This window comes from Thamnophis elegans, chromosome Z, assembly GCF_009769535.1.
Source record: "Thamnophis elegans isolate rThaEle1 chromosome Z, rThaEle1.pri, whole genome shotgun sequence".
Classification (NCBI taxonomy): Eukaryota; Metazoa; Chordata; class Lepidosauria; order Squamata; family Colubridae; genus Thamnophis; species Thamnophis elegans.
The window spans coordinates 82,981,765-83,125,943 of record NC_045558.1 but is presented as its reverse complement, the minus strand read 5'-3'; the positions used below and the strand labels follow the sequence as shown (position 1 = coordinate 83,125,943).

The following is a 144,179-nucleotide window of genomic DNA, read 5'->3' as shown; positions in this document are numbered from 1 at the left end:
ATGCAGTCAGGTTAGTGCAAATGAGTAGGCACAATTGGATGAGCACAGCTGATTTGGCATGGAACAGTCATCCCAATCAACCGGATGTGGGGACAACTTGGTGCCTCACCAGAAGAAATATCAGGCTCTAATGTGCCAGCTGATGGGATGCAGGGGATAACATGGTGAGGGGATTCACTATTAGACTATTTGGATCAAGCTGGGACAAAAGAATCACTTCCCCCCCAACCCAGAAGAACCATTGTCCCATTCTGCGCTCAAGGCACAGTGGAGTAGCAGAGCTCATAATTAGGATTGGCTTGCACCAGCAGGTGCCTTCCTGCCTCCCAACCTGGCAAGCACCCAAACTGCAAGCCATCCACCCTGCTGCTGCCATTCTAGAGATGACTGGGATGTCAGCCAGAGAGCTCCATGAAATAGCTGGTCCTTTGTCTGCAGCTTCTCTTACAAAGAAGGGAGAGAGGGAGCCTTGATGGGTGAGAGAAAAGCATCAGGAGTCTGAGAGAGGCTGGTTGACAGGATTCTAAGAAAAAAAAAAAACCACTGGCCTTCCTTCTGTTGGGCTTAAAGATTTATCATACCTAGTAGGCAACAGCAGTGAAGATGGTCTCACCCCCAAAGGAAAAGTTGGTGGACCTGCGCCTACCTTAAAACACAGTGTAGAACAATGACTGTGAGCAGAAGTCCAAAGCAGGTAGATTCCTCAAAGAACATGTTTATTGGATAAATCATATTGACACAGCTAATGAAAACCAACTCTAAAAGTTCCTGCAGTTTCCCCCCTAATTAAAAGAGCAAATCTTTCTCTCCCCAAATGTCACTGGCCACATTGTCCAATGAAAGAAGCTGGGAGGCTGTTTGTCACTCCTCTGTCATTTGCCACCTGTTGTGATGATCTTGGTTCCCACAAGAAACTTTGTTTTGACTGGCAGCTGGTCTACCTACGTCCCCCTCCCTCCTTTCAACGTTCGTGGCAACTATGAGGCAGGAAAAGATAGCTCCAGTGAGGTTCACTTCAGAGTTGACAGTCTATAGATATTCTCAGACATCCAGGTCATGGTTGTCCAAAGATGATTTTACAAGAGGCAACAGAACTTTCTGCTTTTTCTTTGAAGATATTTCACTTCTCATCCATGAAGCTTCTTCAGCTCTGAAGTTTGCAGAAAGCAGTTTCCTCCAAGTCCAACTTCTGCCTTGACAGATCTCTGGAGAGGAGGAAGGAGTGACGGGGGAGTTGTGTGAGGAAAGACTGTCCCAATAAGCCAGCATCCTTACCATGCACAATTGGAAACAGGGATTCCCTTTTGAGAAGGGCCAGTCTCCCTTATGCAGGACCTGGGAGCACTGCTCCCCTGTCTCCTCTTGTGCTCCAGAGATCTGTCAAGGCTGAAGTTAGGCTCAGAGCAAACTGCTTCCTGCAAACTTTCTCCTCTGCACTTCCACACAGAGCAGCATCGTCCTCCTGCTTTGCTGGGAGAGGGCACTGGACAGGGAAATGCCAATGACATCTGCAATTGGGAGAAGAACATCTCCTTCAGGAGGTTTCAGGAGGCTTCCCTGAAGCCTCTAGAGCGTGAAAAACAACCCAAGGTGCAAACCAGAAGTCCGTTCCCGAACTTCCAGTTTGCACAATGGGCGGTTTTTCGCCCTCCGGGAGCTTCAGAAGGCTTCCCTGAAGCCTCCGGAGTGTGAAAAACAGCCAAAAATCATGGCTGAAATCTACTGGCCAGCGTGCACATGCACGATGGAGCTGACAGGGCAATGCCTCGTGTGCCCTCAGGAATGGCTCCGTGTGCCACCTGTGGCACGCATGCCATAAGTACGCCATCACGGTGGTAGAGGGTACTGAAGCTGCAGGAACTTTAGGGGAGAGTGAAATGCCATATTACAATTCTATATAAAACAAGCAACAGAACATAACCAAACCAATGTTTTAGACTTTAAAAGAGCTAATTTTAACAAACTCATAGAGCTTGGGAAAGATCCCATGGATGAAAATATTAAAGGGCAAATTAACTCACAAAGCATGAGAAACTCTGAAAAATATTATTCTAAAAACACCACAGAAAAATAAAACTAAGAAAATCAAGAATAAAGCAGCATGGTTGCACAAAGTGCTCTCAAACCAACTGAGAGGAAAAAAATAACAAGTACAAAAAATGGGAAAAGAGACATATAACTAAGGCAGAATACCAACAAATCACTCAAACTTGCAAAGATGAAGTTTTGGCTTTGAATGAAGTAATACTTGTAACAAATGTTAAAAACAAGAAAAATGTTTCTTTCAATACATAAAAACAAGAAAAAAAAATCAAAGAAACTATTGGTCCACTAATGGGAGAAGATGGCAAAGAAGTAACAGGAAGTTGAGAGAAAGCAGAACTGCTTAATTCATACTTCACATCTGTCTTCATGCAAAGAAGAAAACACTACTCAATTTACCAAAAACAGAATTATAAATGACAGGTTAAGAATGCAAATTAAAACATGTAAAAATAAAGTAAGAGAATACTTGTCAACTCTAGATGGGTCCAAATCACTGAGTTCTGAAGGAACTGATTTCAGAACAATTGAAACATATTATCTAAAATTATTGGATCACCAGGGAATTGCCTAAGGGCTTGAAAAGAGCTAATATGGTCCCCATTTTCAAAAAAGGAAATAAAAAACATATCCAGGAAATTACAAACCAATCAGCCTGACATTGATACCTGGGAAATCTTGGAAAATAAAACACTATGTAACACAAATGTTGTTCCTAAGTGTTCTTTCTAGTGTTATATTCTTCTAAGTGTTATATTTCAACTGCTTATGTGTAAAGTCTGTATAAAAACGGGTAAATTCATCACAAACTGATTTTGTGAAAATAACCTACAACCAGGAGTAGGATTCAGGTTTGCGCAGGTTTGGGTGAACCAGTTGTTACTATTCTGCACAGTTTGGAGAACTGGCAAATTGCACCACCAGATGCCCCCCCCCCCCCAGCCCAACTCTGCCCCGCCCAGTCATTCTTCATCTCACCAGCTCACCCGCCATTGCTAACCTGCTTTCGCCCACCATTGCTGCCTGTCTACCTTCTTCCAACATTGCTGTCTGCTTTCTGCCACAGCCCTGATCTCCTTAGGTGAATGACAGCCTGCAGGCTCCGGTCGAGTTGACTCCTGGGCCGGCCTGGGGCCACAAGCCCCAATTGAGTCAACTCCAGGGCTGGCTTACCCAGCCTACCTGCCACCACCATGGAAAGCCTGGCCTAGCTAGCTAGGTGACCCCCCTCTCCTGAGTCGACTCCCAGGCAGGCCAGACTACCTGCCACCACCACGGAAAGCCCCAGTTGAAAGACTCCCGGACCAACCGGCCTACATGCAGCCGCCTCTTTTTTTCAGTGCCATTGCTGCCGGCTCAGTTCTGGCTGGGAAAGAGCCGCTGTCACTGGCAAAGAGGAGGCAGCTTCAGCCGATTTCTGATGTTTTCTGGGCTCAAAAACATCCCCAAAATGGCTGAAAACGGCCTGAAAAATGGCAGATGGAAATGGCCTGTTTTCTGCCTCCATTCAGCTGTCTGCGCTACGCTGGATCACAATGATGTGGGGGGGAGGAATAAAGCCCGAGTCGTATCATACATACTCACCAACATGACAAAGAACCTCTCTTGCAACTCAATGGTTCGGGCATTGAGAGCTTGAGGACTGGATTGAATGCCTGGACTTGCTGTTGCATTGCTCCAAGCCTGGGTCTGGCTGCAATGTCTAATTTCTTCCACATTCGTGGAAGATTCTCTGATTCCCTCAGCACCCCACGAGCGTGGGTTAAAATTTTCTGCAGGGAGGAAAGGCACAAGTATGAACGATATGGACTGAGGGGCCAATTGACCAATTTTAAAAGTTTCAGCCACTACAGTACCCCCACAGTGACCTGAATGTAATTCATGTGCTTAGCAACCAGTACATGACAGACGGGGTGGGTTTCAAATTTTTTTACTACAGGTTCAGTGAGCATGGCTAGATGGGGACATGTGACTGAGTGGGCATGGCCAACTTGACATCACTCATGCACACTCAGTCACATGACCCCCTCACCAAGCCATGCCCACCAAAACAGTGGCGAAAAGTTTTGATGGGGGAGGCGCTAGGCGGGGGATCTTTGCTATCCTGCTCAGGAGACGGAGCCCAGGGAAGAAGGAAATGGCAGTCCGACTGCGGTGCGAGGGAGGCCCAGACCGAGCAGGGAAGTGTCTGCCAGCTGCGTTGTTTGTCCAGGAGTTTAGGAGTAAAAAAAAAACCCAACGAAGGAGCCTTGCCAGAGCTAAGGGAGTACCTGCAAGTTACCCAGTAAGAAAAAAACTTTTTATCCTCCTCAGCTCCCCAGAGGAATACTTTGCAGGCTTCAGCAGGGCTGAAGGAAGGCAAAAACATTTTTCATTTTTGTGAAAAATGGGTGGATAACGGGCTGTTTTTTTCCAAAACAGGGGCATTTTTGCCTTCCCCCAGCCCTGCTGAAGCCTGCAAAGTGCTTCTGGGGGCTGGGGAAAGGCAAAAATGCCTTCGTTTTTGAGAAAAATGGCCCATCTCTGGGACCTCTCTGGGACTTTTTCCGACGGCATTCCAGAGAACAGGGGTGGAAAAGAAGCCTCCGATTCTCTGGCAGCTGAGAAGCTTCTTTGCAAGCCAGCCACTGCCCAGTTCCGGTTAGCTTGCCATCTGACAGATGCGAGCAGCGACCAGGGGACTGGTTCAAGGACATGGCCAGCCTACCAGTACTACTGGTTTTGAGAGCCTGCCCTGATTTTTACTACTGGTTCTACCAAACTGGTCCAAGCTGGTAGGAACCCACCTCTGATGTCAGAGGAATCAGAGAGGGTGCATAATCTTACTTTCATCTCCTAGTCACAGAGAGAAAATTATGCCTTCCTTCCTCTGTCTATCCCTCTTGGATTTTTAGCATAGAATTTCTACAAAAAGACAAAGGCTAGTGATCATCTTTGTTACAATATGATTTTAAAATTAATTGGCAGGGTCTAGTTTCCTTTGCTGTGATAGAAGGGGATAAAAATGTCCTGGCTCCAATCAGTTGGAAAACTTGCAGAGTTGTTTATATGATTGAATAGGAAAATAGGAACCCACTAATTCTAATTCATCCTAGAGGCATGAAATTCATTTTGGGATTTTTCCAGGTTTTATTTGTGAAAGGAAATCTTTGACCTCAGAAACTGGAAAGAACATTTTGACAGTAACTCAGGGAGGAATTGTTTAACTTTTCAATTGCGAAAACATCCTGTAGGAATCTATCATCCCTGAAAGATGACCAACCAATCTTCGTTTAAATTCTGTTCCTGTATAGAAAAGTCTACCACTTTCAGAGGCACCTCGGCATCACTGAACAATTCTTAAACTTATGTGGATATTTTGGAACAGTGTGAACAGTTAGACAGAATACAATCTGTCAATGTATTTCCTAAAACATAATTTCCATAACTAAATGCAATATTTTAGGTGCAATCTAACAATGAAGAATTGAGAGGAACAGTGAGTTCACTTGATAGTCTGTTGTTTTAACCAAATAATGCATTTTCCTTTTTAGAGTCGTATCTACTCTTGGGTCTTGTTTAGTCTGCAATTCTAATGTGTTATATGTCATATTTGTTTTGGAAGTTGAACACTAAGCCTCTGTTCCCTAACATAAAATACAGTCTGTCTGCCAAGGCATTCAGTGAAACTAATCTCTGGCACTGCTAACTTAGCTGATAAGAGAGCCTAGAGCATTGATACCCAAGATCATCAAATGAAACATTAACTCTTCCAACTCCAAATATCCTTCTTGAAGAAGGATATTCTTGGTAAAAAATTCTTTTAAACAGTTGCCAAGAAATGAGTAAGTAATTATTTTTAATTGCTTTCTCAGCTCTGCTAAACTCTAATGCTGTTCAGCTCTGTCAAAATTCAGAAGTAAATCAGGTCTAGCATTCAATACAAATTTCAGTGCTTCTGAATAATAGGCTATACAACATCATATACGGTAAATGATTAAGCACTCTCAGGCTTGGGAAAATTGCTGAAACAAATTTTATCCTTCAAGGTCTCATGACTTGTCCAACTCCTCTCAATGCCTCTTGGGAGGCACTGCCTCAAATCTTCTGACTCAAAAATTGTATATTTGAGGTCATCCTGATTCTGAGTGAATCTCTCTCTGTGCTCTGTACTTGGTTGTAAAAGTCTATAAACTACAATTATGTCAATTGCATCCCATAGTCACAGGTCAGTCTCAACATTATTTATTTAATTTTTATCTCCTGCTTTTATTACTTTATAAGTAATTCATTGCAGCAAATATACATAATACTTCTTAATTCTCTTCTTTATTCACCACAACAATAACTCTGTGATATGGTTTGGACTGGCAATTATCACCACACAAACCACACAAAATTAGCTGGACTCTTACCATTCAATTTCTCCTACAGAAGGCTATTGCTGTTAATTGCCTTGTGGGAGGGAGCCTAAAAGCTTTCCTTAAAATGTTGTATTTTTATTTACAGAATACTGTACAGAATACAAAGTTCAAAGTGAGGGCTTGGGAGTCTGCTAGTCCAACCCTCAGTGTGTCCGAATGTGTCACACACAGCCTACCCCAGCTCAACAAAGGGGGAAAATGTCATGATATGTCACATGATGGAAACATGACATCGTGAGTTTGACACCTGTGCCTTAGGCCATTCTGGATAAATGGCTATCCAATCTCCTTAAAAACCTCCAGTGATGGAACACCCATAACTTCTGGAGGTAAGTTGTTCCACTGATTAATTTTTCTCACCATCAGTACATTTCTACTTAATTCTAGGTTTGATCTCTCTTTGATACTAAGCTTCTATCGGTTACTTCTTGACTTGGCCTCAGGTGCTTTGGAATTGACCCCCTCTTCTCTTTGATAGCAAAACTACTATTATGTCATTCCTAGTCCTTCTCCTTTTTAGAGTAGACATATCCAATTCCTGCTACTGTTCATCTTATGCTTTAGTCTCCATGTCTCTAATCATTTGTGTTGCTCTTCTCTGCACTCTTTTCTAGAGTCTCAACATCTTTTTTGTATCATAGTGACCAAAACTGGATGCAATTTTCCAAGTGTGGTCTTACCAATGCAGTATAAAACATTACTAACACTTCATGTGATCTTGGAACTACCCAACGTTGATGCAGCCTAGAACTGCATTGGTTTTTTCCACCAGCAGCAGCACACTACTGGCTCATATTTAACTGTTGCCCACTAGGACACCTAGATCCCTCTCTTGGTTGGGCCAGAAGAGACCTATTCTATATTTGCACATTCTTTTTTGTTTAAAAGCCTCTTTTCAAGAAGTCAAGTTACATCTACTCTAGTACAGAGTTGTATGTTGAGAGTTTTAATATTGTAAAGCAGGAGTATCCAATCCCTGAGATGGAGCCCACTAGTGGTCCATAGATCATTCGGAACCGGGCTGCGCAAGCAGAGGATGAGTGTGTGTCTGTATGTGCAGTTCCTCTTGTGTGAATGATGGTCACTTGTGCTCACATGCAAAGCTCCATTTGTGTGAGTGGCAGACTAACATATAAACCTAAAACATATAACAAGATAACAAGAACGGTGTTATCACTCACACAAAACCATCCCCTTTCTTCCCCCTTAGACTGCTATAAAGCAAAAACTTTCAAGGGTACCGCTATAGAAAGTACCTCTAGCAAAAAAATATCTGCTCCTCATAAAGACTGAAAAGAATGTGCTTGGAAAATAACTGGCTCAGCTCATCTGAAGGGTTTTAAAATTGGAGGGGTAAGGAGATCAACGTATAGGACTAAACCTAAAGCATATTGTAATGGCAAAAACAGGGTCTGCCTTTCTACTTACGTAAAAGTATGAGACGATACCCTTGTTCTCCAGAAACAGAAAGGTGTTTTATTATTTATTATTTATTATTGAATGCATTCAAGAGACCAGTAGATTTGCACCTAAACTGATCTAATTTAGGTACATTTTGACAGAGGTTTTATACCTTTGAAATGGTTATTACAAATCATATAAACGTCATATAGGCGTGCACTAATACAGGTCATAACTTCTCACCTCAGCACAAAGTTATTTCGGGTAAAATTACAAATATTTAAGGAAAATTACAATACATGATTTCCAAACCACAATAGGGAAGTAAAGTAAAGCTAAAAGAGAAGTGAATCTTGGTTACTCATGCAGAAAAAGGAAAATGTCAGAATGCCACCCAGATATATTGCTAAAAATATGGTTAACCTATAGCTTGTTTACAAGATGAACTTTGCCTTGGCATGAGCTGTGCCTATGACTAAGATATTGTGGTTAAGTCTTCTCCTACTTGCGAAAAGCACGCTTCCTGCGTTTCAAGCAAAATAATATGTTCCTTGTTCTTGTTCGTTAGGTGAAAGTGCATAAGCAGAGTTTTTGATTTTTAGGTTTTAGAATTAGACAAAGACAAGTAGCCTGATTAAGTATTTAGGGGTTCAATGATGGACCCCATGCTGTTTCATTCCCCCCTGTTGAAACTTCACCCAATCCTAAGATTATTGTGGAGTTTCATAAGTATCAGGCTCCCTATTGCTTATAAGCCCCACATATTCATGTTCCTCTCCTGTGTGTCCCATCAGCGTTAGGACCTTGGCAGTAGCCCGTTTTTCCACCATGAGAGATAAAGTACTGCTGATAGCACGAACAAAAAGGGGCATAATGCAGGGGATGATTATGCATCCGGCTGCAATCAGGCCAATAAAAGTAATGATAGCTTGCCATCCGGGCAATTTTGACAACCAAGAACTAAAATATGAGGCGAGATTCAATCCTTTCCATTCTTGCCCTGGGAAATGAGTGAGCTGTCTCATTTCCGTAGTCAGCTGTTTAATAACACTCCCAGTTTCATCAATTTGAAGACAACAATTTGATAAGTTGAACTTCCCACATACTCCCCCTTCTCTTGCGAGGAGGTAATCGAGAGCCAATCGATTTTGGTATACTGCAGTACGAAGTTTGTCCGTGGCAGTGGAGAGAATATTCAAGGATTTGTCAATTCTCTCCCCAGCCAGGTCCAACACTGCCTGTAACCTCATGATCCTGTTTATCATGTAAATCGGGGTGCGTATCCCCAAGACCCATCTTCAGCCCATGTGGCTCTTCCATATGTGCATACAATTCTCTCTGAACTCCATGTATCTGATTTCTCATATTCAGTAAGTTCCTTGCAAGGAAAGTTAGAGAAAGCTGTGTTTACCTCTCTTTTCTGACGAATGGGATCAATTGAGTCATATACCGGAATTCCTAACACTTGTCGTGATTGGATAGGTAATAAAAAGAAAGAAGGTTTTATCCATCCAAGAACACAGGATCCCACCCAGTCTGCAGGAAGAATTTCATAGGCAAGTGTGCCACAAATCCAATACATGTTCTCAGGGGCTTCCCATGGGCCATATGAATACTGTGGCTCCTTTAGGTATGGTAAGAGTGAGAGATCAAATTTTGTGGGTTGAGAGAGATTTGATGGTGATGACCACTTGGTATAAGTATCATCCCATTCCCCTAAACAAATTAGATGACCCACAGGATATGATCCATTTCGAGAGAAACAGCTGTGGCCCACCAAATTTGTAGTTAGGGTCCAAACAATACCCGTATGCTGTGTTCGTTGAGCGAGGTTGCCTTTTTGGGTCATATTGTTATATACCTCTGGGGTTGCTTTGAGAGCTTCCCATGGCCACTTTTCTCCCATGTTTGTTCCTCCACAAACAAAGCAATTTTTAACAGTTAAAGCTTTTGCTACTTCTTCAGCCATTTCTACAAACAAATTCACAGCCTTAGGGCTAAGAGGAAGAGGTTCCTCTAATTTCCTAAGGTTATCATATACAGACCATCCTAATGACTTTACCTCCCCTTCCTTCAAAGTTTCCACCCTTATTGTAATGTATGCCAGTGGGTCAGCCCCATCCCCATCAATTCCTATCCCATAACTTTCTTCCTCTGGGTGATCACGGGACACTTCAAAAGCGACTGAGTTTGAATTGTGGAGACTGCGAAAATTGGAAATATATGGACATCCCAGATGAGGAGAAGTAGGATAACCTCCTCCAGTATGTTGACAAACACAATCCCATCCTCTGCACGGGTTTCTTTCATCCATGCGATCTGCACAAGGAAGATACAAATCCCGACTTGGATTCTTACATCCTTGGCAGTAGACATGGGATCGGGGACAGAGATACTTATGATTGTGGTAATAAGTTTGTCTCCATCCCTGACTTCCACAGCTTCTGTAAGCCACCCTATCCATTGCAGCACATACACCAAATGATACGGTGATGGGCTTTTGTCCTTGTTTTAAAGCAGTAACTGTGGTGAGGTGGTAAAGCCGGGATTCCTTGGGGTTGTCAAGTAGGGCCAAGCCGGCCCATACACTGACTTTGATGCGAACTGGAGTGGTTGGCTGATAACAAACAAGCTGGTTCTTCTGAATGCAATAGTTATACATGGTACCGTTAGATACACATGTCTTTTTCTGAGGGGTGCAGTCCACTGGGGCCTGAGTGTGGTAGATCATTGTAACAATGGTACGAGGTCCCACCTTAGCTTTTGTAAGACATGGGCCACACTCATCCAGCCCTGGTGTTGCAGGTAGATAACATACCACCCCTTCAGATCCCTCACATTGACTATAAAGACGGGGTTGCTTCCTTCCAAAAGTGCAATTGGGAAGATTGAAGTTCTGACAGGATTTAGGTTTTCCCATTTTGAACTTTAAAGTATTTCCTCTTGTTCCTACTAGGCATGCAGTGCATTCCAATGGGGCAGGGGTTACAGGTCCCTTCCCATCTAATCCATCCTTCCCACCTTCTGGAAGAACAGGTGTAGGATGGAGGTTCCTACCTGGTTGCAAGAGTGGCTCCAGAACCACCATCCCTTTTCCTTCTGCAGTCAATGAGACTCTTGCCGTTCTGCTTATAATCTCACCAATTGTTACAGCTCGGCACTGGTATGATTCTGAGTAATTAGAATGAGTAATCCAGACCTTCAAGTAACTAGATTTCTCATCATAGTTACGTATTACGCCCATGTGCCGAGTCTTGCTCAGTACCTGAGGTTCCATACTTGACAAATTCTCTTCACCTGACCACCATTGCAACAACCACACATGTCTCACATTCCCTATGATTTTACAATATATCCTCACCATGATCGGAAGCTGATCATTCGTTATGTCATATTTCATGTCCAAACCAAAATCAAGGGATGTCCGCTTACCCCGAGTCCTTGTCCTTTCTGGATAGGGCTCTGGGCCTCAAATTATGGCACATTATGGTTGAATTATAGTATTCACTTGGTGCCCAAGTAACATTAGGATCCAACCTACATTGCCAATAGTTCCCGGATCCCTCGGAACAGGGGGATAACCCTTCCTCTGGATAACAATCCACTATCCAGTGTTTTACATAGGCAAAACCCAGTCCCTGTGTACTCGGGACTTTATAGAAACAATGCTTACAAGGAGGAAAAGGTCCTGGTCCCATTTTCTCTAGCAGTGGTTCAGAAGTTACCTTTACAGGGGAGTCATTTTTCACCGTGAGGGCCCTGACACCTGGTGTTTGTTGGGTGCTCTCCTCCCTCACATATGGTGGCTGCGAGGTACTCCCACTAATCTCATTCCCCCCTGTAGGAAATGGGTCTACATAATCAGGGGAAACCTCCCATATCTGCACTGGTGGAGCCCCTGGAGCAATCTTATTTTTCATGGCAGCATTTTTCATGGCAGCATAGAAATAGAGAAAGTTAAGAAGAACAGAAATAGCTAAGAGAAAAATCACGACTAGGATCGCTGGGATCAGACCATTCCTAATGCATGCAGTCTGGCGTAGACGGCGGTTGGTTTCCATGGTTGGTTCTCCTTGTTGGACGGGGACGAAGGTTCCACGGGAGACGCGATGCGTTGCCTGTGCGATGGGTGTCGGCGGCACCTGGAGCGACACCTGCAGAGGGGTCTTCACCACCTGGCCGTAGAGCGATTGCTTCCTGTGAATCAGCAGGCGAGGTGGCGTCCTCCTTTCTTCTTCTCCTTTTGGCAGGGTGTAGAGGCTGGACAGAGTCCTCGGAAACAGTCTCACACGAGGATGCAGCCAATTTCAGGCGTGTCCAATGGATCCAAGGCTTAATTTCAGCTACCTTAACAGCAAGGGGAGAACAAATAACAACAGTATATGGTCCACACCATCTGGGTTCCAAAGGCACCTTTTTCCAGTCCTTTACCCAGACCTCCTGTCCTGGGCGGAAATTATGTACTGGAGTTACAATCACATGAGGACGACATGACAGCACATATTTTTGTAATTGATGGACAACAGTATTCAAAGCTTGCAACTGTCTGATTTTCACTGTGTCTGCCACTTGAGTAGTAGGCAATACCTGTGGACTAACCAAATTAGGAACCCTTCCATACATTAACTCATATGGTGAGACACCCAACTCCCCTGTGGGTGCGCACCTCACGGCTAGCAATGCCATGCTGAGGGCATCTGGCCATTTGAGATGAGTTTCTTGACAAATTTTAGCCAATTTATTCTTTATAGTTCTATTGGCCCTTTCAACGACGCCCGCCGATTGGGCGTGGAAAGAACAGTGTAACTTCCAGGTAATCCCTAATACCTGGGCAACCTTCTGAGTGGCTGCATGAATGAACTCAGGCCCATTATCTGAAGAGATACGTGAGGGCAACCCATATCGTGGAATAACTACATTTAATAGAGTTCGGGTTACCTCCAAAGCTTTTTTCGTTCTAGTGGGAACACATTCAGGCCACCCCGTGTATGTACAAACAACAACTAACATAGCCGTATACGATCCCACTTTCGGCATGTCTGTAAAGTCAATCATTAAATAATCAAAAGGATAAGCCCCCCTAGGTTGGTGCCCAGGGGGAAGACTCGGGCCCTGACGTGGGTTATTAGCAGCACACACCTGACATCGAGAACAAACAGCAGCTGCTAGACTAGACAAATTGTTAATATAGACTTCCCTTGTCAAAGCCTTTCTCAAAACTGTCTTCCCTAGATGTAAATGCCTATGCAAGGAAGAAACAACCTCCCATGCTAACTGCTGAGGTACAAACACCCTGTTGTCCGGCAGAGTCCACCACCCATTCACTAGTTTTGCCCCTATAGCTTCAGCTTGCTGGACTTCTGAGTGGCTATATGAGGGGGGTTCATCTTTCTGGTTCGGGATCCACAAAGTAAGACAGTTAGCTTGCAGGGAGAATGGATCCAAAGCTGCTGCTCTTGCCACCTGGTCAGCCTTGTGGTTTCCTCTTTCAGCTGTTGAAATCCCCTTCTGATGACCTCGTACATGCATAATGGCAACTTGTTTGGGGAACCACACACTGTCCAATAGACGCAAAATTTGGGGTCCATATTTAATGTCTTTTCCTCCTGCTGTGATAAGACCTCTTTCTTTGTACAAAGCTCCATGCACTTGAACTGTAAGAAAGGCATACTTTGAATCTGTGTAAATGTTGACACGTAGGCCTTTTGCTAATTCCAATGCCCTAGTGAGTGCATGCAATTCTGCCAACTGAGCACTAGTTCCTGCAGGTAAGGGCTTAGCTTCCCATACATCCTCAAGAGTAACTATTGCATAAGCTGCTTTTCTTACACCTTCATGGATAAAACTGGTTCCATCAGTAAAAAGAGTTGCATCTGGGTCGGAAAAGGGTTCATCCTTCAAATCTGGACGACTTGCATAGGTTTCCTCAATAGTTTGCAGACAATCATGAGAGATCTCAGAGTCTGGTTCAGGTAATAGAGTGGCAGGATTCAAAGCATATGACTGAACAAGTTTTATGAGGGGGTTATGGGTAATAAGCCCCTGATACTTCAACATACGTGGATTGGTAAGCCATAAATGGCCTTTCTGATCCAGAACAGCCCGAAGAGCATGGGGGGTGTAGATATTCAATTGCTGTCCAAAAGTAAGTTTATTTGCTTCCTGAGTAAGTAAAGCTGTGCCTGCTACAGCCTTAAGACAAGAGGGCCACCCTTTTGCTACCTGATCCAATTGTTTTGACAAATATGCAACTGGTCGATACCACGTTCCCATCTTCTGAGTTAACACCCCCACAGCCATATTCTGTTTAGTGTCCACAAATAAATGAAAAGGTTTATCTAAATTAGGCAGTCCCAGACTCGGGGCTTGAGTCAAAGCATGTTTCAAGTTTAAAAAACTTTTCTGTTCCTCTTTTTCCCATCGCAAAGGTTCCTTTTCATTTCCTTTTGTAGCTTCATAAAGTGGCTTTGCTAACAAGGCGAAGTTAGGAATCCAAATGCGGCAAAATCCCGCTGCCCCTAAAAAGCCTCTTAATTCCTTCCTATTTCTTGGGGCTGGTAATTGACAAATGGCCTCCTTTCTTTCATGTCCCAAAGTTCTTTGCCCTTGCTGGATATCATATCCCAAATACCTAACATTCAACTGGACCAATTGTGCTTTGGCCCTAGAAGCTTTATAGCCTTTTTCTTGTAACAGAAGTAGAAGGGATGCAGTATTGGCATGACAAACCTCTTCTGTTTGTCCTGTCACCAAAAGATCATCCACATATTGTAGCACAACATCAGGAGCGGGCAAATCTAGAATTTCCAAGTCCGTCGCTAACGCCGCGCTGAAGTGCGTTGGCGAATTTTTATACCCCTGTGGGAGGCGTGTCCAAGTATATTGTTGTTTCCTTCCTGTTGTCGGATTTTCCCATTCAAAGGCAAACAAGTGCTGACTCTTTTTATGAATGGGTATAGAAAAGAAAGCATCTTTTAAATCAATAACTGAAAACCATTTAGCTTCTGGTGGAATCAGTCCAAGTAACACATAAGGATTTGGCAACGTAGGATAAATTGTGACTGTTGAACTATTAACCCTACGAAGATCCTGAGCCATTCTATATTTTCCTCCCCCTTTTGGTATAGGTAGAATCGGGGAATTCCATGGTGAGTCAGTGGGCACCAGAATCTTATAAGTCAGATACAGTTGTATGACTTCCTGAATAGCCTGCACAATTTCTCTTGGGTACCCCCTCTGGCGGATGCATACAGGACGACTCATTGGTAGTTCCTCAACAATGACAGGGGTGTGGTGAGCAGCAAAACCAGGGGGGTTATCTTCCGCCCACAGCTCAGGAACCCGGAACTCCCTCCATTTGTCTCCTGAGACTTCCTGCACCACCATGATTCTCCAAGCCTCTTCCCGAGGAATTTCTAAATTCACATTTCCATATCTTACTCCTACGGATCCCTTTTCATCAAAAAAATATCTGTGCTCGAAGTTTGCAAAGCAAATCTCTACCCATGAGTGGAAGCGGGCAGCTGGGCAAATATACGAACTGGTGAGTCAACATTTTTCCTCCCGCCGTGCATAATAGAGGCTCTAAAAGTGGCTGGGTTTGTGGTTTTCCTGTTGCCCCTTGAATGTTGATAGATTGAGAAGAAATATGTCCCAAAGGTTGAGTTAATACTGAACGGGTTGCTCCTGTATCTACAAGGAAAGAAACTTCTTTGCCCCCCACATTCAGACAGACCATAGGTTCGGGGAGGCTAATTGAACCTACACTGCCCCGTCAATCCCACTCCTCAGCTTCTGCCAATCCAATCAAAGGAGTGTAATGCATTGAAAAGTGTTGCCATAAGTTGTTGTAAATCTAGCCAAGTTGGATGATGAGTATCCACAATAGTTTTTACCAATTCTGCCACTTCATTTGGTTTAGCACTATAAGGCCCATAGTGCATTTTCCAATTAAGCAAATCAGAGGTGGTAAAAGGAACATGCTGAAACAACGACCCTGTTGAAACTTGGGAGGGGTCATCTGGGTTTACTAAGAATTGGTCAACTCGTCTGAGAGGTGCTGTAAAAACAGTCTCTGTCTTTGCTCTGGTTCTGGCTGACACTGGTTCCACTTCTCCACCCACAGCTCCCAACAATTGGTCCATCTCTTCCTCCTTCTTTTCCCAAAACTCTGGTCCCATGGTGTCGGGGGAACTTATAGGAGCTTTTTCTTCTTTCTCTCCTTTATATCTTATCTGTTCCATGCTAGTAAGTACAGCATCTAATCCCTGCTCAATTCCTTCAATAGGTAACTGGCTTGTGGACCCCCCCGTGCTGGGTGTAGTTCTTCTGGTATAAGTCAGGGACAAGGATTGCGGTGTGACTGGCAAACCGACCCCTCTAGGTGCAACATATGGAGGGGGTTGTGGCAATTCTTCTGGTGCACTAGCCAAGACTGGTGGTCTCTGCTTAGGACTTTTGGGGTCTGTAACTCTGACAGCCATAAGAATACATTGTTGTTTACATTTCTTTAACCAAGCTGGGGGTTGATTAACTAATTTCTTCCAAACATCTATATATGGAGCCTGAGCTAAGCTCCCTATCTTAGGATCAAACACCAACCTATGGACTTTTAAAACTAAGTGAGGATCAAAGGTACCTATTTCAGGCCACCCAATGTCATATCTGGGCCATTCTAATTCACAAAACCTCCTAAGCTCATGTTTACTCCACACAATTCCATAATCCTGACTCATAAATCCTTCTTTAAAATGCTTTAACATAGAATCCAGAGGAGTCTGACTACTACTTCCTCCACCCATAATTTTCCAAATACTGAATAACACAATTCTTAACACTTTATCCTTTTAAACACATACATATATTCTGGACAGTCCAATTCCCAAAACCTTTATACCTAGCAAGGTGGATCAGACCTCACTCTCCGGTTTAAAAAGAAAAACCGGGTCTTAAATAGAAAGCCCACAATTACTTGCCTGTTTTCTGTGGCTTTCCTCCTCCGGTGCTGGCCAGACTTTGTTCTCCTTTCTCCTCTGGTTTTCCAAGGCTCTTGAGACCGCTAACCGCCGAGGCTGAGCTCTCCTCGCTGCCGGGAAATTCCCTCGGAACAAAAGGTCCGTTTGGCGCCAGAGAGGTTCCTGACCCGATGAGCCCCCAGCCCCCCCGGTTAGGGGTCCCAGAGGGTCCCCAAAGACCCTATCGTCTCCTGGCTGGCTCGCCAAGAAATGTAATGGCAAAAACAGGGTCTGCCTTTCTACTTACGTAAAAGTATGAGACGATACCCTTGTTCTCCAGAAACAGAAAGGTGTTTTATTATTTATTATTTATTATTGAATGCATTCAAGAGACCAGTAGATTTGCACCTAAACTGATCTAATTTAGGTACATTTTGACAGAGGTTTTATACCTTTGAAATGGTTATTACAAATCATATAAACGTCATATAGGCGTGCACTAATACAGGTCATAACTTCTCACCTCAGCACAAAGTTATTTCGGGTAAAATTACAAATATTTAAGGAAAATTACAATACATGATTTCCAAACCACAATAGGGAAGTAAAGTAAAGCTAAAAGAGAAGTGAATCTTGGTTACTCATGCAGAAAAAGGAAAATGTCAGAATGCCACCCAGATATATTGCTAAAAATATGGTTAACCTATAGCTTGTTTACAAGATGAACTTTGCCTTGGCATGAGCTGTGCCTATGACTAAGATATTGTGGTTAAGTCTTCTCCTACTTGCGAAAAGCACGCTTCCTGCGTTTCAAGCAAAATAATATGTTCCTTGTTCTTGTTCGTTAGGTGAAAGTGCATAAGCAGAGTTTTTGATTTTTAGGTTTTAGAATTAGACAAAGACAAGTAGCCTGATTAAGTATTTAGGGGTTCAATGATGGACCCCATGCTGTTTCAATATAACAAGATAAGAAGAAAGGGAGTGGTAAACAAGGGGCACATAAGTACATATCTGCGAGACCGCCTACTGCCATACACCTCCCAACGGCCGATAAGATCCCACAGGGTGGGCCTCCTTCGGATACTGTCAGCCGGACAGTGTCGGCTGGCGGGCCCCCGGAGGAGAGCCTTCTCTGTGGCTGCTCTGACCCTGTGGAATCAGCTACCCCCAGAGGTCCAGACCTTACCCACTCTCATGGCCTTCAGGAAAGCCGTTAAAACCTGGCTGTTCCAGCAGGCCTGGGGCTGTTGACCTTAGTGTTAAGGTCCAGCCCTGATTAGAACGTATGTATGTTGTGAATTTTAAACTATTTTTTACTTATTTTGCTTTTCTTTTTTCTTCTTTCATTGTAAGCTGCCCGGAGTCCATCGGGATTGGGCGGCCTATAAATTTAATAAATGAAATGAAATTTAATAAATGACATATCGGGAGTTACAGATGAAAACTAGGATCAGCCGTAAAGGGCTCAAATGACAATAGTATGAGGAATAAACAGGGAGGGCTTGAAATCCTAGTATATGACAGCAACTAGGCTATTGTAGTTATTACTGAAACTTGCTAGGATGGAATGAAATAAATTGTTCCAAAGAAACAGACCTTTTATGTAAAAGGTGAAAAATAGCCTGATCCATCCAAAGCAGCACAAGCAGACATGGATTGCTGAGGGTATGGCCCAGTACGGCTTTACCGGTAGTGATCGGGAGCAGCTGAAAGTGTACCAGTACAGTAACTCGTTTGGCCCACCCGCCCGCCCTCTATAGTTGTTTTTATGGCAAATGGCAAAGTGCACACGCGTGCACAGTGTGCGGTGCCTGCGAGACCCAAACATATAGCTGGTTGTCACAGGGGCAGTGGATTGTGCATATGTCCGATGCGTGCAAAAAAAGACCGCGATCAGCTTACTGGTAGCAACAGTAAGAGCAAACCCACTACTGAGTACAAGGGAGATAGAACAGGAATACAAGTCATAATGGGCAAGGAATTAGTAATGGAATACATAGCCACCCTGGATGAGTACATATCCCCTGGACCAAATAGTTTACAACCAGTGTTCAGAAGAAACTGGCAGATGTAATCTTGGAGTCACTGAATCTTTCAATGCTCCTGTAGCACAAGAGAAGAGAGCTAATATGCTTCCAATCAACAAAAAGGAAGGAAAAATGGACCCAGGAAATTATAGGCCAATAAGTTTGACATCAATACCTGGGAGAGTCCTGGAAAACATAATCAAGCAGATGATTTGTGAGCACCTAGAAATAAACAAGGTGATTTCTAAAAGCCAGCATGGGTTTGTTAAAAAAAGACCATGCCAGGCAAACTGCATATCTTTCTTTGATAAAGTGATTAAATTAATAGACCAGTTAAATGCAGTGGGCATAGTACAGTATATCAGTATTGGATATCAGTAAGGCATGTAAAAAGTACGCCACAGTTTATTTCTTGGTAAGGTAGAATAATGCGGGATAGACAATTCCACCACCAGATGTATTTGACCAACTGCACTCAGTATGAAGCCCTCAATGGAACTAGATATACATGGAGGAACCTTATGCTTTTTCCTTGAGCTCAGTATTCTTCAACATCTTTATAAATGATCTTGACAAAGGAATATAAAGGTATATCATCTGATTTCCAGATGACATCAAGCTGGGGAGAATTTCTAACACTTTGGAAGATAGACTGAAGATTCAGAAGGATCTTGACAGACTTGAGCAGCCAACACGATGCAGTTTAATGTGAGAAAAATAAGGTTTTGCATTTGCACCGCAAAACCCGAATGTGAAAGTAACAAATGGGTGACATCTGTCTCAACAACAGTAACTGTTAGAGAGATCTAGGGTCTTAGTGGACCACCACTTAAGTATGAGCTAGTAATGAGCTGTACAGGTGAAACTCAAAAAATTAGAATATCATGCAAAAGTTCATTTATTTCAGTAATGCAACTTAAAAGGTGAAACTAATATATGAGATAGACTCATTACATGCAAAGCAAGATAGTTCAAGCCGTGATTTGTCATAATTGTGATGATTATGGCTTACAGCTCATGAAAACCCCAAATCCACAATCTCAGAAAAAAAATTTTTTTGAGTTGTTTGTTTAATTAATTAATTGGAATTATATCCTTCACAATCAAGTAGACTCTCGGCAGCTTATGAAAGCCATCAATACAACACCATGAAATGTCCACGGTAAAAACCAAAATAAGGTAAAATAAAAAACAGATCTATAGAACTGCACACAACTACATGCAAACATTCAGTTTCTACACAAAATGCAGTGTTATTTCCTGTCTTCAGAGAATAAAAGGGTGCAGTCTAAGAAAGTGTGACTTTTTCTGAATTAGCTTTTATGTATGGCCATCAAGTAATTCCACTAAATAAGAACAGCTCTTTGTGGAGCACAGTTTTAACTAAATATTCTACAAGCAAAGAAATCTTTTGAAGTCGAATATTTGTAAATCTTTCTTCAGCTCCGTTAATCAACCCCAACACTCATTTTGTGGCCGTCATTTATTCTCATACTTCAGGAAGATTGTGGGGTCACCTAACTATGTTATTGTAAAATTTACATTCTGTTTTATTCCAGAGGCTCTAGATGTTGCATAAGGTATTAAGATGTTACTAGCAATAGCAATAGCACTTAGACTTATATAATGCTCTATAGTCCACAATCTCAGAAAATTAGAATATTGTGAAAAGGTGCAATATTCTGGGCCCAAAGTGTCCCACTCTAAGCAGCTAATTAAGCCATAACACCTGCAAAGGATTCCTGAGCTTTTAAATGGTCTCTCAGTCTGGTTCAGTAGGAATCACAGTCATGGGAAAGACTGCTGGCCTGACAGTTGTGCAGACAATCATTATTGGCACCCTCCATAAGGAGGGAAAGCCTCAAAAGGTAATTGCAAAAGAAGTTGGATGCTCCCAAAGTGCTGTATCAAAGCACATTAATAGAAAGTTATTTGGAAAGTGTGGAAGAAAAAGGTGCACAAGCAGCAGGGATGACCACAGCTTGGAGAGGATTGTCAGGAAAAGGCCATTCAAAAGTGTTAGGGACTTTCACAAGGAGTGGACTGAGGCTGGAGTCAGTGCATCAAGAGCCATCACACAAAGACGGATCCTGGAAAGGGCTTCAAATGTCATATTCCTCTTGTCAAGCCGCTCATGAACAACAAACAACGTCAGAAGCGTCTTACCTGGGCTAAAGAAAAACAGATCTGGTCTGTTGCTCACTGGTCCAAAGTCCTCTTTTCTGATGAAAGCATCTTTTGCATCTCATTTGGAAACCAAGGACCCATAGTATGGAGGAAGAATGGAGAGGCACACACTGCAATATGCTTGAAGTCCAGTGTGAGGTTTCCACAGTCTGTGTTGATTTGGAGAGCCATGTTATCTGCTGGTGTTGGTCCACTGTGCTTCATTAAGTCCAGGGTCAACACAGCCGTCTACCAGGAGGTTTTGGAGCACTTCATGCTTCCTTCCGCAGATGAGCTTTATAGGGATGCTGACTTCATTTTCCAGCAGGACATGGCACCTGCCAACACTGTCAAAAGCACCAAAACCTGGTTCAATGACCGTGGGATTACTGTGCTTGATTGGCTAGCAAACTCGCCTGACCTGAACCCCATAGAGAATCTATGGGGCATTGCCAAGAGAAAGATGAGAGACATGAGACCGAACAATGCAGAAGAGCTGAAGGCCGCTATTGAAGCATCCTGGTCTTCCATAACACCTCAGCAGTGCCACAGGCTGATAGTTTCCATGCCACGCCGCAGTGAGGCAGTAATTGCTGCAAAAGGGGCCCAAACCAAGTACTGTGTACATATGCATACTTATACTTTTCAGAGGTCTGACATTGTTTTATGTACAAATCTTGTTTTATTGATTGCATGTAAAATTCTAATTTTCTGAGATTGTGGATTTGGGGTTTTCTTGCTTTGCATGTAATGAGTCTTATTTCATATATTAGTTTCACTTTTTAAGTTGCATTACTGAAATAAATGAACTTTTGCACGATATTCTAATTTTTCAAATTTAACCTGTATAAAAGCCAATGCAATCTAGGCTACATCAACAGAGGGATAATTTCAAGACAGTGATAGTACTACTTTATATTACACTGGTGAGACCACATTTTGAATAGTACATCCAGGTCACCATGATACAAGAAAGATTTTGAGACCCTAGAAAGAGTGAAGAGAAGAGCAACAAAGATGATAAGGTGTCTGGAGGTTAAACTGTATAATAAATGATCAAGAGAACTAAGAACGTCCAGTCTAACAAAAACAATGACTAGGGATGATAGGAGTCTTACTATTAGAAGGAAGAGAAAATCGATTTTCTTCTAAAGTCTCTCTTTGAATCCTGACAGATGCAAGAAAGATGAGAAAGAAATGCAGCTCATCTTACAAAGGAATTGTAATTGGAAATAGAGTGAAGGATCCTTGTTTGTAATAAATATGGGCGTGCAGACAATTGAAAAATGGAAGTGTGAAATTGGAAGCAGGCTTCAGATTAGTCAAATTCAAGGAACAAAGTAAAGGCTGAAGATGAATCTTTATCAATTGTCCCACTCAGTCATCTAGCAAAGAAGGACTCCTCGCCATTTGTTTTGCCAAGAATATACTTTTGTTGTTGTTGTTGTTAGTTGCAAATTCATGTCTGACCCATTGTGACCCCATGGACAATGCTCCCCCAAGCCTTCCTCTCCTCTACCATCCTATGGAATTCATTTAAGCTCATACCTACTGCTTCAGTGACTCCATCCAGCCACCTCATTCTCTGTCATCCCCTTCTTCTTTTCCCCTAAATCTTTCCAAGCATTAGGCTCTTCTCCAGTGAGTCCTTCCTTTTCATTAGATGGCCAAAGTATTTGAGTTTCATCTTCAGGATCTGGCCTTCTAAAGAGTAGCCAGGGTTGATCTCCTCTAGGACTGACCGGTTTGATCACCTTTACTGAAGCTTAAATGGTTACAGAAGCAGTGTAAACTGAATCTGAGATTTTCCTGTGCAAACAACACAAAGAAAAGTTCCTCCTCCCTTGAGCACTCCTGGTTATCTGCAAATGTCCAATCAGGTGCTTATATATTCTTCAGGAAACAGGTGTTCAGTTGCATATTGTTAATTACTTTGGCTGGCTGGAGCTTCTCATGCAGCTCGGCTGGCCTTCCATCCCCCTTTTTCTTCACATTCTAATCTTTCCCTCTGCCCCCCCCTTCCCCATGGTAATGTCCGGTGCCAGATCATGAAACTTGGATAGATGAGATGCAACCATGACAATCTGTTCCAAGTAAATAGGAGATCTTTCTACATCCTTTAGTTTTAAATCAATTGACTAAATTCCTATAGCTTCCATAGGCTGCTAGGAGTTTCATTTCCAAGATGTAAAGCTACTCACCTTGGCAACTGTTACTTCCTTTGTAGCTAAATAGTTTTTTTCCTTAGGTCATTCCTTTTATGGCTCCTGTAATGCCATGTTGTGTTCTTGTTAAACAAACACATTCTTGTACTAATGCCTTCTGATTGAGATTTCCATGTTACTGGTTCCTAATTCTCATATCTAAGGTTCGGACAGAGAATGAAACGAGAAAGAACACAGTTCTCCTAAACTGAGGGATGAAACAGGTGAAGAAGTTAAAATAAGAAATCTATGAGATTGGACCACATGTCTACTGTACCTCATATTTTTGTAATAGTACTGGAAGAGTTTAAATGCCTTTGCCTTTAACAAAATGCAAGCATGCCCAGTCTGTTAGCTCTATATTAGTGAAACATGGAGAAACCATTTGGGACATGAAATCCACAACTAAAACATCCCATGCCACATAGAGTTGCAGCAACTGCAACTGCATTCAGAAATCACAAGTATAGGGGCTTGTAACATGGCATCATCCCCTGCCAATCCCCATGATGCTACTGCCTGCATTACTCTTACAACGCTCATCATCTCTGACCCTGACCCCCAAGTCAGAAAAAAAAGGAAAAATAGTCTCTCAAAACCGTTCAATCTGCAGAAAGCCTCCTCTGTCTCCCACTTGGGAAGGGGCAAACACAACTAGATAACTAATCTCTCAAAACATCCTTCCCAAAAAAATCCATATCAAAAATACAGTACCAAACCATCCAGTTCCAGATTCTTCTCATGTCTTCAGAAACAAGAAGGATATAATATCAGGATATAATGTAATAATATATATCATTATAATATAATAATGTTACCACAAATTACAAGCATATTAACCACAGTCAGTTCTGATGTGATGGATTCGTAACTGGCTGACCAACCGCACTTAACGAGTAATCCTCAATGGAACTGCATCTTCATGGAGGGAAATATGCAGTGGAGTACCCCAAGGCTCTGTTTTAGGCCTAGTACTCTTCAGCATCTTCATAAATGATTTGGATGAGGGAATAAATGGGGAACTCATCAAATGTGCAGATAACACCAAGCTGGCAGGAATAGCCAATACTCCAGAAGATAGGCTCAAGATACAGAAGGATCTTGACAAACTTGAACATTGGGCACTATCTAATAAAATGAAATCCAATGGTGAAAAGAGTAAGGTTCTACATTTAGGCAAGAAAAACAAAATGCACAAGTGCAGTATAGGTGGCACCTTGCTCAATAGTGGTAACTGTGGGAGGGATCTTGGAGTCCTAGTGGACAATCATTTAAATATGAGCCAGCAGTGTGCAGCAGCTGCTAAAAAAGCCAACACAGTTCTAGGCTACATAAACAGGTAGAATCAAGATCATGTGAAGTGTTAATACCACGTTATAATGCCTTGGTAAGGCCACACTTGGAATACTGCATTCAGTTTTGGTCGCCACGATGTAGAAAAGATGTGGAGACTCTAGAAAGAGGGCAGAGAAGAGCAACAAAGATGATTAGGGGACTGGAGACTAAAACATATGAAGAACTGTTGCAGGAACTGGGTATGTCTAGTTTAATGAAAAGAAGGACTAGGGGAGACATGATGGCAGTGTTCCAATATCTCAGAGGTTGCCACAAGGAAGAGGGAGTCAAACTATTCTCCAAAGCACCTGAGGGCAGAACAAGAAGCAATGAGTGGAAACTAATCAAGAAGAGAAGCAACTTAGAACTGAGGAGAAATTTCTTGGCAGTTAGACCAATTTATCAGTGGAACAGCTTGCCTCCAGAAGTTGTGAATGCCCCAACACTGGAAGTCTTTAAGAAGATGTTGGATAGCCATTTGTCTGGAATGGTATAGGGTTTCCTGCCTAGGCAGGGGGTTGGACTATAAGACCTCCAAGGTCCCTTCCAACTCTGCTATTGTATTGTGTAATAACCACACATTTCTAGTGAAGAAAGATAAGATAAAAGCTTAAAAGGTTGTTATCCTATGTGATCAATCATATCACATATTGTGCAGCTTTTCTAACAGTACCAGTGACCTGCTTTTATTTCCACTGCCAGGAAAAGACAGTTCTGGGCAGACTTAGGTGCTTGAAGATCTTCACCATTTCACAAGAGAGCATATGACTGCCATTTAAACTTACTGAATATGGGGCTATAAAAGTAGATATCTTGAGCTGGTGTTCCAGCTAATGTGGGTGCCCCCACTAGCCCCATATCCATAGAGTTCCAATCTGTGTGCTGTTTCTCACACTACACAGTGGGGGACGGGACTTGAAAAAACATGGGATTCTCACAGGGACCAGTTCTTGTTTACTACCCTCTTCAATTCATTTCTACATTCTAAACCTCCAATATCTGGTGCTGCAGCACAAATTCTTGACCTTGCTGAAATATTGAAAAAAAAAGTAGATATCTCTTCAGATATCTAAAGTTTTGATATACAAAGGAGAGAATAGATTTGTACTTGTTACTCTGCAATAAAGAATGAAAGCTAATAGGTTGAAATGACAGAGAAGTATATTCAGGTTACTGGCTTAGGACAATTTCCACCACCAAGTTGCTTCTGCCAACTCATGGCCCACAAGTTATCGCAGGACACCTGAACATGGACTATTTTCTATGGGAACAACTCTCCGCAAGCAGCCAGAGGGAGAGTCGGGCAGGCAGATGGGTGAGGGAACGGGTAGGCAGACCACAAAATGCCCGTGTTGTCTGGGAGCTTCCCACTGGAAGGAAAACTGGGTAGGTGGATAAGTGAACAGAGGGCAGAGTGACGGTGTGGTTGCTAGGAACTTCCCATTCTAATTTTCCCTTCACCGTGTCATCATGCTGAGCTCCAGAATGTTCAAAGATCAATCTGTTATGGCTATTCGCCAGCAGTGACAGTGTTCGAACTATTTGGGAGTGGTGACAGTGAATGAGGTGGGGGAGGGCAGCCAGCAGCAGCCAGATGCATTCCATTTTTCACACCAGCCTGCCACTGTGCCACCCACTAGTCCCACCCCAAATAGCCCAAACATCACTGCCACCAAATAGGTCAAACTATGAACATCCCAAAGCTTGGCATAGCAGCAGTGGCGGTGGTGGCACAGGGTGTGAAGATGGGAATCCCCGGGCACTGCTTCTGCTATTCTGCACCCTGCTTACCCACCAGGCTTTTTCTCCGGTAGGAAGTCCCTGGCTGCTGCCGCTCTGTGCTTTTCACAGCCACTCACTTGCCCACCTACCCAGCTATCCCACCAGCAGCCCAGGATGAGTTATCCCCCTAGTGAATTGGCTGTGTTGAATTGCTCTTGTGATGACTTAGTGGTAATGAGTTGGCAAAGGCAATTGTGGTTGTAAGTCAAGGACTTCCTGTACTTTAGCCAGTTCCCTACCCATAGGAGGCTGGAATAGATAACCACTAAGGCAGTGTTTCTCAACCTTGGCGACTTTAAGTCCTGGGGACTTCAACTCCCAGAATTCCCCAGCCAGCTGTGGATATCAAGGGGATATTTATAATCAATGGTACTCTTATAGTTGAAAATAACCAACTATATTGAAAAGATGGCACACAGAAAAAACTAGGATTCATTGTCTATCATTTTAAAGAGCAGGACATAAAAGGATGGATTTAAATAATAGTAAGACAGATTCTGACTGGATGTTGAGACAAATTTTCTAGCAATTTTGAGAGTTAGGTGCCTTGTGTCTTTCAATTAGGATTCCCGTATAAAGGAGAATGTTGCTTGGTGTCCTGAATGCTGTGATTCCTTTATGCTGTGATTCTTTTCTTCTCCACAGGAAGCATTTCTTTCCTAAATTTAATTCTTCTATTGCATCTTATATTTGAATTCTGTTTCCTTTTTAGATCATCATATACGTCATAGTATCTCATTGAATACCAATGATCAATTAGAATTATTTTACTTTTTCTCTAAATGTTTCTTTGGGCTTTTATGTAAAATGTTATCAGTGGAAACTGATACCTATATTCTGTCATTTCCCAAATCCTCATCTGAGTTTGTACGTAACACTCCACTAGCTTTTGTTTTATAATATGTTGTAAAGACATAATATCTAGTTTGATATGTAAAGCTAGTAGTGACTAATCTTGAGATGACAAATAAATCCAGCCTTGATCTCAAAATATGGCTAGTTTTTCTTCTCTCATGATTTGGACATTGTTTTAATTATAAAATATCAGAGCTTGTTAATCAGAGAGACTTTTTTCATTCATATTACTTTGCTGATCTTTGTAAATAATATTCTGTAAATAACCTTCAAAAATTAATATGAGATTTTTTTCATACATGTCTGTTAACCATTAAAAAAAAAATCTTGTTAGGGCACCTAAATCAAAAGTTATTAATTAATGGTAGACTTATGTAATTTACGGTACCTAGAACATAGTGGAAGCAACTACAAGTCATTGAGACCATGTAACAATGAAATATGATAAAGAGTAACTAATACCAGCACATTATCTTGTCTGTGCCTCCTACTTAATGCTGCTTATGCCAAACACACACTGAAATGCCGTCTCCATGCCCTCTTTCAAACTATGCGTACTTTACAAAGGACGGTCTAGAAGAAGATACAGCTCAGCAGTAAAAGGGCTAAAGGAGTCTCCACATCCTGCTTCGGCAGCAAGACAAAAACCCTCATTATGCAGGTTGTGTTGCAAACAGAATTTCTACAAAGGGATAACAATGAAATAATTGAAAGGCGCTGGTTGATATTTTTGTTTGTTTGTTTATATTGTGCTTTCATTTTTGGAAATTCGGTTCTAAGGCAATAGCTTCCCGTTCTCCCCTTCTCAAATTCCACGAACTCAGCGATACTCTCTGTTCTGTCCGTAAAGACTGCAATCAGATATATCTAATTTGCTGATCTGGCGAGAAAAAGCAGATTATGCAAGGAGTGAATTGCTGCTACCTCTGTGGGAGATTATCAGTGGGAGGAGCCCGGACTCCCGCCTCTCCTGTAAGTTGATCTTTAATTGAGTTGCTTTCTGTCGTAAACAGTTAATGCTCGTCTCTTGTTTCGGGAAAGGTGTTTAACTGCAATGGCTGAGGATCCGTGGGAAAAACTTTTGTCTTTCCAATCTTTCCAAAGCAAGCTCCCTTCGGGTGCTGCTTATGGTTACGGTGGACAGGATCTGCAAAGATTGCGGCAGAGGGAGTTCCCCAGACTAGGAGGTAATCTGACATGTGGTGGAGCTGGCAGCAGGACGGTTGGTGGGAAGGGGAAAAAAATGGGAAAGGGAAGAGGAAACAGAGTCTGCGATTGTTCCTGTGGGAGCAGTTACCCTGCTAAGTACGTATGGCTACATAAGTTCTGAAGAAGGAAATATAGTTCCACATTTATTTTAAAGGGAAAAAAAGTGAATGAGAAAAGGTGATCAAACAGTAAATTTCAATCTGCCCTTCTTACACTTGAGTCTGAAAAGAAAGGGACTGTTCAGTCAAAATAATGTTCACCTTTTGAGTTTTGTTAGTCTGGGATAGTAAGGTTAGCAGTTGATTTGCCTCCTATTTCTTGCTCATTTTCATGAATAGTAAGACTAAGAGGAAATGAATTGAAAGAATACATTTACATCACTGGGTCTAAGGCAGTGTTTCTCAACCTTGGGCACTTCAACTTCAAGCATTCGCTGGCTGGGGAATTCTGGGACTTGAAGTCCAGACATCTTCAAGTGCCCAAGGTTGAGAAACACTGGTCTAAGGTCTACCAGGATAATCTAAATGGATGCATCCTTGACAAATGGCTGGTTGGGTGGCCTGTAGTATAGACCTATGGCAATGTCGTCCTCCCTCCACAACCTTTAATATTGACCCAAATGCATTTAAGATAGTTCTCATCATTGCTGTGCTCTATTTCTGTAGAGATGTAGTTATTTCTTATATACAGTGCAACTCCACCTCTTCTTTTATTTATTTATCCTTTTAAAAGGATCTGTCAGACCTCTTGACCAATGGGATTCAACCTCTGTTCCTGCTGGAACAGAGGATCTTGGTGGAAACCTCTGTCAGTCTGTCAGCGGGGGGGGGGGATATCTAACACATTTGTGTCCATTTTGATTGACACTGTGTTTACTGTCTACATAACCTGTGTTATGCCTGACTGCCCCTATTTTCTTGCCACTTGTATGATTCATGCACATGGTATGGCACTCACTATTAAATGCTTGGTTTTGCTTGACAGCAGGAGTGATAATCTTACCCGCACAAACATCTATGTTACATGCACTGATAAACCTATGAATTTTAAATTGCTGGAGACAGAAATGTTCTGTTTCAATTAATTCTCTGTCCCCACTGTTCAGTTTAAATGTTTATCCAGAAAATCTGTGAATTTAATGCCAAGTAACTCAGTCCCTTTCTTGGATGGGTGCAAACCATCTCTTTTGTACAGTTTTTCATTGGACCAGCTGCAGGGCATCATGACTAATAAAACCAAAGCCTTCCCTTTGACACCACTCCTTTAGCCACACATTAAACTCTGCTACACACTGTCCCTTCCCTTTTTGTTCCTTATATACTGGTAAAACCTCTGAAAAGATAAGCCGACAACCTACACTACTAAGTTCATACCCCAAGCTCTGGAAATCATTCTTCACAGAACTAACATCTTTTTGGGACAAATCATTTGTGCCAAGATGTATAATAGCATCAACGTCACTGTCCTTACTTGCATTCTTGACTATCTTAAGAATACGTCTCTTGTCTCTGCTGGCAGTAGCACCTGGCCGATACCTGACCTCTTTTAAAACCTCCATATCCTTTCCTAAATTTACATCCCTTACGATTGAATCAACAACCAGAAGGTGACTTCTCTTTTTCCATACCTTGATCTTGTGTGACTGATGTGCGACACCTGGATCCCCATTTAGCCTTTCCAAAGAAAGTTCTTCATTTTGGACCATGATCCCCTGCTTATTTGAGTCATCATTATCACAACTACCTTGACCCATCTCTTTAGTGTTCCCATTAAGGTCAGCAAGGACTCTATATCTGTTATGCTGGGTCACAGCAAAAGCTTTGTGTTTATGGTTCACACCTCTCACCTTGTAAGATCCCATGGTTGTCCAGACTGCTCTTCTCCTGCAGGATCTTTGCAGTAGAGGGGGCTGATTTCTGCTTGGAGAGCACAGATTAGAGATTCTAGATAGGTAATCTGTCTATGTAGACTAATAATTTGTTTACAAAGGGGACAGTATCCAAATTTGAAAAAAGTACTGTGAAAGACGGGTGTAAAACAGCTATTACATTGAACTAAGCTGGTCATTTTGAAATAAAATAAAATCACAATCTCAAGCGCATTAATCCAGAATGTATTATTGCTATTTTGGTTTATAGATATCTGATTCGCGCTCCGTTAGGCACAATGGCTTCTACCTACCATGTTTTCCTGAAAATACAACCTATCCCAAAACTAACACCTTGCCACATTTTTGTGTGGGCAAAAATATAAGCCCACCCCCAAAAATAAACCCCCTGGACACCCCCCCTCCGGCCAGGTAGAGCACCGCTCACCGACCTAGCAGTATCCCGAAGGTGCCGAGCCGTGAGAGCCGGGAGGGGGAAAAGGCCCTCACGTTGCTTGCCACCTTCAGGATACCCTAGGTTGGGGAGTGGCGTTCTACCTGGCTAGAGGGGAGAGTTGCCGGGCGGTTGCTCCCTTGTGAGCGGGCTTCCGAAGAGCTGAATGCAGCCTCAGGGGCAAAGCAGCCCTGAGGTGATCACACTCATGAGCAGCACCCTCCCCAGCTGGGCAGAATGCCATTCACTGACCAAGCGGGTATCACTAAGGCACCAAGTCACATGACACTCTGCCTACCCCTCCAGCTCCCACGGCTTGGCATATTCGGGTTTACCCCCTAGGTCAGTGCATGGAGCTCTGCCTGGCTGGAGAGGGGGGTTGCGCAAGCGCCTGTTCCGCCTCCAGCCAGCATGCCTCCCAGCCTCACCAAGCCCTTGTGCAGCTCTCCCAGGGCACCACGTCACTGCCTGCCGCCACCACGCTCCAAGCATAACTTCCAAACTCCAAAACTCAGCTGCTGAGTCTTCCAGCATCGGTTGCTTTAGGAGTGCTCTCTATGGTGGGCCGGCTGCTGGAAGGCTCTCTGTCCAGAAGACTCTCTGTCTGGCAGCCGGCCCACCATAGAGAGCACTCCTAGAGCGGCCGATGTTGGAAGACTCGGCAGCCGAGTTTTGGAGTTTGGAAGTTATGCTCGGAGCGTGGCTTGGCACCTTAGTGATAACCCCTAGGTCAGTGAATGGCATTCTACCCACCTGGAGAGGGGATTTGCTGGGCGGCTGCTCGTGAGTGTGGTCACCTCATGGCTGCTTCGCCCCTGAGGCTGTGCCCAGCTCTTTGGGAGTCTGCTCGCAAGGGAGCAGCTGTCCAGCAACCCCAAAACAATAAGCCCTCCCTGATAATAAGCCCAAGGCCATATTTCATGGGGCAAAAGAAAATAAGACCCTGTCGTATTTTCAGGGAAACACGGTAGCCCACTTTGTCTCTCTGACTCCCCCCTTGTAGCCAGCAGCTCCAATCACCAGCCTCAGGAAACTTTGGGCAAGTATATTTGCAGGCAAGGGGAATTCCTCTGTTCCTTTTCCAGCATATATTGCAGTATCTGAGTAAAGAGGTTACTATTTACAGATTATACTCACAATAAAACTGTTCTCCCTCATTCATTAGTTGTATATGGTGGTACCTAGAAGTAACTTTCCAAAATGTTATCAACAGTTATCTCCTATCCTTTTGCTGTAGCACAAAACTATTAAGTAGAGGAAAATGTTGCAATACAACATTTTGTAGATCTGATTAGGAAACTGAAGCACAGTAGGAGGTTCCCAAGAGAAACTTCGTGATTTGTTAGAAATGCCCCTCCTTTTTCTATCATGTTACATTACATGCTTTTCTGATTGCTAATTATTTGCATTCTGCAAGACATGTTGCCTTTTTACATATATTTTGCTGTTTCTTTATGCTGCCCAAACCAAGTTCAGTTTTAAATTTCCTGGAGAAGCTCATCTATCATGCACAAATACTACAAGTTACTTAAACTGTGTATAATGACATATATTTCTTTTTTCTTTCTTTCTTTCTTTCTCCATATATATGTTGTTTTGATATTAGAGAAAACAGCAGAGGTACTTAACGTGGTCTGAGGTTTGAGGAAGAATCTGAAGTTGGTAGGGCATACATTTTTAAGAGCCAGCAATCATGCTAATATTTTAGAAAAATGCATCCGACTAGTAAGCTGAGAGATATTTACAATCCAACTTTGTACCTTATTTTATGGGAAAGAAGATGAGCTGTAACAGGGTACAATATTATAGATAATATTTGTTAATTGTTAAGAATAAATAATGGGATTATTCTGTGTTAGAGTCAGCATAACCTTAACTATCACTTAAATTGTATTTTTTGATTCTTTATGAATGTATTTTATTCTCTTTATGTGTACTGAGAACATATGCGTTAGCAAGTGTTAGCTTTTTTGGCAGGTGCAGCACATTGCTAGATCATACTTGTTAGGATACCTAGATCCTTCTCACAGTTATTACTGTTGAGCCAGGTACCATCTATTCTGTGGATTTGGTTTTTCTTGCTTATGTATATGATCTTAATTTTTCTCACCATTTAATTGCATTTTGTTGCATCTTGTGTGTTAACTATTCCCTGTAGCTTGCTGCCATCTGCAACTTTGATGAGTTACCCTTCTATCCCCTTATCTATTTATGGCCATTAATATGTCTAATAATTAGTCTAAATGATTTAGCTTAGTTGGATATTGAAACCTATGATTGTACTGAGGCAGGACATAAAATGAATCAGGATATAAAAGTGAGACATGACAGAAAGAAGGAATGAAAACTTGCTTTTGAGACGTGTACAAGAACAGGAAATGTCAAAAAGCTAAATCGCAAGTTCAATTAAAGTTCACACATATGAGTCAAGAATACAGCTAGCCACAAAAAGTTTCTGGAAAATTTAGGCAAGATATTTGGTAACAGGAGCTATGAATCCATCAATGCTAACATGTTACATTCCCATGTTCTGCTGCTTTTGAAAGATATATAAGAACACTCTTTTCTACAAGTTGGTGTTCAGATGTTTAAGATGTCTACTTTGGCTATCTTGCTCTGAACCTTTGCGCAAATAAAAACTACTTCTTTTGATTCCGAAGTCTGAGTCTCTTAATTTTCTGCAACAGTACTCCTTGCAGAAGTTCATATATCAATGTACAAGAAAGTCACCATTGCTCTATGTTTCTCAGATTATGACAGTCAATTTAGATTTTTAGAGTCTTTAAAGTTATCTTTTTAGAAAGGATAATAAATTGAATATTTTCACTACAATACGGATAATAAATTGCATATTTTCACTATGATTCTAAAATTCGTTTGATTTGATTTTATTGCAATTGTGTTATTTTCTATTGAATAATAAAATATGTTCAAAAGTATATATTTTAAATCCTATTTATTTCCTGTAAAGCAATTTGGGAAAAATTACTTAGATTGAAATTAATTGAAGGGAATAATTGGTAGCTATAATATATTTTCATCTTTTCTGTTGTAGAAATTACTTATCTTGACCATGCAGGTGCCACTCTCTATCCAGAAAGCTTGCTAAAGGCCTTCACTGATGATCTCAAAAGAAATGTCTATGGTAATGTGAAATTAAACAATATACCGTATTTTTCAGACTATAAGACACTCCGGACTATAAGACACGCCTAGCTTTTGGGGTGGAAATCTGCCTCTGCCTCCCAGCAATTTGCCTCTTTGCAGGAAACAGCGAACAGTCTGATCAGCTTCAGCACAGCCTCATTTAGCATGAGCAGCTGATTGGCTTGGCCTCCTGGAATACTATCTATCAGCTGTTCCAGACTCTGGGGATTGTCGTCTCCACGCACCCCATTTTTTGGCCTCCACATGTCTTGTTTTCAGCTTCCGTGTGCCCCATTTTTGGCCTCTGCACATCCCGTTTTCGGCCCATTTCAGGCAGTAGGGATTGCTGCTGCCTCTGTCTATTCTCGTTGCCTGGAACAGGGCAAAAATTGGGTGGGCAGAGGCGAAAATGGGATGTGTGGAGGCTGAAAATGGGACAGGCTGAGGCGATGATAGGCAACAGCAGCAATGGGCAGCGGCAATCCCTTCAGCCTGGAACGGTTGATAGGTGGGATTCTGGGAGGCAGATCCAACCACCAATCAGCTGCTCGTGCTAAATCAGGCTGTGCTGGAGTTGACCAGGCTGTTTGCTGCAAGGAGGCAAATTGTTGGGAGACAGAGGCTGAAGGGAGGGAACTGGCAGATGGGATGGGCTTTGACAACATTCACTCTATAAGATGCACAGACATTTCCACCCACTTTGGGAGGGAGGGGGGTAGAAGTGCATCTTATATGCCAACAAATATGGTAATTTTTATCCTTCCTTACAATGAAAAAAAAATCCGAGGCATTTCAAGGTTTTAGTCTAAATTAGGATTTGTTTGTTTATTTATAAATAAAATAAATAAGTCTTAACAGATCTGTGCTGCTATCTAATGGTTTTCCAGATTGTTTTTTAAAAGATGCTTATTTATTTAATTAAACAAAATAGAAAGATAAAATGGAAAGAAAAAAGAAAAACCACAAAATCAGATGTTAAGTTGCTCTTTGTTCCTACATTTCTCTCTCCCTCCTCCTCTCCCTCCTTCCCTCTCTCCCCACTCTCCTCTCTCCCTCTCTCTGTCTCCCCTCTCCCTCTCTCTCTGTCTCTATCTCCCTCCCCACCTCTCTTTTTCTCTCCCCATCTCTCTCCCCAATATGTTTGTATGTGTGCATGCATTACAGTAGTAATTTATATGAATAGTGTCTGTAGTAAGATCTGCAGTTGTGGAGAGGAAATGGGAAAACAAAAAGTTCAACAGCTATACTCTGGGCCATAATAATTTGTTAAAGAACAGGTGAAATAATGGTGTTCTGGCATAGTACTCTTGCGGAATTTCATATCATTAGGAGTTTCTGATTTTGAAAAGCACTACAATCATATTTCACATTGGAAGGAAAGGGACAGCTTCTGCTTTAACCTTAAAGTATTTTCTAATATTTGGAAAGAGTTAGAATTCAGTATTTTAGAAGGTCATACTAATATTGATATAATGAAAGAAATTAACAGTTTCAATTGGATAATATAATTTATTGTCTCAAGATTTTATTATATTTTAATATGAAAAAGAATCAGGTTCCAGTCTACCCTCAGCAGTCTCTGGCTTTGGGCTGGACAAGCACATCATATAGGTTTGTTCTGAGGAAGAACCAGAGGAGGGAGAAGGTAGCAGGAGAAATATAAAAATTAATTAAGTGTAAAAATACAGGAATTAAAATTTAGACTGTAATTTCACAAAGAATGAAATGTGTTTCATGAATCATTGTTTTTTTTAATCTAGGAAATCCTCATAGCCAGAATATTAGCAGCAAACTCACATATGACACTATTGAACATGTTAGATTCAGGTAATGTAATTCTTATTTTATATGCTAGATGTTTTGTTTCACATTTGCTTTTGGGTCCTTTTTGTACCTATATTTCTTATATGCTAGAAACAGGAACCAAAATATTATTATGTGGAAGTGAGGGTAAACATTATGTATTAGTGATGTTTTCTTTACTCCCCCTGATCTGTTATTGACTAAATAACATTTTAATGGTAGGAAAGCTATCCTAATTAAGTTTTGTCTCCAGAAGACAAGGGCAGAGGTGAAAATAAAGCTTTCAACCTGTAGTTATTGCTCAAAAGCCTCTGCTTGCCTGGTGCCGCCCTGCGATCGCTTCTATACACTACCAGCACTGATGCCAGTTGTGGTGCCCCCTCAACCCATGATTGCTTCTGCACACCACTGCTGTCAGTTGCCTGGTGCATCCCTGGTGCACCCCTGGCAATGGCATGCTGCCTCCCTATCTGCTACCAATTGCTCGCTGCTGCCTGCTCCCATTGGCTGGTAGTTTCTTGTCCCGTATAGCCAAAAGCTTGGGTCAAATGGTGTCCAAGTGAATGGGCAGGGATGAAGGCCGAAGGACCAGGGGATGATTGGCCATTGAGAATCGCTGGGAGAGGAGCAGCAGAGGAGGAAAGTTAGCTGTGAATCACCTGAGGCAGGTGGCTAGGAGCGAAAGAGGCGTGGCCAATGGTGAGTGCCTAAATGTCCTGAGCCCTCTCCAGCAGGTTGCTCTCCACAGGGCAGGCTCAGAGTTGTTGGGAGTTGGGGAGTATATGCTTGTTGACTTACAACCACAATTGACCTTTGGCTGTAGATGTTAAGATGCCCTTGTGGCTGTCTGCCATCTCTGATGTCTCCATTGTGATCGATAAGCAAACAAAACAAAATAGCTGGTAGAGAACGGTATATAGAAGAGCTGGCCTGGAGAAAAGAAGTGTAGATCTTTATGGTACACTTTTTTTAAATCTCCAGCCCAGTGCAGGAGTTCTTCCTCTCTTTTGTGCTCTGCACAGCAGACTCCAGCACTCGACTGAAGAAACTCAACTTATTTCCAAATATCATCACCACTCATGCCAGTACCATTGTGAAAAACCTAGTTGCCACTAACCATTGCTGCTTTGCAGTTTTACAAGCTGTCTGTGTTGGGTGCCTGGTATAGGGCTTGAGGCAGCATTTCTACCATCTCAAGTGCTGAAGAAAATAATATGGCAGTGAGGAAGAGCTCTAGACCTTCAGTATTACTTTCATCAAGTCAGGGAAATTTATGATCTCAAAAAACACAAATTGATAATTTCCTGGAAAAGCACATTTGATCTACTTTGTCTCCCAAATTAAGGTAATTGTCTCCCATTATTTTTACTTTTGGCCTATCAATAACTGAACAAAACAGAGCATATTCTTACATTGCAGTAATTAACAATTTTTGTAGCTATATATCTTGCCCAATTTGATTTGATTTTAGATGCCTATATAAGTTAAATAGGAGTAGTCAGGAAAATATTTTAATAGAATGATATGTTGGAAACACAAGTATTCAATATGTCTGTGGTCCTGTGTTTATTTTACAGGATACTACAGCACTTTAATACAACTATAGAAGACTATACTGTCATTTTTACTTCAGGAAGCACTGCTTCATTCAAACTCATTGCAGAAGCTTTTCCTTGGATGCCTGAAAACGTGGGGGAATCTGGCAGCCGATTTTGCTACCTTACTGATAACCATACATCTGTGGTGGGCATGAGAGTGATCACTACTGCAAAAAATGTTCCATTTGTTCCAGTAAAACCAAAGGATATGTTATCAGAAGAAAATATTATAGAAAGGAAAGACAATAATTGCAGTACACCACATCTCTTCTGTTATCCTGCTCAGAGTAATTTTTCAGGAGTCAAATACCCGCTTGCATGGATAGAAGAGATACAGTGTGGAAAACTTAGTCCCATTCAGATCAAAGGGAAGTGGTTTGTGCTTTTGGATGCAGCATCTTATGCCAGCACTTCTCCCTTAGATTTAAGCATTCATCAAGCAGACTTTATTCCTATATCATTCTATAAGATATTTGGATTCCCCACTGGTATTGGTGCATTGCTAGTAAAAAATGAAATTGCTTCTTGCTTGAGGAAAACTTTTTTTGGAGGAGGAACTGCTGCTGCCTATTTGGCAGAAGAGGATTTTTATTCACCAAGACAATCAGTGGCTGAAAGGTAATGTTATAAAATAAAGGTAGTCCTTGACTTACAACAATTCATTTAGTACAGGGGTGGGCTTCAAAAATTGCAGCAACGGGTTCACTGCCCCCTTGCTGGGTGAATGTGGCCATGGTAGGTGGCCTAGTCAGCCTCCTGCATGTTTTTTGCCTTCCCCAGGCTTTCCTTGAGCCTCTGGGAGGGCGAAAACTGCTTCCCTGGGCTCTGGAGGCCCCTCGGAGGCGGGAAACAGGTCCATTTCTGGACTTCTGGAACCTCCAGTAGGCTCGGTTTCCCCCCTCCCTGAGCCTCTACACGGGTCCTGCACTTACTTGGCATGATGAACATGCTGTATGGAGACTCCTGAGACGGGAGGGGTGGGTGTGGCCGTGGCCAGCCAGGGGTGGAACTTGAGGGTTCACTGAACTGAGCTGTGTGAACCCCCAGTAGCCCACCTCTGATTTAGTACCCATATGAAGTTTAAAAGTAAGTTATGACCATTTTTCACACAACCATTGTAGCATCCCCATGGTCACATGATCAAAATTCAGATGTTTGGCAACGGACTCATATTTATGACAATTGCAGTGTTCCGAGGTCATGTTCGACTTTTTGACAAGCAGGGGAAACTAGGTTCATTTAACAGCTGTGTTACTAACTTAACAGTGATTCATTTAACAACTGTGGCAAGAAAGGTCATTAAATGAGGCAAAATTTACTTAACCTCTCTTTTAGCAACATAACTTTTGGGCTGAATTGTGGCACAAGGACTACCTTGTATAAATCTTTAAATGTTTTTATGTTAATTAGGTTTCTAGTGACTGGCTCAATTTAGATACCAAATCTGATCCAAGTCATAATCAAAAGAACAAAGAAGACACCTGTCTATTTATTAAATATTAGAATTATAGAATGCACAGTTGGAAATGATCTTAATGATAATCTGTTTGGCAAGTCTTGCAGAGATTATATGAACTCCATTTTTAACAAAATGAATTGGTAAATCATATATATATATATGTTTATATGTGTAATAATGCTTCAATGTGTTTTTCATTAATTCTTTTTTATGAATTTGACAAATTAGCTTATTTTTCAATGAATAAGGTTGTCTGATTTAAAACAACTCTGGGCTGCTTACAATAACTTGAAAACCAGATAAAACATGAAATAATTCATGTTTTAATTAGCAGCTAGGACAATTACTCTATTTCTTAAAAACATCTCAGAATTGGACTCCTTCAGATAATTGGCCAAACATCTACCAGGGCTTCATTATTTTTGAAATGATAGCAGAATCAGAGCTATCTGGTTTTTGGGATTTAAGCTACTCCACAGGTTAGGGTTGATAGAGAAGGCAACTTTTTGAATCCCATCAGACCACATTGTTTAATTTTTTTAAAAAGAATCACAGCATGCATAAAGCCTCTCTGAGATCTAGTGAGATGGACAGAATTAATAGACAGTTTCATTTAATATTTATCTATTTTTAGATTATATTTCTTAATAAATACAAGAGATGGAAACAAATTGAGTGTAGTTTAATATTTTGCTTGTTTGTACTTTATGCAGGTTTGAGGATGGGACAATTTCATTTCTTGATATTATTGCAGTGAAGCACGGATTTGATGTTTTGGAAAAAATAACAGGTAGGATTGTGCTTCTCAGTAGAAATGTACTCTACAGCATGCAGACTAATTGCTGGCCAATCAATGCCTTCTCATAGCCAACACTAATTTAAGATCTGGTAATGAAATTCTTGAACACACCAGTTTTTAGATCACTTACTAATGAGATACTTTACTACCATTGGGAGAAATGAACATGCCTTTAATTGCCAAAGGTTTAACACCTCTGTTCCTTTCTGCTTCTATTGATACCTCTGATTATAGTTTTCAACTAGCTCAAATAATGTGATTTGGAAAAAAAGTATTAATGAAATTTGATAGACTTCTCACAAAAAAAGTTGAAGCTATGTCTTTGACTTTTTTAAAATCTTTGTTAAGGTAAATATCCCTAGTTGGTTTAGGCTTCTTCCTAGAATGTAACACCTCTTATCTTGGTTGCTCTCCTCTGCACTTTTTCTAGGTCCTCAACATCTTTTTTGGATTGTAGTGACCAGAATTGGATGCAGTGTTGCAAATGTGGCCTTACCAGTTCAATATAAAGCGATACTATTACTTCCCTTGATCTTGACATTTTCCCTCTGGTTTTTTTTTAATATTTATTTTTATTTTTCAAAACAAACACAACATCCTTCTTTACATGCTGTAGAAAGTGTATCAGTTGGTTACAAAAAGACTTTTGTACATCTCTTCCACAGTCAACAAACATAATTCATATTAACTCAAGTATTTTAATTCAAATATTTATACATGTTACCATCATCATATCTCCATTTTCATTTGACTATAATTGTTTAAACATCTTTCACCATAAAATATATAAAGATTTAATACATAATTACATACTGGCCTTTCATTTACTATTTCTAAAATCCTCCATTAACACTGAATCCTTATGTCCTATTCTAGCTAAACATCCATAATATTTAATAATAAAAGATTCTAATACGCCTTTCCTAATCACTGTTTAGAATTTACATCCAGTTTCCTTATGTTATACCCATATCTATATATATGTTGTTATCCTTATCCCTTTATTTAATTATATCCTGTATCATAACATTTTCCCCCTAATAATCAAAACTTTAAACTGTATCTAACTTAGTTCTTTATTTATTAACCTTTATATATAATCCAAAGGGATTTCTAATCTTCCTTTCATGGATACAATTCAATATTCATATCCAATTATACTCATCATAACATTACACATCATATACATTAGTAACTATATCTATTGTCAATAAATTTCACTAAGTTTAACCAGTTTTAAATTATACTCTTCCATCTATCAACCTGTATCTTTCCAATGGCAAAACAGTCTCATATCTTCTGTCATTTGTAGTGTCAGTCCTCTAATCATCTCCTTGATCAACTTTGTATGAACTCCTCTTAGCAACTCCTTGCTTATAAGATCTCTCATGTAATCTTTATGCCCTTCTTCTGTTTCCTTAGTCAGCTTATCTTTGATTACCGGTAGTATTATCGATGATATTGCTAATAAATTTTCTCTCTCTAAATCATAAATTCTTTTGTTTTTTCTTCTTCTGTATCTTGCCATCTGGGATAAATTTCCCCTCATTTAATTCCTCTTTCAGGATTCCACTCTTTCCATTTTCAGAGACAAACCAATCACCATAAATATCAGCAAATTTAATTTCTTTAATTTCTTTATATTCATTTTCCACTTTGATTTTTTGGGTTTTAACCACCACATTTTCCATTTGATAAACATCCTCAACTTCTTCATCATGTTTTGCTGTTAGATGCTCTAAGTCTTCTTCTCTATCCTCTCATATGTATTTGATAATTTCTGTATTTCTGAGAATATCTTTTGCAAGCTTAAGGTTTCTTTCTGCTGTTGAAATTGTGCCATTGTCTCCATGTAACAAACACAGCTGCTCTAGCTTGGAAGGTTAATAAGATTAAACATAGATTCACAATAACGTTTTGTTTTCACTTTTATCTGGTTAAAGATATACTTCAAAGGGACATCTGTATGCTTTCCTTCTTATCACTCTCTATAACCAAAATAATCAATGAGAAAAATAAGTGTTTCGTTTCCAATACACAAACCTTCTAGCTTCCGAGTAGCAGTGTTATTGTTGCAAATTTCCTTGTTTCTTTTTGTATCTTTTTGGTATTTCAAGTTTTAAAAAAAGTCCAATTTTTGAATGAGTTAGGAGAACACCCACAGTAATGAAAGAGGAAAATTTTAGTCCATAGGTTACAGAAAATAATAAAAGAAAAAAAAGTAGAGGAAAACTTAATCCATTCATTTTAAAAGACTTGCATAACTTCCATCCATAAAGATAGCATTTAAAAAGTAAAATAACCCACTGTCCAAAACCATTCCAAATTTAATTCTGCCGCTTATTTCTTCTTTTCTCCAATTTAAATTAATTTTAAGTTTTTTATAGACAGTCTCTTTTTAAAATGGTAAAAATTCCTCTCCAGCTGGAAACACATTCTCTTTCTGTATCCTTCCATTTTAGAGCTGCCCCGACTTCGTCAGCCTTGGCTGGATTTTTTGTCACCAGCTTGAAGAACTTCTCTTGCATCGATCAGAGACTTTGCAATGTCCCTGAGGTCAGCAAGACGTATTCTTTCTGTTCACTGTCTCTGCGGGACGGTTTAGGTCGGTTTGGACCACCCAGCAGCAAAAGTATCAATGGTGATCTCAGAGCATTGGGATCGCACATTGTCTGGTCGCAACATTGGCTCCTCCTCCAAAAAAGAGGCTGAAAATCTGGGTGTGACATTTTTCCTCTGTTGATGCAGCCTAAGACTGTGTTGGCTTTTTGGTAGCCTAGCGTACTTCTGAGTCATACTTAAGTGGGGGTTCACCAGGATGGAAACTTCAACTAGTACAGAAAGCAGGGCTATAGGCAGTTATGTATGCTCTGAGAACCTTTTGCTCCAAAGTTGCATTGGTTGACAGTTTTTTCTGGGTCTAATTCAAGGTGTGTTTTTAACTTTTAAAGCCTTTCATGGCGTTGACCTATGCTTCGGAGAATCAACCTTTCCCCACTTATATCAGCCTGCCCCATGAAATCTTTAGAGATTGAATCAGACTTTTTCCAGCTGAATATAAAGAATTATCAAATCTAGAGGCATCTTCTTCTTGAGAATTCATCATCAGCACTAATTTTTTTCTTTTCTTTTTTGTTTATTTAATTTGTATTCTCATCACAATGTGACTCTGGGAAACTTCTATTCTTTCTCTTTCTTTTTTGAATTCAATTTTTATTGGGAAACTTAAAAACAATTTGGAAAATTTAAAAACAAACAAACAAAACATTTAAAAAGTACATTAAAAAGAAAAAACCTTAATATCTATGCATTGTCTCCCCTATTTGAATATTGATTAATACATTACTACAAAATTAATTTTCATTCCTTGCAAAACAGGTCCAAAATATTTTAAACGATCAGATCTATTTGCAGATTACTAACTTGTCATCTATATACTTGTCTGGTCTGTCCCAGATCAGATACTTAGAAAAGAAATACCCTTGACTATATTTGGTTGAAGTGAAAGGTTTTTTTAAAATTAAGGTTAAGTGGTTGCAGAAAAAAAGGCTAGATCTGCATATTCCTGCGCAAAGGTTCTGCTTTTCTCCTTTCCCTGACTCTCCCCACTTGACCAGTTCATCAGTGTCCAACTACAGTGACTTCTGGTTTGCTCATAAGGTCCTTTTTCGTCCTCTGGAGCGTTCAGGGAAGCCTCTGGAAGGTCCCTGAAGGCTCTAGAGGACTAAAACCGGCCCTATGAGCAAACCGGAAGTCTGTTCCCAAACTTCCGGTTTTCCTGCCCATAGGACTGGGTTTCCCTGATGCCTTCCGGGGGGGGGAGGCTGATTTTGCCCTCCCCAGGCTCCTCTAAAGCCTCTGGAGCCTGGGGAGGGCAAAAAAAGCATGCAAAAAAAAAGCATGTCATGCGTGCATGCACACTGGGGGTCGTGCATTGCATTATGGGTGTGGCGTGCCCATGCACGACCCCCCTGCACCACCACCCCCGCTTTTGGCACATGAGCCAAAAAAGGTTCAGCATCACTGCCATAGACAATGTTCCTCCAGGCCTTCCTGTCCTCTACCCATCCTTTGGAGTCCATTTAAGCTCATGCCTACTGCTTTGGTGACTCATCCAGCCACCTCATTCTCTGTCATCCCCTTATTTTACCCTCAATCATTCTCAGCATTAGGCTCTTCTCCAGTGAATCCTTCCTTCTCATTAGATAGCCCCTTTGTGGCTTGTCATGGTGAAGGGGCTTATGTAGCTCTATGAAGCTATGAGCTATGCCGTGCAGGGTCACCCAAGACGGATAGGTCATAGCAGAGAGCTCTGACAAAATGTAATCCATTGGAAAAGGAAATGGCAACCCACTCCAGTATCTTTGCTATGAAAACCCCATGGACAGTACTAAAAGGCTCTATTTATATTCCATGTTAAACATTTGAAAAATAATAATAATAATAATCAGTGAAAATTTTATAAAAATTAATACCTATAAGCCCCTAATTCAATCTAATTCGTATTTTACGTATTGAAATTTTTGTGTAGTCTCTTCTGACACTTTCATTTGAACCTCCCCCAATTTCTATTTAATTTTTTTATAGAAATCCCCTCATCTTTTCGACAGAATTCAATCAAAACAATTGCTGTTTAAAAGCAAAATTCACATGTTAAAATAAATACAGTTTTCTTGATAAGGTTTTCCAGAAATTGTTTACTTTCCTAATGGCCTCTTTCCTAAGGCTGAAAGACAATGACTGACTTGAGGTCACTCTGCTGACTTTGCACCTTATGCTAAGACAAAAATTCAAGGTCTTCCAGTTTCTAGGCTGATGCCTTAACCATTATACTGAACTGACTCTTTCCATTATATTATTATAATCCCAAAAATGAAAGTACCACAAACAAGGCAGGAGAAAAGGCAAGCTTCCACCACACAAACACCTTCCTCCCCTATTTTGTCTTTCACTTCGTTTAATTCTTTCATTTCAAGTGGCACTCAATAATCACAGTCAGCATCTCCATTGTTGCCATCAGTATAACAATCTGACTCATCTTACTGTTATCATTCATGTTGTAAAAACCACCAATTGTCTGCACTCTTTAATAGTACAGGAAAAAAAACCAGGAACGTGTGGTTCATTTGTCTGTTTCAATTCCAATTGATGCAAAAGCACTTTCACAAAAATTCCACTCTGAAATTAATCTTATTGCTTAAATGTTTATAAATGTTTAAAATCTTTTTTTATTTGGTAATCCAGAACATTGACTCATAAAGTGATTCTCCCCCACCACCATCACCTTGTTGCTCAGAAAAAAATATATGTTTAGCTGTAAATCAGTTACACCCAAAAATGTAACTGCTCATGTGATACTTATGGACATATAGGTTGTGTAATGGCTGTGAAACCCCTCAATTCACAAAAATGTCAATTTCGGTAACCTGCTTAACAAAGCATAGAGTGCAAGGAGTGATGTTATAATCTCTCTATTTTCTGGAGCCTGCATAAACAAGAATTCACTTTGTGGCTGCTGATCTCCACTGCACTAGATTTGCTTTGCCATGAATCTTCACTGGAATCTATGAATCATCACAGGAAGCTCTATTTCTCCATACCCAAATGAAAGGGGTACTTATAGAAAAGATTCTGTCTTTTAGCTAATGCATATATAAATTCTACATTTGATAAACATTTCCTCCCTTTGCTAATTTTGGAAATATCCAAAATTCTGTTTTTATTTTTTGCACCCAAAGCCTCCCCATTTTTCTATTATTTTCCCTAGTTCAACACTGTATACAAAGTGAATCATTTTATTAAATTTCTCCAATTCCCCTGCCATTATTTGAATTTACATCATTATTATCCTTTTGAATTCAGTATATTATTTTCCACGCTCCATGTCTTTCTCCTCCTGAACTTAAATATATTACTTTCTCAATCTTCTGCTTTTCTTTAATTTAAAGACAGAGGCTACTCTCTGAACTCCTTGTCCTTATGTCATTCAACAGTATGCTAAGTTCTCTTATATTATTACTGTTCTAATTCAGTTGCTTTGTATATTAATTTAAATGTTTTGTGATGTGTTCCCCCACCAATGAATTAATTACTTCTTATATAATTACCTTTATACCATTAATTTTAAAATAGTTAATACACTGCTTTCTAATTATAGATTCATTTTTAATTTCTGGAACACATAAATCTGGTTATACAATTACAGTGTTTTCAGATCATGTGAACCCCTTTTGTATCATTCTGGCAAGCAAAGTCAATGGGAAAGCCAGATTCACTTACCGTATTTTTCAGAGTATAAGACGCACCAGGATTTTGAAGAGGCAAATTTTAAAAAAAAGTTTTTGCACTCTGCAGGCCTCCGACAAACAGCCTGTTTTTTATGAAAATGGGCCTGTTTTTTGTCCAAAAAAAGGGGGGGGGTATTCATAGCCTTTAGGAGATTTATAGAGTGCTCCTGGGGGCTGGGCGGGGCAAAATTGAGCAAAAAATGCCCCATTTTTTGGCTATGGACCGCCATTTTGGTGAGGGGGTGGGTTTCGGGGGGGGGGGAAATTCTGTATTCAGTGTATAAGACGCACCCAGATTTTCGGCCTCTTTTTTGAGGGAAATAGGTGTGTCTTATACTATGAAAAATACAGTAACAACCGCATTATTAACTTAACAACTGCAATGGTTCACTTAACTGTGGCAAGAAAAGTTATAAAATGGAACAAGACTCATTTAACAAATATCTCATTTAGCAACATAAACTTTGGACTCAATTATGATTGTAAGTCGAAAGCTTCCTCTACTTATATGAGTCTAAGCAGCTTAATGTTATTAAATCATTGTTTTCTTTTATAGAAAAACTCTAATTTTAGTTCTGAAAGATCTTTGTTGTAATTTAACTGTAATAATTAAACAATTCATTCTGGAATCTATATATTAGCTGATTACTGAATGGAATTGTTATTGAGATTATACAAGACATTCCAATGGTTTTGTGTTGGGCGTGGAATCTATGGAGAGCCTCACATATTCTGGAGTTTTGGGCCAGGTAATATATTGTTACTTTTTTTTTCTGAAAAATGATCCTTTTGTTATATTTATTACTTCATTTGCTTTATAAAAATATATAAAATTAGAGTTATATGTAGTGAAACTTATTTATAACCAAATCAGTTGACCATTGTTGGTAATTGTTTGTCTTTGTCTTTCTTAGGTGGAATGGAAAACATAAAACAGCATACATTTGCTTTGGCTCACCATACCTATTCAGTTCTTTCTACCTTAAAATATGCTAATGGTGCACCTCTTGTACGCATTTATACTGATACTGACTTCAGCAATTCAGATATCCAAGGTCCCATAATTAATTTTAATGTGTTGGATGAAAATGGAGATATAATTGGGTATTCACAGGTACATTTCATTTATTTTTTGTTGTCTCCAAGTATCTTTACTGTTATGCATCTTTCTGATTGTTTGATCTTCTTTCTGTACAATTTCAGAAATCACCTTCTTGCCATCTTCTCTCATTAGTGACCTATCTGTTTCCATGACTTTCTTCTTGTTCCTTACATGTTTAAAGAAGGCAGGGAGGTGTTTCTTAGGTTTGGCATTTGTTGCAAGTTTTAATTCATTCTGAGCCTTAGCCTTCTTGAGTCAATCCATGCATATTTAGGCTATTCATTGCGTCTAATTTTTATAATTATCTATTTTGTTCCTCAGTGTGTCAGAGAGCTCTTTATATAACCTTGCTGATTCATCTGGAGGTTGTTCTTTTTTTTCTGTAATATAGTTATAGCTTTATTTTGGTTTTATATTATTACATGTTTCAATGCAATTTTGGAAATAAATAATAAGATCTTAACATATTTCATGAATATTCTAATGGTAGAAAAAGAAATCTTTATTTGGAGGGAGACAACTTAGAACTGAGGAGAAATTTCTTGACAGAACAATTAATCAGTGGAACAGCTTGCCTCCAGAAGTTGTAAATGCCCCAACACTGGAAGTTTTTAAGAAGATGTTGGATAACCATTTGTCTGACATGGTATAGCGTTTCCTCCCTAGGCAGGGGGTTGGACTAGAAGACCTCCAAGGTCCCTTCCAACTCTGTTATTCTATTCATAAATGATTTGTTACTATGTTAAGAATCTTTTTTTTCTGGGGTCGAATGGAATCTCTTGAAACAAGGTGGACAAACTGGCTGGGCTCTACAATATTCATATGCGCACAGGCTGTTTCTGTAATACTGGAGCTTGTCAGCAGCACTTGGGGATAAACCATGATGACATCAAAAAGAACCTACAGGTCTGTATATGTATATGGTCAATGTAGCAGTTCTAGCAGCTAAAATAAATAGAATCATGTTACATCTGTTCCATTAATTTTCCCACTGCTTCTAAGCAAGTATTCCAAACAATGTCCCATAATATAAAAACTTCATTTACAGAAAAGGAAATATCATTTACTAGTTTATGAGCAATGCAAAATTCTTTATGCAAAGTCATTCTATTTAATGTAATAGACTATAATTATGTTTAAATTAACTATGACAAAACCTCTTAAATTTACTTTCTCATTTGCACAACTAAATTTGTATTGTAAACAATATATATATTATATATTATATAATACATTATATATATATATGTATATGTATGTATGTATGTATGTATGTATGTGTGTGTGTGTGTGTGTATATATATATATATATATATATATATATATATATATATATACACACACACACATACATACATACATACATACATACATACATATACACACACTTCTGAACCAGATTAATCTTAAACTTCATGTGTTTAATTGAAACTTTTGAGAACCAGATCATTTTCCTCTGATGTAACTTTTTGAGATGTCAAAAAAATCATATAAAAATAAATCAATTCAAAATTATTTCCATTTTAATGTATTATATATGATGTGCAATTCAATTAAAAATTGAAATCTTTTATAGGAAAACAAAATCCCCTAAAAGATTTCATTGTTTTTCGATTGAATTGTACAGATTAAACATTAAAGGTGGAAAGAATTCTGAAATGATTTATCTTGGTCTGATTTTTTTTTACATCTCAAAAATATAACAAAAATCCATAGAAGTGTAAGTAGAAGAAGAAGTATAAGAGAACATCTAGGCTAGCCTTCAAATCAGGTCAGGAAACCAAAAGCACCCTAGCTGTTTAGTTGGAATTTTATCCAAGGTTAAGGAACCATAATGTCTCTAGCAAATTGGTTTCTCTTTCAAATGGCTTATAGTTATAATGATTTTTAAAGTGGCCAGCTATGCTATAGCCTATACTTCTGTGTTTAAGTTTTGCTTCTCAAATTATTTTAATTCGTTTCTTTTTAAGATATCAAGCTTGTGTAATGTTACTTTTTCTACATTATTAACTATTCCACTTAATATTTGTATCATCTACAATCTCATTTAAATGATTAATAAAAATATTGAGAAATATAGGTACCAAGACTGATTTTGATGTTAAGCAAGGTTTATGATAAAACATTTTGCTTCAGTTAAAGTAAAACCATCAGTGTATACTGGCTGGAATTATTGTTGACCCAGTATGTTTCTCATTAATTTGTCCTGACATGGAATTGTAAACCTATTCTATATTATCACTGATATATGTTATCACTACATAAATCTATTTTGTCATTGTTCTGAGATTATTAAAATTTCCTTTTCTGAAATCTTACATATGCATTTTTCTAGATTCAGCTTCAATTCTCCTTAAGATTAAGAACACCAGTATTTAATAGTCAATTAATTCCAAAGTTCCTGCTACTTCCAGAAATGAGTTTTCCATATTGATCTGTACAGTTAAAGATAGCTGATCCTCTTCTGTCTTTTTCTATCATTAAGAACATATATCCACAACTGTCCAAACTTCTATAATTTCCTGACTCTGTTTTGAGTTTGAGTTTTATTATTATTTATAGGCCGCCCTTTTCCCTGAGGGGACTCAGGGCGGCTTACAAAATATAGGGGAGGGGATACAAAACAGTAAACATGAAACAATACATGAGTAAAAATAATACACAACATTCATTCATCATTCGGGTGGGGACAGATTACGATCTTTATCCCCAGGCCTGACGGGATAGCCAGGACTTGAGGGCTGTGCGGAAGGTCTGGACGGTGGTGAGGGTACGAATCTCCACGGGGAGGTCGTTCCAAAGGGTCGGAGCTACTACTGAAAAGGCTCTCCTCCGTGTGGTTGCCAGACGACACTGACTGGCAGATGGAACTCGGAGGAGGCCTAATCTATGCGATCTAATAGGTCGCAGGGAGGTAATTGGCAGTAGGCGGTCTCTCAAGTACGCAGATCCACTACCATGAAGGGCTTTATGGGTGGTAACTAGTACCTTGAAGCGCACCCGGAGATCAACAGGTAGCCAGCGAAGCTTGCAGAGGATAGGTGTTATGTGGGCGAACCGAGGTGCACCCACAATCACTCGCGCGGCCGCATTCTGGACTAGCTGAAGTCGCCGGATGCTCTTCAATGGCAGCCCCATGTAGAGCACATTGCAGTATTCCAGCCTAGAGGTCACAAGGGCCCGAGTGACTGTTGTGAGGGCCTCCCGGTTCAGGTAGGGTCGCAACTGGCGCACCAGGCGAACCTGGGCAAATGCCCCCCTGGTCACAGCCGTCAGATGATGGTCGAAGGTCAGCTGTGGGTCCAGGAGGACTCCCAAGTTGCAAACCCTGTCTGAGGGGTGTAGAATTTGACCCCCCAGCCTGAGTGTTGGAATACTAGCCGAATTATTGGGAGGGAAACACAACAGCCACTCGGTCTTCTCCGGGTTGAGTACAAGCTTGTTAGCCCTCATCCAGTCCCTAACGGCTTTAAGACCCCGGTTCATCACGTCCACCGCTTCATTGAGTTGGCACGGGGCGGACAGATACAGCTGGGTATCCTCCGCATATTGATGGTATCTTATCCCGTGCCTCTGAATGATCTCGCCCAGCGGTTTCATGTAGATGTTAAATAGTAGGGGGGATAAGACCGAACCCTGTGGCACCCCGTATGTTAGGGGCCTAGGGGTCGATCTCTGCCCCCCAACTAACACCGACTGCGACCTGTCCGAGAGGTAGGAGGAGAACCACTGCAAAACAGTGCCTCCCACCCCCACCTCCCGCAGTCGTCGCAGAAGGATACCATGGTCGATGGTATCGAAAGCCACCGAGAAGTCAAGGAGAACCAGGATGGAGGCATGGCCTCCATCCCTGGCTCTCCAGAGATCATCGGTCAATGTGACCAAAGCGGTTTCTGTGCTGTAACCAGGTCTGAAGCCCGACTGGAAGGGGTCAAGGTAACCTGCTTCCTCCAAGGACCGCTGAAGCTGGAAGGCCACCACCTTCTCAACAACCTTCCCTACAAAGGGGAGGTTGGAGTCTGGACGGTAATTGTTAAGAACAGTTGGATCCAAAGATGGCTTCTTCAGGAGGGGTCTCACCACCGCCGCTTTAAGTGCGGCGGGGAAGTGCCCCTCCCGAAGAGAGGCGGTGACAACCGCCTGGATCCAGCCTCGTGTCACCTCACTGCTGTTGACAACCAGCCAGGAGGGACACGGGTCCAGTACACAGGTGGAGGCACTCACAGCTCTCATGGCCTTGTCCACATCCCCAGGGGCAACATCCTGAAACTCAACCCAGGGATGGTCAACCAATTCATCCTCTTGTGCCTCGGCTGGATCTGCAGAGGTGGAGTCCAAGTCCGACCGAAACCGAGCAACTTTGTCCGCTAAGAATTGGACATAATCCTCAGCCCTACCCTGCAAGGGTTCCCCCGTATCCCTCCTATTTAGGAGGGAGCGGGTTATCCTAAACAGGGCGGCTGGGCGGGACTCAGCGGACGCAACCAAGGTGGCAATATAAGATCTTTTTGCTGCCCTAAGTGCCCTGATGTAATCCTTGGTGCAAGTTGTTAAAAGTGCTCGGTTCGACTCAGACTTATCGGACCTCCACAGGTGCTCTAGGCGTCTCCTCCAGCGCTTCCTCTCCCGGAGCTCCTCGGTGAACCAAGGAGGCCTCCGGGATCGGCCGCCTCGGAGGGGCCGTAGTGGCGCAATCCGGTCAAGGGTCTCCGATGCTGCCGAGTGCCAGGCAGCAACCAGAGTCTCCACCGGACTGTGGGCAAGAGTATCAGGAATAACCCCAAGCTCCGGAAGCTCAGGGGGTCCATAAGTCGCCTGGGGCGGAACCACTTGGTCGGTTCCTCCTCCCTACAGTGGGGGTTTGGCCTCCAAAAGTCAAGCCTCAGTAGGCAGTGGTCTGACCATGACAGGGGTATGATCTCATTACCCCTCAGACCAAGATCATAACTCCACTGCTCCGAGAGGAATACGAGGTCGAGCGTGTGACCCGCTGAGTGAGTTGGGCCCCGGATTACCTGGGTCAAGCCCATGGCTGTCATGGAAGCCATGAACTCCTGCGCTCCATCAGAGTGTTCACCGAGCGAAGGCAAATTGAAATCCCCCAGAACCATAAGCCTGGGGAACTCAATCACCAGCTCGGCTACCGACTCGAGGAGCGAGGGGAGGGCTGCTGCAACGCTGTTGGGAGGCAGGTACATTAACAGCAAACCCACTTGACCCTTGAGGTCCAACTTCACCAGCAGGGACTCACACCCGACAAGCTCCGGAGCAGGGATCCTACGAGGTACTAGAGACTCTCGGATAACAATAGCCACACCCCCACCCCTTCCCTGGGCTCTCGGCTGATGAAGCACCTGAAATCCTTCTGGGCACATCTCTACGAGGGGGACTCCTCCCTCCGGGCCCAGCCAGGTTTCAGTAATACATGCCAGGTCTGCCCTCTCGTCTATAATTAAGTCCCGGACGAGGGGAGCCTTGTGAACTACAGACCTGGCATTTAGCGACAACAGCCTGAGACCAGGGTCCTGATCACTCGCGCCATCTGGCCTCGGAGTGGAACTCCTAGGGCCGGAAGGAGGGATCTCTGTGATGTAGCGAGCCCTCCTTCCCCGGTAATGGCCTGCCCTAAAGTCCCCGCCATATCTGCCCCTCCCTGTTACGACCGTAATGCTCCGGCCCTCTCCCGTTATGAAGGTTATGTCACAGATAATGAATAATCAGAAATGCAATTCCATAGAAAATTAGGTAAAGAAAGATGATTTTTATTCTGGAAGAGAGATCACAAAATCAGCTATGCCATTAAAGCATTTTGACTATATTTATAGAGAATCTTTCTGCTGTAACTTTAGTAAAATATATCATATTTTAATAAAATTAACAAAATATTTTTTATTTTATTTCTAAATAGGCTGGTCATGTCTGTGGAGATGACATAGATGTAATTGATGGACATCCCACTGGGTCTGTGAGAATTTCATTTGGCTATATGTCTACATTTGAAGATGTCCAAGCCTTTCTGAAATTCATTATAAGTATTAGATTATCTACTTTCAATTTAGTAAAGTGTCCACTCCAGACAGAGATTGTTCCAAAGATTACATCATTTCCCAGATGGAATAGCAACAGTCATGATGAGAAGAATGCAACCGAAGAGCATTTGGAAAGGATAATCAAGAATTTACAGCTAAGTCACCACTATGCATCAGTGATACCAGAAGGAAATGTGCATTTGACTAAAAGTTGGGCAGAAATCAACATACCTAAAGTTTTTACTAATTCAGTAGAAGTGCCAAATGGTAAAAAGACGATTACAATCACCAATATTTACCTCTACCCAATCAAATCATGTGCTGCATTTGAGGTAAATGATTTCGGTAACATTTTATGGTCATGTGCAATATGAAAACCAGAGAGATTTTTTAGAGATGCTATAACAAATTACAAAAATAAGTAAATACATAAAAAGCTGCTTGATACTCTTAAAAATCAAGAGGTATGGATCCTCTGAAAGTAAATTTGAAAGTAAGAATTAAATTATAATTTGAATAGAAGAAAGGGGTAATTAATGAAATATATGGAAAATAATTTATTTTATGTTATGTTTATTTTTACCTCCACCTCCTTTTTCCATATACAATACTTCAGTAAAGGCTAAGTGTGGCTCTTAGCCCTGAAATATGTTATTTTGAGAAATCTGTTGATGTTCTGTATATTTTATTTTTTCTTATTTCTCGTCAATTTTGGAAAAAGTGATTTATACCCTTATCCTCAAAGTTATGACTCTCACATTATCTGATGGTCACATGATCACAATTCAGCTGCTTGGCAACTGGTTCACATTTACAACCAAGTTGTAGTGTCATGTGGTCATGATTTGTGACCTTTCCAGCCAGTTTCTGATAAGCAATTTCAATTGAGGTAGCCAGATTCCCATATCAACAACATGATTTGTGTAGTGAAAATTTGTCATAAAAATGGATCTAATCTTTTTATGTATTGCTTTATGATGCATGACTTAGTGACCAAAATTCTGGTCCCAATTATGTTCATAAGTCAAGGACTACTTGTAAAACTAAACAAGTATTCCATATATCTATTTATTCTGGTTTAAGTCATGACCTAATGCTAAACTTTTCTCAGTACCTTAGGCAAACAATTCCAATTCCAAGGAGATGTTGTAAAAATCCAGACTTTTTACACTTTAGAAGATATATTTATATCAACCTGATGCTTAAAGGCATCTGTAATTTAAAAGTTAATAAAAATAAAACAACGATTCACCTTCATTTAAAGTATTTTCCTATACAATTTTTTTTAGTAATTCAGAGACATAAAAATTGAAAAAGAAGATTCAAATGGCTAATGATGTAACCAATTCAATGCTATACAAGTTTTTAGAGATTGCCCAATTAAATAAAAATATTTACACTCAGATATTTATTGGATTAGAATCTTTAATAAATAATAAGTAACAAAGATTAAATTAAGATTTAATTTATGAAATTAAGTTTTATACTGCTGATTAAAAATATTCAGTATAGAAATTGTTTATTTTTGCCTTCTTGGCAATAATAATTTTTCCAGAATAGTTTTTTTTAACTATGTATAGATTCCAAAGTATAGTCTTGGAGTGGTTACATAAAAATGTGATGTAATAGATAGCAAAATACATAAGCTTTTGTTTAAAATGTAATTTCTGCAATTTATTTAAATTAGGCCAAGAGAAATTAGTTCAAGAGAAAGTTTATTTCAAAATTATGTTAATGTATACATTGAAATAAATAACTCAAATATAATTAAAATTATACTAAGACATTCATTGTTACAAAGAAAAAAAATACCCCTTTGTGTTTATCGCATTGGAGCCTTACCCATGCCTCACTGTTGAAACTCTAGTTATAGTATTAGAAAACTTGCTTTTTTTTCTCCCTGGAATGTATGAATTGCCTATGACTTCTTTATTCAACCTTTTAAAAAGATGAAACCATTAGGAATGCATTACAGTAAGCAGAGGCTCAACAGTAAAAAATGGGACGAATAGTTTAGGAACTCTTGCAAATAGGAATTCTGTTTTGTTTTTTACATATTCCAATAAGGGATAGCTGCTTTAAAATTAAACCAGAACTTGTTTTAGATTGCTAAAGCACTAGAATGCAGTTTTTTTATTGGCCATCAAATCAAGCTTAATAGTATCTTCCAAGAACTTTAAACTTGAATTGACATGATGAGATTATAGCATTAATATAAAGACTAGTTTTTGGAATAGAAATGCTTTTTTAAAAAAAAAACTTTTAAAAGATTAAATAATTTAGCGAATCTTTTAAATTTGCTATATAGTTTTGTTTCTAATCTCTAAATGGCAGAAAGTTGAAATTTGACTAAGCACTCAGAAAGAAGCCTGTAACTGCAGAAAGAAGTTAAATTGCCTTAAAGTGTACCATGTATATAAGACAATATACATCTCTTACTGTTGTAATGAGCTGAAAACAAATACACACATATGCCAGTTTTTAAATAGCAATAGCAATAGCAGTTAGACTTATATACTGCTTCATAGGGCTTTCAGCCCTCTCTAAGCAGTTTACAGAGTCAGCATATTGCCCCCAACAACAATCCGGGTCCTCATTTTACCCACCTCGGAAGGATGGAAGGCTGAGTCAACCTTGAGCCGGTGAGATTTGAACAGCCGAACTGCAGATAGCAGTCAGCTGAAGTGGCCTGCAGTACTGCACTCTAACCACTGCGCCACCTCGGCTCTAAATGTTAATTAAAATTAAAAAATGTTATTAAATGTCCGTTGAGTAAATAACAGTTCTATTTTCCTTTACCTTCTTCAGGCTATGCAGTGGCCTATTGGAAACCAAGGCTTGCTGTATGATCGTAACTGGATGGTTACAAATCAGAATGGAGTTTGTATTACTCAGAAGCAGGAGCCACGACTGTGTCTTATACAACCTTTAATTGACCTGGAGCAAAATGTGATGATCATCAAGGCAGAAGGTTGGTATACACAGATTATTATTTCTTCTACTACTGTGAGAGGGTTATCAAAATATTCATCCATAAGATTATCATTTTATAAATCAGGAGATAGTGGTTCTATATTTGTGTTTAGACTTCTTGAAAAAAATATTGAGGCATAGCAAATTAAAATCATTACTCTCCGTTCAAGATATTCTTGAGAAATATTAAATTTGTTAAACTAACACTTTGAATTGGATACAGAAACTGACTGGCACACAATGCAGATGACAAAGTACCAGCATAATATATTGGTATATTGGTCAGTTCCAGTGAGTAATCTAGCTGCCTCTGTTTTGAATTAACTGAAGTTTCCAGACCATTTTCAAAGGTTGCTCCACATAAAGCATATTGCAATAAATTGACCAGAAAATTATTGGAGCATGAATAAACTGTTGCAAGGTTGTCTCTGTCCAAGTGTAGAGAATAAAGAAGATGACCTTGATGGAGAGAGGGAAGATCTGTTATTAGGCAATAGGCAGATAAACATTGCAAAAACCCAGATAGATTATGGATCTGAAAACATTCAAACAGACATTAAATATGAAGAAAAAGAGAAAAACTGGCATCTGCTTCTTGGTCTACCTTGTAATGTCTGATCACAATTATTGAAAGGCACCTTGTGACTTAGGTTTATAGTGACAAGAATGGATTAGGAGCATTCCCAAACTGTAGATCTTCTCCTTTATGTTGAGTGCAGACCTCTCTGGAACAGGCAGGGCACCACTCAGTTATATACATACCAGGGGTGGGTTTCAACCGGTTCGCGGCGGTCCCCGTGAACCGGTTGGTCGGCGAACCCGGAAGTAAGTAACTTCCGGGATCGGCGAAGGGCCCACCCGCCCGCCCGTGCTCCTTACCCGGTTTTGATGAGTTCTGCGCTTCCAGGCATGCGCAGGACGTGTACAGCGCCTGCACGATCCTCCAGGAGCACGAGGACGCCGCCGGCCCCGTTCCAACCAAACCGGTTGGAACGGGGCGAGAAACCCACTGCTGATACATACTTACCAACAAACAATATTTATCTTGTTTTGTCTGTATTGAGTTTTAGTCTAATCCATTACCCTGTCCAAGCTTAGTTCAGAACACCAACTGTTTCACCCATATTAAATGAAAAGGAGAGGAGTAGGAGTTGAGCAAGTAGAGCCTGAGGCAGGAGTCAAGTGTGTCGAGTCCCTTTGCACACACAAGAGATTGAAGTCCAGCCCACCTCGAATTCCATTGACTCTTAACTATCACCAATTTGCTTTGACCATTAGAAATTCAGATTTTTGAAAGCAATAGCATGCAATAAACCTATATTCATTTGAACTGATTTCCTGCACTTGTTGGTAGCGCTGGACACTATCTGCATATTGCTGGCTCACATACCTGGATGACTTCTCCCAATTATTTAAGCTAAAGGTAAAAAGGCATATATGATAAAATGGAGCCCATAAACCTAATGTATCCTATCCAAATAGGAGTGGGAGGAGCATAGTATAGTGCTTTCTCATATTAACAACCTGTTTAGGAGAATATTTTCGTTGATGGTACTGAAAGCTGCTGGAGAGGTCCAGAAGGATCAACAGGGTTGCTCTTCCCTGTTTTCTTGGCAGACTGTATTCTGTAAGATAGCCAAAATACTATTCCATACTGAGGTCTGAAATCAGACTGAAATAAATCTAGAAAATTAATTTCATCTAAGAAAATCTAGAGTAAATAAGATGCTAGGAAGGGAATATTGGCCACTGGTCTGGATCCAGATTTAATTTTAGATCATTGTGCCTTTAAAAAGCTGCAATTGCCCTCCCTCCCTCCCTCTCTCTCTTATGTCATGCTGGACCCAACCTGAAACCCTTTCCTACTAGATTTTATAAGCCAAGAGAAAATTATAATAAAGCACACAGATGGTAGACAAAATATATCCAAGTACCTCGTCCACCTCCTCAGTCCTTAAAAACAGAAACTCATCCAGTAAGACTGTAGTGCCACTTCTATAAATGCATTACCTGCAGACAGTTATTCAAATGCAAGCAACCTTATCACAGATTTCTCAAAAACATACTATCAATGCTGTACAACTATAGCTTTATTTAGACCAAATTACAACAGGCCCCTTACCACTTGGAAAAGCTCTGTTGGGCAAGGAGTGGTCATGGGCTCCAAGTTTTATTTGATCATATTCAGCACCAGTTTTTCTTCACTTGCATTCTAACTTTTCCCAAATTGATGCTCCTCAGTTCAGAGTGTTGTTGTTACATGTTGTTAACTATAGGTGGCAACCAGAATTGTTCTGGAACACTGTTTTTATGGTTGTCTCTTAAGAGATACTCCCTGGGAATCAAGTTTCACAAAATCAGACTTCAGGAAGATTGTTCTATAACATGGAAGAAAGGAATTTTTATCTTAAAGTTTGTTGCTGTCTGCATTTTATATTTTTTTTAAAGGGTATTAAACTTTTCAAAAAATGTACATAGGTAATTATAACAAGTGAGTGATTGAGGCATTGAAATAGGAGTGGGCAGATACGACTTCTAGTCTTGCCTCAAGCATAAGAAACCAGATGGGTAACTTTGGGCCAGTATCAGCTCTAGAAAAAGTCAGTGGCAAACTATTTCAACAAATGGTGCCTAAAACACTATGTAAACTTGTCCATATAGTTGCCAGGAGTCAAGGAAATATAAATTAAGGGATTATAGTTCCACCTCATATCTAAGCATTCATTTAAAAATTTGTCCTTATTGAGGGAATTAATTGTTCTGTATATTAAACACTAAGAAGGCTTCCTCGGTGGAGGACATTCATTCTAGAGGCCCAGATTGCCTCTGGTTTGCAAGAACCAAACCTAGACTCCTTTGAAATTTCTGGTTTCACCTGAAAGAAAATCCAGAGATATCTCAGAACAATTATATGAGTGCCAGCCCTTCAAAGCTGTCCAGACTGGGAAACAAACTCCACAAAAATATTTTTAATATCTGCTAAATTAAGAAAATCTTGCCAGTCTGATTGTATTTTCCTCACCTCCCTTTTAAACCTCACTGAGTCAGGGAAGAGCCAGCCTAAGTTTCTTCTTAACTACCTCCTTTCCCAGTCAGGGAATGTTTCTACCCTTTTTATTTTTGAAACATTATCTTATTTATTTTTATTTATTAAATTTCTTTGTTGCCCATCTTGCTGCGGAGTGACTCAAGCCATAATAAGTAACTTTGATATTTGTGCATAGGTAGTCTTAATACAACACAACTGAGACTGGAATTTCAATTATAAATCATTGCAGTGGTTAAGTGAGATTGGGATTGCATCATTCAACAAATGCAACGAGTTATTTAAGCAGAGTGAGGTGAGGGATGTCCTGGAAAGCCCAGCACAGGTCATGCATGAGCTGTTAGATTGTTGGAGTATAATGCAAAGCTACAGTCGCCACAACCTAGTACTGCTGCAATGCATCACTCATCGGAAGAAGCACCGGGCCTAGCCAGCTGAAAGCCTCAGGTCTTGATTTCACCCCTAGCCCTGCCGATGTAACTAAAGAATGTTGCCTGACTCCCCAAGCCTTCCTATTTTTTTTTCTTTTTCTTTTTTGTTCCATTTTTATTTTATTCAAAGAAAGCTAAAATACAGAACTACAAAAAATAAAATAAACAAAACAAATTACATTAAGAACACTAACATATATACACATATTACTCATTTAGCTGAATACTAATTAATACATTAGTACACTATTAGTTTCTCACCCCTTGCAAAACAGGCCCAAAAATGTTTGAATTATTAAATATATTCACAAATTATTAACCTGTCATCCATATGTTATATTAATGACAGCATAGTTAACAAGAACAATCATAATAAAAAGGTGAGAGTCAAGTTTCAAAACTCTGTTAACAAATTGTTGTAATCAACTCACAGAAATTTAGCATAGCATCTTATCTATCCCAAGTCATTCCAAGACTTAAAAGTAATTCGTCCTGGATCAAATATTCAGATTTGTTTCTTAGTACAGTATCTGATCAATTGCTGTTTAGTTAAATATAATTTAAAAATATCCAAAGTTGGCCTATCTTCTGACCCAAAAAATCCAGATGAAATTATTTGCCAGTTAAATGTGGTAAGTCTTTCAGTCCTAGGGAAAACCAGTTTATCACTTCTCCATTCATTTAGGTTGCTGCTGTTGTAAAAAAAGTGCAGGCTTGAATTTCAGAAATCAACTGTGTTTGTTCTAAGTCTAAGTTTGTTCTACATATTTCTTTCCAAGGGATCTTCTCTTTCAAATCACATTTCTTTTGTGAACCTAATATATCCAGAGCTAAATGCATCTGAATATTTCCACAGCCATTATAATTTCATCAAACTTTTTAAAAAAGCTTTCAACTAAGAATTGCATGTTACCAAATGGTCTTTTTTCATATATCAGCCATATTTGCTTGACTGTAATCTGATACATTATTGCTCTGTGTAACTTGGCAACAATAAATAAGAGAACACAAAGAATAAACAACACAGAAGCAAAGCAAAGAAATAGATAAAAGGGAAGATATTTTTTGAATATTTCTATTCAAAGTTAAGAGGAAAATTAAAAAAAACAAGCTCCAAATATTTTGAAAATTAATAAAATGCAAAAACTCTTGGCTGAGAGATTTAACATAGAAATAAATGTAATAAAATAACATGCCTTCTTTCCTTACAGAAAAATAAAACTTATTCAAAACAACAACATAAAGGGAGAAAGATAAAGTCCAGCAGGGGGATAAATAAAACAGCATTCAGCCAGCCAGTGAACTTTTAAAAATAAAAAGCAAAGTGAAACAAAAAATTCAAAAATTGAAGTTAAAATTCAGGCATGCTTAAGATAACAAACTGCTAAGGCGGAAGATGGATGACCAGTGACTTTCTGATTACTCCTGGGAATCTTCAAGATTGGCCTTTCCAGGTGGGTCCACAACCATCCAAAAGCCATCTTGGGTCATTCCTAAGTGCTCCCATTCAAATCCAAGAAGCAGCACTGCCAGAGGAACCAGCTTTGGCAGCAAAATCAGCAAATTGTCAGCAGGAAAAAGAATTTTTTCTACTATTCAGTAGCCATCTTGAGGAGAAGTCTCCTGCCTATCTTTTTTCCAAGGCCATCCTACACAGTGGCTTTGGCTGCAGTGCCAAGACTGAGCTTCAACTTGAATGTCAGCCAACTGTTACATCTCCAATCAGCAGCCTAGTGTTGCTGCTGCCATGCAGAAATGCTTCCTTGCACCATTCTTCAAGGCATGTGAGCCATGGGGAACAGCCTAATTGATCCATCATCCAGCACTCTTGAGGATCTGATACATGCAGCTTATCTTTAGACATTTTTCTCCTGCTGTTAGGAGGGCTGTACCTATCCAATATAGCTTCTAGTTTTACTTTCTGGAAGCTGCGTCATATCCAGTTCTAATACAGCTTTGGAAACCTTCTAAAGCATTGAATAGGTCATGTGGGGCTCTCAATATAAATTAGGGGCTTGTGTTGCACCATTCTTCAAGGAGCAATTGTCCCCATTCCCCAGCAATTCCAATGGTCTGCTGCATGCTGCTTACCTTCAGGCATTTTTCTCATGCTGTTGAGAAGCTGGCATCTATTCAAGCCAGATCCTAATTATACAGGGCCCGAGCAGTAGTAAAAATATATAAAAGGAGACATAATACTAGTCAATTTTGTAAGGCATGAGGAATTCAATAAGCTATGTATAAATTATAGTTTACATTTTGAAATATGTTGCTTCCTAAAAGGGAATTACTTTTTTTATCTATTAATATTTATGCCATTTATCCAATTAAATGCTGTATTTGTTAGTTGGAAGAAAAATTATGGTTTTCCTTCTGTCTAAGCTCTCAAATGGCAGCTAGTCAATATATGTTTACAGGAACACCACAGTCACATTTAAGTGGGCTCTCTAGCCCACTTAAACAGAGAATCTCAACAAATGCCATGTGAGGTATGAATCCTATTCAGAGTTTTCAAGCACTGGTGGATAGGATTGAAAGCTGCTAATTTTTGTGTTGGGTCAGATTTTTTTTCTGGACATTCAATAATCCAGTTTACTTTTCAGTCGGTGTGGTCTTGATACATTTATTGTTGTTGTTGTTGTTATTATTATTATTATTATTATTATTATTGTACAATTGTATCACAGCGGCCAGTTGTTTCGCCGGATTTGGCATTGGTTACTAGTCGGGCCCCACCCAGGGGCCTAGGACATCGTAACATATTTTCGTAATATGCGTGCAGATCCAAGCAGTGCGGCTTTTTGCATTTGACTGATGGTGATTTTGTCAATTTTTAACTGTTTTAAATGTAATTCCAGTGCTTTTGGAATAGCACCCAGTGTGCCAATTACCACTGGAATTATCACTGCTGGTTTGTGCCATAGTCGTTGAATTTCGATTTTTAAGTCCTGGTATCTTGTGATTTTTTCATGTTCCTTCTCGGCGACCCTGCTATCACCTGGTATTGCGATGTCTATGATTGTGACCTTATTTTTCTCAACCAGTGTGATGTCTGGTGTATTATGCGCCAGTATTTTGTCGGTTTGTATACGGAAATCCCACAAGATCTTGACCATCTGATTTTCTGTGACTTTTTCAGGCTGATGTTCCCACCAGTTTGTTGCTGTTTTAATATTATAATTTTTGCACAAATTCCAATGGATCATTTGTGCTACTGAATTGTGCCGCAATTTATAATCAGTCTGTGCAATTTTTTTACAGCAGCTGAGAATGTGATCAACAGTTTCGTCAGCTTCTTTGCAAAGTCTGCATTTGGCATCATCAGAGGATTTTTCGATTTTGGCCTTAATGGCATTTGTGCGGATAGCTTGTTCTTGCGCAGCCAGGATTAGTGACTCTGTTTCTTTCTTTAATGTACCTGTTTTTAACCATAACCAAGTTTGTTCCCTGTCCACTTTATCTTTTATTTTTTCCAGAAATTGGCCATGCAGTGCTTTGTTCTGCCAACTCTCCATTCTTGATTTTATCACATCTTTTCTGTATTCTTGTTTTGTCTGTTGGGCCTTCAGTAGATTTTTGTTCTTTACTTCGATTAATAGATGTTCTTGACTTTCTTTTAAATAATCAGCCAGTGCATGTTTTTCTTCTTCAACTGTTTGCTTCACTTGTAATAATCCTCTGCCACCTGATTTTCGGGGCAGATATAGTCTATCAGTATCACCACGCGGATGTAAACTGTAGTGCATTGCCATTAGTTTCCTGGTTTTTTTTTTTTATTATTATTATTATTATTATTATACAATTGTATCACAGCGGCCAGTTGTTTCGCCGGATTATTATTATACAATTGTATCACAGCGGCCAGTTGTTTCTCCGGATTTGGCATTGGTTACTAGTCGGGCCCCACCCAGGGGCCTAGGACGTCGTAACGTATTTTCGTAATATGCGTGCAGATCCAAGCAGTGCGGCTTTTTGCATTTGACTGATGGTGATTTTGTCAATTTTTAACTGTTTTAAATGTAATTCCAGTGCTTTTGGAATAGCACCCAGTGTGCCAATTACCACTGGAATTACCACTGCTGGTTTGTGCCATAGTCGTTGAATTTCAATTTTTAAGTCCTGGTATTTTGCAATTTTTTCATGTTCCTTCTCAGCTACCCTGCTATCACCTGGTATTGCAATGTCTATGATTGTGACCTTATTTTTCTCAACCAGTGTGATGTCTGGTGTATTATGCGCCAGTATTTTGTCTGTTTGTATGCGAAAATCCCACAAGATCTTGACCATCTGATTTTCGGTGACTTTTTCAGGCTGATGTTCCCACCAGTTTGTTGCTGTTTTAATATTATAATTTTTGCACAAATTCCAATGGATCATTTGTGCTACTGAATTGTGCCGCAATTTATAATCAGTCTGCGTGATTTTTTTACAGCAGCTGAGTATGTGATCAACAGTTCATCAGCTTCTTTGCAAAGTCTGCATTTGGCATCATCAGAGGATTTTTCAATTTTGGCCTTAATGGCATTTGTGTGGATAGCTTGTTCTTGCGCAGCCAGGATTAGTGACTCTGTTTCTTTCTTTAATGTACCTGTTGTTAACCATAACCAAGTTTGTTCACTGTCCACTTTATCTTTTATTTTTTCCAGAAATTGGCCATGCAGTGCTTTGTTCTGCCAACTCTCCATTCTTGATTTTATCACATCTTTTCTATATTCTTGTTTCGTCTGTTGGACCTTCAGTAGTTTTTTCTTCTTTACTTCAATTAATAGATGTTCTTGACTTTCTTTTAAATAATCAGCCAGTGCATGTTTTTCTTCTTCAACTGTTTGCTTCACTTGTAATAATCCTCTGCCACCTGATTTTCGGGGCAGATATAGTCTATCAGTATCACCACGTGGATGTAAACTGTAGTGCATTGTCATTAGTTTCCTGGTTTTTCGGTCCAAAAGGTCCAAATCAGCTTGTGTCCAGTTAACTATACCAGCTGTGTATCTTATAACTGGTATTGCCCAGGTATTTATGGCCTTGATTGTATTTCCACCATTCAATTTAGATTTCAAAATTTTCTTAACTCTGTTGGTGTACTCTTGCCTGACAATAGTTTTTACTTCTCCATGCTTGATATTATCCAACTGCAGAATGCCTAAGTATTTGTAGGCTTCATTTTCGTTGCATTTAATTAGTTGGCCATTGGGCATTTCAATTCCCTCACATGCAGTGATTTTGCCTCTTTTTATGGATACAGTGGCACATTTTTCCATGCCAAACTGCATTGAAATATCGGTGCTGAATACTCGGACTGTATTTGTCAATGATTGGATTTCTATTTCTGACTTTCCGTAGAGTTTCAAATCATCCATATATAGTAAATGTGAAATTTTTTCAGCTTCTTTGGCTGTTTGGTAGCCTAATTTCATTTTTTTTAAGATTACTGATAGTGGGATCATTGCGATGATGAAGAGAAGAGGTGAAAGTGAATCACCCTGGAAAATTCCTCGCTTGATATTAATCATTCCGTAGATCTCATTCCCTATTGCCAACTCGGTTCTCCATTGTTTCATCGCCTTTTCAGTAAAGGATGTAATATTTTTGCTAATGCCAGTTGTTTCTAAGCATTTTATGATCCAACTATGTGGCAGTGAGTCAAATGCCTTTTTGTAATCAATCCAGACCATATTCAAGTTCGTTTTTCTGTTCTTACAATTTTCTAATATCATTTTATCAATTAGAAGCTGATATTTTGTGCCCTGCTTCTTCTTTTGTTGCCTTTTTGCTCTATTGGCAAGATGTTGTTTGTTTCCAAATAATCCATCATGTTATCTGCAATAATGCCTGTGAGTAATTTGAAGGTTGTTGGCAAGCATGTTATTGGTCTGTAGTTTTCAGGTGTTGTTCCTTTAGTTGCATCTTTCTGAATCAAGTATGTTTTTCCAGTTGTCAACCATTCATCAATTTGGCCCTTTTGTAAAATTTCATTCAGTTTCCTGGCCAATATTGCATGTAAACTGGTCAGATATTTGAGCCAGAAACCATGTAATTGGTCCTTTACGGGTGATGTCCAATTCTTTACCCTTTTAACTCAATTTTTGACCATCTCAGTTGTTATTTCTAATACTTGCATTTGTTTGTTGCCAATGCTTTTCTCAAAGTCATGTATCCACTTTGCTTCCTTGTTGTAGTCCTTTGCATTTTCCCACATTTTTTTCCAGAATTCAACTATGGCCTGTTTTTCTGGTTTTTCACTTTTGGTGTCACCATTCACATTAAGACTTTGATAAAAACGCCGTTGGTCTGATCGAAATTGCTGATTTTGTTTATATTGGATGATTCGTGCCTCATATCTTTCAATTTTTCTAGCTGTTGCTGTTATCTGCTGTTTTACAATCTCTACAGCTTCATTGATGTTTCTTGTATCCAATCTATATCTTCTGATTAGCCGATGTATGATTTTTTTGTTTTTGAGCCGTTGCTCATGCATGTTACTAGCATCTAGTTGTTGTTGTTGTTGTTGTTGTTGTTATTATTATTATTATACAATTGTATCACAGCGGCCAGTTGTTTCGCCGGATTTGGCATTGGTGACTAGTCGGGCCCCACCCAGGGGCCTAGGACGTCGTAATGTATTTTCGTAATATGCGTGCAGATCCAAGCAGTGCGGCTTTTTGCATTTGACTGATGGTGATTTTGTCAATTTTTAACTGTTTTAAATGTAATTCCAGTGCTTTTGGAATAGCACCCAGTGTGCCAATTACCACTGGAATTATCACTGCTGGTTTGTGCCATAGTCGTTGAATTTCGATTTTTAAGTCCTGGTATCTTGTGATTTTTTCATGTTCCTTCTCGGCGACCCTGCTATCACCTGGTATTGCGATGTCTATGATTGTGACCTTATTTTTCTCAACCAGTGTGATGTCTGGTGTATTATGCGCCAGTATTTTGTCGGTTTGTATACGGAAATCCCACAAGATCTTGACCATCTGATTTTCGGTGACTTTTTCAGGCTGATGTTCCCACCAGTTTGTTGCTGTTTTAATATTATAATTTTTGCACAAATTCCAATGGATCATTTGTGCTACTGAATTGTGCCGCAATTTATAATCAGTCTGCGTGATTTTTTACAGCAGCTGAGTATGTGATCAACAGTTTCATCAGCTTCTTTGCAAAGTCTGCATTTATTATCATCATCATCATAATCATCATCATCATCATCATCATCATCATGTGGTTAATCTTTGGTGAGATTCACAGCCTTTGGGGCTGCTTGGTAACTCAACAGCTCGAGTCCTAACCAAGGACCTAGGAGCTGTTAAGGTAAAGTCAGAGGATATATGTTGTTCCAAGTAGGGTGTTATTTTTTGTAGAATCAGAATGTTGAAGTCAGGTAAATTTAGAATTTTCAAATAGCGAAGTAGCCCTTTAGGTATTGCTCTAAGGGCTCCAATTACAATTGGGACAACACACGATTTCTTTTTCTACAGTCGCTCAACTTCAATTTGCAATTCCCGGTACTTTGTGATTTTTTCTTGCTGTTTATCTTCAATTTGTGCATCACCTTGCTATGTCAATGAACCATAGTTTTTTCTTTTCAACTATTGTTATGTCAGGTGTGTTGTAGCCCAAGTGTCAGTCCGAATTCTGAAATCCCACAAGATCTTGACTTTTTAATTCTCCAGAACCTTCCCAACCTGATGTTCCCAGTGGTTTTTGCTGTACTCAAATCCAAACTTCTAGCACAATTTCCAGTGAATGATCTTAGCAACTTTGTCATGGCGTTGTGGGTAGTCAGTTTGTGAAATTTTTCTGCTCCCACTGATCAAATGGTAGACTGTCTCATCTTTCTCATTACAGAGGCGACATTTGCTATTGGTGGTAACATGTTGAATTTTTGCCTTCATGCAGTTTGTGTCTAAGGCTTGTTCTTGAGCTGCCAAAATAAAGCCTTCTGTTTCTTTTTTCAGTACTCCTGATCTTAACCAGTTCCAAGTTAGTTTTTGGTCAGCTTTGCCTTCAATACTTTTCAAGTATTGGCCATGCATAACTTTGCTTTTCCAATTTTCAGCTTGCTTCTCAATTACTTCTTTCTTATATTCAGCTTTTGACTTAGTTGTCTTCAAAAGGAAGGCCTCCTTTATTTACTTCCTTAATCATTGGTTCTTCACTTTTCTGGATGTAATCATTCAAGCTGTGTCTTTCCACAGTTTACTTTACTTGTAGGAGTCCTCGACCACCTCTGCTCTTGGTAGATATAATAGGACAACATCACTTTTAGGGTGCAAAGCATGATTCATTGTCATAAGCTTCTTTGTTTTTCTGGCCAAATTGTCCACTCCATCTGGGTCCAGTCAATTATTCCTGCAAAGTATTGGATCACAGGTATAGCCCAGGTATTTATTGCTTTTATGATGTTTCCTCCACTCAATTTGGACTTTAATATTTTGCAAATTCGTTGAATGTACTTGGCTGAAGTTGATTCCTTGCCTTTATTATGGATTAAGTCAGAGACCGCTAAAATACCCAAGTACTTGTAATCTTCTTTTGGTTTTACTGCCTTTATCATTGCTTCATTCTCAAGTTCTATTCCATCAACTTCTATGACCTTGCCTGCTTTGATTGCCATTATTGCACATTTGTCAATTCCAAACTATTATGTCAATATTGGTATTGCAATGTCAATGAACCAAGCTTTTTTCTTTTCAAGTATTGTTGTTGTTGTTCTTGTTGTTGTTCACATTGTATCATATACTCTGGCTTCCAGTTTATTTATATGGCAGCTGTTCATCCAGATAGACTCAGTATCCAGCTGTTTAATATACCAATCCCAATGCTGATGTTCTGAGCATAGAAGCAGAGGTTGCCTGAAATATGCTATTTCTAGTATTAATTTTTGCTGTAGTATTTCTTGTAAATGAAAGTTCGGTCCAGCATTACACCAAGGAATTTTCAAAAGGGATGGTAAGGCAGCAGGCTACTATTGAAGTATATCATCGGGACTTTTTTTGCTTGTTAAGGTAGTAACATTTTCTAATTTTCTGTGAGGGAATTGTCATATCCTCCATATGTTTCTTTTGGGCTGGTCATCTGCGTAAGCAAATTTCCATCCTTTGCTATCTAGCATCCTAGATATACATAAGTTGAACAATGTGGGAGCCATCACAGAGCCCATGGTAGGCTATTATTTAATCTTCTCACTCCCCCCCCCATTATTATTTGAAAAGTCCTGTTGCTCAGCATATTACTGACAAGATGGATAGTCTTTTAACATAGATGATGATCAGTTTTAATTTGTATAATAAATCTTTTTTCCAGACTCTGCCATATATTGCAATCAGGTCTACAAAAACTATTTTGGTTTTAACACCTCGTTGGAATCCTGCTTCAGTATAACTTGGTAGGCTCAGCAATTTTGTTGAAATCTTATTTGTTCCACAGGGAGATGATCTTCAGTTGTAGGGCTGATCCTGTTAAGAATAGTCTTTCTAAGAGTTTGTAGCAAGAGCTTAAAAGGGCTATTGGGGAGTAGCTATTGTCTTTTGGTTTATCAAGTCTTAAAGTTGATATCATTTTTGCCTTATTAAAATGTGTTGATAAGCAGCTGCTGGAGACAATATGTTAGTAAGACATAATTGATTGATTGACATGTGTGTTGCCCATAGTTTTTCGGGAATTGCAGGTGGATGGCATTAAATCCTGCTGCTTTACTGCATTTGATGGTTTTGATAACAGTCTTTACTTCATCTGTAGTAAAAGGGTATGAATAGTCAGTATGTGCTTTGCGTGTTGCTTGTAGTGTCCTGAGCATTCTCTCTTGATGTAAGTGGTATGTTCCTTGTTTCTTGGGGCTTTGAAGAGGGAGACAATTCACAAGGCAACTGCTTGTCAATGCTTATCTAAGGTGTCTATTGTGCTGGGTGACTAGCACCCCCTGTTTTTTATAACAGGCTCCATGCCCTCCCACTGGATTTTTTGAAGTTTAGTTGTGGATGTCACTATTAGTGATGCATTCTCAATGTTATCCCTGATATAGGTTGGCATACCATAACTGTGATGGTAAACAGCATGCAGTAAGTTGCATAATTGGATTTACTCCTTTTTCATTTTCAGTATATGTTTCTTGGGAAATGGTCGTGTCAATGTGATTTTCTAACAGGAACGTGGAAATAAATTGGCTCTTTGATCTATTGAGTCCTTCAGCATTAGTTGGCATATATTAATTATGTTTCCAATCATTGTGATTCATATTCCTGTGTTTGGGAGCCAAGAGGTTTACAGTGTAATCACAAATTAGTTTGGCTGCCTGAAATTGCTAATTCATTTAGTTCACACATTTGTGCTATCCTTTCTGCACTGCAGGGGGAAAATTAGCTCCACACAAATAGTTAATGGCATTCTGTGGGGGTCATGGCTGCAGTCCAGACATCTGGTGTTTCTAGGACTAACTGACATTCTGAGTTTGATCCTGCTCCCAGTCTTGCATCAGTCACAATCTATGCAGCCTAACTCTTGCCTCTGCTATCTGCGCCCGCTCACAAAGTGGCCAATGCCCCAAGCCAAGCTCAGAAGCTTGAGCTTCATATATGTTAATTTTCTGCCAATTCTTACTCCACCAAGCAGCTGAGCAAAACACAGTAGCCACAGCTCTTTGCTGTCCAGCAAATAAGGTGGGTATTCCTAGCCTGCCCAGTTTCGTAGGCAGGCAGAAGGGAGAGGGGAAGAGGAGGGGGGACAGAAGTCCTCACAGCATTCTTGAGTTATTCAGGGAAAAGGCTATTGGAGCTCTGCTGCCATCCTTCGTTCCTGTCCACCATATGCACAGCTGCTGGGACTAAGTGCAGATGCCCAGTAAGAAATAAAATAATGAAGTAAGAGATTAAGTAATATAAAGACCAGGAAAAGCCTCAGTGAGAAACGAAAGGACAATCCAGCAGCAGCTGCCCTTTAAGGAAACAAGTCATGACCTTTGTGGGGAGGGGTGGGCAGAAATAGCAGACAGACTTAAGAAAAAACCCTAAGGCTGCGATCAGTGCAATGGATAAGGACACTGAAAAGATTCTGTGGCAGTCCTGCATGATGTATCAAGAGGCCCCTATGGGAGAGACCTATTGAAGTAACCCACCCACATACACACCGGTCTAACAGGAACATCTACCAAACTTCATTAACAACCTTGTTTTTTCTTCCTGTTCATACATTGAAGGAACTCACTCAATAGAAAATGGCTGTCTTGTCTTCCTGCTACAGAATATTTAGTCAGCAGGAAGCAGTCATTCACACAGGAGAATCAGCAACTCTCAAGATACACCTCTTGCATATAGTACTCCTTAATAAAAGTTAAAACTGGTCCTTCAAAAAAATCATAATTACAAAAAATGAACTAGTATGAATAATTAATAGAATTAAAGTACATGTACAAGGATTTGCCACTTGTATTCATTGAAAATGAAAACATCATTCCCAAATGGGTTATTAATGGTTTTATATGATCAAGTATTGAACGCAATACTAAATCCATGAAGAAGTAAGTATTACAAATTTTGGTCTAAGTATCACTGTTTCAAATAAGCCAACATTTCAAATATATTTATTTGGTAATGATTTTTTCCTCTGCTCTTTTCATAGGAATGAATCCCATTTCTGTATCCTTAGAAGAACATGTAACAGAAATCTGTCAAAGTAAAGTTTGTTCCCATAGGTAGGTAGGACAGGTGCAAGAAGTGAAAATGTCTATACATCTTATAATGGAAAGGAGAAAAGTGACTACCTTTGGGTATAACATTAGTGAAATTATTTCACTACAATTTCTCACTATTCTCACTTATGTGAATTGGCTGTAGAGTCATGCATTCCTCATACATACACTTCCCTGTGTGTGTATGCAAATAGTAGGATGGAGTAACTTGTTATGGAGAACAAGTTTGAACACAAATGTGAGTGAATAAGGTTTTTTTTAACTTGGGAAGTCCTTTAAATCAAATACTTTTTTTACATTGAAAATGTATAATTGTGTCAAATATTTATTGCTTTAAACTCAGAACTGTAAGGATCTTTTTCCGATCTTTTATTTTCCAATCTTTTATATGTATGTGTGTGTGTGTGTGTGTGTCTGTGTGTGTGTATGTATGTATGTATGTATGTATGTGTATATATATATATATGTGTGTGTGTGTGTGTGTGTGTGTGTATATATATATGTGTGTGTATATATATATGTGTGTGTGTGTGTGTGTGTGTGTATGTATGTATGTATGTATGTATGTATATATATATATATATATGTATATATATATATGTATATATATATATACTTTAAAGTCACAACCCCTGGTATGCCCAAGTATGGGAGGAAGGTCACACTTCCACTCTCTGTCATTAGGCTCGTCACAAGAGACCATCCAGACAGAAACCCAATATTTTTTACTGTTGCCTTTTTTGTTACATTTGTTATATTTATGCTGATAAATAAATAAAGGGAGACTAGTATAGATCTATTTCAAGCTATTTAGCTCTCATCAGCTAGCCATATTCGATTCCCAAAAACTTGGGTATGGCTAGCTGATGAGAGCTAAATAGCTTGAAATAGATCTATACTAGTCTCCCTTTATTTATTTATCAGCATAAATATAACATATATATATATATATATATATATATATATATATATATATATATATATATATATATATATATATATATATATATATATAGTGTCACAACCCGTGGTAAGCCCCAATTATGGGAGGAAGCTAACAGCTTCCATTATCTGTCAATCGGCTTGTCACAAGAGTCTAGCTGATGAGAACTAAATAGCTTGAAATAGATCTATACTAGTGTCCCTTTATTTATTTATCAGCACAAATATAACACACATACACACACACATATATATATATAAATATAATATAAAGAAAAGGGCAAATAAAAGATCTTGCTTTTTAAATTTTATTTTATTATCTCTAACTTTCAAACAATGGATAGTTACAGTAAAGCTAAGATAGAAAGGAACTGCATGCTGCTAAGCAGAAACAAATTGTGTAGCTAACCCTATGAAAGATACGAAAGATACAGGGGCATCAATAGATTGAGTCTGAGGAAAAGGCCTACCATATTTTTCAGATTATAAGACACTCAGGACTATAAGACCCAACTAGCTTTTGGGGAGGAAAAAAAGAAAACAAATCTGCCTCTGCCTCTCAGCAGTTTGCCTCCTTGCAGCAAAATAGCTGTTTGCTATTTATTGTAAGGAGGCAAATTCTTGGGAGGCAGAAGCCTAAGGATGGGGGCTGGCAGGTGTGCGGGGCTTCGGCAACATTTGCTCTATAAGACGCACAAACATTTCCACCAACTTTTGGTGCGGGAAAGTGCATCTTATACACCAAAAATATATGGTAACTCCTGAATGCCTGAAAACTAGTACTTGACTTATGACCACAATTGGAATCAGACTTTCTGCTGCTAAACAAGGCAATTATTAATTGCACCTGCTATTATCTTTTTTTTTTGGCCATGGTTGTTAGATAAATCACTGCCATTGTGAATGATTCAATCCTTAAGCAAATCTAGCTTCCCCCATTGACTTTACTTGTTGGAGAGAAGATTGCAAATGGCAATGACCCTTGGAATATTGTAATCATCATAAATACATACTAGTTGCCATGCTCCCAAATTTTGACTGAGGGGATGCTGCAACTGTCATAAGTGCAAGGACATTACTTTTTTCAGTGCTGTTGTAACTTATCTGTACATGAAATGCAGAATACAACCAGTCATTTAATGACCATTCGAAGCTACAATAGCACTGAAAAAAGTGACACATGATTGTTTTTCAATATTTAATAACTATTGCAGCACCTCTAGTGTCATGTGATCAAAATCCAGATGCATGGCAAGTGGGCTGAATTAATAACAGTTGCTGTGTCCCAGGAATCATGTGATTGCCATTTGCAATCTTGGCAGCTGGCTTCCAACAAGTAAAGTCAGTGGGGGATTTACTTAATGTCTGAGTGATTCACATAATGGCAGTGATTCACCTAACAACCATGGCAAAAAAAGGTTATATCAGGTACAATTCTCTTAACAGTTACCTTGATTAGCAGCAGAAATTCTCATCTGAGTTGTGGTCATAAGTCAAAGATTACCTGTACTAATTTCCAGGTGATTTTCTTTACAAGAAAAGTCAATGAGGAAATCATTTTATTAACTAACACCTGCAATGATTCAACTCTGACAAGAAAGGCCTTAAAACAGGACAAAATCTACTTAAAACTGTCTTGCTTAGCAACGGAAATTTTGGGCTTAATTCTGGTCATAACTTGAGAAATACTGTTCTAAGATGCAGATTGAACTAAACAAACAAGAATTAAAGGAAAATAATTGCAGCACCTATAAGACTGTAGAGAACAAGGAAGATAACCTTTTCAGAGAAATGCAAGATGCATTGCTAAGGTGACCAGGGATTAAAAAACATTTTAAATCCACAAAAGACAGATAATATTTGAAATGCTTAGATAGATTGCTTATTCACTGAATTATACGTAGCAAGGGGATATTTTTCGGAGTATAAGACACACCTTTTTCCCTCAAGAGGGTGAAAATGTAGGTGTGTCTTATACATGGAATACAGCATTTTTGCCCCCCGAAACACCGCCCCTTTGCAAAAATGGCCATGCATAGCCTTTAGGAGGTTTCCAGAGTGCTCCTGGGGGCTAAGGAGGGCAGAAATGAGCGAAAAATGGGCCTTTTTGCTCATTTTTGCCCACCCCCCAGGAGCTCTTTATAAGCCTCCTAAAGGCTATGCAGGCCCTTTTTTTGACAAAAAAACAGGGCGTTTTGGGGAGGTCTGCAAAGTGCAAAAACTTTTTTAAAAAATTTGCCTCTTCAAAATCTTGGTGCATCTTATACTCCGGTGTGTCTTATACTCCGAAAAATATGGTAATTCACAAGATTCTGTTATTATATTCAATCTCAATAAAAGTAGCTGAGTCAGTTTGGCGTAATACTTAGAGTATCAGACTAGAAAGTGTCTGACTAGTGGGAGACTGGTTCCCTCATGGTATAAACATAGTTGAGTGATTTGGGGCTTGTCATTCTCTCTCATCCTTGGAACTGAGACCAGGACAAACCACTTCTGGAATCTTGCAGGGAATAGTCCAGGCAGTCACCAGGAGCGGACTCTCAAAGAAAGGAAAAAACTATAGATCTGAAAGAATTTTTGCATCTGAATGCAGAATGTAGCTATAACAGTTATAGCAAAAATTAGAGTGACAATAAATGGATATTAAATTATATATTATAATTAGACCAGTTTTGCAGTCAAAATAGACTCTGAATTCTCTTTATTTTTTACTTTTGTTCATTAAAGAGTACAGACATATGATTGTGGGGAGAGGCTAGCTGATTGGTTTACTAAGTTTCTCGGTCGGCAGTGTCGCCTGATTAGGCAGAGTTCAGACTTCAAAAGAAATTCTTCTAAGGAGAATAAAAAAGGTAAATATTTTGTATCTTTATTAGAGAAAAAATAATATTGCAAATATTAAAGACATAAGAGTTATAAATCACCATAATAATATATAAACATTTTAGGATTTCTAAAATATACTTAAGAGCAATTTACTTTAATGTTTATAGTTTGCCCCAGTATTAGTGTACTATATAATCAAAATGCTTCCAATTCATTAAGCCTGTTAAAGGCTGTCCAATTTGCAAATTATGACTCAGTTGTGGTGTTATGTGTGATGGAGCTGACCATTGATGTACCTAAGGTAAAAGATGCCTTTAATAGATGGCTTCAAATAGAGAATATTTAACTAGAAGCAATACTTGTGTTTTACTTTATGTTCAGTAAATAAAAACTCTGTAGTAGAAAATGGATTTTTTGTTTTCACTATTTCTATTATACCCTTTACAATCTTTGTATTTTAGGAGAGACCCCAGCTGTATTTCCTTCACTTTCTTTAGTAAATGAAGCACAGTATCTCCTGATAAATATGACAAGTATTTTACAACTGAGAGAACAGGTTACTGCAAGGTAGGTAGTTTAAAAAAAATTCTTTGCTTTGGACATTTTTATGCCACTTTAAGATATTTCAGGCCAAGATGCTTAATTCAATCATGCAGAGTCTGCAGGATCTGAAATTTTTGTTAACATGATAAAAGCAGCCTGTATCACAATGATGCCCCTTTTGCGTATGGCAAATAGAAAAAGGGAGGAATTTGCTTTACCATACTGTTACAATGCTTTCATCATTTGTTCTCCTGTAGGCAGCTTGACATTCCTGCATTATAACTTGTTTTCATAGACCCATAGGGTTGGAATATGAACAACAGGTTTTGCTATTGCTAATAGAATCATAGAGTTGGACTGATTTAAACTATCAGGTTTAATCCCGTTCAATGCAGGAATCTAAATTAACTGTTTAACTCTGCTTGAAGTTGTTGTAGCAAGACACAAATGTAATTATCCAGATGTGTAGAGTGAATTTGCCATTTTTATTTACCTATCAAGTCAGTGGTGGGTTTCAAAAATTGTTCGAACCTACTCTGTGGGTATGGCCTCCTTTGTGGGAGTGGCTTGCTGCCCATGTGACCAGATGGGAGTGGCTTGCTGCCTATGTGACCGGATATGAAGATGCCGACGACATTTGTCAGAACCACCTTAAATTACCTCACACACAGCACTGGCATGCATAAGAATATGATGTAAACATGTTTTTTAAAAGGCATCTTTGGTTTGCGTTAAAACAACTTCAACACACACAATGTTCTGATTGCACCACAAACGCAGTAATCATCCTTACCTTTCACAGAGGCACTGAGTTTTATAAATATGAGCATGATAGTGTAGAATAATCATATCCAAGGACCAGTGGTGGGTTTCAAAAAATTTTGGAACCTCTTCTGTAGGTGTGGCCTGCTTTCCACTGGTAGAACCTCTTCTAACCGGTTCGGTAGATTTGACGAACCGGTTCTACCGAATAGGTGCGAACTGGTAGGAACCCACCTCTGTATCAAGTCCTTCCTAAAGTATAGGTAGATGTTGTTTGAAGAGGTTTGAGGATATTGTTGCAAGATGTAAACTTTTCCAAGTAAACTGTCTTTTCCAATTGAGTGATGGTGATTTTTGTCAATGCCAATTCAAGTAGTGCTCCAGAGGTTTTGGGATTTCACCCAAGATGCTTGTGATACTATGTTTACTTTGTTTGCCATAGTCATTCTATTTCTATTTGAAGGTCTTGTAATTTTGTAAGATTGTAATTTTCTCTGCTTCTCCCACCTTTCTATAACATAACTGGAGGTGATAATCATACCTAAATTCTTCCCTCCTATTTTCTTCACAATAACCCTGTGCAGTGGATTAATCAGATTTGAATGTTACACTTGTTAATCCAAAACTGCTATAGTATGATTGATTATGCTATTCCCCAAATTATTTAAAGATATATATATATATGTAGGTCTTTGGTTATTCGGGTTTTTTCCTGTGTAAAATTGGAAGTGTCGAACCCAAATAACCAAAGACCTACGTACTAACACCCGCAAAAATCTCAGAAAACATATATATGTGTGTGTGTGTGTGTGTGTGTGTGTGTGTGTCTGTCTGTCTGTCTGTCTGTCTGTCTGTCTTTGGTTATTCTTGGGTTTTCTCCCGCGTAAAATTGGAGGTGTCTTGGCGACGTTTCGACGAAGTCTCATTCGTCATCTTCATTCGTCGAAATGTCGCCAAGACACCTCCAATTTTACGCGGGAGAAAACCCGAATAACCAAAGACCTACATACTAACACCTGCGAAAACCTCAGAAAACACACACACACACACAGACACAGACACACACAGACACACACACACACACACACACACACACACACACACACACACACACACACACATATATATATATATATATATATATATATATATATATATATATATATATTTATCAGCACAAATACAACACAAATGTAAAAAGACAACAGTAAAAATACTGGGTTTCTGTCTGGATGGTCTCTTGTGATGAGCTGATAGACAGAGAATGGAAGCAGTAAGCTTCCTCCCATATTTGGGCATACCAGGGGTTGTGACACTAAATACATATATATATATAGGCTAGAAAGTTCAGCCCATTATATTTACAACTAGCTGAACATCTGCATCTGAAAATTGCTCATAATTGGTTCTGCAAAGGGAGTGGATGCCCCAGACTTCCCTGCAGTGCTATACAACATCTTTATAAATTAGAAATAAGAATAGCAGCCACATTTTGTGTGACTGGGTCCTTTATGAGTAATGAGGGACCTCCTGGGTAAGGAGGCAGTGTGGGAATTCTTGTACGGCTGTTGTGACAAATCATCTCAGAATTTCTCAAAACAAAACTGCTTGACTTCACTCAGAGTTGCATTCTGAGCAAATCCTTTGGAAGTGACTAAAACATGTATGAGCTATTACCTGATAGAAATTTGAATCAGTTGATCCTGATAAAATGGCCAGTTCCTCTTGGTTGTCAGCTTGTCTGTGTCCTGTATCTATGCCTCTTATGACTGATGAAGGCTTCCTGGAAGTTTGTTGGATCCAAGCAGTGATGAATATCTCTGTGTGGGAAAGAGTGGTCCTGCCTGCCTTGAATTGCCTTGAAAGAGGCGGTGGCACTTCCTTCTCAAGAGATCATCCTTGGACTTAAATTTAGGTTCAAGCCATGGTACAGTACTGAGACAACATTGGTCATCTTTGTGGATGACCTCTGGAGGTCTCAGCTGTGGGGGTTGCGATTGGGGGTCACTTTTTGCAGTTGTTCCTTTCCTTTCTCTGTGGATGATTCCAATCAGTGTTAGGGAATACAGAAGGATGCTTGAGGGCTTGAGTCATTGGCTTCTTCTTTTTAACCTCTCAATTTTAAAGTATTAGAAAATCAACAAAAAACTGGAAGGTTGCAAGAGGTGAGTGAATATTACATTTTTTAACCTCATTCCCAAATAGCAGTTCACTCGCCAACTCCTTCCATCAACACTCTGATGGCATCCCCTATCTCCCAAGCCTTTTCCTCTCTACCCCCATTCCTACCTACTAAATACTCCTTTGTGTGTGGGAATGACTACATGCACCTTCAAGTCAGTCTTGACTCCTGGTGATTAACCAGATGAGTCTGTATAGCTTTCTTGGCAGGATTTTTCACAAATGGTTGGCATTGGTGATTAAAGACAACATCTTCACATATTAGAGACTGAAACTTCAATTATATTTTGCATAAAGAAGAAAATATGAACTGTGATTTGATAATAGACAAGAGAGATTATAGAAAAAATAGAGTCATGAAGAAACTTTAGAGAGAGAAAATAAAATATAATTGTACTTAAATAACCATTATGAAAAATATTGGAAGCCATTTTTTGTCTTTATATCTTTTTCTATTCCTAGCTCTTTTTCTGTTTTCTTCTATAAGTAGTCCTTGACTTATGATCAGTCATTTAACAATCGTTCAAAGTTACAACACCCATAAAGCATTTCCAACCATCATAAAATGTTACACACATACATACTGTACACATTCCCTGCTATAATGTGACTGCATTTAGAATAGTTGGCAACTGGCTCATATTTATGACTGATTGCCAAGTATCCCATGATAATGTGACTGCCATCTATAATCTTCTCTGCCAGCTCCCCCAGAAACTTAATTAGAAATCCAACAGGAAATTTTGCACGTGGAGGATGTGGAAGGGAGCTGAAATCCTTCCATCAATTGCAGAAAAGGGAAATCCCGTGGCAAGCTGTGGGAACATTTGAGAGCAAAAGGACTATATTTGAGGCAGATTTTAGCTGTACAAGGAACCCTCCATCAGGTACTCCTTTTGCTCTCAAATCCAGCAGATAATGTTTGCTCTGTTCGCTTAAAAATCTGGAGTTAATGACTATAACTGGGAATGTTATTGAGCAAAGTATTCATATATGCTATAGGTGTCTCTCAACAACTGCTTAACAACAATGACAAATTCCAGTCCCAATTGTCGTAAGTCTCTTATTGCACTTTTACTTTTGTATGCCTGCCTGCCTGCCTGGCCGCCCGCCTTCCTTCCTTCCTTCCTTCCTTCCTTCCTTCCTTCCTTCCTTCCTTCCTTCCTTCCTTCCTTCCTTCCTTCTTTCCTTGTCCTGAAGTTTTCATCTTTGCATGCAGATTACTGGCTTCCTTAAAGGCTAGAAAGCAGTGGTGAGTTTCAATTTTTTTTAGAACCTATTCTGTAGATGTGGCCTGTTTGTGGGCGTGACTCGGTGGTCATGTGACTGGGTGGGCATGGCCAACTTGGAAAAAGTGAAACTCACTTAACGACGCTCTTGCTTAGCAACCAAAATTTTGGGCTTAATTGTGGTCATAAGTTCTCTCTCTTTTTCTTTCTTTCTTTCTTTCTTTCTTTCTTTCTTTCTTTCTTTCTTTCTTTCTTTCATCTCTCCCACTCTTTCTTTCTTTCTTTCTTTCTTTCTTTCTTTCTCTTTCTCTCTCTGCCTCTCTCTCTCTGTGTCTGTCTGAATGTCTGGCTCTGTGTGGCTCTTTGTCTCTCTCTCTCCCTTCCTGTCTCTCTCTCTCTCTGTGTATCTCTCTGTCTCTCTCTCCTCCCTCCCCCCATCTCTGTCACTCTGAGTGTGTGTATGTGTGTCTGTGTCTGTCTGTCTGTCTCTCTTTGTGTCTGTCTGTCTCTCTCCCCTGCCTACCTTTCTGTCTGTCACTCTGTGCATGTGTGTGTGTCTTTCTGTCTCTCCCTCACTTAATCACTCACTGTGTGTGTGTGTGTGTGTGTGTGTTTATCTCTCTCTGTATCCCTCCCTTCTTCCCTCCCTCCCTCGCTGTTTCTCTCTCTCTCTGTCTCTTGTGCCTCTCACTGACTGTCTGTCTCTCTCTTTCACTCACTCACACACACACACACCTACTGTGGTCACCTTGTTGAGTGTTCCAATCACATTTGAAACACTCAACAACTGCATTTATGGTTTTTTGTAGCATTCTGCAGTCATAAGACCAAAATATATGGTTAAAAGTACCTGGCAGCGGCATTTTTCCCTGGGGGACTCCACAGAACATCCCAAGACTTCAAAGGGAAGCTTACAGCACAAAGCAGGACCAAAGCCCCCCTCCCAACTGGCCCTTCTTCCCTTGGAGGGCTTCAGAGGAAAGCTTCTGCAGAAGCCCGGGTGAGTGAGAACAAGTTCCCACTGTTATAAAGTCTCTGAGGCTGTAATTGTGCCGTGTGTGCGCACGTGCCTATGTTTTCCATGGCATGGAGCCACAGCGAGGCTCTCTGTGGCCAGCGATGACTCCAAAGCCCATCTGTGAAGGGCAGGGTCCCCCTTGTATTTCTTGTCTCCTGGATGGGCTCCGGAGTCATCGCCGGCTGCATAGAGCCTTGCTGTGGCTCCACATCATGGAAAACATAGGCATGCGCACCCTTTACAATTACAGCCTCGGACATTTTGAAATGGCAGGAACTTGTTTTAACTCGTCCAGGCTTCTGCAGAAGCTTACCTCCTAAGCCCTCTGAGGGAGGAAAGCCAGTTGGGAGAGGGGCTTTGATCTGCTGTAATTGTGTGGGGCGTGCTCCACTGCGTGGGGATGTGGCTGGAAGATGAAGAACACGAGGGGACCAGAGGGGCCTTGTCTTCTAAAGAGGGACTGTTCCTGAAGAGGGCAGATGGGGTGGCATCAGTTTTGGGATGTTCTGTGGAGCCCCCCAGGGAAAAACGCCATGGGGATGGCTTTTTAACCAGGCAGCTGTCAGAGAGAAGAGGGTAGCGCATACCTGTGGGCTTGTGCAACAGCCGAATCCTCTCCTGTTCCTTCTTCGGCTGCTGCACAAGCCCACACGGCGTGTGCTGCCCTCTTCTCTCTGACATCTGCCTTGTTTCCAATGGAGGGGGTGGGGAATGCATGCATTTTCCTCCCTCTGCATGGATTTCCCACCCCCTATTGGTAATGAGGTGGCTGTTGGTGGGGCAAGCCTGGGGTGGACATGCACAGCCAGCAAGTGGCGACTGGGCGGGCGGGAGATTGAACAGACCATGGGAGGGAGTGTTCCATGCAGCCTCCGGAAGAATGGGTACCAGAAGATATGTTAAATTTGATGAATGGGTACTCACATACCAGGGCGTGTCCCCTGAAACCCACCCCTGCTATAAAGTACCAGGAGAGGCTTGCAGTCTCCTGATGTTTGAAAGCCTCTCCAGTATTGGAACATGGCATTGGCCCTTAATCTAGCTACATTCTTCTACTCTGCTGGGCTGTTTTTTTGGCTTTGCTGCTTATCTGCCTTGTCTCATGGTTGTCACCACTTGGGCAGGCTGTCATAGGTTGAGGGTTACCTGTAATAGCATTTGCATTAGACAATTTAAAATTTTCTATTTTTGTTTTTGTGGATTTTTATTGTAACTCTACCTATAATTTGCTATTGTTCCCAGGATTACTATATTTCACTTTTACAGTTAGATCTGTATACCTTAGTCGCTACTACATTTTAAATAATAAGCTATAATTTTACTAAATTAATTAAACTAAAGTTATGTCTCATTCAAGTTAAATTATTATTTTATTCTTTGTCTCTATAAAACAGCCTTGGTGAATCATTTCTTCCTCAGGAATTAATTTATCGATTTCGGGCCAACATTGTTATCAGAACGAATGAGCCATTTGAAGAAGACTTGTGGGATCAGATTGCCATTGGCCCTCTACATTTCAGGGTATGGAATGGCTGTAGCTCTCTGTTGTAATTGCAAAGCCTAATGAGAAAAGACAAGATGCAGGAAACCAAAAGTGATCCTAGAAAATAATATTGGCTACCTATATAGGTTAAAATAGCAGCTTGTTTTAGTTTCTTTATAGACTACAACCAAACTAACCTTTTTGGATCAAACAAACAGAAACTGCAAACATATCTTGCTGTTTTCAGCTGGTATTTAACAGCATGTGATTCTCAACTCAGGGGTAATACTGAATCTTCAAGATCAGCTTTGTTTTTCATAAAATTATCTAAATCTCCTTCAAAACCAATTACATTAGTAGCTGTCACCTCATGCTGTGGTAATTCATTCAAACATTAATCATTTACAGGTACATTTTCATCAGAATTGAGCCAAATCCATTTTACTCAATGGGCACAAAGAGAAACATTTACTTTTTAATACCCCATTATCTAACCGAGTTAGGAAAAGTTAGCATTTGTCTTGAATCAAGGCATATTTGGCCACTTTCTGAGCTGCTTCAGCCCCAAAAGAGTTTAGATTATCTTTGTCACGATCCTAGTAAAAATAATTACTAGACACTTCCGGCTACATTTGCCCAGAATTCTAGCTGCCTAATATTTCAGTATTTTTCTATGTAAATTTCAGGTTTTAGGACCATGTCACAGATGCCTGGTTATCTGCATTAATCAACAAACTGGACAGCGAAACAAGGAGTTTTTGCAAGGGTTGTCATCCATTAGGGACAGAAAGGTCAGTGTACAAGCACTGGTGCTTTAATGATCCAGTCTTCCGATCCTCTTCTTTCACTGCTTTTTTCTTTACTGTAAAAATATTATCTTAAATTTTTGGTCATTATTTAATATATACAGTGTTCAAACGAATATTTAAAGCAAAGGTGACTGGTAATAAAGTGGAAGAATTATAAAAGGAATATCATTTTATCTAATGACATGGAAGTACAAACAAAGCAGGAAGAGGTGATTGATTGATTGATTGATTGATTGCCTGTCCTAGCCTGACAACACAATGTCATTCTGGAGATGTTAATGGACTAAACCACCTCCTGCCCATGTGCATCCTACTCCCTTCTTTACCATCGTTGTTAATTTTAACTCATTTGCAATTTATTTATTGTTATAAATATTTTATTTTGTTGTTTAACTTATTGTAAGACACATATCTGTAGGTGAAATGGGTGACATATAATTTTCATGAATAAATACACCTGATGCAACTAGAGAAAGGAGCTATATGTATGAAGTGACCAGTTATTTATTTATGTGTTTGTTTATCTTCCACATTTATTTATACATACTATTTCTTAATGGCCTCTCTCCCTCATAGTTAAGTTCTCTGTGTAAAACTCTTTCCCTTCACACACACACACCAACCCACCCCGAAACATTCAGTTTGAATATCACCAACTTCAACTATGGGATACATCTAATAAAACATATTGAGGAAAATTCTGGGCTATTTTATAAATTCTACAGATTAACCTCTGGAGATGATACCATTTTTGGTCAGAAAAGTAGTTTCTGGCAAAATCAGAGAATAATAGAAATAAGGAATAGGAAGGAGCCATTATTCATCAATAACTTCTGATGAGTGCAGGAGTACAGAAATCAAATTGAATGCATATGTGATTAAACTCAACTAGAGTATGTATACAAAGGGAGACATTATGTCTTTGAGTAATTGTTTCCATTGATGAACCACTTGTTACAAATATTATAATGTTCACTTAGAAAATCAGCATAAATTTAGAAAACTTAAAATAAGAATGGTTGTAAGTATCATCTAAAATGTGGCTCTCCTTTTTTCAACTGCTTAGTATCTTTGTCTTAGTTCCTGGATTTTATTTATCCAAGAGAACTGTAAATTGATATTGCATAATCTACTTCATTATGACTACTATAAGTAGACTACAATAATCTGGAACGATTTGTTTCCATTTAATGATTGTCCTGATTTTTGCAGTCTAGTTTTGGAAGTCTTGATTTAATTTTATAAGCTGACAAATGTGCTGTTTCCTTTTTTTCAGACTAATTTTGGAATATACCTGGCAAATCACTCTGAGACACAAATCTCCCTTTCTAATACCTTGTCAGTAGGATCTGAGATACTTGTATCAAAGAACACTACATCTTCAGCCTCAAATGAAGAGAATAAGTCAGTCTAAGCAGCTAATGTATCTGTTTTGCAGAGAGTTCACATTTGTTGTGGAATTTCAATCCTTAGTATTGGTAAAATGCTATGATTATTCGTGAGCAATTTTGTGTTAAATCTAATAAAATCCCATTTTTCTTGCAACTATTTATATGATTATGTATATATTTATGTAATTCTTATATGCATATTATTTAATATGCAGTATGGTATAAAATGTGAAATTGGTTGCTTAACAACAACTGTTCTTCCCTCACATCAGCATTTCCAATAAGAGCAGGTTCTTTTGTAATAGATAGCATTGCAGCTTCTTGGATCCTGAATTTAGTAGAGCTTCTTAATTTCCTAATGAGAGCCATCCTCTATGCTTTGGTATACTCTGCCCAATTCTGCTCTTTCCAGAGCCATCCCAACCAATATACAGCAGGAATGAAAACAAATGAAAGCAACAACAGATGATATCAGGATGCCTGTGGATACTCACGAGGAAGTAAGAAGCTCTACTAAATCAGAATTGAAGAAGCTGCATTATTGAAATTGTGCTAGTTAATGATTACTAGAAATAATTACATCTATTATTTTTTTATAATTTTATTTTTATAATTTTATATAATAAAACAATTTAATAGAACAATATAAGATATACAAACTGGAAGAAAAGAAAAAGAGAAAAATGCAAAGAAACAAGGAAAATAGTATAATTTCTCCTTCCTTAAGAAAGCTATTTCCCCTCATCATGGCAAGCATTAGCCATTGCATAATCTCTTCTTAGCTAATAAATATATTTTTTCATCCCATAACTCATCTATTAAAAATAAGCAACTCAAATAAGTATTCAATCCAGTTCAATCTAGTTATCAGCAAGAAATACAAAACTCTTAGGAGTTTAACATTAACATGTATAAAATTCAACTTTCTACATCACAACTCTTATTATAACAAAAATTAATTAAAAGGTCCCAAAATTGTAATGTGTCAATAGTTCTCAACCTATGGCTTGAGAACTATTGACACAGTTCAATAGTTAATTTAGTAACTGATATTACAATAGATCGCAAACAAATCTTATCATTGTAAACCAGCAAAGGAAGGGCAGAATACAAATAGGTAAGAATTTGAAAAGTTAAAAAATACAAAATACACAAAATTAAAAAAAAACTATAATGTATATGTAAAACCAGAAATCTAAAAAAAAATTATATAGGGAGATAAAAATTAATATAATAACAAAATACTCAACTAACAAATCAGGTTTGAGGCATAGACCATCATTTGACAGATTTTGATCACTGCTGTACAAAACCTAGCAACACTATATTGAGATACGGCTAGTACAAATGCCTATAGTGTAAGCACTGTATGAGCACATGCTCTGTTATTTCTATATGTCTAGAGTCACAGGGGTATTGCCCCTTCAGGTGGAAAATTTTCTTGTATCTGCCTTCAAGAACAGCTCAGAAAAATGAATGAAGGCCCTCTGATGGCTAGCTACTTCAAGACTGAATATTTATTCAGTCTATAATGGACAAAGCAGAATACTTGTTGGATTCATTGCCAATAAAAGTTGCAGATCTGGCTAGGTCCAGTTGGAGCTAGCTGCCTTCTATATGCTATTTAATAAGACCTTTGGCCTGATCATATGCAATGTGGATTCTTGGAGAGAAGCCCAACAATTAGATTTGAATTGCCCTTGCTTTATTCCTTCTGAAAGTCATCCCTCATGGTTATAGGAGTGAGGCCAAGGGGGAAAAGGATTGTTTAGACAATAGTAGAATGTGATCATCCAAACTCTGGCCTCAGTTTTCATGGGGCTTTTTTCAACTTCAGGGTGGTATTAGAAACACATTTTGGGACTTGAAGAGTTGACCTTAAAATTTTGGATTGAACAAATTCTAATGATTGCAAAATTGGAAAAATGCCCCAATTGGGCACAATAAAGTAGTTGTACTATTGATTTGGCTTTGAATAGTTTGAGTGTTCCAGCTATATAATGGCTACCTCTAGTCTTGAGCAATTTGAGAATGGCAGTTGAGTTCTACATCTTCAACAACATCTCCATGGAGTTTCCTACTGTTAGCAGAATGAATGATTCCCAGGTATCTGAAACAGAAGACCTGCTCAGTCCTGTGGATATCCATCTTCCAAGCATGTCTCTTGGGCCTCTTGACAAATGATATGATTTTGGTTTTTGATAGTTGAGTGCTTGCAGTACTCAACTAGACTACAATATTCAATACTGTGCTAATGTTTTAAAAGCTGTTTTAAGATGTTTAAGAATACCAATAAATGTTTTTGAATATACTGCTGCATCACCTGCATACATTAAAACAGATCTGTCTTCCTGCAAGTTTGTGGGACTAAAAGTTTGCATTAATATGGTCCACTATGGAATTGATATAAAATTGAATATGTGGGGCCAATGTGCATCCTTACTTAACTCCCTTTTTAGTTATAATGGCCCTGATGAGGTAACCCTGGGGCAGTGGTGGGTTTCAATTTATTTTACTACCGGTTCATGCTTGCACGCTCACATAATGCTTTTGCGCATGCACAGAAGCAACCGGGCAGGTGGGCAGAGCCTCCTGCTAGCGCCAGTACTGGTTCACGTGATCTGGGGCAAACTGGCAGAAACCCACCTCTGCCCTGGGGATTATATCTTACTTTCAGTGAGGCTCCTTCATGAAGCATACTTATTAAATAAAACAAATATCAGTCAATCAAGGAGACTTCCAATATTTTCTACAATTTAGAATTAAATAGAGTAGAATATTTTTTATTGGCCAAGTGTGATTGGGCACACAAGAAATTTGTCCCTGATGCATAAACTTCCAGTGCAGATACAGACAACAAACAACAAAATAATATCATTCTAAGATACCATAGTAGACGATAATAGGAAAGATGAGATTGATATTAGTAATACAGTCCTACTACCTGGGTAAATAACCTTCAACATGTCAGTGCTGTGGGAAATAGGTATTCAGCAGAGTGATGGCATGTGGGAAAAAGCTGTCTTTGTGTCTAGTTGTTTTGGCTTGCAATGCTCTACGGTGTCCTGAGGGGAGAAGTTGAAACAGTTTACGTCTAGAGGGGTCTATAGATATTTTTTCAGCTCTCTTTCTGGCTCTTCAATGGAAGGCAGGCTGTTACAATTGTTTTTACTGCAGTCTTAACTATCTGTTGAAGTCTGTACCTATCCTGTTTAATTTCTGTATCAAACCAGAAAGTTATAGAAGTACAAATGACAGACTAAATAATTCCTTTGTATAACTGTATCAGCAGCTCCTTGAGCAGTCTGAACTTTCTGATACAGGAAGAACATTCTTCATTGTGGCTTTTTAGTAATAGTTCTAATGTTACGTGCCCATTTCAAGTCCTGGGAGATTATAAAACCCAGAAAGTTGAAGATCTCTACTGTTGATAATGTGTTGCCTATTGTTGTAAGGGGTCGTGGAATAGGAGGGTTCTTCCTAAAATCTTTGATCATTTCTACAGTTTTAAGTGTATTTAGTTCTAGATTGTTCTGGCTGCACTACAGGGCTAGTTGTTCAACTTTCCATCTGTATGCAGATTCATCACCATCTCAAATGAGACCAATGACTGTTGTATTATCTGCAACTCAGTTGAGAGTCTACTTTGCTTATTGGTAAATTCTTCCTGCTGGCATTAATAAGGGCTAGTAGCATCCTCAATATGTGTTTCATGAGTGAAAACATTTAAATAAAATAAAATTGGTGTAAATTAGGTGTAATTTCTAGAGCATTGACATAAGGAACAAGGTCATGAAAGGGTCAATTGCAACTCATTCTGGAGCCAGATAGATGAGTACAGGTCTCTTTGTGAATGCTTTTTATCAAGTGAGATCCATTCTATGACCGTCTTGGTCCACCTGCCATCAGTTCTTGTTATGTGACCAGCCCATTTCCATTTCAATTCATTTACTTTCTTGATATCCTATACTTTTGTTTATTCTCTAGTCCATGTGCAGGTCTTTCTATCTTATCTTATAATGCCGAGCATGTATCTTTCCATGGCGCTTTATGCCACTTGTAGCTTTTGTATCAATTGCGAGGTTAGTGCCATGTTTCACCAGGATATGTTAGAACAGGTAGCACGCAATGATCAAAAACTTTTCAGGCATAAGGGGAGGTTGTTTTTGAAAATTTCTCCTTGCTTTGAGGTGGATATCTCCTTGATAAACACCTCTAATCTTTCTCTTTGTTAGACTAGTTATAGTCAGTTCCTGAATGCAGTATTCCAAGTGTGGTCTTATCGAAGTATCACAAAGCAATACTAACATTTCACATTATCTTGATTCTATCCCTCTGTTGATGCAGCCTAGGATTCTGTTTGGATTTTTTGCTAGTTGCAGCACACTGCCAGCTCATATTTAAGGGCATTTTGTTGGATCCAGCCCAGTGTTGAAATCTGTCGAGATTCTTTTTGTTCTTGAACCTATCTTCTTAAAAGTGTTGACTCTTTCCCCCAATGTTATCTGCAAATTCCATCCTATGTAAATCATTTATGAAGATGTTGAGGCCTACCAGGCCTAAGATGGAAGCTCAGGTTACCCACTCTATGTAGATTTAGTTCCATTGTGAACTACATATGGTTGGTGGTCAACCAGTTACAAATCCATCTGGTGGTGATGCTGTCTAACCCACATTTATCTTATCAACTAGTAAAGGGCTGTCAAACTCATGGCCCACAGCCCAAATGCGTCATTCATTGGCCACACGCATGCCTGGTTTAGCGAAGGGGGGAAAGTCACAATGTGGCACGTGATGACAATGTAACAATGCGAGTTTGACACCCCTGAACTAGTAGATTGTGGTTTACTTTGTCAAGTCCAAGCATTAGAGCCATAGCATTTCACTGGCCCACTAATACAGTCACTTTGTCCAAGAATGCAAAAAGTTATGTCTGGAATCATCTGTTTTTCACAAAGCCATGTTGGCTTCTAGATATCTTTGTTTGCTTCTTGGTGTTTGCAGATTCATTGCTTAATTTTTTTTTCCTCTCAGGTATTGATAGCAGGCTGATTGCTCTGTAGTTTCCTGGATCCATTTTTTACCTTTTTTGAAGGAACCAATCCTCTGATAGTTCTCCTGTCCATATTTCTTTCAAAAGATGTGGTTCTGAGATCACATCTCTCAGCTACAACTCTGGGATGTAATCTATCTGGTCCTGGTGATTTGAACTTATCCAGAGTGGGTAGGTATTCTGTTAGCATTTTCTTTCGTATTTTGACTTGTATTCCTACTCTGTGTTTTACAGTACTATTTTTGATAGGTTGGATTGTTTTTTCTTTTGTGTAAAGACAGATAAAAAAAGGAATTAAGCAATTCCACTTTTTCCCTGCTGCTCATCACCTTCTTGCCATCTTCTCCCATTTGTGAGCCAATCATTTCCTTGACTTTATTCTTTTTTTCTTTACATGTCAAAAGAAACTTTATTTTATTATTTTTGACATTTGTTGCAAGCTTAAATTCATTCTGAGCTTTAGATTTCCTGACTTCATTTTTGCAGATTCAGGCTATTTGCTGATATTCTGCCTTAGTTATGTGCCCCTGTTTCCACTTTTTATACTTGTCCGTTTTGTCTTTTAGTTTAACAGAGAATTCTTTATACAAGATCTCTTATTTTAATTTTTCAATAGTATTTTGCTAGGCTATGCTTTTATGATCTCATTTTTCAGTTTTGCAAGCTTCTTAGGTTGTTTTCCCCTTGAGGATTTCCATCCACGGAATCTTTCCCATGAATGCTTCTCTAAATTTGTTGAAATTAGTTCTCTGAAATCCAAGACACTAATTTGACTTTGTTTTGTTACTTGTGTTTGCATTATGCTGAATTCCAATTTTGCATGCTCACTTTTTCCCAAAGTTCCTTTAGCCCCTTCTATCATTTCATTTCTGTTATGGAAAATTAAGTCCAACTGCCCCTCTAATTCTTTTCTCTACCTTCTGAAAGGCAAAGTTGCCTGCTAGGAACATCAAGAAACTTTTTAAACTTTCTTTAGGTGCAGACTTCATCTCATAGTTGATGTGAGAGTGTCCCCCATTATTATTATTTTTACTAGACTTTTATTTTTAATTTTTTATCATAAAGTTTTTTATTTTTCATTTTTGTAACATATAATCGCATGAATATTATTACATAGCCAACATCGTATTGTATTATTAAATGTTTATATCAATTCATCTTACCATCAACTCCCCAAAAGAAAAAGAAAAAAAAAGAGTTATTGGCACTTCTGATATCCATACACTATATTTGTACGTTCACTTTCTTCTCTCTCTCATCCCCTTCCCTGCCTCCTTTCTTCTCTCTGCCCTCCTTCCCTTCTCTACTTCCCCTTCCTCTCTCCTTCTCCTCTCTCCCCTTTCCACTCCTCATTTCTCTCCTCCTCTTTCCCCTCCTACCCTCACTCCTATCCCTCTCTCCTTCCCTTACCTCTCTCCTTTTCTTCCCACTTTTCATCTCATTTGCTTGGTGTATTTCAGCTTCTGAGCAAGCTCCATTTTATGTTGATGGTATTTATAATTCCTTTTCAATATACATATTTAATTTTAAACATATAAAGTAAAAATAGAACTAAGAAATATACACATATAGTCATTGTTCTTTTAAACACCACCCCCCCAGCCTAATTTTGGTTGAGATATAGATCTGGTTACAGTTCCCAGCTATTCTCATCATTATCTTTATATAATTATAGATCCTTACATGCCCCCAGTTTGTGATTCTGCCTTTAAGTCTCAATAGTTTCCCATTATAAGTGTATTCCATGTTTCCTCTTCAATTTTTCCATGTCTTGGATTAGGTTACCTTTGCTGTCTGTGAATAGCAAATCTCACTGTTCAATATTCATTTCAGTTCCCTTAATATATTGTATACTATAGCAAATGGCAAACATCTTGCTTTATTTCATCATCTTAAAAGTTCTGTGTATATCCATGTTTCATATATTTTAACTTATGCTTAATTGTCCTTCTGTTGTTGTTTCCAGTCAATTTGCCACTCAGTTTAATTGTCATGTATAAAAGTGAATGGCAAACCTCTGCTTTACAACCTCCCCATGTCAGTTTTATATTTATCCACATTCCATATATTTCAACCTTTGCTTAATTATCTTTCCATTATTACATTCAATCAATTAACAACTCCATTTTGTTGTCATATTTAGAAATAAAACCCTTATCTTAGTTTTATATTCTCCCAGATAAAAAATCCTGGTTATCTAACTTTTTCCTAGAAAGTCTTTTGTCCCACTTCTCTGCTCCTGCCCTCTCCCTTCTCTTTGCTTTGGCACATCCACTCTCCCCAACTTTCCCTAGGCCACCACCAAAAGGATGTTGTTGTTTTTTATTTTTCTTTGTTAGGGTGAAGTCTCCCCCTTTAATTTCCCTTATGCCACTAACAGCCTCAACCTCTTTTGTCTGCCTTTTGTTTCCCTCAGTTTCTACTCCTTCATTATCTTGCACCCCTTCTTCTTTGAATTCTGCTTCTCTGGGTTCAAAATTCTATTTAGGCTTGATTTTAATGATTTAGGCATATTTTTAATAATTTCACATAATTCTTCAAATTCCCAGCTTTCCATGATGTCCAGTTCCAAAGTTAGAATTAGCTATACAGTTCGAAGTTCTGGTCCACCTTAAATGTGTCCACTTCCACTGCTGTAGGGGAGAACGATGGGAGCCAACTTAGTCCTTAATATCCAGTTCCAAGATTGCAGTTAGTTATACAAAGTCTTATTTTGAGGCTCTGGTCCACCTTAAGTTTTAGCTATGTGGGACTGGAAGTGAAGCCGGGGTCATCTTAATCTTTGCAGTAGAATAAAAAGAAGAAGGAGGGAAGAAAAAAAGAGAGAAGGAAAAAAACCTTAGCATTTTCCAGTTCTTATCTCTGTAATAATTCTTCCCGCTGTCACCTTCTGTCTCCGATCAGCCACAGCTACTTAAAACATATCAATTAGAACAAACTTATAAAGAACTAGATTTGGGTACGTGTCTCTTTTGCCTCCTGCTCTTGTAACTTCTGATTTATGGTAGTTGATTAGTTGAAACTTCTCACACATTTAAGGTTAGGTTATCCATTATCAGAAAAAAAAAAGATCAAAATATTTGGTTTCTATTTGATATCCGAGACCAAATTAGAGTTTATTTTGAGTGGATTTAGAAGAAGACATGTTTTTTTTCTTGATTATTTTAGGTGGAAGGAATTCAAATGAAGTAAAAATATTGATTTCTGTTTAAGATCCAAAACCAAATTTACCGTTTATAATTATATGGGTTTGTAGCTGTTCTGCTTTGTGTTCTTCTGTTTGAAAGCGCAGACAAAGAACTTCTAGGAGGGGGCTGGTATTACAACCCTCCACCTTCCCTTATTGCTTTTCTTTTAAGGAAAAAAAAGTCCTGATCTGGCCATCAGTATTTTTTATGTTCTCAAAATTTCTTTGCCTTTTCCAGTTTTAATTTATAGTTGTGGGTTAGATAAATTCTCTTACCAAATTTTTTATCTCTCCCAGTCTCCACCTGTTCCAAAACTTATTTTGACAAAAAGACCAGCATCTTGTCAGCCATGAAGGCTGCCGCCCCAACTCTGATTCATAGGCAAATCTCTAACCCACAAGAGATCTGTTGCTTCTCTCAGGGTCTGATGAGACACTACCCTTTCTCGCCCCCACCTCCAGTGGGGGTTCAGATTCAAAAGAATCTTCGGAGATGGTTTGTCAGACAGGGTTCATGTGAGACTCTTAAGAGCCCACATCTCCCACGTCTGTCCAGCTAGAGCACTTTCTGTCCGCCAGAGTGTCCCCCATTATTATTGTGGCGTGCTTTCTATATATACCTAAGCTAAATGATTAGCAAAAAAAAGTTCATTTATTTCCTCTATTTTGTTGGGCAATGTCATTCTTTTTCCCCCTTTCCCCGCTTTTTATATTAATCCAAATTCATGAAAAAAGGTTTTCATCATTGTTTTGTGGCATTTCTGTAGAGGTACAGTTTTTTTTCCTTATATTCTTATATAAGAATTGCACCCAGAAGCTCTCTGGTAGCCAATGCAACTCAAAATATTGTGATGTTATATGCCAAATAACATCCCATTACCATGCTTTCTCATTCTGCACCTGTTGTTGCTACATGCTCTTTAAGGAAAGACTCATTAGAGTGTCTTGCTACTGCATACTAATTATATAATTATTTGGCACTTATTTATGGCTCAGATTTATTATTCACAATCTGAACAATTGTCCTCTAATATAAATTCCAATAGACTGGACAGTAGTCCAGATAAGGACATAAGCAACCATGAGTGAGATCTCCTGGTACAAGAATGAGCTCAACCTTTGCACAATCAGAAGTTGCAAAGACCCTTCTGTCATCAAGTCTTCAAGAGGGAACTGCAAGTGCAGGAGAACCCCCATATGTTGTATTGGGCCTGTCTGAGGCACAACCCCAAAACCTGAAACCAAAAATGGAAAACCCCCATACCAGGAAGTCCATACACTCAATGTCACTCAGCCTTGCTGTGTTGAGCTGAAGCCTAGTTGCATCTCATTTGGGTCCCACATTCTGCAGATACTGGAGGACCATATCATTCAACCTGGGATGGAGATATAAATCTAAATATCATCAGGATATGGATAATACCTTACCACAAACCATCAGATGCCCAGTAGCTTCATATATATGTTACATAAGAAAAGACAGAGAGGCCATTAATCTTGTTGGGGGGGGATGCTATAATTCATATTTTTGCTGGTGATATAGGATGGAACAAATTAACTTAAATTGATCATTTCAGAGAAAACTGGACAAAGATATGAAAAATGAGCTGGTGAAGCAAAACACCTCAAACATCTTGAAGGTAATAATTCATATTTTTGCTGGTGATATAGGATGGAACAAATTAACTTTAATTGATCAGTTCAGAGAAAACTGGAAAAAGATTTGAAAGATGAGCTGGTGAAGCAAAACACCTCAAACAGCTTGAAGAGCTGTATCAACACTGTATAATAATAGACAGAATAAAGAATTGAGGCAGAGGGAAAATGGTAAGAGGAAACAAAGTTATAGTCTTTCTTCCTCAGTGCCCCCTCTAATTACTTCCATGGAATCTAATGGGGGAAAGCCCCTAAAAATTGGAGCAACCAAGACCTCTGTCACCAGCAGAGAAGCAAAGAAGAAGAGATCAGAACTGTGAGTCCCTTAGGTACATAGCTAGATTTTGCCTGATTTTGCCTGATGAAAACTAAAGCATTCGACATAGCAATAAAATGTAGAATTTGTAAGTCAACTAAATGCCCAGCACATTTCAAAGCAGAAACCAGGAAAGTTTGCTAGCTCCCTTCCCAAGAGCTCTAAAGGAAGTCCCTCAAGCAACTAAGAGCTGAGACGCCAACAGTAGGCAATACCAGTCGATCCTTATATCAGATGCAGATCAGAGCAAGTACATACACCATTCAGTTCAGCTACCAAAATATAAGTCATTGTTTATTTCTTAAACATCAGCAAACAGAACATTGACTAAAAAGCTTCTTGATTTAAGCCTAAATATTATTTTACCTGGAAAAGTAAAATTTAATGCAGTCACTATGGCTTTCAAAGCAAAAATCTAACTTATAACATAACATATGATATCTAATTTCACCAACATCTTATTTATATTTCCTTGGATGAAAGCTAATTAAACATTAGAAAATTTAATTGTATATATTTTTCATAATATGACATTATCATACTGTAGTTTTTTCAAACAGCAAATGTATTATATTACAGGCAACCCTACTTTGTTTTATGTTGTTTATTCTATGTGCTACTTACACATTTGTAAATGTCTAAGTAACATCAATTAAACAACATAAAATAATTTCAAGATTTGAAAATCAATACAGCTTGTGTTTGCAATACTTCTAATATATTTCGTATATATTTCCAGAAATATATTTGGAAATATAGGCTAAATATATATCAGAAGTATCCAGTAAGGTACAAACACTTGCTATATTGATTTACAAATTTTGGAATTATTTGGCACAAATTTATGGCTCAGGTTTATTGGTCACCATCTGAATGATTAAATTGTTCTCTAATATAAACTCCAATAGAAAAGAGTAGAATTTTAAACAACACTGTCTGACAAATAATTTCAATCTGTCATAATACTATACACAATGTCATGGAGTTCCCATCAATAAATAGAATGTCAAGGCAACAATAAGTAACAAACAAAAAGGAGAAGAAAAAGTCTGATAGGCAGCTGAAGGCATAAAAATATCTTCATACTTGTAAATACTGACCACATGCTCCGAAACCGGTGGAGAATCTATATCATGCCGAGTTATAGAACCTAAAATAGGTTAAACAAAAGAAAATACAAGAGAAATCATATTAACAATAAATATTGGAAATGCCATAAAAAAGAAGGAAACTTTTTACCATATGTAGTTATTTTATATATATAGAGAAAAAAACCCTTTGGGTTAGAAAGAAATTCTTCAAAATATTAAGAAAATCATAAAAAAAGAAATTTTGAACTGGAACTACAAATAGGTATAATTCAAGGAAGTATAAATGAAAAATATCACAATTTATTAAAAGATATGCTAACAGCTGCAAAAATAAATTTGGCACAACATTGGAAAGGAGGAACTTTGCTGACAATACAATATTGGGATACTAAAATTGAATATGCAGCAATGAAAAGATTGACAGATCCATAATATAAATCTAGCCAAATTTAAGCAAGAATGGTTCCTATCTTTACTATACATTGTGGTCCTTATCAGCCATTCAGTCATCCCCCAACCCCCAGCTACTCTATGGATCAGTACTCTCCATGCCCCTTAGTCTCACCTTGCCTCCTTTAGATCTGCCATGGTCATCCCAGTGTCATCCTTTATAGTGTTCAGCCAGTGGGTACTAGGGCAGACTCTTCTCTTTTTTTCCCTTGATTATTCCCAGTATGATTGACTTTTTGAATGAGTCGGCTCCCATGATGTGACCAAAATATGACAGCCTCTGTTCGGTGATCTTGACTTCAAGTGAAATTTTGGGTGACATTTTGTCTAGACAGGGGTGTCCAACCTCCACTCTGTGACCTAGTAGCAGTCCATGCAAGTGAGGGGTGAGCCCGCAAGTGCACAACGCATAAGTGCACAAGTGGCAAACACTTGCGCGAAACCATCCCCTCTGGCCCTCTGCTACCCCCGCCGCTGGTCCGCAGAGCCAGAAAATTGGGGGTCACTGGTCTAGAACACAAGTGTCAAAGTCGATCGCATCATGCGACATCACATAACATTGTGACAATTTTTGCCTTTGCGGAACCAAGTTGGCTGTGGCCTAAGTGTAATGCATCTGGGCATGGGCCACCACTTTGACACCCATGGTCTAGAATTAATTTGTTATTTTTGCAGTTCATGGAATGCATAATACTCTCCAGCATCACAATTCAAAGGGATCCACCCTTCTTCTATCCGCCTTTTTCAGAGTATTTAAGTTTCTCAGCCATTAAGTAGTAAACTATATATTGTATTGCACAGCAAATTTAGAATATTTGTAATATGTTTTTAGGAACAAAGTTATGGAACTAATAAGAATAATGAATGAAAGGATTTAAATTGATACTAACAATAATCTTTAATATATAATGTAAAATTTAAGTATCTTAAGTTGTGGTTAGTGGTTAAGGAAGTAAATGGAAGGGAAGGGGAGAATGTTTTCTGAGAATGTATTTAAATCTTGTTTATATTTAGCTATCCAATGTAGGCCATTTTTCTTTTGAATTTCATAATTCTAAAAATGTATTTTTTAAAAGAAAAAATAGTGGAAGCTGTTAACTACGACTACTTAGTTGAAATTGTGGTTTTTTTCATTTATGCATGTAAATTGATCATGTATGCACTGAGCAGGGAAATTGCATCTGCACTTATTATCTTGTTGAACACTTAAGTGATTGGAACTCCACCTTCTATTTGCTAAATACCTGTGTCCACTTAAACTGCCTTGGTTTTTCATTAAAATCAATATGGAAATACAGGTAGTTGTCAATTTACAACCATAACTGAGCCCAAAATTCTGTTACTAAGCAAGATAGTTGTTGTGAGGCTTGCCCATTTTACAACCTTTCTTATCACAGTGAATCATTGTGATTATTAAGTTAGTAACACATTTGTTAAGTGAATCTGGCTTCCCCATTGATTTTGCTTATCAGAAAGTTGCAGCTGTCATAAATACATGCCAATTGACAAATGTCTGAAGTTTGATCATGAGACCATGGGAATGCTGCAATAGTCATAGATGTGAAAAATGGTCATAAATCGCATTTTTGGTGATGTGGTAACTTTGAATGGTTACTAACAAGTGGTCATAAGTTGAGGACTACCTATATAGTTATCATGCAGGGAACAGCAGGGTAGTATGAATACACACAATAACAATTCAGGAACTAACCATTTTTCTGTATATCATATTATATTAAACTGCCCAAAGTCACGATAGTGAAATAGGAATTTAATTTAATACATAAATAAATTTAATACATAAATAAATTTAATACATAAATGATGGGAAAATATAATTGCCTAAAAGAGATAGACTTCAAAACATGGACTCACTGACTGACAAAGCAAAGTACTTAGTCATTTGAATTATTCCTTAGTGAAAGAATATCATCTTTTCACTGCTTTGAATTTATCTAAAATATACATTTTGGGGGGGTAAATGACTGACCAGTGGTATCATGCAATTGGCTTATCATGGGTCTGATATTGACAAGACAAAGAAAACTAAAATCTTTTTTCTCACTTTTAAATTGTAAGCCTCTCAAAGTCTGTTAAATGAGATGGGTGGTGTTGAAATGTGGAAGATGAGTCTCCTAGAATGTGCATGGATTACCAGAGGCTTAATGCGATTTACATGGGAAAAGTGTGTCCCTTGTCATTGATGAAAGACATGTTGAACTATTTGGCAAAAGGAAAATCTTCCCCAAACTATTATAGAATTCGCATCAGGGAGGAGGATGAATGGAGAACCACTTTCAACTGCCTGCTGGGATACTTCCAATTTTAAGTCTTCCCACTTGGCTTACAGGGAACTCTCCCATGTTCATGTAACTAATTAATGAAGCGCTACATGAGCACTTATAAAAAGGCATCCTAGTTTACCTGAATAGCATTCTGATTTACACCAAGACCATGGACAAGCATGTTAAGCTGATAAGGACAATCCATGGAAAACTATGCATAGCACAAATCTATGCCAAGTTGTCTAAGTGCAAGTTCCACAAAACTAAACTGTACTACTTGGAGTACTGAATTTCCTGTGCACTCCCACTACTGAACCGGTAGTGAAGAAAAGAGGATACCATTACTGTAGCATAGCATAGCATAGCATAGCACAGCACAGCACAGCACAGCACAGCACAGCACAGCACAGCACAGCACAGCACAGCACAGCGTAGCACAGTATGATATTATAAGACAATTATATGCCAAAAGCAAGAAAGTTACACTTTAGCTTGGCACAACTTGTATATCCAGCCTTAGATCAGATTTTTTTGATTGTTTTACTATGACTATATACCAGCAACCTTATTCAGGTGTTTCCCTCTCATAAGATATAACACATATATACACATATTTTTGGGAGTATAAGACGCAGCAAGGTTTTGAAGAGGAAAATTTTTTTAAAAAGTTTTTGCACTCTGCAAACCTCCCAGAAACGGGCCCATTTTTAAAAAAGGGCACGAATAGCCCTTAGGAGTCTTTAGAGTGCTGCTGGGGGCTGGCAGGCACAAAAAATGAGCTGTTTTTCACTCATTTCTGCCCTCCCAGGCCCCAGGAGCTCTCTGAAAGTCTTCTAAAAGCTATGCACGGCCATTTTCGTGAAGGAGCAGAGTTTCGGGAGGCAGAAAATGCTATATTCAGTGTATAAGACGCACCCAGATTTTCAGTCTCTTTTTTGAGGGAAGGTGGCGCAGTGGTTAAATGCAGCACTGCAGGCTACTGCTAGATCAGCAGTTCAGCGGTTCAAATCTCACCGGCTCAGGGTTGACTCAGCCTTCCATCCTTCCGAGGTGGGTAAAATGAGGACCCAGATTGTTGGGGGCAATATGCTGACTCTCTGTAAACCGCTTAGAGAGGGCTGAAAGCCCTATGAAGTGGTATATAAGTCTACTGCTATTGCTATTGCTTATACTCCAAAAATATGGTAATCATGCCAAACTTTAACCATGCAAGTCCCCCATATAGTTTAATTTAATCTCCACTGTGAGTTTTAGAATAATACAGTAAACTAAGAATCAATTGATTGGTTTGAATGATCATCAAATAAAAACAGCCATGGTGGTGCAGTGGTGAGGATGCAGTACTGAAGGCTAACTCCCAGCTCGCTCCAGGAGTTTGATTCTGAGTGGCTCAAGGTTGACACAGCCTTTTATCCTTCTGAGGTTGGTAAAATGAGGAGCCAGATTGTTGGAGACAATATGCTAGCTCTGTAAACCACTTAGAGAAGGCTGTAAAAGCACTGTGAAGTGGTATATAAGTCTAAGTGCTATTGCTATCAATTATTGTTGACGTTTAAAGACCACATTTATTTTTTCTAGGCGGAGGATAATCAAACAAACAAAAAATGAACTTACCCTGAATTGCTGGGCCCCAAGCAAATAAATAGTACCAACTTAGATGGAGATCTACGATAGTTTCATCTCTGGGAACCTTCACTGGGCGCTTAAATCGACATGTGACACGGTTATTTTCAAAAACACCTTCTTCATCTCTGGCAGGGTTTCTTTGGATCTCTTTTGCCCATTGACCAACATTGTAGAAGTGATGTATTCTGACTCTTCCATTATCATCATGAACACAGGCCATAACATCATCTCCACCCTAAATTGAAAAATGAAGTAAGAATTTCAATGAAATATGAAGATAGATAATCTTGGCATAAAGTGATCTCAATACTGGTGAATGAGATAAGGGTCAATGCTGAGATATTATGATGGTCTGAGAGAATATCGTGCTTCTCCTGGCCTTCATACAAGTCCTCCAACCTACCTACTTTCTCTCCCATCTCTGCCTTTCAGCTGCCTTGTGGCACTGCCTCCCTCTGCTGCCCACAGCTGATCCTGACTGTCTTGTTCCTCATGCTACTGCTGGGGTGCATCTGGGCAAGGCAGCTGTTGGTCCTTTCAAGGGTGAAAGGCGATGGCAAAGTTCAGTTGAGAGCAATGGGGAATAGCAGAGAAGATGGTGTTGGCAGTGAAGTGCCAAAAGACTTGAGGGTCAACGTCGTGAAAGTTTTGCAAAGGCTTCACAAAGGGTCAACATCTGCCTTAGTTGGATATACCTGATTGGCAGGAGCAAGAAGATAGCAAAGCGTAGATGGCAGGGATAGGTGGCAGCAGGATGCAGGGCAGCCAGAAGGGCAGAGATGGGCAGGTGAGAGAAATTAAAGTGCATGTTGTGATTGAAAATGGGGATAAGCTGCCTGAATTTTGATCATATAATATGGGTTACTGCAATGGCTGTAACTTTGAGAACATATGATAATTAGCATTTTTCACCCACATTTTTCTTCTTTTTTCTGGAATGTCAAGCCCTGTTTTTTCTGAGTTTCATGAATCTAACGATGTATACAGTATAAGAACAAATCAAATTGCTATTCATAGGCACAATTTATTTCCTCAACTAGTGGGATAAAGGCGCAACATTTTATGGAAGGGAAGGGGGCTGGAACAGGCTTATACTGGCTAACAAGAGATAGTTATTAAATTTTCTGTAGTTTTGTGAGCCAGCTGAGAACAGAGCTAAGCAAAAACACTTAGTGCACTGATCAGCTCTATGGAAGCAAGTGTATGGATGGATATGGAGCCAGCAGATATGGTTGTTAAACATTGACCAAAACATTACTGATCATACTCTCCTTATGGATAAAGTTTATTAGTCTCATTTAGGAAGGGGTGGAGGGAAGGAAGGAGGGAGGGAGAAGGACCCTTGTTGATTCACTGCACTCCATATTCCATTCCTACCCCTTTATCTTTATCCCTTGCTTATCCACTTTGTTTATCTGCCCGATGGTGAGGCTGGTGGCTGAAATTGTAGCCTGATGCTGGATGACACCAAAACGAGTAAGAAAGCTTGGCAAGGGCTGGCCACCAGCTAGAGATTGGAGCTGGGGCTGGAATCATGGAGCTGAGGCCCAGAGCTGGGGGAAAGGAGAAAGGAAAAGCAAGGGCATGCTAAGTCTTCCACCTGTAATTCAGAGGTCAGAGATGCTGAGCCAAGCCAGTGGCATTTACTTTTGCATTTGTATCAACAGAGGCAGCAACACCAAAACATTTTCTAAGGGTGAAATTTGGAGGCATGCGATGCTGAAACAAGCCAAAATGCTGGCAAAATATAGTGAAGCAGCAAAACATGGTCCTATTTTGGTCAGGAAAATAGAGGTTTAAAACGGCAAGGACCACAATGGCCACACGGCTGTAAGACAATGAATAAAAAGGCTGGTGGGGGATAGGATTGAAGAGCTGACTTGGAATTGGATGGTGATACCAACAAGCACAGAGACTACCAGAGACTTGGGGAATGATAGAATTGATCTCTATGCTGCTAGAACCACCATTGGAGAGAGGGGATGGGTTGTTTTTTGGGACGGAGGTAAAAGGAAAAATATTTACTTAAAATTGTTTATTATCCTTAATTGGTTATCACATTTCTGTCATTCTGCCCCATCATTAGAATCGTGCAAAATGCTACATGTATCAAATTGCTACATGTTGTCGTTATTTTTATTCAAAGAATAATAATTTAAATATTTTTCTCCAGAAAAAGCAGTAATTATTTCAGCAAATAAAACATTCTTACCATTTTTTTATCTGAGGAAAATCCTACAGCTACCCAGCCATCAGCTTCAGCACTCAGTTCAAATTCTATGTCAGCTCCTATTCTGCGGTAACTGAGAAAATAGTCACATGTATCTGCAGTGCATCCAGGTTTACCGTATCTACATGTGATAAAGGAAATGGAAACAATTCAAAGAACCTTCCTCTTGAACTATATCTGTATTTGCAGCTAAACAATATTACATTGTCAGTTATTTCAAGGTTAGTGTACTGCTAACTTTCTCCCCATTTATTTAAGGGTTTATTGAATTGTTATAGTTTTTAGGTTTTTTATTTTTCCTAATTTACATTCAGTACCAGTTCTTGATTCATTAGCTTATGAATGAATCCCCATCCCAAAGTATGTGAAGAAAATAAAAATGTGACAAAATGTGCTCAGTCTATATGATTTCTACAAACTCTGATAAGAAAACATAAAGCATAGTGGGCATATTAAATTCTATTTGAATATGGTGTTGGAATCACGATTTGTGCTGGAATCAGAGCTATAAAACTAAAACCCTATACAACAAATTGTCTTCTGTTTCTACATTCTTGTCAGTTGTTCCAATAAAGGTAATGATTACTTCTCAAATATCATTTGGAAGACCCCAGAGACTCACTTCATTTACATTATGAACAGTGCCTTTTTAACTAGCAGCGCTAAGTAAAAATATTGACTTGCTAAAATATCATTTTGAAGTTGTTACACAAAAATACTCCGAAGGCTGGAGAAGAAGGCGGGGCTTAGCAGTGAGAAGATGGAGTTTCAGGCTACTCCTGAAATTCCTCTATACCGAAGGATTTTTGGACGGGTTCTTTGAACCCTAGCTGTCCCGGAGACGACAGTGAAGGTGGGGAGAGACCCAGGACCTCAGAGACACCTGCAAGTCTCTGGGGGGGTATTAACTCCTCGTGCCAATTCCTTTTTGGATTAGCTGCGTGCTAACTGAAACTGCAGGTTGCCCCTAAGAATGGTAGAAGTGATGTCATCTGGTAAGCTGATTTTATTATCCAAGAGAGACTGTTCGCGTTAAAAAATTAAGCTAACTGAAACCAAAAAACAGGAAGATTTAGCGGCGAATTGGCTTTTTCTAATGGATTTATGACTGGTGGTTACTTTACTTCTTAAATGCTTCAAGAAACTCCTCAACATCCTCCCCCCTCTGAATCTCCCTAAGTGGATCGTAAAATTTATCTTCTACTAATTAGCCTGTCACGATTCGACATTTTTATTACTTTATTACTTGGTTCTGTTTACAACTAGATAAGATTGACAGCCTGTAAGAGACTAAGAAAAGTGTTTCGAAATCTGTGGGGGGGGGGGAAAGAGAGCTTGTAATTTTTAACTGCGACACATCATGGCCTCCCTATATACCTCTAAGATTTCATTTCAGACTCTTTTTTCCGCGTGTAGAGGACTCTTTGATTCTTATCAAACGCTGGAAAGAAAATTGGATCAACTGATTTTAAAATATGAAGTTAAAACTGAGATCGTTGAATGTTTAAATGTTCCTGAAACACAAATGGAAAATGTGAGAAATGGTGTCTGGTCTATCTCAGAGGAAGAAAGGAGTGGGGGAGCTATAAAGAAGACTCATTTAAAGAGACAGAGTGCAGGAGGAATGGAAAATCCACCCTTGAGAATTAAAGTTAATTTGGAAAATTTTATAAGCCCAGGACAACATTATTATTTCATCACTGACATTCAGAGTCCAAAGGTGCCAAAATATCTTTGTCTGGATTTGCTTATGAAAACATTTGGTAAATTTATCCAACGAATGGCTATTGGACTGAGGAAATCTCGCTGTTGGAGGGACACAGGCTGACAGATGGGAGAATACAACTTAAAATTAGCTAAATCTGATTACTTCAATTTGTAATAGATATAGCTGAATAATGACTGATATGTATAGCAATATATACAATTTGGAACTGGCTGATAGATTGATGAATACAATTGAAAACTAGTTAAACCTAATTGCTTTTTCTTGTAACAGATATAGCTGAATAATAATTGATATTGATAGTAATGTATATAAGGTGGAGTTGATATGATAACTAACAATTGGATATGAGAAAACATCTTTAGATCATACACAAAGAGTATTAACTACAATAATTATCACTACTAAAAAACTAAATAAAATACATACAATCAAATGTTAATCAATACTGGGAAAATGTTATTATATATGATATAATTAAATATTATGGATGTTCAGCTAAAATAGGATATGAGGATTTGATGATAATAGAGGATTTTACAAATAAGTAAATGAATTGTCAGCATGTGTTATGGATTAATTCTTTAGCATAGCTAAGGATGAAGGATGTTTAAATAACCAAAGGTAATTAAAACTGGAGGTATAATGATGTTGATATGGTAAATATTCGAGTTAAGATATTTGAATTAATATGAATTAACGGAAGAGAAGCACCAAAGCATGTTGTAACCAGTTGATATACTTCTTTTTTTTTCATAATAGACACCTGTGTTTTGTTTTGTTTTCCTGCCTTGTCTCTTGTCGTTTTTGTCTTTTTTCGTATTATTTACTATTTTTTATTTTAATTTTAATTTTTTATTTGTCCTCTTTTCTTTTCTTTTCTTTTTTTTTTTTGGATTTTTTTCCTTTCCCACTGGTGTTGGCAGGTATTGTTCAAGATTATTACTCTTATCAATATTTCTAAATAATAATTACAGTTAAATGAAAATGGATATATAATAATGCTTGAGTTAATATGAGTTATGTTGGTTGACTGTGGAGGAGATGTACCAAAACTTATCTGTAATTGATTGATACATTTTCTACAGATGTAAAGAAAGATGCTGTACCCGTTTTAAACTAAAATTAAAAAACACTTATTAAAAAAAAAATACTCCGAAGGCTAAATCTTTATTGCTGTTACTTGATATGCAATCCTTGAAAACTTTAAGGGTTGCACACCAAATAACAATAAGGAGATTACTTAATCATAATGACCCAATCCTGATTTTTCCAGAGCCTTTTCTTTGCTCCTTGCTGTGAACCCTAATTATGGTTTCATGAGATGTCAGGATATTTTTCTCCTTATACACACACACACACAAAATGCAACTCCCAATAGATTATCTAATAAACCATTAATTTAAAGCCTGGTGCTAGAACACATAAGACAACTATTTTCCACGTTGACGAATTTGATGATTCGTGATGTATTTAAGGCAATGGGTCCTTAAGCATGTGTTAATTTGTTTGAAACAACTTTATTGTTTCATTAGGGGAGTATCAATTTCTGATCCCTCATCTTGACATTACAATAGGCAACTCAAAGCACTGTACCAAATACTTCCATGGAATACTGCAGGTTGGAATATATTTCATTTTCATCTTCTCTTTTTTCTGGAAATTTGGGCAACAGTAGATATCAAAGTATATTTCTTTGCTTTGAATGTTTTGAAAAAGTCTCCCATTGCTGAGAACCGTACTGTTACAGGCAGCCTTGCCTTTTTTTCTTTCTACTAGACTATGAGCTGAGATGATTGAACTCAGCATTTGTCAGTACTTTGTATACATATTTGACAATTGAACAATCATAGAAACATAGGGCTGGAAGGGACCTTCTAGTACAACTTTAAAACCTTTTCTCATCACTGAATTGCAATTTGTTGGATAGGACCCAATGCTCAAATATAAAGTGGTACAATCACTTCTCGTGATCTTAATGTTAGCCCTCTCTTAATGCAGTCTTCGGAGTGCATTGGCTTTTTTTTTTTTGGTAGATGCAGCATACTGCTGGCTCATACTTAAATGGTGGGCCAAGACACCTAGACACCACTGTTACTATCGTTAAGCCAGGTACTGCCTATTCTATACCTATGTATTTGTTTTTCCCCACCTAAATGCAGAACCTTACACTATGTGTAAAACCTTTTCTTATCACTGAACTTCATCTTATTGGATAAGGTCAAGTTTGTCAAGATCCTTCTGAATCTTGAATCTGTCTTCCAAAGTGTTTGCAATTCTCCCCTAACTTTATGTCAAATTTGATGAGTTCCCCTTTTATTCCCTCATCTCCTTTATGAAGAAGTTGAAGAGCAGTGGCCCACGACAGAAACCTAAGGTATCCCAATGTATGCTTTCCTCTATGTAGATGCAGCTCCATTGAAGACTACATGCTGGATGTACCTGGTTAGGCAACTGTAAATCTATCTGATGGTGGTACTGTCTAGACATTATTCTACCTTACCAAGAAGTAGGCTGTGATTTACTTTGTCAAATGACTTACTAAAATCCAGATATATTATATCCACATCATTTCCCTGATTCACTAAGCAGTTTGTCAAAGAATGCAATAAGGTTTGTTTTTAGCAAACCCATGCTGTCTTCTAGTAATTGCCTTCTTCGTTTTTAGGTGCTCATGAATCTGCTGCTTGATTATTGCTTTAGGATTTTCCCAGGTATTGATGTCAGTCAGGTTGTTTGGTCTGTAGTTTCTTGGATCCACCTTTTTGAAGATTGAAACCATGTCAGCTCTTTTCCAGTCTTCCGGTAGCTCTTCTGTGCTCCAGGAGCTCTGAAAGATTTTGTTAAGTGGTTCTGAAATCACATCTGCCTGGTCTTTCTGAATCATGGAGTATAAACCATCTGGTCCTGGAGAGTTGATTTGTCTAGAATGGATAGGTGTTTTCTTACCAATTCCTTGCCTATTTTGACCTGCATAACTGTTCTGTTTCCCCACAGAATTGCTTTTTTGATAAATTGGACTATTTTTTTTCCTTTTTGCATGAAGACAGGTACAAAGAAGGAATTAAACAGTTCACTTTCTTTCTGCTGCCTGTCATCTCCTTACTACCTTCTCCCATTAGTTGACCAATCATTTCCCTGACTTTCTTCTTGTTCCTCACACATTAAAAGAAACCTTTTTTTTTTGTTATGCTGGTATTCTGCCTTAGTTATATATTTCTCTTTCCATTGTTTACACTTGTCCTTTTTTCTCTCAGTTTGTCAGAGTTCTATTTGACTACACCTGGATTTTTGGATTATTTTAATAGTCAGTTATAAATGTCTGAATTGATCAAATCTTCTACCAAACTGATCACTTATCGAGTTTAAAATGGGCTGATACTTTACATGCAAGGGTTCCATTTCATTTTGCACATTCAACCTTACCTCAAAATATTTTTTTTAGTCAAGGAAAATATTTGTACGTTTTAGTCCCCATATCTTGTTTGGAAATTTGAATTTTAGTTTTTATATACTAAAAAGACTTTTATGTATCTAAACAGAAGCACCACTTACCTTCATGCTGTTTTCTTTTTCTATTAAGAGACCCTTATATACAGCTCCAGATTGTACAAGGTCTTTGTTCTTGAAGCAGCTTTGAGGAATGCTCTTTTCCAGCCTCTGCAGCCTCCCTGCTGCTGTGCAATTTTTGGAGGCTTTAGAGATCATACAAGAATGCATCCCATTCTCATGCGGCTTCTGGAGCCTCCAAAAATTGTGTGAAGACATACCTGTGCTCACACATTTTTTAGAGATTCTGAAGGCTAAGCAAGAACATGATCTCATGGGGGTCTGGAGGCCACACACTCTATTCTCATATGGCCTCTGCAGTCTTCAAAAATCACATAGGAATAAAGTGTGTTTTCAAGAATAATTGGGTGTTGATGAATGCTGACATAATTGCTACTATCATTGCCCTATAGCATCTTCAAATTTTGTTTCATCTGAAATTTTTGCTGATCTACATCTAAAATGTTTCAAGAGAACTTCCTGGAATCAATGGTTTGTTTCAGCTTCAAAGCACATTTTCTGTTTTGTACATACCCCTAGTGTGTAATGTAATGTAAGCCTAAAGCAACACAATACAAGAAAAGAAATATAATTAATACTGAGGTAAGAGCTAGCCTTTTTTAAAAAAAAATTTTTTTGGTTGTTGGGATTTGTGGGTGGGGGCTTCTGCAACAGTATTGGCCACCTATTTTCTGCTTTAACAGAAAAGTTAACATTTGTTTTCCACAGGTTTTTAAAAGAGAAAATTAAGTATTATGGTTTTCCCCAATTTTTTTTTTTACTTTGAGTAATATGAATGAATAACAATTGTGTTTGAGTTCATTCTTAATATTAACTGAGGAAAAGTTTCACAATCTTTTCAAGCCCATCAATTACCCGAGAAAACTTACAACTATGACCTAATACAGAGCATTCACATTTGCCGTGTTCTCCTTAGATAACAACAGCAATTGGGACTGGGATTGCAATTGGTAAATGATGCAGTCATAAAGCATGATGTCATGCCGTTGCATTGCTTAGCGACAGCAATCCAGGCAGATCTAGTTGCTGGCGTAACTTCAAGAGACATGATTTAAGTGGGAAGCAGTGGGAGTTCCAGGAAAGGAGGCTAGGGAAGGCCCTTGGAGGCCTGGCAGACAGTATGTGAGTTGCGGGGAGGGGTTCTGCAGTGCTGTGCAAACACAGGGAGATCAAAAGAAGGAGGATGTGGGTTGGTGCAAGCACAGGAAGGGTGAGGGAAGGAGGTTGCAGATCAGTATAAGAAGACTAAGCTGAGGGAAAATGAGGATGGGTCTGGGAAAGTGCAAGAAGGCCAAGGGAAGGTTGCAAATTACAATCATGTGACCATCGAATGCTGCAACTATTGCAAGTGCGAGCTAGTTGCCAAACATCTGAATCATCATCATGTGACCATAGGAGTACTGCAATGGCTGGAACTTTGAAGACCAGTCATAAGTACTGGCCAACCCTGTTGCAACATTGTATGGTCACTGAATAAGCAGTAGGTATGTTTGTATATGGAAGATTTTGCCCACCTGGAAGGGGGTGGAGTAAGAAAAGTCAGAAAAGTAGGTTGTGTCTTATGTGACATTTTGTTGTGATATCTACTTTGTCTTTGTTGCCCTCTTTTAAATCAATATCACAGGTAAATTTTATACTGCCTTATTTTTGGCAGATATGACGCTATTATTTTCAGCATTGCAACATTTGTGGCATGTCAACATCATTTATACAAACATTGACTCATAGGTTTGACCAATGTTAAGTTAATGTTAAATAAATGTGACATTGCAACAGCAATTAGAGAGCATGCTATTTTACACATCCATGTCTCTCACTTCTATTGCTATCTTCTGTTATGAGATATACTGTTATATATGTAATGAACATGTTATTTGGTTGTCTACTTTTGACACACGTTTGTATTTGTAATTATTTTGTCATGGTCCATAATAAAGAGTCATTCACGTATGACGATGTTATCCAGTGGTGAAATGCTATTGGTTCGGGCCGGTTCACTCAAACCAGTAGTAAAAAATGCCACCGTTCACTCAAACCAGTATCAAAAAATGCTTATCAAAATAAAAAAAAAGTTCCGACAATCAGCTGTGCTGCACGATGGTAGGAACTTTAAAAAAACTTCCTTTTAGTATTTGGGGTCCATTTTTGCTGCCAGGAGGCTTTCATGAGGCCTGCTAGGCCAAAAATGGGGGGGGGGTGCTGCGAAAGAAAGAAAGAAAGAAAGAAAGAAAGAAAGAAAGGGAGGGAGGGAGGGAAAAAGAAGAGAGAGGGAGGACCACAAACCTGGTATTAGACGTAGCTTCAGAGGATACCTTGAAAGAGCACAGCAATCTACAGCTGGAAGGGACCTGAAGCTCATCTAGTCCAACCCCTACTCCAGCAGGACATTGCTAAAGTGAGTTTCTCTCTTTTGACTCCCCCAGTCACATGACTACATAGCCATGCCCACCCAATCACATGATCCCCCACCAAGTCACGCCTACAGAACCGATAGGAATTTTTTTTAGATTTCACCACTGACATCTGTACAAAAATTGTGCGGTCTATAACTTTCAGCTGTAATAAAGCACTTTAGGTTTCATGCAAATGTGCCTAATTCTAAGTTCTATAAATTGTAAACCTGGCATTTTCAGTTAATGCCAGCCCTAGTCATCTTGCATTTGGATTATTGAAACATGTTCTAAATGGGGCTACTTTTGAAGAGCATTCAGAAGTTACAGCTAATGCAGAGTTTTTGGAGTGCCAAAAATGACCCATGTGATACCACTGCTGCACGAACTGCACTGGCTGCCAGTTTGCTTCTGGGTGCTATTCAAGATGTTGGTAATCTTCTTTAAAGGCCTTCTTGACCGTGACCCGACAAATGCGCGCACGACAAAAGCGTGCCGACAAGGCGACTTCCGGGGGGCGTGGCCTGTTGCCGAGGAGGGCTCCACCGAGCTCCTCAGAGATCTGGTCTGTATATCTAAATAAGATCATAGATAGCACCCCTTTTTGGCTAAGAAAGGGGCAGGGAGGATAGCTCCGTAGGCTAGGGTCTATTCGTAAGCCACAGCCTTTTTTCTTTTTTGGCTGTGGAAAGAGATTAGATCCAGCCGAAGCGGAGCGTTTATCTCCAGCCATTTCTTCTCAGCTGCCTTTTTTTTTTTTTGGCAGCCCCAGACAGGCTAGCCCCCCCCAGGACAAAACAAAGTTTTTTCAAGCTAGAATTGATACGGGCGGGTCCCACCCCTGTGAGATTTATGCTTTTATTACTATCGTAAATACCAGCACCATTCGTCTTAGAGACTTCTTTGTCTAAATAGACCTCAAAATGGCGATTTCTCTCCGTGGATGATTGATGTACTTAGCCGGTTTTATCTTCCTGCAGACTGCTCCTTAACAAAATAAACTCTTCTTCTTTTGAAATAGAGGGGAGCGAAGCTCTGCTTACTTGTTTATTTATTATGGCACCCAAGTCAAAGAAGCGTCTTGCTACAAATGTGTCTAAAGAATTTAAAGAATCTTTATTGGAAACACAGCCTTTGTCTCCTATGCCCTCTGCTGGAGAACTTTTAACACAGGAATATCTCTTTAAAATGCTTAATGCTTTTAAGAAAGAAATTAGGGAATTTGTATTGGAATTATATGATGATTTAAAATCTAAAGTTAATCAAATGAAGGCGAATACGTTTGCAGCCGTGTCTGCCCTGACAGATTACTCTGCTGAAATGGAGAACAAATTGGAAAGTCTGGAGAAGGCTAACTCTAATTTGACTACCAATATTCAAATTTTACAACAAGAAATTAGAGATAACGAAAAACAGCTTATGATGATAAATTTTAATAGGAAGGCATCTGCGATAAGAGTCAGAGGATTCCGTGAAAAGGAGCAAGAGAATTTGAAACAGACCTTTGCTGAAGCCTTCAGCCATGCGCTGGGAAGCCCGGGACTTAACTTTGACTGGCAAATTCGGAAAATCTATCGCCAGAACTCATTGATAGCGGCACAGCGACAGCTCCCGAGGGACATAATTATACATTTCTCTACAAAAGAATCTAGAAATGCGATTGTGCAAAAGCTTCATAATAACAGTTTCCGAGTTGACGGCCAGGACCTGATTGTTTTCAAAGATATTCCTTTTCAGATGCTGAAAGCAAGAAGGGATTACGCCTTTTTAACTAAGGAGCTTAGGAGTCAACAGATTCGATACAGATGGGAGGCCCCTGCCGGTATCACGGTTACATTTGAGAATCAAAGATTTCGTCTTAACTCTGTTTCGGAGGCTCAAGATTTCTATTGTAGGATTCTGAAGGCGGGACTTCCTGACTCGCTTGGAAGAGAGGAGAGACAAGCGGAAGGAGAAGGCAAACGGCAGGCCATGTGGCTGCAAGATGGAGGGGGTAGCCCCTCCTCCCTCGGAGAAGCAGAAAAACGGAGATCGAGAATCTAGACATTTCAAAATGCTTGCTAAAGTTGAGGACTGAATGGGGGTTTGAGACCTCTCTCCGGTAGAAAAAGCGGACTAATTTTTATCAGAAGGGAAAGCTGGGTGAAACTACTTTGAGCTAGATTTTAAATTAACGTTAGCATAAATTTGATAGTGGTAAACATCAGACAAGCAAGGGATGAGGGTAAAATTCACGTTGTTTAAAGCTTATTAATGACTTTTGCTGAAAGTATTATTTGAATATGTGGAATGATCCATGCTATTTAACTTTTATTTGAAGGGAAAGTTGGTTGAAATCGCTCTGAATTACATTTTAAACAAATGCTAGTACAAATTTGATAGTGGTAAGGGATGAGGGTAAAATGCATGTGGAATGAACTACGTTATTTGTGGTAAACATCAGACAAGCAAGGGATGAGGGTAAAATTTACGTTGTTTAAAGTTTATTAGAACAGAAAGCCGGTTGGGATTATCTTAAGATAAGTGTAAAAAGAATGCGGAATGATTTATGTTGCTTAAACTTTGTTAGAAGGGATTACTTTAAAATAGAAGGTTAACTGACTCTTGCTGAAAGTATTATTTGAATATGTGGAATGATCCATGCTACTTAACTTTCATTTGAAGGGAAAGTTGGTTGAAATCCCTCTGAGTTATATTTTAAACAAATGCTAGTATAAATTTGATAGTGGTAAATATCAGACAAGTGAGGGATGAGGGTAAAATGCATGTGGAATGAACTACGTTATTTAAATCCTATTAGAAGAGGAAGTCAGTTGGAATTATCTTAAGATAGAAATTGATTCCTGTGTAAAGTAATATTTGATCTACGCTGTTTAATTTTACTAAGAAGGGGATTTTGAATTACTGTTTGAAAAGGGGGTAAAGAAAGATCACTTACGCTGTTTAAATTTTACCAGAAGGGAAAGTTTGATTACTTGTCTGTAAAGTTATATTTGAATATATGGCATGAACCACGCTGCTTACATTTTATTGGAAGGGATCATGAGGTTTAGGAAGAGGAACGGGAGAATCTACAGAAGGTTGGGGTAAATAGCAAAGAAGTAAGAGACGAGAATAAAATATAGATAGAATGATTTATACTATTTAAGTATAGATAAAGATAGGGGGCTGAGATCAACACAAAGAGTGGTTTCTTTTCTTTTCTTTTTTTTTCTTTTTTCTCTTTTCTCTTTTCTTTTCTCTTTTTTTTTCTTTTCTCTGTTTTTTTCTTTCTTTTGATATATTACTTTTATTTTTTAATCCATATGTATACAAGATATTTTAGACAGAAGGTAGTGCCAGGTGTGGGCCCTGGGAAGTCGGGAGGATTAGGGATGGGGATTTGTGGGGGGTGGGGTGGGGGGGTGTTAACATAGTCTTAATAAGAACAAGAATGTATTTATATACGGTGTTTTGTTTTTTTGTTTTTTGTTTTTCCTTTTTTCCCTTTTTTTATTTCTTTTTTTCCTTGGTTCATTTTACTTTTATCAGATCAAACAACACTCGAATAAAGGCATACACCAAGGAGGGAGGTAGAGGGAAAGAAGATGGAGGAGTAAGGAAGGAGTAAGGGGAATGTAAGGAGGGTGTCCGGGGAGTAAGGGGAGAAGGAAGGTTTGAGGGGAAAGGGAAGTAGGAGGGGAGTGTTAGAGGGAGAAAGGAAAGTTGGAGGGGGTAGATGGGGTGTATGGAGGATGAAAGGGTTAGGTGGGGTTGTGAATGATGAGTTGTGTTTCCTTTTTATTTGTTCGTTTTATTCCCTTTTTCTTTTTTCTTTTCTTTTTTTATAGTAAATACCCTGTATATAAATGATTGCAAATGGAATGTGAAAATTGAATAAAATATGCTTAAAAAAAAAAAAAAAAAAGCGTGCCGACAAAACCGCGGCGCTAAAACCACAACATCATCAATGCGCCGATAACAGCGCGCCGACAATAGCCTGTTGACAGAAGCACGATTTATGTTAAGGTAAGGGTTAGGGTCAGGGTCAGGGTCAGGGTTAGGTTTAGGGTTAGGTTTAGAGCGCACTTCTGTCGGCGCGCTGTTGTCGGCGCGCTTCAGCAGTCATTCGTCGGCGCGGTTTAGAACTCGCGGTTTTGACATGGTTTCAAATTATTTGAGGGTCTGTTTATCCCAATGGGATTGGCCAATCCACCCATGCTGGCAGAGGAGTCATTCTATGGGCCCTATTAGCTAGGCTAGGGTATTCCAATAGGTGGGGTCCAGGAGAAGAGCCTTTGAGGCCATTGCCCCTGCCCTTTGAACATTTTGCCCCCCCCCCCAAGTGAGATTGGCTCTAACCTTCCTGTCCTTTCGCAAGAGTTTAAGATCTGGCTCTACCAGTTGGCTTGAGGTTCAAATGGGGGTGGGGTCGTAACATTGAAGATGGTTGACAGATTAATAACAGATTTCACTGTCCCTCCTGTTCATCCTACTCACTCCCTCTCCATTTTTAGGTAGGGTTGAATTTGTTTGTATTATGTATAGAATTTGTAATGTAAGCCACCCAGAGTTAACCTGTAGTAAAATGAGAGGCCAATACAATTAATAAATATAAATGTACGTTGACAACATTGACCCCCAAAACTAACTGAGGAGGAACAGTAGTGTCAAATGATGTCTCTGTCTCCTGTTTGAAAGCATTGCAGATACATCTAGTTGTACACTGGGAGAAATAAAATGCTAATCTAAATTTTTTATTTTTTTATATGTTTGTATTCTACCTCACAAATAATGTGGAAAATGTATCTTCTTCCTCATATTTTCCTCACAACAAACCTTTGAGGTAATTGGACTGAGAAAGAATGACTGGCCTATGGCCACCCCAGCTGGCTTCCACGTCTATGGCAAAACTAGAACTCATAATCTCCCACTTCCTAGCCTGGTGTTTTAACCATCAGACCTGGCTATGGGATTTAGCTTAACTCAGCAAGATTATTTTATGTAAAATAGGAATAACACAAATCTATTCATATTTGAGCCTTTCAGAAGGAACACCCACCCATTTATTCTAGCCTTTTCACATGGAAAAGATAACAAACCAACACAAAACTTTTTTTTGTTAATCCATCGTACCTACAGAATCTTAGCAAGGATCCTTCTATCCATCCTCATCAAACTATTTCATATATACCAATAGCAGCCACTATAATTATACACTTTGAGTGAATTCCTGACCTTTTGAAAGACCCAACTTGATGTGTTAATTAACACATAGGCTAGAAACCAGGAGAAGATTAATTCTAATCCACATTAGGCCTGAAGCCAGCTGAATGATCTTGAGGCAGACATTCTCTAGTCCCAAGAAGCAGTCAAGGGAAAGCCACTTTTGAAATCATGCCAAAAAAACAGGAACTTCTCCACCAATCTCCAGAAGTCAACACTGATCCCCCCACAAAAGCCCCGTAAACCCAAACCATTTCTGCCTTCTAAACCCTTCCTATGTCCAGATGAATCAAGCTCCAATTTGGAAGTATTCAAAACTCTATTGAGCACAATAAATAAAGTAGTAAGAGTCTCTGGAGATCAGCATCCAAAATGGCAAACATTCTGAAACAGAAAGGCACAAATTGACTTATCAATCAGTTATTTCATTAAATCTGGATGACCAGCTTGACAAAGAGCACAATGTTTCTTCTGTAGCATAAGTTCTATGGTATAAATAGTTTAACTACAGGATGAGTTTTCAAAGTACCCAAGTTTCCTTAGAGCAAATAGTTTAACAAAATAATTAATAATAATAAAAATAGCTGGAAGCATCCTGGTCACAGTTTCTGGTCATTTTTCTATTCTTGATGGAATGTGATATGGAATCAATCTTGTGCAAAATGGCACCTGGAAAAGAAAAGGAAATATTGATAAGGTATCAAACTAGAGGCAATAACAGGAATTTAATTGCACAAATGCTTGTTGGAAAGTGAAAGATTTTATTTTATAGAATAAGGAGAATAGTATTGTACTTGTCAATATACATACTCTTTCTTCCTTGAAGACTGTAGTAAAATACTGTGCCACAACTATAGATTCCACTGTGCGCATTCAGCCTGTGATCCAAGAAATATGTTCAGGAATATTGGCTTGCAGTAGATTGTGTAGTAGATTGTGTAGTAGATTGTGTAGACCCACTTGTTTTTCCAACTAGGGTTTTCCTGCCTGTAGAAGTTAGTTCCTCCCCAATGCACGGAGAACATTATTAGGAAATAAAAGAGTATTAGACAAAAATGATCACAACAATAAGAAAATGAAAATGTAAACATAGCACTTACATATTACCATATATTTCCACCCATTCCCTTCCTTACCTGCATGAGGCATATCCCACTGTCCCACAGTTGTTGAAGTCTAGCAGATGTTGGTGCCTGAAGTTCCAAGGTGAAGTAATTGTTAGGGTTCCAGGCAGAAATATTAGCTATGTATTAATGTATTGAAGCATACCATTAGGATAAACTGTTTTATGAAAACTTTTCTCCATAGTTACCTCAGTCATTAGTTTCTTTTTGTGAGCTCCATTTGGCATAACATATGTATATACCATGTGATTTATATTATACATATCTCGTGTTTATATGACCTCATACTGCCTGATGTAATCTCTTAAATGGTCAAGGACTGTTTAAAGTTCCTGTATATATTAGGAGCATAGTTTTAATAAAACAGAGAATAATAAAAGAGATTCATAGTTCCAAGATGGGGCCAAAAGCAGGAGTTTTATTCCATGTTGTTTTTCTGTATTCCATATGTGCCTTTCTAATTTTTAAGCCATACATTTATCCATGAAACAGTTCCATCTCTACTTCATTGACATTGTTTTAAAATTATAAATTATCAGGAACTCTGAATTCTCCGTGTCTTCGGATGAATACAGAATAACAGAACTGAAAAGAAAAAAATTGAGGATCTTCTAGTCCAACTCCCTGCCCAAGCAGAAGACCCCACACCATTCTGGACAAATGGTTGTTTGATATATTTTTTAATCTCCAGTGATGAAGCACCCGCTGTTTCTGGAGGCAAGCTGATTAATTGTTCTTGCTGTCAGGAAATTTTGCTTAATTCTAGGTTGGATCTCTTTTTGATAATTTTCCATCAGTTACCTCTTGTCTTGTGCTCAGGTGCTTTGGAGAATAACCCCCTCTTCTCTGTGACAATCGCTCAAAATATTGGAATATTACTATCATGTCACTGTTAATCCTCCTCTTTGTTAGATTAGATATATCCAGTTCCTACAACCAATCATCATATGCTTTAGCCTCAGTCCCCTAATAATCTTTGTTGTCCTTCTCTTCACTCTTTTTAGAGTCTCAACATATTTTTTGTATCATGATGACCAAAATGGATGCAATATTCTTTTAAAGCCGGGTTATACAAGTCAAAATATAAACTGTGCATGAGCTTTATAGATACTATTCCTATGATGGTGAGTTTTCAGATTGTTAGTTCAAATACAATGTTACTTTATTTGTTGGTTGAACTTTACAGTCAGTTTGCTAAATGGAAACAGGGAAGAGCTTTAACAAACCACCATTGCCGATATTTTGTAGTTCTACTGAAATGAACCCACTGCTCTTGCTTCTTTGCTGAGCTAAGTGCTATAGTTTTGTAAATAGATAAGTTACCAAAAATGTTTATTTTTATGTAGATTTTTAAAACATTTACTCAATCTTTGTGAATTTAGAACATACATCAAGGTAGCAAGCATCTTGTTCCTATGATTTCCTATGGAAAAACATTCAAAATTTCAAGGTTTATGGTATCAAAACACAGTGCAAAGATGTTCTGTTCTTAGAAAGGTTTTTTTAAATCTATGCAGAACTCTACATTTCAGTTGTCTAAACAAAGGAACTTCACAACTGGGAAACTTCACATAGACTCAGAATTACAATAAAGTATTGCTAATAGGATATATTCATTGAAACAATTTATAGAGTTACCTTGTTCATAGGTCAGATTGGTTTTACTTAAAAGAGAAACAATTAACACATTTTCATTGTATCATACTGACCTAAAGCATCCTTTTGTTTTTCCACAATCATCCGCTCGAATTTTTGCAAATGGATCTACTGGAGGAGCAGTAGGAAAAGGATAACCTTTAAGAATCAGAATTAAAATATTAATTATTTAATACAATGCATTTTCATTTTATACTAAATGTTAATTTATATGTATTTTATATATTCATCAAATTTGTATCCCACATTTTGTTTCTTACTGGAGTCAGCAATCACCCTGCAAAGTGTCATTTTCAGATGTTAAAATAAAAAGTGTTCTCATTTCCTTCAGAATCTACATGAAAAAACCATAGAATGATAATTGGAAAAGACTTTTAAGTCATCATCCAATCCTCTGCTTAAAATGTTTATGAAATATAGTCAGTGTCTGTTTGTACACAACTAATAAGCCATTTCATATTCCCCTCAAATCTAAGGCTTTCCTGCTCTATTTCTGCTTATACATCATTTTTCCATCAATTTTCTGACTACCACATTCTTCTCGGTCAGATTATCTTTTTTTGGAAAGCCAGAGTTAAGAATTATCTATACCAACATGCTTTTTATACTACAGGACTATTAAGAATTAGAGCTACAGACCCACAGAAGGTGTTTGACATAGCTTTCAAACTAGAGCAGGGTGAATTAGCAAGAGACCCTTTACACGAGGAAATTGGCTATTCAGTATTACCTGCCATTAGCTTTTGGGGGGGGGGGCTTGTTCTAATAACATTCCAATCTCCCTCCCACCTCACTGCAATATTCGCACCATTTCTACCCACATGGGGGGGTGTTGTATCTTATAGTGCAAAAATATGGTAAGTCTAAGTGTTATTGCTATTTCCAGTAATTCTACAGCTGGTGCCCCTAATTGCTCAGCCAACAGGTATGCATCCTGTAGCCCATTTTTCACCAGAAAAACTGTTGGTAATTGTGGGAAACTACCCCATAATTGGCTGGGTGAAATTAGCTGGGATCAATAGGATAGGATAGAATATCTATCTGGATCAAAGGATCCCAGTGAACATTTGCCAAGAGCCATATGGAAAAAACAGTCCTGGGAAAGCTTTTAGATAAGGAAGCCGAATTCATTTCGAGTGTCTATGTGAATAGCAATACACAGATACACACAGAGATGAGAGGCCTCTATTATCTGAGATATAAACACACAGAATTAGCCTTGCATCCTTTTGCCGCCTCATGTAACAAGACTCCATATGCCTAGGCTGAAATGTAGCACTTTATGTGATTTACAATTCCATACCTCCTCATTTCCCCTTATCAAAGAGTACCTTTTGTCCCTCCTCCCTGCCCTTTCTGCCAGAATGTGTAATCAAGAAGTGATTTGTAACATACTGTGAGATCCTTTGTTTGTATTAACTGCTGACTAGCTTTCTTTGAACTTTCCTAATAAAAAGTGTTCTGGTTTAGCCAGAAATCACCATTTTCACCCAGTCTGCAGTGTGCGTGTGTGTCTCATTGCCAAAGCAGCCTAGGAATTAGAGATTCGTGAAGTGGTCCATCGGATTGTGAGAATGCTTGTATCCTCAATGCAAGCTCACTCTCGCAAGTGGTGACCTCCGACGTGATCCATTTTACAACGCCAGGAGTCAGTCGAGGTGCGACGCAGGGAGGCCCGGACAGGTCGGACGGACTTTCAGCGTGTCCAATATCCCCATCTCTTACCCAGTGCACTTTACGTAAGTATGGGGAAAGATTTGTCTAAGGGGCGGGAGGCCCACCTTAAGGAAACAGGACCCCTGTCCAGAGAGCAGAAGGCTCACCTTAAGGAAATTGGACAGATAATTGGAGCTCATAAAATTATATTAAAGGATAAAAGTGAACTACCTACAAAAAAAGAGGTTAGAGAATTAATGAGATACATTTGGCAATACTGCCCGTGTTACCCAACATTTGGATCTCTTAATATAGACACATGGGAGAAAATAGGCTCCTATTTACACGAGGAGCCCAGAGCACCCACAATAATATTAATCAGCTGGAAGGCTGTTTTAACCGCTCTCTGTCTTCATCACGGAGACACATTCACGCTTTCCAAAAAGCAGGCAGATGAATTAGCATCTCTAAAACCCACTGCCCCTCCCAAGTATGAGGAAATAACAACAAAGGCTATAGGGGGAGAGAAAAGGGAAAGCAAAGAGGAGGTTTTAAAGCAAACTCCTCAAGAAGAAACATCTAACACCCCAGAAAAACTTAATATCCCTCCTAAATATGAAGAAGTAACAACAGAAATTGTAGAAAAGGTAAAAGAGGAAATCACATCAGAGATTGTAGAAAAGATAAAAGAAGAAATCAAACAACAGGCTCCTCAGGCAGAAAAATCTAATATTTATCCAGCTTTAAAAAGTACTGAGTATTCACTCGGTCCCCTCACTGCAGGAATGCAAAAAAAGAGAAGTGGGGAGGACGTGAAACTGGAGGACCTAAAATTAATGGCTGCCTTTCCTGTTGATTTTACAGGACAAAACCCTGTGTTCACCCCCTTGTCACATAATGTTTTAAAAGATTTAAAATCAGCCATAACAACTTATGGATTATTGTCTCCACATGTGCAAGGTTTATTGCAGAGTTTGTCTGAAAATTATGTTTTATTGCCAAATGAATGGTATTCAGCAGCTAAAATACTTTCCACTTGGCAGATCATCACGGAATGTTTAAAAACTCATGAACAAGCCGTGATGGGGGGAACAGACACCCCCCTGCTATATTTGAAAACCTCTTTGCTAAATTCACACTCTCACTCTGAATCCAAGGCTTTCTTTTCCCTTGCATGTATGCCTTTGAAGCTTCTCAACGTTACGCTTCTGTCTGTTTCACAGTCGGGAGATTAATTTTGGGGCATTCGGCTAGCCCGACATAAAAGGCTGCCTTTTATTTTCCTTCTCATTTCAATCTCTTGGCAAGTGAATCTGCCAGGCTTTTCCTATTTTCTTCCGGTGATCCCGGCTACCTTTCTTCCATTACCCCCCACGATGTCCCTCTTACAATGTCTCTCCTAGTCTTTCCTCATCGTAATTTCTTGTCTCAAGGAGTTCTTGTTACTCCTTTCTTACTGACTCATCTAATTTTTCTTTTGTTGCTTTAAACACATTTTTATGCCTGAGCACCTGAAACTTTTTCACAGATGTTTCATTTCTCAGAAACCTGCATCTTTTGCAGCTCTAATTATAAAAGCCCGTGTCAGATCTGAATTGGAATGGAAAAAAATGTTTTTGTGAGTGCATGAATGTGTGCCTAAGTTTTTGTGCACTCTCAAGGTAATTGTAGATAAGATAACTTCAATCCAAAAGACAGGGATTTTAAAGTGTTCAATTTTATAACAAATTTGCTGACTTTCTGGCCACCATCAGATGAAAATTGTTGCAGCTGTAATAGTTGTCTTTTAAAAGAAAAGTAGAGCTCGAGCCCCACCCAGATGCAAATGATGTGTTTAAGGAGATAGAATGGGCATAACTTCGAGCAAAAGTAAGAAATTTAGTAAGTAATGAGGTAAAGCCTGACTGAATGGGAAGACCTAGGTAATTGGACTTGATTACTTTGATGTAATGTCTGTTAAAAAAATTCTTAGGTGTCCATCCCAGGTTCTGTGATTAAGGCACGTATCCGACCGGTTATTTTAAAATTGCATGTTAATTTGTGGGGGAGAGATTTGTTGTCTCAGTTTGGGGCAACCTTAACTTTGGAATAAGGTAGAGAGAGAGTGAAAAAAGAGTAAGAGAGAGGTAGAGTGAAAAAGAAAGTGAATAGAGGTAAAGAGAAAGAGGAGAATTGACTAAAATTGATGTTTGAAGTTTGTAAATGGGCTTTGGCTTGAAGCCGTGAGGGTGAGAAGAGTAGTTAGGATTTAAACTGCTCTCTGAAATTCCTCGCTGTTTGAAGAATGCATGACAAAGGATTTTGCATGTGAAGTTAATTTACACAAGCAGTTTGATTGCAGTGTTAATATATGTTGAATGGTAAAAGTTGGTATGCACGTACTTTGATTTCTTTTATATAAAGAAACAGTAAGTTGCAAAGTTGTTTAATGGTATGTGTGTATGCTTGCGTGTTATCATTTCCAAGCTTGTTTAGAGAAGGCAGAGTGAGAACAAAGGAGAGATTGTAAGAGGTTAACACCCAGCCATTCCCCCCCCTTCCTTTCCCCCTGAGTCTTTCCTTGGAAGGAAACAGGAGAAGGGGGGAGAGAAAGAAGTGTGTGTGTAACTGCTTTCAGACCTAGAGGGAGAGAGACAGTGAGAAAATAGAGCTCATTGGCTTACGTATAGCTTTTTGAACTGATGGTAATGAATGTTTTGTATTAAAAATAAATGAAATGGACCCTTTAATGAAGCTTACATTAAAAAACAATGACCCAATTTGGATTGAACAGTGGCCCCTCCCTATTGTTAAATTAGAAGCTTTAAAAGAGATTGTGCAACAGTTGTTATTAGATAAAAAAATAGAATTGTCAAATAGCCCTTATAATACTCCTGTATTTTTAATTAAGAAAAAATCAGGGAAGTGGAGAATGCTTCAAGATTTAAGAAAGATAAATGAAGTGATTCGTCCCATGGGACCCTTGCAATGCGGTTTACCAAATCCTAATATCATTCCTCAGAATTATGAATTAACAGTTATTGATTTAAAAGATGCCTTCTTCTCAATACCTTTACATAAAAAGGACAGAGTATTATTTGCATTTACAATTCCTGTACTAAATTATAGTGAGCCAACAGTAAGGTATCAGTGGAAAGTTTTACCCCAGGGAATGCTAAATAGCCCAACGCTTTGTCAATATTACATTAATAATATTTTAAAACATTTTAGAGCCAAGTATAAAGGTATCCTATTCTACCACTACATGGATGATATCTTGCTAGCAATAGAAAAGAATGCACAAAATGCTTATTCACAGGTTATAAAAGAGATCATACAAGGATTTAATGATAAAGGATTTAAAATTGCTTCAGAAAAAATTCAAACTATGCCACCATATTTATATTTGGGACATAAAATCATGACATCTCATGCCTCACCAGTAATTCCAAAACTACCTGAAATGGATAAATGTAGTTTGGTGCAGTTACAACAATATTTGGGTTCAATTAACTGGGCACGTCCCTACATGGGATTAACTACGAGTCAATTACAACCCTTATTTGCATTGCTGGCAGGAGGAAAGGAGCCTGCTGCTATACTAACCATAGGGGACAAAGAAAAACTGTGTATTCAGGTGATTGAGGCAGCCCTAACAAAGACCTGGGTAGACAGGATGGTTTCACACGTTCCTATCTCAGCTGCTATTTTCAATACCAAAAACTTGCCCACAGGGTGTTTGCTGCAAACACAACAGAACAAAGTGTTAGTGATTGAATGGATACACTTAGCAAACAGCCCGGGGAGAACAGTTTCAACAAAACCTCTATTGTTATCCCAGATAATTATAAAATTAAGAGAGAGAGCTCGAGCTATACTGGGAACGGATCCAGAAACTATTTACGTTCCATATCCACTACCTTGGTGGGAAAAATATTTTCAAATATCAGATACACTTCAATTGGCCTTAAGTGACTATTTAGGGATAATTAAATACCACTATCCCACAGATTATAGGTTTTTGTTACTGAATCTACAACATTTACAATTGACTTCCTTACAAAGTAAACTGCCAATTAAAAATGCAGTTACAGTTTTTGCTGACGGAACTAAGAACAGGGGTGCATGTGTGTATCAAATCTCAGGACAGTGGGTGACTTACCACACGCACCCTCAGAGTTCAGCACAGCGTTCTGAGTTGGCTGCATCCATATTAGCATTTGAGAAATTAAAAGACCAAACATTTAATTTAATTGTGGATTCATTGTATGTTTACCAAGTGATTAATAACTTGTTTGATGCCTATCTTTCACCAGCCCTAGATAAGCAATTGTTAGATATGTTTTTACAGTTACAGCAATTAATTGTGGATAGAAAATTTCAATATTTTGTGGCTCATATTAGGAGTCACCAGTCACTTCCTGGTATGCTAACAGAGGGAAATGATTATGCAGACAAAGCCGCTAGGGAAAGTTTTATTGGATTTGCAACTCCATGGGAAAGCCATGAGTATTTTCATCAAAATGCAAAAGCCTTAATGAAGATGTTTGGAATTTCAAAAACTGAGGCTGTAGCGATTATCCAGCAGTGCTCAACCTGTAGCAAGCAAGGTAACGCAATTCCTATGGGAGTTAACCCCCGAGGAATTAAGCGTTGTGAGATATGGCAAATGGATATCACACAATACCCTTCCTTCGCACCCTGGAAATATATTCATGTCACAGTGGATACCTTTTCAGGTTTTATTTTTGCAAGCCCACAGCGGGGGGAGACAACCAAACAAGTGATCAACCATTGTATGCGCTCTTTTTCAGTTTTAGGAAGTCCCCTGGAGATTAAAACAGATAATGGACCCGCATACAGTAGCGCTGCATTCGCTACCTTTTGTGATCAATGGAAAATTGTCCATAAATTTGGCATCCCATACAATTCCCAAGGACAAGGAATTGTAGAAAGAGCAAATTTAACACTAAAAATGATGCTTGATAAGCAGCAAGGCCCCTTTAAGATAGGGCTGCCTGAAATCCAAAACCGTTTGAGTAAAGCCTTATACACACAGAATTTTTTAAATCTTACAGGCTCACCCATAGCTTCCACAGCTGGGGAAAGACATTTTCAGCATAGCGTAGTTTCTCCCCGCCCTCTTGTTTATTACAGACAATTGCCAGACCCTCAGTGGAAGGGCCCAGTGGAGCTCGTTACTTGGGGACGTGGATACGCTGCTGTGCAACTCCCGGACAGAGTGTTGTGGGTTCCTGGAAGATGCGTACGACCGTTTCATGAGAGACCAGTGAAGACAGATGATAAAAAGGATCCCGAAGCAAGCCTATCCCTTTTGTTTCAAACAACAGACGACTAGAATTGCTGCTGCTCCCACTGTTATTCCTGTGAGCTGTGCGTTGACTGCAAGATCCCGTGTGACATTGTGATAATTGAACAGTATCTTCAGAAATATTTTAACTACACCGATCCCTCCCGTATCACTACTGAACTCCGTATCACACCAACAGTACAACAAGCTATTGACAATCCTTTTATAACCATTATCACCAAGAATCTCTTGACCCCTCTTTTGATATCTAGTACTCAAGATGAAAATCCGTCCGGAACAGGTCGTTGGCCGGTCATATGTTCCCAGAGTACGTCAGCCCCGATGCCCATTTTTCAGAGGACCTTCGCCTGGACAGGAAATGGGATTTTGGGATTTTTGGGCTCCTCCGATGTCTTGTAAGCATTTTCTGTTGCACCTTTTGCTAATGATGTTGGGGATGGGAATTATGCTTTTAATTGTATGGGGGGCATGTGAATATGAACGCAAAAATAAGAAGGGAATAGTGGAGGATATTCAAGAAATTCCTTTCACACACAACCGCTCAAAAAGAGCGATCATTCCATACTCCAATGGGGAAAACTGCAATTCTCAAGGGATATGCATCTACCCTCACAATACATATGGAGAAGCCAATACACAAGTTACCTTAACTTGTTATTTGAAAAATCCAGCTGCAGCGTGTTTAATTACATGGCAATTTTTGCCTGCAAAATACAAAAAGGCATTCCAAAATGTGAGAGGTATTTCACACCCGAAAGAGAATGGCTGCTCTTCACATATTAGAATAAGAATCACAGAAAATTCTATAGGTTGGTATCAATGCACACAATACCAAAAAGGGTTACCTAATAAAATGATAAAAACAGAAGTAACTTCAAGAGCAAGTATAAAATTTCCCCCAGTTAGTGAGTGGTTCTTAACGTTATTGAGTTATCAACAAGAGATAGGAGGAGACAGCTTTCACCACCTTACAAAAAGAGAGATAAAAGAGGACATTTGCACAGCCTGTTTACAAAAAACCAAACAAGGCACAAAAATTTCTATGACCTTAATATATTATACTATGAAACCTGAATGCAATGGAACTTTAATACCACCATGCACACATAACAATACACAATACAATCAATGCTATACACAAAATGGGATACAATGTTATGAACCAAAAGCGGTAGGACCTATAACAAGTAGCATCTATGTTTATGGCTATAAAGGAGGATCTAGTTTAAAACATCAATTTCTTACAGCACAAAGATTATCAGTGTACATAGCCCATAATGTTTCAAAGGGAATGGCACCTGTCATTGTTTGTTTTGATACATGTTTAGCAATTGCTATAGGGCAAGGAACAGGATCCGCGGGGGTAACCTGTGGAGGACAGTCGTGGGAACAATCATATATCCAAAACCATAGATATTTATTCACTCGCTCGACACTCTCAGCACATGGAGGCTATACCCAACCGAGTGTATATTGGTATACAAGTGGCTATGGACCTAACAATTTCGATCTTTCTATTACTCCAGTCACTACTGATTGTCAATCCCATCACTGCACACCACTCTGCCTTTCTGTGCAGGTAGCAGGTACTTTAGGCACCCGATACTATCATTATGGTATTGGTATAGATAAAGCAGGAAAGGATCCTTATGGATATATCATTGTAAAAACTGAAGCAACAAAATTGACAAATCAACCTGTAAAGTTTTTTTGGAGTTATGAGCAGGAGATTGCTAAACTTAACGATCTACCTACACCTCCAAAAGCAAAAAATATGTTTATTAATTTGGCTCAAGAAGTTGCTACAGAACTTATGTTAAAAAATTGTTTTGTATGTGGAGGAACCACTATGGGAGATCGCTGGCCATGGCATGTACAAGAAGCAAATTATACTGAAATAGCACAATGGAAAGGGAACTTCACCTTTAATAACAACTTCAATGAAACCTGGCAAGTTACCTCTCATATAATAGGTCACATATGTTATACCAGAAATAAAAATAATCAGACTAAAAGAAATAAACCTATGGGATTTTTAAAATGTTCTAATGAGTGGGAAAATAACACTTGGGTTTCACAAACTAATATGACCAAACCTGAAAACTCATTGCTGGAAGTAACTAAGTTACAAGGACTTTCAGACCCTGAAAATGATACTATTGTGTGGAATTCACCTGATGGGTTATATTGGATATGTGGTAATTTTGCCTATAATATGTTACCCGCAGGGTGGTATGGGTCATGCATCTTGGGGGCGATTCAACCATCATTCTTCCTAATGCCTATAGAGAAAAAACAGAAATTGGGAGTCCCTGTATATGATACTCTTGAAAGACGTAAACGTACAATAGATCTTTCCAAAGGGATAAAAATAGGTAACTGGAAGGATGATGAGTGGCCCCCTGAGAGAATTATTGCATATTATGATCCTGCAACGTGGGCACAAGACGGTTCGTGGGGATATAGAACGCCTATATACATGATAAATCGCATTATTAGATTACAAGCTGTATTAGAAATAATTACAAATGAAACTGCATTGGCATTAACTAAGCTTGCAAAAGAAAGTGTATTGTCAAGAACTTATATTATGCAAAATCGTTTAGCCTTAGACTATTTGCTCGCTGCCGAGGGCGGAGTGTGTGGTAAATTTAATCTTAGTAATTGTTGTATACAAATTGATGATTCTGGAATTGTGAGATCCTTTGTTTGTATTAACTGCTGACTAGCTTTCTTTGAACTTTCCTAATAAAAAGTGTTCTGGTTTAGCCAGAAATCACCATTTTCACCCAGTCTGCAGTGTGCGTGTGTGTCTCATTGCCAAAGCAGCCTAGGAATTAGAGATTCGTGAAGTGGTCCATCGGATTGTGAGAATGCTTGTATCCTCAATGCAAGCTCACTCTCGCAGGTAATCAGGTAATAGGGCTAGTAGATGCCTGGTGCTATCTGCTTTGCTGGATCTTTCATGATCAGGTAGCCTTTGCCAGATGTTAGCCATTCCTCAATTTCACCTTCTTGCAGTATGTTGTTAAACTGCTTGGCAAATATTTGGTGTAGAATAGACTAATCAGGTGTTTCAACCAAAATCTATGCAATTCATCTTCACCAGGTGCTGACCAATTCTTGATGATCTTTGCTTTTTTTTCACCTTTCTGCTGTTCATACAAATTATTTCATTTCATTTTTTAAATTCTTATCCTTCCTTTAACCAAGCTGTGTTCTTGTTATATATATATATATTATTTATCAGCACAAATACAACAAATATAACAAAAAGGCAACAGTAAAAATATTGGGTTTCTGCCTGGATGGTCTCTTATGACGAGCCGAAGGACAGAGAGTGAAAGTGTGACCTTCCTCCCATATTTGGGCATACCGGGGGTTGTAAAAGAAATCATTCATTATATATATATATATATATATATATATATATGGATTATCCCTATTATAACTCTTATGGTTTGCTGCATAGTCAGTCAGACATTCAGACTGGATTTGGCATTTTGTCTACCTATCAAGTCCTCGAAGATTTGGGAAAGGTAGATGTGGTGTTTGGTGGTGTTACATACAGTATATTGTTGCAGATGTAAGTTGTTCCAAGTAAAATCATCTTTTGATGGTGAATTTGTCAATGCTGATAATGTTCAAGTGGTGCACCAGTTTTTTGGGATACCATTCAAGGTACCTGTTATTATTGTTATAACCTTTGCTTTCTTTTGCCACAATCATTCTATTTCTATTTGGATGTATATTTTTTCATCTTTTCCAATTCTTTCTCTTCTCTTCTGTTGTCTCCGGGTACAGCCACATCCACTATTCAGTCTTTTTTTTCTTTCTTATTGACAATTATTAAGTCTGGAGCTTTATGTGTGTATGTTTGAATTCAGAAGTCCCAGAGTAAGTTAGCTTCTTTATTTTCTATGACTTTCTCTATTTTATGGTCCCACTAGTTCTTGCTTGACTAAATATTTCTTGTAGATCTTCCAATGCACCATTATTGCTACTTTGTCATACCATTGCTTGTAGTCAGTCTATGCAATCTTATTGCAGCAGCTAATTAGTCTAATTTGCTGTCTACTGCTGTCTTTTCAGTTCTGGATTTGTGTGCATTTGTTCTTAAGGTTTGATATTGGGCAACCAGAATTAGCCCTTGAGTCTCTTTCTTCAATTTTCCCACTTGGTGCAGTTTTTCTCCCAATTGATGTCAATAAGTTCCATCTTAGCAAAAAGTTTATCTATTTCTCCTGTTTCATTGGGTGGCCTGTAGTATACACCTATGGCAATGTCATTCTTTCCCCCTTTTATATTAACCCATATGTATTCAAGTAGAGTTTTGTTCTTGGTTTTAGGTATTTCTATATAAATTTCCTGGGGAGGAAAGCTATGGCAAATCTAGACAACATACTAAAAAGCAGATACATCACCCTGCCAACAAAAGTGCATATAGTCAAGGCTATGGTTTTCCCAGTTGCAATGTATGGCTATGAAAGTTAGACCATAAGAAAGGCTCAGCGCTAAAGAATTGAGGCCTTTGAACTATGGTGCTGGAGAAGACTCCTACAAGTCCCTTGGACTGCAAGGTGATCAAACCGGTCAGTCCTAGAGGAGATCAACCCTGACTGCTCTTTAGAAGGCCAGATCCTGAAGATGAAATTCAAGTAGTTTGGTCACCTAATGAGAAAGAAGGACTCACTGAAAAAGAGCCTAATGGTGGGAAAGATTGAGGGCAAAAGAAGAAGGGGACGTCAGAGAATGAGGTGGCTGGATGGAGTCACTAAAGCAGTAGGCGTGAGCTTAAATGGATTCCAGAGGGTGGTAGAGGAAGGCCTGGAGGAACGTTGTCCATGGGTCGGATATGACTTTGCAACTAACAATAACATTTCTATAGATGTGTAGTGAATACTTACATACAGTATAATGCAGTTCCATCTCCTCTTTTGTTAGGCCTGTTTCTTTTGAATGATTTATATCCTTCTAACAGTACATTCTAGTCATGAGTTTCATCTCATCAAATTTTGATAATCACAGCTACATCATAGCTCCTCTTGTGCCCTAATACTTCAAATTCACTCTGTTTATTCTTCAATCTTTGAGCATTAGTGTATAGGCATCCAAGTCCTTTATGGCTGAGCCTGTGTTTGTTTCTACATCTCCTGTTTTGTTTCTGAGTTCATTCCTTCCCACTATTTCCTATCTCCTTGTTTAATTGGTTGTCTTGGGGTTTATGCTCATGATTAGGTCCTAAAGGTCCTAAAGATTAGTCACCCTCCCCACTCAGTTTTAGCTTAATCCTTCCGATAAGCGGACCCATTTTCCAAATGAATTCTTCTTGCTTCTTATGAGCTGCAGCCCATCCTCTGCCAGAAGCCCTTCATATAGATAATGTAGACTAGGGTCTAGGGATCTGTTCTCTCAACTTCTCCATGTAAGAAGAAAAATCTACAGTTTGTTCCTTCCAGCCAGGACAATGCAATCAGTGCTGATGAACAAAATAAGAAGCTAGGAACAAGCTGTTGAAAAGGAAGTTTTTATTTTGGAAGCCACAGATACTGCAGAGAAAACAGTGGTGGGTTCTGGGTGGCAGATTGCAAGGGTGAGCAGAAATGATTTTTATACCTTTCTGGGATTTTGTGACTGAGATGCCTGATGGGGTATTTGATTAGTTTAATAATGTGCCTTTGATATTTTGATTTTCCCCTTTGTGGCTTTCCGAGTGGGAAGGGGTCAAGTCCAGCCTTGGGGAAGGGAGAAAAAAAATAAATTTAGTAGGTTCTATGTGTTTTATTAGCTTAATCCCATCAGTTCTGTTTGCATGAGTCCGAAGTGCAGAAGTTGCTCCTCACTACATTCCTTCAAGTGGGATACAATGTATCCATTTGTGGAATGCTCTTCACAGCTCACCTGAAGCTATTTTGCTCAGCTGAGGGGTAGAGTTTTCCCTCTCCCTCTCTTCCAGCCTTTGCAAATGGTTCTTTTCTTTGAAACTTTCATCGTTTTAGTTCCTGCCTGAGCAACTGCTTTTTTTTTCTTTTTCTGGGGACATAAAATAGGGACAGGATGGTGACCCTATGGCATACCTGCCACAGGTGGCACGAGGAGCCATTTATCAGGGCATGTGAGGTGTTGCCCTGTCAGCTGGCCAGTGCACCTGCGCGCGCTGGCCAGCTGACTTTAGCCTTTATTTTTTGAGGCCATTTTTCACCCTCCCCCAGGCTCCAGAGGCTTTATAGGAGCCTGGGGAGGGTGAAAAGAGTCCCCCCCCCCCGGAGACCCTCCAGAGGCTTCCAGAGCACAAAAAAACAGCCCTAAGAGCAAACTGGAAGTCCGTTACTGAACTACCAGTTCTCCAGAAACAGTCAGAACCTGCTGAATTTCATCCCTGGGGTTGGGGGTGGGAGTCATGATTCTCTCTACAACCATCCCTAAAGCCTGTGGTTTATTTCTAAAATCTTCTTTCCTCACTGGATATTGACCTTTTGTTGGAAGTACAAATGCAGTATAAATTCAACCATAATCTGTTAGTCCTTCATGAATATTAGCCCAGTTTTAGGGAATTATTATTGCAAAACAATGAGAAGGGCTGCCAGTGATGAGCTAAAATAGGGAAGCATGGAATACTTTTTCTTTTCTAACTTTGTTGGAAAAACATAAACATTTCAAATCATGGTTTAATGTTGTCTTTTTATGAATTTGTCATTCCCATTGGGAGTTATATTTTGCAACTCTGAATTGTTTGTTGTGAGACATTGAAATCTTCCATTTAATTTTAAATGAAACTAGCCAAAATATATCTGACTTATAAGACCTTGTTTTAAAGATTTATTTCCTGACCACAAGAGGGAGCCAAAGACTAGTGATAATCAAACCAGAGACAAATAATGCCAAAAGAACTTAAAACATCTTGGAGGAATACTTTGACAAAATAATTCATTTTACAGTCATCCTATACTCTAAATATGTTACAAAAGAGGAATAAAATACTCTAGTAGTTAGAAGAAATATTGATAAGCCAGAAATGCTATCAAGGGTAGAAAGTTATCAAATCACTGAGGTTACTACACAAGAATTTGATATCATAAGGGACTCAATTGTTTTTTCAATATAGATCAATATAGATCTGACAGTAACAGTGTGTACTATGAAGATGGTTTAATTACAACTCTCCCTGTGCAGCTGAAAGAAAATTGCAACTAAGACTACGAGCCACAAGAGAACATGTTTTGGTGTTCTACTTCAAAATTGAAATTGACAATGCTGATATATTTGTTTTGAAAGTCTTTATCTGAGAATCTATTGAGAAAAATAGTTTATGTTCATGCAATAGACATTCTGAAGAAGAAATATTTCATGAGCACATGCTGGAGAGAGTGACTAAAATTCAAAAGACTAATTGGTATCCGGTATCTTATTGGTTCAATATTTATAAAATTAAAAGAAACATTTACACTCATCGTGTTGTACTTTAAAAAGTGGGTTTGAAAATGGATAAATAAGTTAGTCTTAAAGTGTATAAATATTATCAAAATTGATTAAAAATATTTATGTTTAAGAGGAAGAGGAAAAGAAAGAAGATTGAGTTTTTGTTTTCTATTACATTTGAATAATGGAAAATTAATAATGAACTCTAATATGAGAGAAAAATTCCTTCTTTTTTAAATGATATATTAGAATTAATTGTAACTGCAAAGAAGATGGTTTTAAAGATACATTTAGAGTTTCTTTAAAGTTGGTCAAAGAACTTGAAAGAATACTATGAATTTTGTCATTATAGATGATACTGCAGAAAATCTAATAGGTAAGTATAATAAAAGTCCCATATGTCACAATGGGAAAAATTGATTTGACTGAGATATCAAGATCATTGCAAACAAAGTGGTGTACTTAGTCCTCTTTTATTAGGAAATCATTTCTGTTTTTTTATGCTCCAAATAGAAAAAAATGGAATATAAATTTTAATGTGAAGAGTTAATAGTTATGGTGTTATAGAAATGGATTGCAACAACTAAAGGTAAGGAAAAATGTTGAGGCTTAAGATGTACTTAATACAGTGTAATAGTGGCCCATATTACCCTGTTATTTTGGAAATAGGCAGAAATTAATGCTTTTTCCCCTCTTCCCCCTTTACCCTACATTCCCCCCTCATTTTAATCTTGATTTTCATTGCATTGTATAGTATAATAAATTTCAATAAAAGCTTTAAAAAAGATTATGTAAAATATCTGGGCTTGCATTTTACAGACAATAAGAAATATATCAAGACAATTAATAAAAATGTAACATTTTCTTGATTAGGACAAATTGTAATTATTAAGACAAATGTATTAAAAACTACTTTCAAAAGGTACCAATTCAGATTCTAGATTTTTTTTTTACAATAATGACTTTTTATGTAAATATTACTATAGTAAGAAATTAAAATTAAATACATTCAAGATACTCCTTGAACTACAATGGCAATTGGGACTGGGATTTCCATCACTAAGCAATGTGATTATAAATCCCACCCACCCCCACTCCGTATATTCTGCTTCCTCCTGTCACATCTTTTAATCATAACCTGTATTTTTATTCTCTCTCCCTCTCCTTCCCTCCTCCCCTCTCACATACACACACACACACACACACACACACACACCTTACATACATACATACATACATACATATAATCTTATTGCTTCTAATGTTGTAAACTGCCCAGAGTCACCTTGCAGCGAGATGGCTGGCAAACAGAATAATATAAATAAAGGGACTGTGCAGGGGTGTAGTAGTGGAAGTAAGTGCACAGGTGGGAGAGACTTTCCTAAGTTATTTGCCACCTGTCCCCTCAGCTTTCCCACAGATTTGCTTGGCAATCACATGACCACAGGATACTGCAATCTCACAAGTATATGCCAGTTGTCAAGTGGCCAGATGGCAATCACATCCCCAAGTGGTTGCTAGGGTACTATCATTCTTTTAATGTTGACTGAATGAGTGGTCATTAATTGAGGACAACCTAGATGCAGATAATCCATTCAGATTCCATGGATAGACTAAAGACACAGAAAGAATTAATTTGTGAAGCCCAGAAGATGCCATAGTTGATGCATTTACAAATGCTGGAAGAATGAAACCTTACCTCCAAAATGAGGGACACCTTCAACAAAAAATATTTGACAAACTCAAATATGCAAGCAAATATAACAAATTTTAAAAAGCAATGATAGAATAGATGGTAAAATGTAAAGAAATAGTCACAAAATTTCAATTGGAAAATTATAGAATAAATCTATAGAATGTAATCCAAGTTACAATTTAAGAGAAAACTGGTGTAAAAATATTTTATAGATAGTATGACTTCACCAATAATTGCCACAATAGGCAAATCATATTTCAATAGTTATAAATGCCAGGAAAGAGAGTGATTTAACCATTTGTAGTGGATGTAAAAGAATCAGATATACTGAAAAGAAATATAAAATACTATTCAGAAAATTTTAGAAATCAAATTCAAAATGAAACCATTCTTCTTACCAGGAATAATTCTAAAACAGAGTTCCCCAATGTTTCTGGCTTTGCCAACTGGCACAGGGGAAGAGGGAATGGTTGCCACATGAGCGGCAAGTGTGTGCATGTGCGTGGAACTCAATTTGCGCAAGTGGCATGCAGACACGCCTGCCACTCACTTAAATGGAGAGTGTGTGCACTCACCCACTGCTTGCACAAGTGACTGTCCACTTGTTGGCTGTTCCCATGGTCCAGTTGCAACTCCCCCCGCCCAAGGCCCACTAGTGGACCACGCCCACAGGTTGGGGATCCCTGTTCAAAAACATTTTTTAAAAAAATCATAATTTACTAAAATACATGCTCATAGTCATGAGGATAATAAATTTAGCACAAATTGGAAAAGAGATACTGTAAGTTACTGATGACATCAGATTGATGACATAAATCTGGAGAATTAACAGCATATATTCACAAAAGAGGTCTAACCAAATTTCAGAAAGAATGGCTTCTATATTTGCAGCAAGGCTAATATAGAGTGTGGTTTTTAAGGGAGAAAAGAACCAATTAAAGAACTGAAATCAGAAATACACATAACAAATAAAATGTATAAGTATTGTACATTAGTCAGAACATCAGATGTTGTATGCTGCCTGATGTTCTTACTTGTGGCATCAACAATGCGGGAATAGTATCAGGAAAAACATAACCACAGACCAGAAACCAGTAACATGAAAAAATGGTGCTGTTTTATGCAAACTCAGCCATATTGCATTGCTGGTAGCTCATACAAAAGCAGAAATGTAGAATCTGACCTCTATTTCATCTCTGTATTACAAATATTAAAGATAATGGTGGATTTCAACTATTCTGACATAAAATGAAATCAAGCTTTATAGCGGCTGGGGGATGGCAGTTGGCTTTTAGCATATCTTGCAGAAAATTTCATCAAATTTCATCAATTTCATCCAGAGCCGAGGTGGCGCAGTGGTTAAATGCAGCACTGCAGGCTACTGCTAGATCAGCAGTTCAGCGGTTCTAATCTCACCGGCTCAGGGTTGGCTCAGCCTTCCATCCTTCCGAGGTGGGTAAAATGAGGACCCGGATTGTTGGGGGCAATATGCTGACTCTCTGTAAACCGCTTAGAGAGGGCTGAAAGCCCTATGAAGCGGTATATAAGTCTACTGCTATTACTGCTATAAAAGTGGAGCAATGTATTAAGACTTGGTGGACCAGTGGTGGGGGTATGTAGAGAGGGGATAATTCCGTGTGAGTGGTATGCATGCATGCAGCTTGCACAAGTGGAGCTGCACATACACGCTCACACAATGCTTGAGTGGCCTGATTCTGAATGGGCCATGGCCTGGGGGTTGGGCACCGTTGAATTAAGGGCTAAATTATATTGAATTTAATGGACTATAAGGAAGAAATAGTTGATGGAGTACAACTTGAAGTGACCTTGGGAGAGAATGATAATTGAATCCACACAGTACTGGCCAGAAGAGGTTAAGACAATCAGATTTGTGTCCTAGATTTCAAGGGAGCTAAGAGAAAGCTACAAAAGTTTCCATAGATTAAAACCTTGCAACAGAAAAATATTGAGGAAATTCTGAAAAATGATATAATTAACACCCAAACACACATAGTACCAAAAAGGAAGAAAAATGGGGGCTATCTCATGAAACCAGTGTGATTGCATTAAAAAAATATTTCTAATAGACTGAAAAACAAAAGGGACAATTGTTAAAAATGGAAAGAATAACATATAGCAGAACAACAGCATTTGAGAATAGGTCAAACCTGTAACGATAAAGTGAGTAAAGTTTTGGTTCAGAATAATCTGAACCTTGCAATGAATATCGAAAAACTGAAAAAATGATTCTTTTTTTTTTTTGTATTAAATGTTTTATTCATTTTCATTTTCAATTTTGTACATTCACTTATATACGGGATATTTGCAATAATAATAATATAATAGTAAGAAAAAAAAAAAAACCCCAACCTAAACACAACTCATAAACCCAACCTATCACTTTCATACACCCCTTCTTCTCCCCCTCCAACTTTCCTTTCTCCCTCCAACGATCACCCCTCCTACTTCCCTTTCCCCTCCTATCTTCCTTTCTCGCCTTCCTCACCCTCCTTCCCCTCTCATCCTCCTTACATTCCCCTCTTCCTCCCTCCTTACTTCTCCCTCTTCCTTTCCTCTACTTCTCACTATGGTGCATTTCTCTATTAAAAAGCAATAAGAAAAAAAAAGAGAAAAATAAAAAGAAAAGATAAGGAACAACAGTATACAAGTGTATTCTTCTTATTCTATATATTGAAACTATATCTCCACCCACCCACCCACCCCCAATGAACCCCCCTCCCTAACCCCCTCCGACTTCCCAGGTCACACACCCGGCACAGTTCAGTACCATTCACCTTCAAAATATCTTATTAACAATAATAATGAAAATAAAATAAAAAGAACACTCCGAAAAAGAAAAAAAAGAAAAACAAAAAAGTAAATAAAAAAAAATTGAAAAATCTTTTGCATTATGCTCAGCCTCCCATCATTCTTAAAATTTAAACAGTGTGAATCATTCCATTTATATTTTGTCCTCGTCCCTTACTTCTTTGATATTTACTCCCATCTTCCTGTAGACTCTCCAGATAGCCTTTCTTAACCTTATATTCAAATATTAGTTTATACAAAAATCAATTTATCTTCATACTTTCGCTACTCATCTTCCTATCCTTCGTTTCATGTCTCCATTCCTCCCAAGCCCAAATTGCATAAGATTAGGATCTCGCTCTTCACTTTAAAATCCTGAGCTTTTTATGTTATACTTCAGACATGTAAATTCGTAAAATGTGTGCCCAAAATCCATACCAGTTCGTTCAATCCCAAGATCCCTTCATCAATATCCCGCTCCACCTTCCTTTCTGCCCCACTCTTCCCAACTCCATTCATCCCAAACCGCAATTCAAATAAATCTTAGTCCCACTTTCCTCACAGAAAACACTTCATGCGCAGTTTGGATTGAAATTCAAATAAGTCTTGTAAAAGTCCCGTATAATATCTGTCTAGAATAAGCAATGCTTCTTTCCATTCCTCATCAGTACACAGCTTTACCATTTCATACCAAACAGAAATCCTAAAGTTTTAATCAGTCCAAAAGCTTAGAAAGTATTTTAAAGACGTCGCTGGGTCTATATTCTTTACTCTTCTGCCCTTCCGGAAAGAAAAGGCAACCCTCTGCCTTATAACCACGTGTCCCGCTGCTTTGAAAATATGACTGAATCCTCAGTTTCCGCTCTTCTGCCTCTCCAGTAGGGGGAGAACAACTCCCTCCTTCTTGTAACCAAGTGACTTGCTGCTTATCTTTCCTTCACCTTGTCCTTCCGCGTTTCCAAGTGAGTCAGGAAGCCCCGCCTTCAGAGTTTTATAATAAAAGTCCCGAGCTTCCGAAACAGAATTAATACGAAATCTTTGATTTTCAAATGTAACTGTGATTCCAACTGGAGCTTCCCATTTATACTTTATTTGACGATTTCTAAGTTCTTGGGTTAAAAAAGTATAACCTCTCCTTGCTTGCAGCATCTGGAGCGGGATCTCTTTAAAGACAAACAAATCATGGCCATCTATTCGGAGCCTGTTATTGTAAAATTTTTGAGTAATCGCATTTCTGGATTCTCTTGTGAAAAAGTATATAATTATGTCTCTTGGAAGCTGTCGTTGCTCTGCTACACGCGAATTCTGGCGATAGATTTTTCGAATATTCCAATCAAAATTGAGTCCCGGACCTCCCACCGCTTGACTGAAAGCTTCTACAAACGTCTGTTTCAAGTTCTCTCCTTTCTTTTCGGGCAGTCCTCTAACTCTTATTGCAGACGCCTTTCTGTTATAATTTATCATTGTAAGTTGTGTTTGAGTATCTGTAATCTCTTGTTGTAATGCTTGGATATTAGAAGTCAAATTAAAATTAGCCCCCTCCAAAGTTTCCAATTTCGTCTCCATTTCTTCAATATAATCTGTTAAAGTAGACGTGACTTCAAACATATTCGCATTTATCTGGGCAATTTTGGTCTGTATTTTATCGCATAAATCCAACACAAATTCTTTAATTTCTTTTCTAAAGTCATTAATTATTTGAAAGAGAAGCTCCTGTGTCAAAGAATCTCCAGTAGATGGCGTAGGAGACAAAGGCAGCGATTTGGTAACAAGTTCTTTAAGCACAAGGGGGGAGGATTTTTTTGCCTGTTTAGACCTGGGAGACATTATAGATAAAATCTGAGAATAGACAGATAAACAGTGTCTTCAGCTGGTCAGTTCTCCATAAATTATTTGTAGATTTTGCTCATTAATGAGTAGCAGTCTCCGGGGAAATAAAGCCAGTTAATTACGTCTTCAATCACCAACACAGTAAAAACGCCATTTTGTATCCCAATTGCGCAGAGAAGTTCAAAGGAAGAACAAGGCTGGTGTTTAGATAGTTAAAAAAAAAAACACATCACAGAAGCGAGACCCGCTCGTATTATCTTAAAAACAATTTATCATTGTCCTGAGTGTGGGAGTCGGCTGTCTAGGGCTGCAAAAAGGCAGCTGCGAAGAACTGGCTGGAGATAAGAGCTCAGTTACGCTGGGTCTATTCTCTGTTCGCAGCCCAAAAAAAAAAGGAAAAGGGCTGTGAACTACGAATAAATCCTAACACCTGAGCTTCTGCCTGTCCCTTTCTGCCAGAAAGGGATGATATCTATTGATCTTAATTAGATATACAGACCAGTACTCTAAGAGGGGCTCCGTTGAGCTCCTCGGCGACAGGCTCCTCCCACAGGAAGTAAAAAAATGATTCTTTTGATATTTGTAGAATTGGAGAAGAATCAAGAAAACAGTTGGTCAATTAGTTAAAGAAGATGGTGAGATGGTTATGGACAACAGGGAGTAAAGGCTGAACAGCTTAATTCCTATTTTACATTTGAAGTAAGCAAGGAAATAGGTGAGGGTAGCTTTGAATGATTTCAAGTCACCAGGACCAGATTACATCCCTGTGTGTTAAACTGAAATACAATCTCAGAATCACTGATTGTAATCTTCAAAAACTCATTGAGTGCCAGAGAAGTTCCAGAAAACTGGAGAAAAGCTAACACTTTAACTATCTTTAAAAGTGTGGGGGGGGGGAAATTGACCTAGAACAATCAGCTTTTCATTAATACCTAGAAAAATCCTAGAAAAGATCACTAGGCATTTGGATTTTCATCCATCCATCTATCCACCCACCCATCCACCCACCCACCCATCCAATTTGTTGGCCAGAACATGGTAATTACTAGAAGCCAGTAAGAATTTGTTAAAAATAAATTGTGGCAGGCAAATTGTTTTCTTTTGCATTGTTACAAAATGACTAGATTACTAGACCAAAAGAATGTTATGGATATACTTAGATTTCAGTAAGGCATTTGATAAAGTTGACTGTAGCCACATTCCTGATAAAACTGAATAATGTGAGATAAATGATCCTATTCCAAGATGATTTTCATCTGCTGAATAACCATATTCTATAAAGGTTCTTTGTCAATATGAAGAGAAGAATCCAATGGTACTTCCAAGTGAAGTATTTGGGGTGGTGGTGGTAGAGAACATATATACAAGCAAAATGGACAAGGATTTAGTAAGAAAATACCTCTCCACCTTGGATGAATACAAATCACCTGGGCCAGATAGCTTACATCCTAGGGTTTTGAGGGAGCTGGCAGGTATAATATTGGAGACACTGAATGTAATATTACAAAGCTACATAGCACAGGGGAAATACCAGAAGATTGGGAAAAAATCTGATATGGTACCAAAGTGGGGTTTTCCTTTTTTTGAAAAGTTTAAATTTTCTGCCCTGGAATTTTTGTCTGTGGAATCCAACAATAGTTGTTGAAACTGGCTCTTCTAAAAAATGCACGTACGACTATGTTAGAATGTCAATTTCTGTTGTATCTTGAAACTCAGGATTACTGTATATACTCGAGTATAAGCCTAGTTTTTCAGCCCACTTTTTGGGCTGAAAAAAGCCGCCTCGGCTTATACTCGAGTCAGTGAAAAATTTGCCCGAAATGGAGGAGAAAAAGGGGCGGGGCCATGCCGCTGGGTGACACTCGTGAATGGCCCAGTGCCCCTGTGAGTTTCCCCTCCCTCTGTGTCAGTTTGCCGCGCAGCGCGCACCGCACCATCCCCCCTCCTCACGTTCTAATGTAATGCAGGGCTGTCTTACGATTCCCCTTCCTCCCCCTCCTGCCGCTCTGCAATGATGTCCCACCTCCTCCTTGTTATGGCAAGCAGCCACATAGCGATGTCCCACCTCCTCTGGTACAGTGATCCAATGATAGGAATCACTGTGCCATGTGTCATAGGAGGCGGGACATCGCTCCCACGGCTGCACGGGACATCATCATCACAGCGGGACATCAGCATCATGAGGTGAGTGAAGTATTTCATTGAATACACCGCTAGTTTACTGTTTTTCTTTGAAATAAATATTCAAAAACATTATTGGTATCTATTTTTATTTTTGAAATTTACCGGTAGCTGCTGCATTTCCCACCCTAGGCTTATACTCGAGTCAATAACTTTTCCAGTTTTTTGTGGTAAAATTAGGTGCCTCGGCTTATATTCGGGTCGGCCTATACTCGAGTATATACGGTACATGGTTGCTTCTGCCAAAGGTTCCAACTACTTCTACATGTTCAACCAATTTTTTACTATTGATCAGAATGAAATCACCTTGTATGTTATATAATTTTTAAAGAAAATCACTTTGTATCCTATGTAAACTTTTGGAAAAAGAATCACTCAGGAAAAGCTAAGGAACTTTAGGGATGACCCTGCAGAACTATTTCATAATAGATATCTCTGTTATATCTATTATATTACATTTTTATTAATAGAAAAGAGTATTGTATCCTGAATAAAAGTAAAATACATGCAAAGGAAAAAACATCAGATTGGGTATCAGGATATATTTTCAGTGCTTTTCAAGGTTGGGCATGATCATTTACTTTGTTCTTGGAGAATTGAGAATAGCCAAAAATGAAACTTTTATCTACAATGTATCAAATGCTTTCCTGGCAGTCCTAGTCTCTAAAAGAGGCTTTTCCTGAAGGTTAAGGCTTATGATAAATTATTAGTAATAAATTTGAAAAATCAAATTTAAAATAAGAGAAAACTCGTGTTTTAAATGCAACAGTACTACAAAAATCACTTTGCAAGTATTTCAAAGTGCATCTGTGTGGCCCTCAGAATACATATGGGCCAGGATGAAAAAAGTTATTCTGAAGCCAGGTTTTACCCCAAGTATATTCATATTTATCGTATGCAAGCTAGAATCTTTAATTTAGACCTTGTGAGCCAGAATACACATAGTCCTCGACTTACATCAGTTTATTTAATGACCATTCTAAGTTATAATGGCACTGAAAAATGACTTATGACTGTTTTTCACACTTATGACCGTCACAGCATTCCCATGATCAAAATTCAGATTCTTGGCAAATGATTCATGCTCATATTTATAATGATAGCAATGTCCTGGAGTCATGTGATCACCTTTTATAACATTCTGACCAGCAAAGTCAACGGGGAAGCCAAATTCACCTAACAACCTTGTTACTAATTTTGACAACTGCAGGGATTCACATAATAATCGTGGCAAGAAAAGTTATGAGGCAACATTCACTTAATGTCTCACTTATCAACAGAAATTTTAGGCTCAATTATGATGGCAAGACAAGGACTAGCTGTACTGATGCCTATGCCACGCTCTGCTAGAGTCTACTCAGATTTAACTAATAAATAGCAAAAGTTTTTCCTATTTGGCAAGGTGGCCCAATTTTACCACTTCCCTTTTGGACTTAAATTTATGAATACAGAAGAATTCCAGATCTAATTGGTCAAAAAGAATTGAACAATCTCCCCATTCACCCTATGTACACTACAATAATTTGAACATACTGGCTTTCCCTTTATTTAGAGCAAGCAAACTTAAATTCTTCAGAACCATACTGAAGCAGGCACAGAAAGCAGGCACTCTATATGATTAGTTTCACCTAATGCTTATAACTTATACTCTGCATATATATCTCATATTTTAAAATTTTTAAGGGGATGTATGCTATTCTGACAAGATGGTTCTATTAACCAACCCTGGATTTTCAGATCAGAGAATATTCTTAGGATAACAACATGCTTGCATTCCAACAGCCTCTGTTTCCATGGTAGCCACTAGAAATTGAGAGTCTGGGGAAAGGAATGGGGTAGAGGAAACGGTAAATTGTCAGAAAATCGTTTCCTTTGCTTCGCTCCGGGAAACCAATTTATCTCAAATGGAGGAAACTTCGCTACCATATATTATACCCTTACATGCTGAATCGAACATATTTATCCCGTTTTATCTCATCCCTCCCCAAAACAGTCAAGGATTTCCAAAAGGCAAGTCAGAATTTTGATCATGATACGGAGTGCCCTTCCCCCACTGCAGCCGGTACCTGATAATGCCACAATTCCCTTTTCAACAGCAATAGAGACGTAACACGTTGAGTCCAGTAAAATTAGATAACTCAATTTTCCCCTTATGCCTTCCCTCTGAAGTGCTTCTAGATCTCTGAGCAATTTGGATAGGTTCTCACCCTCGTCGGAGAGGAAACGCGTATCGTAAAACTCGCTGGCGAAAGTGCCATATGAGGAATCGTGAGGTTGATGCTTCTCATCGGGCTGATTCCCTTTTGCATCTGTTTCGCGGCCTTGTATAGATCTTGTCTCCCTGCCGGTGCTCTCGTCCGCAGCGATGGCCCAAGAGGAAGCAGCGGAAGCGGCCACAAGCAGCATCCACAAGCTGCACCAGTGCAGCCACGACAAGATTGCTGCAAATGCGGCCATGGCGGCAGTTCTTAAGCCTGATAGATTCTTGCGCGTCGCCACCCCTCTTCTGCTCTTCTACTCCACCCTTTGCAAGACTTCAACCGAACTACTGTATTAGCATCAGATCTTACTGTCATAACCAAGCTTCAGCTGCAAAGGATGACCTTTTTGTTGCAAAACACTTCCTAATTATTACTTGAGTATCTACATGGCTATGGCTATGTACTTATTGGTAGTCAAGATAATTGGACATCACTGAAATCAATGCAATGCAACCAAATGAGCAGCAGAGGAAGACATATTTGAGATTGAAACCATGCTTCCATGGAAGGGAATAGCAGGCACAGAAATGGGAGGCTAAAAGTGATATTGAAGTACACTTGTCTATATTCCATGAGAAACAGCCAAACACAGTTTTGTGCATATTTGATAGTAATTAATGAGTATATATCTTTTTTTAATCCAAAGGAAGTAAGTTATCCAAGTCACTCATCTAATTTATTATGTGTGTCTGTTTAGTTATTGTGAAATCAGCTGGTTTCATTTGTATTACCTTTCTTGTATCTTGTCTTTTTAAATCCATAACCACAATTCAGATTCTCAATTGTATCCTCTTCCATCTCCTCTTTTAAACTTATGTTTATAGTAGATCTTAAGATAAATTTCTCAGTGCACTGCTGCCAAATAATCCTGAATTCTTCCAAAGTTAACACACTTTCTCCATTCTGTATTACTGGGTCTCTTGCCCCTTAATTATATCTTTAGTTCTTTCTGGTTGCTTCTAGTGTCCATCCTTCAAGTCTCCTCATAGTATGTTTTTCTACATTTTCCACATTTTCCTACATGAATATTTCTTAGCCTTGCCTTTACAATCTTCATATGTTTTAACATAATTTTAAACAACCCATGGGAAGAATTCTTATAATTACTTTTAATTTTTTATTTCTGATCCATCTAGCCTTTTGGGTGTTTATAACTTTTCAAAATCAATGATCTAATTATTCTTTTTGCTGTTTATTTCAGAATAAAT

General features: G+C 38.8%; 3 protein-coding genes across 3 annotated transcripts; 1 reads left to right on the top strand and 2 right to left on the bottom strand.

Annotated features, from left to right (window-relative positions):
* Positions 1 to 11,474: 11,474 nt before the first annotated feature.
* LOC116522675 lies at positions 11,475 to 15,253 on the bottom strand. The gene has a single exon (XM_032237690.1). The coding sequence runs from the start codon at positions 15,231 to 15,233 to the stop codon at positions 11,868 to 11,870; it is 3,366 nt and encodes a 1,121-aa protein (XP_032093581.1). The 5' UTR covers positions 15,234 to 15,253; the 3' UTR covers positions 11,475 to 11,867.
* A 12,901-nt stretch (positions 15,254 to 28,154) lies between these two features.
* Positions 28,155 to 85,420, top strand: MOCOS (molybdenum cofactor sulfurase). The gene is made up of 15 exons (XM_032235455.1): positions 28,155 to 28,357; positions 33,756 to 33,845; positions 35,608 to 35,674; positions 37,228 to 37,866; positions 39,421 to 39,497; positions 46,708 to 46,907; positions 47,685 to 47,801; positions 52,804 to 53,256; positions 55,733 to 55,895; positions 70,991 to 71,063; positions 74,730 to 74,854; positions 75,290 to 75,395; positions 81,956 to 82,082; positions 82,731 to 82,835; positions 84,130 to 85,420. The coding sequence occupies exons 1-15, from the start codon at positions 28,225 to 28,227 to the stop codon at positions 84,265 to 84,267; spliced, it is 2,613 nt and encodes an 870-aa protein (XP_032091346.1). The 5' UTR covers positions 28,155 to 28,224; the 3' UTR covers positions 84,268 to 85,420.
* An 8,677-nt stretch (positions 85,421 to 94,097) lies between these two features.
* On the bottom strand, positions 94,098 to 143,127 carry FRRS1L (ferric chelate reductase 1 like). The gene is made up of 5 exons (XM_032238253.1): positions 142,918 to 143,127; positions 117,863 to 117,947; positions 102,121 to 102,259; positions 99,897 to 100,143; positions 94,098 to 95,606 (listed from the first exon to the last, which is right to left on the bottom strand). The coding sequence occupies exons 1-5, from the start codon at positions 143,114 to 143,116 to the stop codon at positions 95,434 to 95,436; spliced, it is 843 nt and encodes a 280-aa protein (XP_032094144.1). The 5' UTR covers positions 143,117 to 143,127; the 3' UTR covers positions 94,098 to 95,433.
* Between the last annotated feature and the right edge of the window lie 1,052 nt (positions 143,128 to 144,179).

Coding starts and splice junctions, on each gene's coding strand:
- LOC116522675 (XM_032237690.1), bottom strand. CDS start 15,233: ATGGTGGTGCAGGAAGTCTCAGGAGACAAATGGAGGGAGTTCCGGGTT.
- MOCOS (XM_032235455.1), top strand. CDS start 28,225: ATGGCTGAGGATCCGTGGGAAAAACTTTTGTCTTTCCAATCTTTCCAA. Junction 39,498..46,707: donor TGTTTTGGAAAAAATAACAG/GTAGGATTGTGC, acceptor TGTCTTTCTTAG/GTGGAATGGAAAACATAAAA. Junction 53,257..55,732: donor AATCATGTGCTGCATTTGAG/GTAAATGATTTC, acceptor TACCTTCTTCAG/GCTATGCAGTGGCCTATTGG.
- FRRS1L (XM_032238253.1), bottom strand. CDS start 143,116: ATGCTGCTTGTGGCCGCTTCCGCTGCTTCCTCTTGGGCCATCGCTGCG. Junction 100,144..102,120: donor TTTCCTCAGATAAAAAAATG/GTAAGAATGTTT, acceptor TTTTCAATTTAG/GGTGGAGATGATGTTATGGC. Junction 95,607..99,896: donor TTGGGGCCCAGCAATTCAGG/GTAAGTTCATTT, acceptor AACCTATTTTAG/GTTCTATAACTCGGCATGAT.